This window comes from Podarcis melisellensis (assembly GCF_964234715.1).
Source record: "Podarcis melisellensis genome assembly, chromosome: 7".
In the NCBI taxonomy this organism is placed as follows: domain Eukaryota; kingdom Metazoa; phylum Chordata; class Lepidosauria; order Squamata; family Lacertidae; genus Podarcis; species Podarcis melisellensis.
Window position 1 is genome coordinate 79131884 of NC_138539.1, and position 120770 is coordinate 79252653.

At 42.7% G+C, this 120770-nt stretch overlaps 2 protein-coding genes and 1 pseudogene across 6 annotated transcripts; 2 read left to right on the forward strand and 1 right to left on the reverse strand.

The window, feature by feature from the left end:
- Positions 1–18811: 18811 nt before the first annotated feature.
- On the forward strand, positions 18812–60320 carry DAP (death associated protein). Its single transcript, XM_081920107.1, has 4 exons — positions 18812–19006; positions 24198–24300; positions 57172–57214; positions 58656–60320. The coding sequence occupies exons 1-4, from the start codon at positions 18952–18954 to the stop codon at positions 58773–58775; spliced, it is 321 nt and encodes a 106-aa protein (XP_081776233.1). The 5' UTR covers positions 18812–18951; the 3' UTR covers positions 58776–60320.
- Positions 60321–68400: 8080 nt separating this feature from the next.
- ANKRD33B (ankyrin repeat domain 33B) lies at positions 68401–103897 on the reverse strand. 4 transcript variants are annotated; one of them, XM_081920059.1, is made up of 4 exons: positions 101740–103897; positions 83814–83943; positions 76175–76315; positions 68401–71324 (listed from the first exon to the last, which is right to left on the reverse strand). In XM_081920059.1, the coding sequence occupies exons 1-4, from the start codon at positions 102235–102237 to the stop codon at positions 70492–70494; spliced, it is 1602 nt and encodes a 533-aa protein (XP_081776185.1). In that variant the 5' UTR covers positions 102238–103897; the 3' UTR covers positions 68401–70491. The 4 variants fall into 4 exon arrangements, with proteins under 4 accessions (XP_081776185.1, XP_081776184.1, XP_081776187.1 ...); XM_081920058.1 differs by having other exon boundaries at positions 68401–71345; positions 101740–103896; XM_081920061.1 differs by lacking the exon at positions 76175–76315 and having other exon boundaries at positions 101740–103896.
- On the forward strand, positions 87751–88890 carry LOC309373363 (kinesin-like protein KIF23 pseudogene; annotated as a pseudogene). The gene has a single exon. The product of its transcript is annotated as a kinesin-like protein KIF23 pseudogene (transcript).
- Positions 103898–120770: the final 16873 nt, after the last annotated feature.

Genomic DNA, 120770 nt, shown 5'->3' on the forward strand with positions numbered 1-120770 from the left:
AGTAAAAGTACTGGGGTGATGTTGGTTTTTAAATTTTTAATTGCATCTATTGAATGAGGACTAGGATATTCGTTGTGGCTCCCATCTAAGTAAAAATGTACAGTATGCTGATGGATTGGTGGATTAGGAGCGCTATGGTCTAAACCACTGAGCCTCTTGGGCATGCCGATCAGAAGGTTGGCGGTTCAAATCCCCGCAATGGGGTGAGCTCCCATTGCTCTGTCCCAGCTCCTGCCAACCTAGCAGTTTGAAATCACGCCAGTACAAGTAGATAAATAGGTACTGTTGCGGTGGGAAGGTAAACAGCGTTTCTGTGTGCCTTGGTTTCCATCATGGTGTCCCATTATGCCAGAAGCGGTTTAGTCACATGACCCAGAAAGCTGCCTGTGGACAAATGCTGGCTTCCTCGGCCTGAAAGCGATGAGCACCACACCCCATAGTCGTTTTGACAGCACTTAACCATCTAGGGATTATTTACCTTTACCTATACTCTAGAAATCCTCTCTTCTTCTTTTTCACCAGTCCTTCCAAGAACTACTGTATTTTACTGGTCTGATGGGCTATCCTATAGATGCCTACACAGAAGTAATCCCATTGGGTTCAGTTGGACATATGCTCATGTAAGTGCGTATAGGCCTGCAGTCTAACTTGGTTTTCAAGAAATATTGTTTGTGAATCATGTCAGGAGCACTGTGATTTAAAAAAAATAAATAAATTTATGTTCTTGTTGAATATTTGTTTCGCTTTTGTTTGATGTATAGGAAAATGTATTTATAAATTTGGAACGAGACTTGAAAACAGGGAAATAAACGATTGTTTAAAATATAAACACAGAATCCCATTGGACTGTGTCAGTCTAGCTGTGCATAAATGGTCATTGTACAAAGCAAATGAGATGTCAAGAGAAAAGAGTGCTAGATCAACTTTCTCCATGACATATTGTCGTCTAGCAACAAGAAAAACAGAATATTATAAAAACATATGGAACCCTTGGTTTCTCAGCAGCAAATCCCATTGATGGTCCTGGCTTCACTCCATCCCCAACACATAGTGTGTTCACTCCTTCAGCAGGGATGCTGGACTATTTATTATGCTGTTGGCAAGATAATGCCTTTGCATCTATGCTAGCCTTTCCAGTCTGGCGATGAATACTGAAGTGTGGATAATGAATACTGTGGCCAGCTTTGCCCATGTACGGACGTAGGTAAGGAGCTTATTGTTTCTCTAAATTGTTTGTCTCTCCAAATTGTCTGGGAATTTCTCAATAAAGGCCCATTTCAGTGCTGGAAATTCTTATTTATGTATGTAGTGTCTGGCTTTGCTCATGGTGAGACCTCCTTTTCCCATCAATCTCTTGGTACAACATTGCCCCCAGTGGTATCTGTGTGCCAAGTAGAGAATGAATGGCTTACTTGCAACTGCACAGACTAACACTGGAGCCTATGTTAAGCACCGAATGATCTCATGAAACATTTTCTTGCAATCTTCATTCCATTGTGCTCCAAACGATTCCAGTGGATCATGACAGAAAGCCTTTGATGGTTGCCAACGTTGATGCCAAAATCCAGCATCACCTGAGCAAGTGCGGCTTTCTCCCAATTGAAGTGCAGAGTGTTTGAGGACTGGGCCGTTCACAAGGAAACCAAAATGCTTGTTTACAAAGCTACTGTACTACCAACCTTACTATATGCCTGTGAAACATGGACCACTTATAAATGCCATCTCCAATTCCTCAAAAGATTCCATCAACGGTGTCTCCGAAAATTTTTACACATCACTTGGGAAGACAGGCGAACTGGGTTTCTCAAAAACAAGTCATACCAAACGAACCTCATTTCTTTTTTCTTTTTCTTTTTGATAGAGTCACAAGCTTGGTGGATCCAAGGAATGCTGTCGACATAGTGTATCTTGATTTCAGTAAGGTTTCTGACAAAAGCCCCACATGATATTTTTGCAGAGAAGCTGTAAAATGTGGGTTGAACAAGGTAACTGCTAGGTGGATTTGTAGCGGGTTGACTGCAAAGGCAAAGGCTATCTGTCTGATACCTTTCAGGGTTAATTATTGTAGCCCTTGGTATTTGTGAATATGGCCTTCCAGGTGTATACAGTCTGTACTGTATAAAAGTTACACATGGCACTAGTAAAAGGTTTGTGGTGAGCACCTAAAGTAATACCCACATCACTTGACACCTTAACACAGGAACTCTTGCAATGGCTGGGCAACATCTATAAAGTCTCATGTACTCTCATATGTTTGCAGTTATCATGTTGTGCAAACCTGCGAGCAAACCTTGAGGAAAGCATTTATCTTAAGCAACAGCCTTGCATCTGTACATTAAAACGTTCTATCCATTTTCAATTATAAAAGCATTCTGATGAAAAGGGAATCTTTATTTCAGTTTTGCACCTGCTGCTTAGTCCTCTTTTGACATCCTAATCCTTTGTTTGTGACACTATTCATTGCCTCAGCAACCAAGTAAATGCGAATTTTCCGAACAGAGGATTAGGACTCCAGGTGGGAAATAAGCACAACCAAGAACAATGAACCTCTTCTCTGCCCCCCCACCCCCACTTTCCAAGTAGTGTGAAGACATTATAGCCCAGACTTGAAAATGTCAAAGAGGGCATCTAATGGCTTGCAACAAAATCTGGGCCGTTTCTTGCCACTGAAGCAGTTTTGGAAACTTTGCCTCAACCAGTTAAAAGATCGCACCTGTTGTTAAAACGAATGGCGACCAGATGCCATTTTAATGGAGTATTAGACAAAATGCGCAGATAGGGGATTGAGAGAGGAAGAGGCTACAGGATTTCTCACTGCCAATTTCCCATCAGAGCTACTAATATATTCACTGTCTTCTTGTCTGGCAGCCTCCGCAGAGGACTAAACAGGCTTGGAACGAAGCCCACGAACTTCTTTTAGGCTGGCAAATCCTGCCATCTTTAATGCTGTTGACTAGATGGGAAGTGACCTGTGACAAGATCTTGGCAACGATATCCCAAAATCATTGTGAATGGGAAAATGAAAATAGCAACATTAACACATAGATTGAGGAGGCAAACACCTTCAAAAATAAGTGGGTGGGGGAAGCACTGGAGATAAGGTTGCAGTTCACTCCATCACACGTTTCTTGACACATTTGTGTGGCATGTCTCTTACAGTCTTGCCAGTTTGTGGAAGACCTGAAGGGTCATATTTAGAAGTTCTTCCTAAAGACATAATTTCCCAGCCATGACATTTTGCAAGGTACATGTTCAGCAGACATATTATGTGGTGCATTTATTGGTGGACTGGCTTTGAATTCCTGAATGAATATGTGCTGTGGTTAAATTAGCTGACAACAGCCACTATCACCACCCTGGGTCACTTAGATGCTACTTAAATATTAACACAAGCTGTGGGGGAAATCTTCTTTAAGGCCAGGGACCAGACATACAAGGTCCTGAGTTCCCCCTTGGCTCATTCCCTTTTCTTTCAAGAAAACATGTAATTAAGCAAAACAGGGGAGTGGTTAAATAAACGGTGAGTGCAAGCTGGTCCCCATAGACCAGGAGAGAGGTACAAGTAGCCATCTAAATGTTGATGGACTCCCACCAGCCCTAAATACCAGAGTGGTTAGAGTTGATTATGAAAACTTCAGTCCAGAATTATCTGGAAGGCTGCACGCTCCCCATCTTTGCCTTCTGAGTGGATTCCAATGCAACATGCTCTGTGTAACACGACTTTTGAAAAGTGTTCAGAAACAAGCTCCAATAAGTGTTGGAAATGTAAAGAAAGGGAAGGCACATTTTTTCACATGTGGTGGAACTGTAAAATAATTGAAAATTACTGGGATATGACTTATAATGAAATGAAAATAATGTTTAAGATAACCTTTGTTAAAAGACCAGAAGCTTTCTTATTAGGTATTTTAGGTCAAGATTTGCCAAAAGACAAGGAGAATTTATTTATGTATGCTACAACAGCAACTGGAATTTTACTAGCTCAAAGGTGGAAAAGCGATGAAATGTCAATGGAAGAACAATGGCAAGATGGAATATGCCGAAACAGCGAAACTGACTGAAAGACTTAAAGATAAGGCTAACAGAGAGTTCAAAAAAGATTGGGAACCTTTTATATCTACAGAAACAATGTAAGGAAATGGACTCACTTGCAGGATTTGACTAAAACACTTACAATCAATGAATATAAACAGAAAACATAAATATGAGGTTAAAATATTAAGAATATAACAATGTACAATTTTAACTTTATTACATAAGGGATATAAAATAACAAGCAGGAAAAGTGAATATGTTATAAACCAGAAAGGGAAGTTGAGGATCCGCTTTCGTGACTTCCAAGGTCAGTTCAAAGGTGATCACCTTTAAAGCCCTAAGTAGCTTGTCCTGATGATACCTGAAGGACCATATCCTCCAACATGAACCTATCCATCTGCTCTGGTTGGGAAGGACGGGGCCTTCTCAGCATTCTGCTGTCAGAGTGCACTTTGCATTCCCCATGGCAGTGCCCAGGGTGAAGACCAGTGAGTCACCTGGAAGCAAGCCATTAAGAAACAAAGGCAGTGCCATGACCCATCAAGATTGGCTATCAGCAAAGCAAAGGCTGTACCACTGACTGGCTCGCTCTGTGACAGTTTATGCGTTCCATGTATTTTTCTGGAAATAAAAAATTTAAAAAGGAGTCGGCATCATCTTCATATGATTATTTATATTTGTGAATTCAAAGCAGCTTTCACAGACTGATATTTATCGCACTGCTTCGCAGGAAACGCTGTCAATCACTTCAGCTATACTCCCACTGAAGAAGTGTGCATTATTAGCTGCCCTCAGCCATTACTACGCTTGTTTTGTGACAACCACACATTGCTAAAAATTAATTAAAAGAGCTATTTAAGCAGAAAAAAGCGCATGCGTGGGGTAGGCAATTTCAGCCTTTTTTTCCTCGACAACAACGTGCTATACCCTGTAGCAGTTACTTTGTTTTGCTCTCCAACAGTAGGGTGTTTCCTACCGTTCACTTCCCATCTGTATCCCATTTTCTCATTCACTGAACAAATGCAATTAGCTTGCAGTCAGCCACATAATGATCTCCTACAAGTACCACTAAGGTGTTTCTGTATCCATGGATTCTCACATCATTTTTTTCCAGAATATTATGCTTTTCAACACTCAGCCTGATTCACAGGTCAAGAGGAGTTCCTGCACTTCAGCCCGTTTCAAATTAAATCAAGCAGATTTTTTATAGGGTTTTATTCTAAGAAATTTCGCTTATCAGAGCAACTTTAGATTCATTGGACGCATGCATGTTCATGACTGCGATATGGAAAGATAACCTGAATGTTATCGCAAATATAAAACCACACAGAGATCTTGCCCTTCTGTGGCAGAATGGGTCAGTGTGTCTGGCTGTTCACAAGAAGGTTGGGGGTTCGAGCCCACCCAGGGATCAAGTGCAGGTAATATCTTTAAAAGGAGGAGGCAATAATTATGCTCCAGCAATATAAAATAAATAGCAAGGCATGTAAAAGGTAAATTGCCCCTGGACAGTTAAGTCCAGTTAAAGGCGACTATGGGGTTGCCGCGCTCATCACGCTTTTCAGGTCAAGGGAGCCGGCGTTTATCCACACACAGCTTTCCAGGTCATGTGGCCAGCATGACCAAACCACTTCTGGTGCAACGGGACACTGACGGAAACCAGAGCACACAGAAACGCCATTTACCTTCCCGCCGCAGCGGTACCTATTTATCTACTTGCATTGGTGTGCTTTTGAACTGCTAAGTTGACAGAAGCTGGGACAGAGCAACAGGAGCTCACCCTGTCGCAGGGATTCCAACCACCAACCTTCCGATTGGCAAGCCCAAGAGGCTCAGTGGTTTAGACCACAGCGCCACTTGCTCCCTAGCAATACCTGTATGCTTGTCCAAACAAAGATCTTATGATATATCTCATGATATGGAAAGATAGCTATCTTATCTGTCTGCATACAGTGGTACCTCGGGTTAAGAACTGGAGGTCTGTTCTTAACATGAAACTGTTCTTAACCTGAAGCACCACTTTAGCTAATGGGGCCTCCTGCTGCCGCTGAACGATTTCTGTTCTCATCCTGAAGCAAAGTTCTTAATCCGAGGTAATATTTCTGGGTTAGCGGAGTCTGTAACCTGAAGCATTATGTAACCTCAAGCGTATGTAACCCGAGGTACCACTGTATATGCATTATCAACAACAGGTATAATAAGATTGCCAGCAGCTTTTCCTTTTTTATTATTATTGAGGGGGTGGGAATCTTTGCAGCAGGAGATCGCTTTAATCTTTGTGCCATGTAAACCCTACATGTGTAGGAAAGCAGGCCAAATCCTCATGGATTCTAGTAAACCAATATTGAATATATCTAGCAGTATTAATCTCAGATGGCCTCAGTACGTAGGAGAAAAAACCTTGAAAAGGGCAGGCTGTTCTTATCACCATATGCATACGATAGAAGCTGCTAACATGGGAAAGCACCCCAGGGGTTCTACAACATGCTACGCTTGGCAGCTTTCCTTGTCGAAACCAGCAACAAAACAAAAGCTTTTATTATTTTTTTATAGGCCTCTTTAGTCAGCTAGCATATGTTATCCCGTTTAGACTCTTGGCCCAGCCCAGTGCTGTCAGAATATTTCATGTCTCGCTACAGGAAGCTGCAATATGTCCAAGAAAAACAACTTTCCTTACACCTTAGCCACCCACATAAGGAATCCTAACAGCCTCCGCTGGGAGAAGTGGGACACGGAGGAGATGATTGACTTGAAAAGGAGTTGGCTATTTGAAAGCGTATGGGCCACCCCTTCCTCAAGGTTTACAGTACATAGCCGCAGAAACATAAAATCCTGTTACGTTCAGCCAAAAACAATACAGGCAGTGCCACATTCTTATACATGTCTACTCAAAAGGAAGTTCCCCTTACCACAGGGAATTGGAGATGGCATTGAGGACTAATGCACTAATCCACTTTTAGATTAGCCCTAGCTTTGCCGCAAGCCAGAAAAATATATTGTTATAGACAGTGCTATTCTTCTAGGGGGGAAAAAGGTGCCGGTACTCTTGAGTACTCCCAGAAAAAGCACTGGTTAGAGATTTGAGGGGGTGCTCCCCCTAAACCGCAGAAATTGATAAATGGTAGGATTCTGATTATTTGTAGTATGGCAGGACCCAACAAATACAATTAGATTCAGTTCTGAATAAACATGCATAGGACCATGTTGCTAGCAACCACAATAAAGATTTTAGTGGCTTTTGTATAAAATGCATTGTTTAAGGAAGGCGACCAAGAGCACACTTGCATTACTAAATACAGAAATCACAACCAAATTTGATGTAAAAAATAAAATACCTGAAAATCTACATTGTGTTGTGTTGAGTTCCTGAGTTCCTTTCTGTGTTAAAAACAGAAAGTAATCTGAAGCCCAGCTATAAGCACATTGAACGCATTGATTTCAATGTGATTCAGCATGCACTGCCACCAAAAATACTGGGGAAAGTATTTTTTCTTCTTCTCATGATTGCTATTGTCAGACTACCCAAATGTTAGTTATATATTTCTTTCTCTCTTTTTCTGCAGACTATAAACTTATCTCTAAGTGTTATGTTATCAGTTTCACTTCATGTTGAAAGGATTCCAACTCCGTCTCGTTTTTAAGATATTATACAGGTAGATTGCATCTCATGCTAATTTCACTTACAGATTTATGTGAATCGGTGATTTTTTATTTTAAAAAATAATTAAAAAGGGGGAGCAGGGGGAAACCCCTGGAAGGGCCATCTGAGATCTTGTGGGAGACCTCACACAACCTGCTTACAAGTCGAGATCTATATTATGAAAAACTACATAATATACAACCTAGACAGCATCTACAACCTAGACAGCATCTTAAAAAGCAGAGAAATCACCTTGCCAACAAAGGTCTGTATAGTTAAAGCTATGGTTTTCCCAGTAGTGATGTATGGAAGTGAGAGCTGGACCATAAAGAAGGCTGATCGCCGAAGAATTGATGCTTTTGAATACTGGTGCTGGAGGAGACTCTTGAGAGTCCCATGGACTGCAAGAAGATCAAATCGATCCATTCTTAAGGAAATCAGCCCTGAGTGCTCACTGGAAGGACAGATCCTGAAGCTGAGGCTCCAGTACTTTGGCCACCTCATGAGAAGAGAAGACTCCCTAGAAAAGACCCTGATGTTGGGAAAGATGGAGGGCACAAGGAGAAGGGGACGACAAAGGACGAGATGGTTGGATAGTGTTCTCGAAGCTACCAGCATGAGTTTGACCAAACTGTGGGAGGCGGTGGAAGACAGGAGTGCCTGGCGTGCTCTGGTCCAGGGGATCACGAAGAGTCGGAAACGACTAAACAACTAAACAACAACACAATATACACCTGCTGTATAGTACAGTATATATAAAATTCTACCTGACTAAATCATGCTCAGAGCAGACCCACTGAAATGAATGGGAGTTGGAAGTTCTAAGAGAATTCTCTATGTAATTGGTATTGTTATAAATTTCTATCTGTAAAATCAAATAAAAATGATTTTTAAAAAGCCATTATTCCATCTCAACCTTTACGTGATTCACAATGTCAAGTTTGCCCTCTGTCCCTTTCTTACTTTGTTTTCCATATCAAATCACTAGATTCCTTGTACTCAGGGCCACTTTATTGTGAGTTCCTCAGAAATGCCATCAAACTCACAAATGTTTCTTATTAGCTTCATCAGTCTTCAACTGCTTTTCTTCCGTTTTAGAAAACACACTTTTAACCACTGCAAGATATAAAAATAAGAAACATGATATTTGACAAAATGTAATAAACATTTCAAAGTCTAATAAAATATGAAACTGAAAAATTTAATATTCACTATCACCCCCCAATACAGTGGTGCCCCGCAAGACGAATGCCTCGCAAGACGAAAAACCCGCAAGACGAAAGGGTTTTTCGGTTTTTGCGTCGCTTCGCTAGACGATTTTCCCTATGGGCTTGCTTCGCAAGAAGAAAGCCCATAGGGAAATCTCCGTGGACCTCTTTTAAATGCTGGCGGTGGGGAGCAAAGCCTTCCCCCCCCCTCCGGCCTTCAGAAGAGGTCCAGGAAGGCCGGCGGGGGCCGAAAGGCTTTGCTCCCCACCGCCAGCATTTTAAAAGCGGTCCGGGATAGCAGGGAAGCGCTTCCTGCTATCCCGGACGGCTTTTGAAGGCAGCCGGGGGGAGCAAAGACTTTTGCCCCCCGCCGGCATTCAGAAGAGGTCCTGGACCTCTTCTGAAGGCCGGCGGGGGGCAAAAGTCTTTGCTCCCCGCTGCCTGCCTTCCCGGGAGAGCAGAGAAACGCGCTGCGATTCTCCGCTCTCCCGGACGGCTTTTGAAGGCAGACGGGGGCGAAAGTCTTTGCTCCCCCCTATCTGCCTTCCCGGGAGAGCGGAGAAACGCGCTGCGATTCTCCGCTCTCCCCGACGGCTTTTGAAGGCAGGCGGGGGGGGACAAAGACTTTGCTCCCCCCCCGCCTGCCTTCCCGGGGGCTTTAAAATCGCCCCGGGACAGTCCTCCGCTGTCCCGGGACGATTTTAAAATGCTGGCGGGCGGCAGCGCTGCCGCCCGCCAGCATTTTAAGATCGCCCGGGACAGCGGAAAAGTCTCCGCTGTCCCGGGAAGGCAGGCGGGGTGGAAGCAAAGACTTTCGCCCCCCGCCGGCCTTCAGAAGAGGTCGGGGGACAGAGTGTCCCCGGACCTGGTCTGAAGGCGGTTTCCATAGGAACGCATTGATTGATTTTCAATGCATTCCTATGGGAAACCGTGCTTCGCAAGACGAAAAACTCGCAAGACGAAAAGACTTGCAGAACGAATTAATTTCGTCTTGCGAGGCACCACTGTATTTAATTGCCTTCCCATGCTTCCAACATGTGTCTGTGAAACCTCTTCGTTATTTACAAATATTTACAAATATTCCATCTCCTTGGAAGACACGTTCTTGTCACAGGGACTCTTTTTGGTTTTGTACAAATTTAGTACATTCAATCTCCTTTTCACCAATTTTATTCATTTTGCAGGTCCACAAGCACCACTGTACATCCATCTAAAAGCACTTTTATTTATTGTCTCTCTATCATTTCTTGATAAAGGTTTTATATTCTTCTACCTGAGTATTAAATAATACCCCATAATCATTTGATAGCTTATTTCTGTTGGTTGGTATCAACTTTTCTGGTCTTTTTACCTTTAACCCATGATTTACTCCTCACATATTTTCATTTTTTTCCTTTCATCCCCAGTAAAATTGGAAAGCGTTCCAATTATAAAGTAATGGGGGGGAGTGCATTAATTTGGAAGAAGAATGTGCCTCCCACAAGGTGTTTAACTATGATGAATTGCCAATCCAACAGCATTAATTGTCTTTATTGTCTAAGTAGGGAGTGCCCAGGAAAAGAAGTGGTTATCAATTCTGAAGAAACCAGACTTCTGGTGATTAAGAATACAGCAGTCATAATTAGAGATTATCTGGTACTTAAAAACGAGTCGAAAAATACATTTCTATCTCCCTGAATAAATAATTTCTCTCTTAAAATAAACGCAGCCCATTTTAATACTTCCTGCTGCCGCCTAGCCATCTATATACTTCACCAAGCTCCCCACATGAAAAAGATGAGGTTATATTACACACAGACTTAGCGGAGACAGAATGCAAGGCCTTCACAATGCATTATTTATAGCCTACTACCGGTTCATATTCTTTGGGAGAAAAATGCGCGAGGCAAAAGCCCTGAACCTTGTGATTGATAAAGTATGGAACAAAGTTAACAGAAATCTTAAATCATCTACCAAAGACCTGTTGCTCATGCAACAGCAAGTACCCAGCAGGCTACATCTAAGATAGATAAACAGGGAATCAAAGCCTCCGACAGGCACTGGGAATATGGAAAGCTCAATATAGCACCAGCTCCTTTTGTTGGGCCTTCAGATGCAGTTTTTGAGGCAATGTGCTGTATCACACTCACACAGTTATAAATCAGCCATATTTTTCCTATTTTTCTAATCCTGCAATTCCTGATCTTCCCCACATTTTCTCATGTTGAAAATTAGTTGGGGATGAGCAGAGGACTGAGGGTGGAGAAAGAGAAAGGGTTGGGTGTTTGTTTAAAATAATCAATCTTTATTAAACATTTTCAACATACAATAAAAGCCAAAATAATCTCGAAAGGAAAAAGCAAGAATAAGTAAAGGAAGAAAATTAGGAAGAGGGGAACAGAGAAAGTAAATACAATATTTCAAACAGTGAAAATCAAGACGGAAAAGTTGTTGAGCTTTATTTTGTTTTGCCCAAAGTTCAAAAAATGCCATTTTCGAGCTATTTTAACATCAGCAACATTGCCTGCCATAAATCCAGATTTTCCCAGACATTTGGACAATGCTGATGAATGTGAATATGGCATTCTGGGTGTATAGCAAACCTACAATTGTATCTTTACACTTATTTAACATGCAGAAGAGTGAACCCCTCATTCTTGTGTAACACTTTTCAACACAATAAATTGGCTGCTCTAATTCAGCCCTTCCCACGATGCTTTCCTCCCCAGAGCTACACAGATATTTATGATATAGCTCCAGCCTGAGCCCTACGTAGACAAGCTGTATGGCCAGTGACCTACAGCATAGTTTGTTTGTATGTTTAACTGCATTCGTGTGACGCTCTTCATCCAAAGATCACAGAAAGAAAAGAGATCAGAAATACCATACCCTATATGCAACCAAAACTACTTAGTGAAGTATCTGTCAGTAACAGAGGTGCAAAATCTTAGGCATGGACAGCTGTGTTTGGCCTCTGGAATTGCACCCATCCCAAGCTTCCTCTTGGCCAGACCTAAATTTGTTCTTGCTTGCCTGACTGACTTGTGAAACATTTATTTGCATGTTGAGGTCCCCAGTAAAGGGTAAAGGGACCCCTGACCATTAGGTCCAGTTGTGGCCGACTCTGGGGTTGCAGCGCTCATCTCGCTTTATTGGCCGAGGGAGCCGGCGTACAGCTTCTGGGTCTTGTGGCCAGCATGACTAAACCACTTCTGGAGAACCAGAGCAGCACACGGAAACACCGTTTACCTTCCGGAGTGGTACCTATTTATCTACTTGCACTTTGATGTACTTTCGAACTGCTAGGTTGGCAGGAGCAGGGACCGAGCAACAGGAGCTCACCCTGTCGCGGGGATTCAAACCGCCGACCTTCTGATCAGCAAGCCCTAGGCTCTGTGATTTAACCCACAGCGCCACCCGCGTCCCTTATCGAGGTCCCCAAGCCACCCCCTAAATAAATCACAATTCACATAGAATTTTTGTTTAAGGTTTTTGGCATAATTTTGGCCACAACTTTATTAAAATACATAATGTGAGTGGTTGCTTAGGCATTGGTTACGACTATCTGTCCCCACCCCGGGACAGAACTGACTTCCGGATTCCAGTAAAAGCCAGTAAGGGAAAACAATACTGGGGAGAGAATGGGGCTGGGCACCATACCGTCACCCCTCCCTGCATGCTCCCAGGGGCTTGCACGGCCCTAGCCCCTTGCATGGCAAACCCCTGGATTCCTTTAACGGAATTCCCTTGCAGCAGCAGGATTGGAGGGGCAGGCACAGCCAACCCTTACCCCTCCACCAACCAATTTATAACCAATGCCTAACCGCAACCTTACAAGTAGTGACAATTTGCTACGCAGTAGGCAAAAACCAAATGGCACCAGCCAATCTGCCAAATGGACAAAATTCCTACCAGGCCCCTGCCCCCAAAGCAGGCGACCCCATGACAGGCATAGCAATATCAAACGCAACAGCCCTAAATTAGGGAGGGTGGGCAGGTGATCCGATGCATGCAGCAAAAAAGATTGAAAAAAGCTGCGTGCCATGAATATACAACCTTTGGGCCAAGCCTCTAAATGGAAACATCAAAATCTCCCCGACAACCCAGATTGGCCCAATCAGTCATGGCCATCCAAACGGTCCTGCCCAGTAACCAAGAGGGGGTGTCCTGTTAGACCCCACCACAACATGTGCTCTCCATGAAGGTGAACACGCTTTATCACAGGGACATCCCAAGAGACTGCAATCTACTCCTGGGGGGGGGGACTGGCAGTGATCTACCTGTTTTTTTGGGGGGGCGTTCAGAGTTGTTGATTTATTTTTAGGGGGGCCGGTCAAAATTGTTGAGCTTTCTTTAGGGGGGCTGGTCTCAAAGATGTTGACCTTTTTTTAGGGGGGGGACTTCCCAAAAATTATTTAACTCACAAACAAGACAGCCACTAACAGACAAACACAGCACTACAGCAGATAACAAAAGCAACCTTAGCAAGAGAACGTTTGTTTAGGGCAGTGGTTCTCAAACATTTTACCTCAGGGCCACACCAAATTTTTAAATTGATAAGGAATACATTGGACAACAAAAAGAAAAACTGGCATTGCTAGACGTGTAACATAGAACACAACTACTTTATAATATGATCGTGGGACATGCCGCTTCATAATAATCATTCCCAAAATATAATTATAAACAAGCCTCTTACACATGTACCTTAAGTATGTATATAAATTCAGTGAGAGGTGAGAGCTTGCTTTTCCCACATAATCTCTTTTATATTAGGTCTCATTTGTGATAGACAAACTCTCACCAACACAAAGAAGCCTTTCTCTTTTGAGCTTTCCTATTTGCAAGAGCTGAAAATCCCTGTTTCCATAACTATCCATATTCTGCGAATAAGATAAAATATTTTGATATTATGCTATACTACAGCGAAATGCTTAAATGTTTATTTGTTTGTCCTTGAATCTTCCTGCCATATTTGCCATCCTCTCCTGCCAACCCTTTGGAGAACCACTGATTTAGGGCTTTCTGTAGTCAGCATTTCAATATTATGGAATAATATTAAGCATTTCAATAACCATTTTAAAAAGTGGAAACCTTATCCACCTGATACTCCTCCCTAGTTTTCATTTGCGCATTCAATCAAGACTACAAATCATGTACCGTATTTTTCGCCCTATAGGACGCACTTTTCCCCCTCCAAAAATGAAGGGGAAATGTGTGTACGTCCTATAGGGCGAATACAGGCTTTTGCTGAAGCCTGGAGAGCGCAGGGAGCTGCCTGCACTCCCGGGCTCCGCGCAGCTCCGCGCAGCTCTGCGCAACCCTCGGGAGCCCGGTGGGAAGCCGCGCCAGGCTCCCAAAGGTTGCGCAGAGCTGCCTGCATTCCGAAGCCTTTTCAGCGCACCCGGGCATCACGCAGCTCTCCGCAAGCCTGGGGAGACCGGCACGGCTCCCTAGGCTTGTGGATAGCAGGCTGTTCTGGGGGCTGGGGTCAGGGGAAGCTAGGTGTGTCCTATAGGGCGGTGCGTCCTATGGGGTGAAAAATACGGTAACTCCTTTAACTGACTAACTTTACAGCAGCATGTGCTTAGGTGCTGTCATACCATTTGCTTTTCTAAACTTGTGCAATCGTTGTCAGAGTCCAGGTTAACATGACATATTTGTTGGTTGTATCTTTAGCCCAATTACTGCTATCGAAAAAACAGACCGAGTTTCTGGTAGCAAACTCAAGGCAGTTTGCAACTATGGCTCCTTGGTGACAGGAGTTTACTATCTGCAAAAACAAAAAACACCTAGCAAAACCTCACCACCAGCCTTTTTAGCACCTTTCGCAACGGTTCAGTGCTAGGAGACCTTGCTAAATAACTCTTGGCTCTGCAGTTATGAAAGGCATGAAATCCTCCTTCTAATTAGGTTCTGGAAATACTACAAATGAAGAAATAATGCCAATGTCTATTTGCGCTTAGAAATCAAAGCAAAGGCTTTGCAAGATAAAAATTGGGGATGCAAAGGTAACTGCAAAATGTACTTATTTTGTTTTTAAAACACTTATTTATAAAGGTCCTTTCCAACAGTCCCCCCCCCCATTTTTTTTTATTAGTTTTCAGTATAGGTAAAGGTAAAGGTAAAGGTACCCCTGCCCGTACGGGCCAGTCTTGACAGACTCTGGGGTTGTGCGCCCATCTCACTTAAGAGGCCAGGGGCCAGCGCTGTCCGAAGACACTTCCGGGTCACGTGGCCAGCGTGACAAAGCTGCATCTGGTGAGCCAGAGCTGCACACGGAAACGCCGTTTACCTTCCCGCTGGTAAGCGGTCCCTATTTATCTACTTGCACCCGGAGGTGCTTCCGAACTGCTAGGTTGGCAGGCGCTGGGACCGAGCAGCGGGAGCGCACCCCGCCGCAGGGATTCGAACCGCCGACCTTTCGATCGGCAAGTCCTAGGCGCTGAGGCTTTAACCCACAGCGTCACCTGTGTCCCTTAGTTTTCAGTATAGCAAAATACAAATTCAACCAACATAACTTGTATAAACAGTGGGTAGGGAAGGGGGGGGTGTTTTACAGTATCAAGAATAATATGTCATTTCACATTTTCACTACTTTTCTAAAAATGTTATTATTTTTCGTGTAGGTCTGCTATGGTATTAATAAACTGGTGTTATGCCGTAATCCGCAGGAGTACAAATGCTAAAAGCAAAGTTAAAGTATAAAGACAGTGGAATATAGCCTATCCACAAACAAGACGACATCATCTTATATTCTCACAATAGCCAAACAATCTTATTTACTTCTGGAATCAAGTCACAAATTACTGTTATTAGCATATTGTTTAAAATCCCACCACCCTGCACAAAAATCCAAAGGTTCTGCCTTTCCTTGAATGAATTTTAAACTAAATGTATCCCCCCCCCTAAAATTGCAATGTTCCATACAATTTATGCCATAATTGTACAGTTATCAAAACTTTCCTAAGTTGGATGATAGACAGCCCTGCTGCAATCAACAGCAAGGTGGTAAGTTCTTTAGATGCTAACCCTTTATTTGTACCTTGGGAGATTGTTAAAATTAAAAAAGTTCTGGAGTGAATTCAGTTGTGTTCTTTATTACTGCTGTTAATTCTGTGTGAACCAGAGGTATGCTGGTACAGTGCCCCTGTACATGGAGGCTCTAGATAGCCAACCTGTTAAGCCAAGTAGGCCAAAAGTCTTGTCTTCCACAGCCTTCCAAACCCCATTTTTTATTTATTTATTTTTTTAAAAAAAAATTATTAAGGATTTTACATTACAAAAAATGAAAAAAAAAAATATCAAACAAAAATTGTTAAAAACAATCAATCTTTCCATCTCCTTATTTTTCATTTACTTGTTTCTCGGACCTCCTCATACCACCCTTTTTTGTATTCCAAATCAAATTATTAATTCAACAATTTCTTTCCCTCTTTTTACTACCCAGATCTTATTCTTAAATTATTACAATCTTAGATTTTTACTTATATAAACCCATTTTTTCATATTCTTTTAACCCACCACAGCTAGAAACCACTTAGTTCCAATCCAACATTATTCTAAAATTCCTTAATTTTACAATATCTCTGTAAATAGTCTTTAAATTTCTTCCAATCTTCCTCCACTGACTCTTCTCCCTGGTCTCGAATCCTGCCGGTCATTTCCCCAAACCCCATTTTTTAAAGAGCATGCTGTTCATTTCCTAAACATTTTACTGCCCTGCCTATTGAGCAGGCACCATCCCAGTACTGTACTCTTTTAAGCACCGACTGAAAGCTGCTGTGTATGTTTAGCCTAGAGAAGAGCAGACTGAGGGGAAATATGACAGCCACCTTCAAATATCTAAACGGCTGTCACATCAAAAATGGAGCAAGCTTGTTTTCTCCTGCTCCTGAAGGAAACAATGGATTCAAGTTACAAGAAAGGAGATTCTGACTAAACATACGGAAAAACTTTCTGACAATAAGAGCTGTTCAACAGTGGAACTGTCTCCCCTGAAAGGTTGTGGATCAACCTTCCTTGGAGGTTTTTTAGCAGAGGTTGGGTGGACACCTGCCATGGATGCTTTAGATTCCTGCATTGCACAGGATTGGACTAGATGGCTGTTGAGGTCCATTCCAACTGTACAATTCTGCGGTTCCTGTTTTTAGGACAATTGTATCAATAGTAATTGGATACGGGTGGCGCTGTGGGTTAAACCACAGAGCCTAGGGCTTGCTGGTCAGATCGGTGGTTCGAATCCCCGCAATGGGGTGAGCTCCCGTTGCTCAGTCCCTGCTCCTGCCAACCTAGCAGTTCAAAAGCACATCAAAGTGCAAGTAGATAAATAGGTACTGCTCCAGTGGGAAGGTAAACGGCGTTTCCATGCGCTGCTCTGGTTCGCCAGAAGAGGCTTCGTCCTGCTCGCCACATGACCCGGAAGCTGTACGCCGGCTCCCTCAGCCAATAAAGCGAGATGAGCGCTGCAACCCCCGAGTCGGTCACGACTGGACCTAATGGCCAGGGGTCCCTTTACCTTTTATCAATAGTAATGAGTTGTGGGCAACTTACACTTGCCAGGACCGACGCCTCAACGCCTTCCACATGCGCTGCATCAGGAAGATTTTGGGCATCACATGGCAGGGCAGAGGACCTCTATGCTGGATGGGTCATGCCCACAGAACGGAAGGTGCAGGATCCCTAAAGATGTTCTTTACGGGGAGCTGGCTTCAGGCACCAGGCAGACCAACTATGCATTACAAAGGTGTCTGCAAACAAGACACGAAGGCTGCCTACATTAACTCCACTTTAGGGGAATTCCTTTCTAGACAACTACAGTGGTACCTCAGGTTACATACTCTTCAGGTTACAGACTCTGCTAACCCAGAAATATTACCTCGGGTTAAGAACTTTGCTTCAGGATGAGAACAGAAATCGCGCGGTGGCGGCGCGGCAGCAGCAGCAGGAGGCCCCATTAGCTAAAGTGGTGCTTCAGGTTAAGAATGGACCTCTGGAACGAATTAAGTACTTAACCCGAGGTACCACTGTACAGCACATGGAAACCATCAGTCAGGTTGTGTATCCACAGCAGTGACCAGAGGAGGAATGTCCACTGGGAGGAGTGCAAATGAAAGGGCACACCTGCATGGGCACAACTAAACACTTTCATCTGCCCCAGCTACAACAAAGCATGTCTCTCCTGTTATGTACTGAAGTTCTCACCCTGGGCCAGCAGGGGGATACTGTAGATAGTTATGCAAATGAAGGATCAAAAGTGACGTTCAGTGATTGGATAGTTTGCATGCAAATGAAGGATCGAAAGCGACGTTCAGTGATTGGCTAGTTACAGAAAATGGTTACTGTTGCATTCTAGTGGAGCTCTATATAAGCAGGCTGACTGAGCTCCTCAGTTCAGTTCTGTTCCAGCTTACAAATAAAGAGCTGCTTTGGAAGAATCGCTGTGTCGTCTGATATGTTCGCCCACAGCTTAACATCTCCCATATTGGATTTCTCTACAGCCACGGGAGGGGAGGGGGGGCTGCAACTTTCCAACTTAAGCCCCTGAAGGTGCAACTCCTCCATAGGCTCTGGAGACAGATGGGACGCATAATTTCTAACCTGGTTTAGCATTTTAACTTTTTGCACTGCAGGGGTTCGTCTAGATGTCCTCGGGGCCGGGGTCCCTTTCCAACAACCCTACAATTCTGTGTTGCAATTCCACCCTAGATTTCCCCCGTTTTGCAAACCGCTCTTCCTCTTCTTTTTTGCAATGTATACATTGCGTGAGCTGAATAAACAAACACAAAGCAATAGATTCCCTAGCCAAAAAAAAGAGGGGGTGGAGAGAGAATGGAGGAGGCAGCTGCCCGCACGCGCCTCTCTCGCCTTCCTTGCTCGCAGGAAGAGGAAGGAGCAGCAGCCGTCCTCCTCTTTCCGCGCGTCCCTTTCTCTCTCCTCCTCCTCCCGCTTCGCCGCGCGCTCTGACGACAGATCCGTGCGCAGCCAGAGGCCACGTTGGCAACTGAGGACGCTGCCGGAGGAGCAGCTTTGCGCTTGAGCTTTTGGGGCTGATTTTTGATTTGCAGCAGCAGCAGCTTCCGAGCGAGCATGTCTTCGCCGCCTAAAGTCAAAACAGAGACCCGGGCTGGACACCCTCCTGCTGGTACTGCTGACCTTCCCCCCATCTCTCTCTCTCTCTTTCCTTCTCTCTTTCCACCTCTCCAGATCTTGGCTTGGCCAAACGGGAGTTTGTTGTTGGTGGGGGTGATTAGGGGAGGAGGGGGAAGCTGGTAAGTTTTTTAAAATTAAAAATCAGCCCCCCCACACACAATATTTGCATGTCGTCCTAAATGGAGAGTGGGCCGGGGTGTGGATGTGTGGACATGTTTTCTGTGCGCATCAGGGAAGGAGGCGGGTGCCCGATTCTTTTTAAGGCTGCAGATCCTGTGCACGTTTACTTGGGAGCAAGCCCCGTGGAGCAGAGTTGGGGTTGTTGTTGTTTTTCTGAGCGCAAGAAGCAAGCCCAGCTTCACTGAGGTGACGGGGCGGCTGCAGCCCAAAGTGTGTTTACCAAAGAGTGAGCCCCGTTAAACCTGCGGGGCTTTCTTCCGGGTAAGCAGGATTGCAACGTTGCTAATCTAGTCAACATGCTGAGGATCGGGGTGCACGGAAGATGCTGCACTGTTAATACGTGCTTCCTTCCGCCTCTCTTAAAGCAACAAAAGTTTTGTATGGCCTATGCGTGTTGAAACTTCTGCAAAGTAGGACTTTGTCCATTCCCCGCTTTCCACTTGAGGACCATGCCAACGTGTGCAAGAAAACAGATCCCTCAAGTGTCTTGTGAAAAGCCACTTGGAGGTCATCGGGTGGATCCTCATAGGAGTCTAGCTTATAGACACCGTAGCACAGAGGAACATTGCAAAGTGTGTGTGTATGCCCTAATACAGTACAGAGAGTTACTGTGTACTATTGCAGCCAGATCGTATAAGTTTTTTTCAGTGAGTTTAATAGTGCTTATTCTCAGGTTAAAGGGACGCGGGTGGCGCTGTGGGTTAAACCACAGAGCCTAGGACTTGCTGATCAGAAGGTCGGCTTTTCGAATCCCCGCAACGGGGTGATCTCCCGTTGCTCGGTCCCAGCTCCTACCAACCTAGCAGTTTGAAAGCACGTCAAGTGCAAGTAGATAAATAGGTACCGCTCCGGTGGGAAGGTAAACGGCGTTTCTGTGCACTGCTCTGGTTTGCCAGAAGCGGCTTAGTCATGCTGGCCACATGACCCGGAAGCTGTACGCCGGCTCCCTAGGCCAATAAATGAGCGCCACAACCCCAGAGTCGGTCACGACTGGACCTAATGGTCAGGGGTCCCTTTACCTTACTATTCTCAGGTTGGCTGCAGTCCTAGATACACTTTAGTTACATTCTGTGCAATAGCAATATTTGAAGCTACTGTTAAATAGAACAGTATAAAAAAGATTAAAACTTCATTACATAACTGATTAAAAAAATCCCCAAAGTGACTGTCCAAAGAATTTGCCATGTCCTAAAAGTAGAGGTTAAAACAGAATGTTAAAAAAGTAAGCAAGTTTCTTATTTTGTGTTAATCTTTCCATGAAAGCGCAGAAAATTCTTGCTACTGATTTAATTACTGCCGTGCTTTTCATAAATTATTGTTGGATTTTCAAAAATAAAATGAAAAATCCTGAAGCAAAAATGTCAGTAGAAAAAAAATTAAAAACATTCCCCTCCACCCTGAGCAACAGGAATGTAATGGCTTTGTGTCCATATGCTGATGTATTCATTTGTCGTAACTTCAACATTTGTTGTTCAGAGCAAAGTCTAAGCAACTTTCCAAAAATTGTGCAATACAGTACTCTGAACATGGAGCTGTCTTGAAGCTGCTGTGCTTGTAAACCCTGTGGATTTCAGAAATCACCAGCGGAAAAACAAGAACTGCATTTCTGAGTGTCTCTTCATTCAAGTTCCCTTTCCTATTCCCGGATTATATTGCTCACTTGCCGACAGTACTTTTCTTACTTCAACCTTTAACCTTCCCAGTCTGTTCTTGACCTGTATGACCCCACTGTTTCGTGATGCCTTGATCTTGAAAGTCCTGTGCTGAAAGTATGGGAAATAGTTTAAAGAAATTTCATTATTATAAGAGGTAGGCGAGAGATCTAGAACAGTCGTTCCCAGTTAACTAAGTGCTGCAGATCCCCTGTTTGTCAAAAGCCAAGCCTTGGACTCCCTACTTTTGAAATTTTCCCTATCCCTATGGTAGTTTTTGTTACGTGAATGGTGCCACAGATCTCCTGGGGTCCACGGACCCCCAATTGGAACCAATGATCCAGGACATTTCTCCTTATAGTCCTTTTTAATTTCCTGGAAGTGAAGAATACTTTTATTTTTCTAATTGTTTTCTAAGTATCCCCCCCCCCTTTCTACTATATATAAAGAACTGTGTAAACTGAAGGCAATGAAGAAGGAAAAGTAAAAATTATTGGGAGCTGTAGAAGGGGCATGTTTGACTTGAGCTCTGTAGTTTGAGAGAGGACCAGCTGTTGCTTAGGTAAACAGCTGATAAGTGTTGGTGGTGTTGAGGAGCTGAACCGTACATTGAGAGATCAATTGTATCCACAAGAAACAGGCATAAAGCAAGCCGGTGCAAATTAAGCCGGCACAAACCAGACTACATTCAGCTGCGAGGCTACTAGTGGTTGAGCTGGCCTAAGCCTAGGAAAAACAAGCCTTTAAAGTACTGTTTGAGTTACACCACCCTTCTTGCTATCTTAACTTACGCTGGGTTGCCAGGTCATATGACTGTGTTGAACAAGCTTAGGAGCCGGCCAATTTCCCTTCCCCTTTCCCCTGCTATGTTCCTTTTTCAGGAACACTGGCTAAATTACACTGGAGGGAAATGTTGAAAAATCAGTGTGTGGCACTACTTTGCCCCCTCCTATTTCCCCCTCCCTGCAGATCTTTGCACAGTTAATTGTTCAGAAATTGTCTCTGAAAATGGGTGGCCCCTAGTTAATCAGCTGTGAGCATACTGCTTTTTTTAAGGGCCGGTGTTTGTGCTCCCACGTCTTCACTTTCTCCAGAACTGCCCCAAAGTGGCTTCTTGGCTTTCCCCTGCTTCTGGCAATCCCGCACAGTGTTTTTAGGCTCAATCTAGCACATTGTTATGTGGACTCAAGCTCCATGGGTTTCAGTGAGATCTGAGTGCTCATAATTGTGCAATGGATTGCGGTGTTCATGTGCAGAGAGGAAAACAACAAGAGAAGTAGCCTGGACAGAAGTTACCAATCAACCCTAGAGAGGAAGAGGGGCCCATTAATGTGTTGTGTTAATAGGCACTTATTACAATCACAAGTCCCTATAGACGAACAAGCACAAGTCCCTCTACTTTAGAAAAACATGTAAGGTGTAGGCAATCAGCCTAAAGATAGTTCATGTGCATCAGTACAGTCCGAAAGATGGAGATGTTTTTACAGGCCTAGTAAACAAAATATTGGGTTCCAGCTGTGCACTTTCAAAAAGAAGATGGGAGATTTCAAAGTCTTCACACAGACAAGTTCTATATTAGAAAAACCAGGTGGATATATAGATCTCCACCTTATGAAATAGGCCGCTATTATTTAAATGTCGAGAGAAGTCAGGGCTAAGAGTGGCTCGACCAAGTCTAGGTCAAGTGGCGCCCACCCTGTGGAATGCCCTTCCATCAGATGTCAAGGAAATAAACAACTTTCTGACTTTTAGAAGACGTCCAAAGCCAGCCCTGTTTAGGGAAGTTTTTAATGTTTGATGTTTTATTGTATTTCTAATATTTTGTTGGAAACCGCCCAGAGTGGCTGGGGAAACCCAGCCAGATGGGCGGGGTATAAATTTATTATTATTATTATTAGTCATGGGTAGGTCCAAATCTACACCTGTATTGACTCTGTGCTATTGCACAAAGTTTTGATGATGCTGGAACTAAATGCACTCAAATAGGAAGTACATTTCTGGATGATCTGCAAAACAATACACACACACCCTTTAAAAAAATACTGTAGTTCTGGGAATTGTTGTTGAAGGGAATCTGGATCTTTGGGGAAAATGCTATTGTTATTCAGAATGATGAATGGGTTTAGGGATCTATATTGAGGGATATCTCACTGATTTCCAATGGGAAAATGTCCCGTGTAATGTAGTAATTCACACAAGTGTTTTTCAGCTATTTACATGCATTGTTGTTTAGTGTTTACTACTCTGTTAAACTACAGAGCCTAGAGCTTGCTGATCAGAAGGTTGGCAGTTCGAATCCCCATGACAGGTGGAGCTCCCGTTGCTCGGTCCCAGCTCCTGCCAACCTAGCAGTTCAAAAGCACGTCAAAGTACAAGTAGACAAATAAGTACCGCTCCGGCAGGAAGGTAAACGGCATTTCCATGCGCTGCTCTGGTTTGCCAGAAGTGGCTTAGTCATGCTGGCCACATGACCCGAAGTTGTACGCCGGCTCCCTCAGCTAGTAAAGTGATATGAGCACTGCAACCCCAGAGTTGTCCGCGACTGGACTTAACTGTCCAGGGGTCCCTTTACCTTTAATTTATCCCACATCCCGCACTGCCACCAACTGCAAGTGATTGGATTGTCTCCCCACAATCCCTGGGAAATTAATCACTGGAGTTAAAAAGATTGGGAGTTTTTCATCCCAAATCCAGACAACATTATCGGCAGCCAAAAGACAGTTCACAGGCTATGTTTCCAACAAGGGTTTTCAAGTGTCTTGATTTGTTTTGGAAAACAGCTTTAAGAATTTGATTTTCCCTAAACTGGTTTGTGCCACCATACTCATCTGTTAAATGCATTGTAGCAGTTTGACTCAGTAGGAGTGAAGCTGAGTATGACTTAAAAGTCTAGATTCAGTTTTCAGAAACTGCACAAATAAAGTGAGATGGGTGTAAAAGAAAGCCTTTGGTTTTGGTGGTCTTTATAGCAGGCTTGGTACTGGCCTCAGCCGTGCAACTAAAAGGTTGGGGGAGATTGAAGTTACCTATAAGGAGCAGTTAGCTCGAAGCTCCTGCTGTTGGAATATGAGTTATAGGAAATGAAAATCACTGCTGTTTTTATTTTCTATTCCTCTCAGGCAGTACAATGAAAATAATGTATCACTTCTGTGTTTCATTCTCACAATTATGTAGAACGAAAAACAGCATTTGTATAGTGGTCATCACAATATCTGGTCCATTTGGACCATCAGAAATGCTCATGGGCGACTTCTGATGATGCAGTACTAATTTCTAATGTTTCATGTGGCTTTAATGTGTTTGCCTGCCATCATGCAGCGTACCTGACAGGCCCCTTTATTTTTGTTGCAGTCAAAGCTGGTGGAATGAGAATCGTGCAGAAACATCCCCATGTCGTAGAAACCAAAGAGGAGAAAGAGAAGGAGCAGGAGGACTGGGAAACTCCTGGCACCAGGTGAAGCCTTTCCATCATGTGTATTATTATAAATGAGCAAGGCGATTACTCTTTCTCCAGCAAAGCACAGTTGTGGGGAATTGGACAGCTTGGGTGAACACGGAGGCAGCCCTATGGCAAGATCTGCCAAAATGCAACAGATCTCAGCCAAAGATGCAGCCATGGAACTTGCTCAGCTGGGGCTCAGCTAGCTGAGCTGAGTCTGGTGTGAGTCCCCCAAAAGGGGTGATCTGGGAGCAGGACCAGAGCGGGGGTAGGGCTGGGGACTTAGACTGAATCTGGTGTAACTTTATACTAGCTGAACTTGCTCTGGTTTCCTTTACGCAAGGTTCTTGTTCATAGAATGGCTCCCTAAATATAATAACACACACTCAACAATCCACATTTATTTATGCTAATCCAAGTGATTGCTTGACAATTTTCAATGACATCTAAGGTGGATGCAAGGTAGAGAATTCAGTAAGAACTGAAAAGAGTTGGAAAAATAGAATTCCTGCTTTGGTGGGGGCGGGTGTGTGTTTGCCTGTTTCTTTTTAAAATCTGTTTTGGCTGCCACTTCTTTTTACCTTTGGGCCAGCCAAGCCAGGTGGTCTATTGAAGATTGAGGTGGGGTTGCAGATATGTAGGGAAAGGGCTGTAGGTAGTTAAACATTTCTTGTATGAGCATGGAGCTATTCAGGGGCTTCTTGAAATAGGCTTTAGTGGAAAATGTTCAGGAAGGGAATGAATGGGACCAGTAGCAGCTTATAAACCTCTGGTGATTTCCTCCAGATTCTGAGCATGGAATAACTGCACAAGCAGAGAGTCTCACTTCTCACACGCATCTGCTTGGCCGCAGGTCTTTTCCTGCGTTCCGCTGCTACTTACTCATTAGAAATTAAAATGGACTTTATTTACTTGGTGTTTTTTTCATGTTTTGCTACATAGAACCATATTGCTGATGGTCAGATAGGCATGGGGGGGTGGGAATATGATTTATAAAAAGAAACGCCTGATTTTGAAAATGTGCCAATAACGTGTGTGCTATATCCTAAGACTTTTAACGGTTAGAATCTAAAGTTTTACATTTAAACGATTATTTTAAAAAGACACCCCACCCCATGTTAACTGCCTTCTGTTTTTCAACTGTCCTCATAATCCAGCACTCTCAGCAAAAAACTGCAAAAAAATTAGCAGGGGCAATTAGAATAAGATCTATTCATTGATTATTGATGTAAACGTCCAAAATGTATTTTGTATAGTTAAGTGTTTACCTCTTATCTTCAGTATATTTTATTGCATTGCATTGCCACGGCTAGTGGCTGATGCAATTAAAGGTTCTTCTGATCTGATCTGTTCCAACACTCTCTTCCAGTGGGCTTCCAGATGCCTGCATGAAAAACTTGGGTGGGGTATGAAAACTACACCCTCCCCCCTTGCCGTTCGTCCCTAGCATAATGGTATTCAGAGGCACCACAGAGGCATGTGGTGTTCTTAATATGATGCAATGTTTATATTGCTTGCATTTAGTAAGCTTGGCCAAGAAGCTGACCTTTTTTTATCAACTGACATTTGCCCAGTGGATAACAGAGGGGGGAAATCAATACAGAAAGTGCACATTTAAATGCATATAAAATAAGTACTCAAGGTCCATGAATATTATTTTACCCGAATACTTAAAGAGAACATAACACTGCTGTGCTAGGTTAAATCAAAGATCCATTTAGCGCAACCGGATGCCTTTGTGAACCCCAGAAGCAGATCATGACTACTTCAGCAATATCTCAGTTGTTTAGAGCAGGCATAGGCAAACTCGGGCCCTCCAGATCTTTGGGACTACAATTCCCATCATCCCTACCTAACAGGACCAGTGGTCAGGGATGATGGGAATTGTAGTCCCAAACATCTGGAGGGCCTGAGTTTGCCTATGCCTGGGTTAGAGCGTAGTGCTGATAACGCCAAGGTGACAGGTTTGATCCCCGTATGGGAGCATATTCCTGCATTTCAGGGGGTTGGACTAGATGACCCATGGGGTCCCTCCCAACTCTATGAGCACAGCAGCCTTTACTGCTGTTAATCGCCAGTGTCTGGTGTTCAGAGGCAAGGTGCCTCTGATCTTGGAGGTAATATATAGCCATCATGACTAGTAGCCATTTGTAGACTTAATGGCCACGCATTGTCTTATCCCCCTTTAAAGCCATCTTTAAATTGGTGGTTCCCACCACTTATTGTGGCAACAAATCCCATATTCTAACTATACGCTTAACTGTGTGTTAAGAAGCATTTCCTTTTGCCTGTCTTGAATCTCCCACTGTTCACAATGCGAAACACTTGGAGCGCTTTGGAGGGAAAACGCTGTATATGTACAATTATTTAGGACTATGCGCCGGTCATCCGTTTACTGGTCAGGCTGTTCCAGGTAGGTTTGTGCTCCCACGAGCGCCGTCTGTGTTCTGCCCTTGAATCAACAACGCCTCATGGATAACAGCATCAAGCAAAGAATGAAGATGTAATAAGCCAGTAGGGTACAATTTCTCACATCGACCTCTAGGCAAAGATCATTAAACAAAGCCAAAAGCACAGTCCTTATCCAAGTGGAAAGCCAGACTGGCAGGAAGCCAGGAAGCCAATAATGTCCAGGTGTGCCTGAAATTGCAGAGCAACCCCCTACTTTGCAGTTAAAAGGGAATGGTATCGTTTTCTCTTCATTTCAGGTCCTTTGAAATACAGAACCCAATCAGGAGCAAGGGATACAAGCTAGTAATAAATTTTGAACAAAGATTGATAGTTCTTTCCCCCCCAACATCAAGCCAAGGGGAGGGGTGCAAGCGAAATGTCTATACTGTATGTTTCTAATAGCTGAAAGTCCAACAATCTACGGAGAACCATATGTTCCCCATTCCTGATCTGCACTTACTGGCAGAAGCTTGGGATTAATCCTGGAATCTTTTGCGTGCAATGCGAAGGCACAAGTGTTGTATATTTCTTGAAATCTTCTTATGGCTGCAGCCAGAGAGACTGGGGTGGCTATTGCACAAAGGGTTGAATCCAGATCAAGTTAGCTGCCGTTAAGTTCTATTGCACTCGGTGGGACTTTGCATGCAGTGCAATACTGCGAATGGCTACTCAGAAGTAAGTCCCATTGTAATTGTTGGGACAGTTAAAGGTAAAGGGTCCCCTGACCATTAGGTCCAGTCGTGACCGACTCTGGGGTTGTGGTGCTCATCTTGTTTTATTGGCCGAGGGAGCCGGCGTACAGCTTCCAGGTCATGTGGCCAGCATGACTAAGCCACTTCTGGCGAACCAGAGCAGCGCATGGAAACGCCGTTTACCTTCCCGCCAGAGCGGTACCCATTTATCTACTTGCACGTAGACGTGCTTTCGAGCTGCTAGGTTGGCAGGAGCAGGGACCGAGCAACGGGAGCTCACCCTGTTGTGGGGATTCGAACCGCCGACCTTCTGATCGGCAAGTCCTAGGCTCTGTGGTTTAACCCATAGCGCCACCCGCGTCCCTGTTGGGACAGTAGACCCTAGTAAATACATTTGGGATTGCAACCTTAGTCATGACTAACATTTCAAACAGATTCTTTTTTTCCATTTGCCAAAAAACAAATAAATCACACAACAAGGATCATTTCTCCTCTCTCTGAACATTGTACACACCCACCGTTTACTTTGGGAAAAACCATGATGTTTTAAGGAATTGTAAGTGTTTGCAAAACGGAATCTTACTGGGGTAGTCTTGTGGGAATGACCTTTAGAGAATTATTTGTATTAGGTTCTTAGCCAATAGGTAAGTTCCCAACTAATTAAGGTGGAGAGCCAGAAGATAACCAACCAAAGATAACAACTGAATTGTTGGCAGAGCAACAAAGGTTAATATATTGGCTTAAAAATAATTCATGGAGAGCGTTGAATCAAGACGTGGTCTAGCCCTATTCTCTCACTTCTTAGCTGGAACTGAGTTGTAGTCCAAAACATCTGGAAAGCACCAGTTTGGCAAAGGTTAGGGTATATATACTTAGTGGAAGTGTCTCCCCACAAGGGCACCTAACCTTCCCCTCTTGGCCCAGTTTGTGTCTATTTGCGGGGCTCAAGATTTGTATGGGGTTGTACATATAGGCTTGATTCATAGGATCTTTCTCCCTTCACATTGAGCAGTAGGCTTCTCATGGCTTGGGCCTATGCGTTCTGTACAGTCACACCTCGGAAGTTGAACAGAATTCATTCCGGAAGTCCGTTCGACTTCCCAAACGTTTGGAAACTATTAGTGGTTCCCGATTGGCTGCAGGCTTCCTGCAGCCAATCGGAAGCCCCGTCGGACATTTGGGTTCCAAAGAACGTTCGCAAACCGGAACGCTCACTTCCGGGTTTGCGGCACTCGGGAGCCAAAACATTCAACTCACAAGGCGTTCAAGATCCAATATACGACTGTACTCAGTTATTATTAGTAGTATATTTATTTACACCAAGCCATTTCCCCTGACAGGGATTCAACACATAAATGGACTGCCGTAGACATTCTAACTTACCCTTCTCTATGTGCAGGATCCTTTTTTAATAGGAACTCATGTTCTGTTATATGAGCCCCAACTTGTAGTCTGAAGTTCTACACCCCAGACAGACGCGTAGTTACCACGGTGGTGAACATTTGATCGTAGGGACAAGGCAGACTGAAGACAGTGTTAATCACACTCCTCTGCTGCATTCGCACTCTGCACTGTGGATGGCAGAAGAATTGTGTTGAACGTAAGAAATGGTGAGCGAATAAATCCTGAATGTAAATTAGCGTGACTGAGAAATTCATAATGGAGTCTCATCTTAGTTTGTTTATTGACTTTGAACTTGGCCCAGTATATAAAATCCCTAAATAAATATTACAGGTTTTCAGCCTCCGTGTTTCTGATAAAAAATGAAACATTTATGCTATTATTTTAAGAGCTGGTTTTGTGCAGTTGCCCTGCTTCTTCTCACTTCGTTTATTCATTCAGCGCCAGATCCTGGTTTTGATTGGCAGTCGTATGTACGCTGGCTGTTGCTTGGCCGTGTCATATTTATTAAGATGAAGAACTTTAATTAAAACCTTAGATTAGGAATTCCTGAGAGGACAATAGATCATTTTGCAAGATCATTTGTTGTCACAAGTGGTGACATGGGGGGTGGAATATTCTGAGCTATTTAGACTGAAATGATCATAACTGTTGAATTGGGCCTCTGGAGTTGCTTGCGTGAGGCAGGCGTAGAATTACATGCCGACTTGTCTGTCAAAATCTAGAAAGTTAATGCAACAGATACACTTGAAGGACAAACAGGCAGCATTTCTGTTTAATTATTAAAGCCTTTATTAGCCTTTGCTTGTGCGCCCCAAGAAATATAGGCGTAATTAGTTTAGCAAAGAAATATGGGTGGCCTCAAAAGGCATTTTCTTTCCTTCCTTCCTTCCTTTCTTTTTTTCTTTCTTTCTTTCACCAACAAGATTGTTTGCATTTACTTGATCTGAGCTAGAAAGGGAGCTTCCTCAGTGGTGCTATTACCCAAAACTGTGGTTCTTGCTTGTGCATTTATTGCTGCTATAGTTTATCTTCTATATTTCAAAGTCAAAACCGGCTTTAGATAATTGGCTAGGATAAGGACTATGATCGTTTTGAGGCAAACGAGGTATAAAATGAAAGCACGGAACCAGTAGGCTTGCTAGTTTGCACAAACAAAAAGATAAACATGACAAAAGATTGGCGGAGGGGGAACGCTCGACTCTGAGATCAATTCAGGCTGCGGTGTTTGAAAATCCCATAGTTTATTTGGCTGTGAAATATCTGCTTCAGTTGATTGAAATGAGTCTTCCATAACCATTGGCTCAGCTACTGTTTTGGAACTGAGAAAGTGGACTCTGATCCATGAAAGCTTATTCAGGAATAAATTTGTTAGTGTTTACAACGGTTCAAAGCTCCTTGGCTCTGTTCAAGTGTTTGCCCAGACATGTGACATTGTAAACGAGGATGGGACAAGAGCTGGCATGGAAGTGCCACCCACAGTGGGTGTGCCAGTTGTCCTTTAGACCTCCATGAGATTAGTACACAGGTCTTTAGAGAGTTCTTAACCATGTTGACTTCAAGGCGCCTAGAAAACACTTTGGAATGCTCCTAGAAGACTCGCTGCAGTTGGCAGCCCTTGTCTAATCAGGGTTCCGATCACGGGGAGAGTTTCTAGGCATGTTCTACTGTACATGCTTGGAACCTTTTACGGACCTGTGTGCTGATCACATTATCCTCTAAAGGGCAGCCTATGTGCTGGGGGACATTGGAGGCATTGCAGGTGCTGGCAAATTCCTGAACACAACACTTGTTGCAGGAGCAAGCTAATATGGCCATTCTTCTGGGTGGAATGTTTTCTATGAACTTTCCAACTGCACAAACTTTTCTTTTATGTTCTCCATCATGCAAAGGCTAGGGATGGGCAGCAATGTTGGTAGAAAGGTGAGCAGAGGGGCAAGAAAGGAACCCTATTGTTACCATAAAGGTAAAGGTACACCTGACTATTAGGTCCAGTCACGGATGACTGTGGTTGCACACTCATCTTGCTCTATAGGCCGAGGGAGCCGGCGTTTGTCTGCAGAAAGCTTCCGAGTCATGTGGCCAGCATGACTAAGCCGCTTCTGGCGAGCCAGAGAAGTGCACTGAAACGCCGTTTACCTTCCCGCCGGAGCGGTACCTATTTATCTACTTGCACCTTTGACGTGCTTTCAAACTGCTAGGTGGCCAGGAGCTGGTACCGAACAATGGGAGTTCACCCCGTTGCAGGGATTTGAACCACTGACCTTCTGATCGGCAAAGTCCTAGGCTCTGTGGTTTAGACCACAGTGCCACCCGCGCCACCGGAGCACGATTTCTGTTCTCATCCTGAAGCAAAGTTCTTAACCCGAGGTAATATTTCTGGGTTAGCGGAGTCTGTAACCTGAAGCGTATGTAACCTGAAGTGTATGTAACCCGGGGTACCACTGTATTAAAAACACACACAAAAGCATGCTCTGAATCTGGCATGCCTTTAGTGCAGCAGTTTACACCATTGATCTTCAGCGTGCTTGGGTCATGACCCACAAGTCGAATGCTCTCGCTAGTCGCATTGTTTTGTTTTTAATTTGGTTTGAAAAGAAGAGGGGAAAGTGAGGGCTACAAAAACAGACGTATTTAAAGAATAAAAAAGTGGCGTCCATCTTGGACCTTGACGTTCAAGGCAAGTTCTAGATCTGAAAAGGTTACTGTTGTGTGGCAGAAATTAAATTCTAACCATTGCAAACACACCTGTTCTCTCTGTGTGTCCTTCTGCCCCAAGGCAGGTTGATAAGTAGTACAAATATTCAAGGTGAACAGAATGCTCCCAGCAACTAAAGGGGATGTAGAACAAGTTGTTCCAGTTGTTCTCTTGATCTGTTTGTGGGTAGCTTTCAAAATGACCTCTCTGCAGTTACCTTGCTTAACCACCCCCAATAGTGACAGAGAGCTTTGAAGGCCAGTTCATTTTTCAGATTTGTCACCCAGTCCATATTCCTTGTGAGTGCTACTCTATTTAAGGACACCACTGTGCCATGCTTCTGCCCATAGCTCCTAAATTACAGGCTTCCACCACCATATTGGATATGCAGATGTTTACAAAGGGAGATATTTGCCCCGACTTTTGATCTTGCTTCCAGTCGACGGGGCAAAAAAGGGTTTTTAACCAGAGTAAATATTTCTTGGGGACGCGGGTGGCGCTGTGGGTTAAACCACAGAGCCTAGGACTTGCCGACCAGAAGGTCAGCGGTTCGAATCCCCGTGACAGGGTGAGCTCCCGTTGCTCAGTCCCTGCTCCTGCCAACCTAGGAGTTCGAAAGCACGTCAAAGTACAAGTAGATAAATAGGTACTGCTCCGGCGGGAAGGTAAATGGTGTTTCTGTGCGCTGCTCTCATTCGTCATGCTGGCCACATGACCCGGAAGCTGTACGCCAGCTCACCCAGCAATAAAGCGAGATGAGTGCCGCAACCCCAGAGTCGGCGACAACTGGACCTAACGGTCAGGGGTCCCTTTACCTTTACCTAAATATTTCTTTTGGGTCAAATTCAAGCCCTTTTACCTCTTGAATAGTTTAAACTGATACTGAAATGAGCCAAGATACTCTTTCTAAATGCCACCTTGAGCAAAGAACAGGTTTCTCCCTCAAAGCTTTTTAATTTGATGTCCTGCACTTCAACAGGTTTTCAGGGCATTCTTCATTAAAAGTAGGCCCAGATATCCTAATCTTACATTGTTGAAGCTTGATAATAAGGTATGCAGGCTATGCTTTGAAAACCTGATATGAAATCATATCTGCACGCAATCATACATTTAAAAGCGCTCCTTTTTGCTATTGCTAAAGCAAGCTTGTCTGTTCTGCCTCACTGTAATATCATGGCATCTTTACCACATTGTGCTCAATCAATATGATTATGTTTTATACAAATGCCTAGTTCTCACAAATAACAGATGCATTGATAAACCTGTTACTTGATTGTATATCAATTCAGATTGCCGGTGGAGTGTCGCATGGTTGAACGAGCCCCCATACAAGATAAAATAAAAATAAAAATCCCCTATTTTGCATATTGAGGAGGAGCCCCCGACATCCATTTTTCTGCACGGAGAGAATTTTTCCTATTGTCAGGGTTTCTGGGAGAGAGGAGGAGATGACAGAGGAGACGGAGAGCGAGTGGGAGGAGGGGCAGAAGGATGAGGAAGAAGATGACGGAATTCTGAGGGAATCCACGAGTCTGAGCAGCGAGTCAGAGGATTCTCAAAAGGGGGTTACCTTAATCAAGCAGAAGGGAGGAGAAGGGAGAAGCGGAGAGGAGCCCAGTGGAAGACAGACGCAGCAAGAGGCGTCTCAGCCGGAACGGAGTAAAGGGGGTGGAGTCGTCAGCCTCTCGGAGGGAGCAGGATTAGGAGAGAACAGAGAAAGGGGGTTGGAGCAAGGTGTTCAGCCGGAAAGGGTGGAGAGCAGAACAAGGGGTGGTGTAGCGGTCGAAAGAAAGGTCAGCAGCAACGTACGCGCGCCAAGTTCAAACGTAGAGGCGCGCGGAAGTGGAGAGAGCTCAGGGGAGGAGCCCGGCCCTAAAGCCAGAAGGAGGGGGGAAGAGGCGGCAGAGGATTCAGCCTCAGGCGAGTCACGGAGAGAGGGAACCCAGGGGGGCAGGAAGACCCTGCGGAAAAGAAAGGAGAGGAAGAGGTGGTCTAGAGCCAGGCTATTAAGTTGGTGTGGAAGAGGGGAGGAGTCAGAGGGGACTTCAGCGGTCTAACGTGACAGACGTACGGCCACGATGCTGAACTGTACGAGAAGCAGAAATCTTCAATAAACTTTTCCTGTAAATAAACTGCAACGGAGTGAGGTCTCTTGTGAGCTGGGACCCGTCCTGGGTGGCCGTGACAGTAAGTCCCCTCTCCGAAAGCAAAAATTTTTTTTTGCGAAGCTCACGAACGGGAGCAGCCATGAGCGCTGAGGAGCAGCTGGTTGCACTGCGGGATCAGGTTACCGCTCTCACATCGGCAGTCATTGCTTCGCAGAAGAAGAATGACGACTTGGAGAAGACGTGCCAGGATTTGCAGGCAAGGTGGGAACACGCGGACAGGGCGGGGGCCCCAGGTTCCAGAGCGGAGGGCATTGCGCTTGGACGGAGGGGGGGTGCCCTGGTTCCGCATTTTAATGGCAACTTGCAAGACTATCCCAATTTCAGAGCGGACGTCGTATATGCACTGCATTTACTCCGTCACGATTTTAAAGATGAGGAGGAGAAAGTGGGGTTCATTGTTTCGCACCTGCATGGGGAGGCCAGGGCTTGGCTACGCAATCTGTGGCGCGAAGATGGACCGGCCCGTCGCAATTCAAATGCGTTCATCAAAGCGATGGATTCTTGTTTTCAATCCTCTGTGGATGTGGACATTGCGCGCCGTCAAATGCACGGGCTGAGGCAGGGGAAAGCGACTGTGCGCCAATACCACTCTAAATTTTTTGCATTGCTCACCGCCTTAGATTGGCCAAAGGACAGTAAGCCGGTCAGAGATCTTTTTTGGGAGGGATTGAGCCCCCCCATCAAGGATGAGATCGCTAGGGGGGACAGACCCCAGACCCTAGAAGACGTGGTGCAACGGGCTTTAGCTATTGGAATTCGACATGAGGGACGTCCGTGGCACGAGGAGGACGGGCCCCAAGCGCGTGCGCAAGCGAGGACTCTCCCTTTTGTGCACAGGGATTTCAGCCGTGCGCACCCCTCGCCAATGGGGAAGGACAGCGAGGAGCCAATGGAGATTGGTGGTGCTAGGGCTCAGAAGCCATCCCAGAGCCCTGTCCCTGGTGCAGCCAAAGCGAAGCCTCCTAGAGGAACCAGGAAGTGTTACATCTGTGACAGTGCGCACCATATGGCGAAAGAGTGCCCCCAGAGGCTCCAGAAGCACACTGCAGCACTGGCAACTGTAACAGCAGAGGTGCAACCAGGGGAGCAGCTTCAGGGAAACGACAGTGCCTGGCTGGAAGCAGAGCTACTGGGGCTCAGCCAGGCGGATCTGTAGACAAGCCCCCAGCATCACTGCAGAGCGTGGACCCTTTGCCTCCCAGACCGGCAGTTCTGCTCACAGCAACACTCCAGTTGCCTGATGGGAGACTCCTCGAGGTTCCAATAACGATCGATTCGGGAAGCAACGCCGACTTCGTGGGACTGCAGTTCGTTAAGCAGCACAACATGGCGCTCCTGCCTGCAACGACGCCTCTAAACGTGGTCACGGTAGACGGCAGGAAGTTGCTGGGGGGGCAAGTGGTGCAGCAAACCCCTCCCATGATGATGCAGATTGGCAACCATCGAGAACTTATTAGTTTCAATGTCACCCACTTATCGGACACACCCATCGTGTTAGGCATGAGTTGGCTGGAGAGGCACAGTCCCGCGGTTGCGTGGTACCAGCGGCAGATCACCTTTTGTTCATCGTATTGTGCTCAGCATTGCTTTCAGACCGATCAGGGAGGAGAAGCCGAGCAGCAGTTGCATCTGGGTATGGTGCAAACAGTGCCTCACAAGTACCAGGACTTCTTGGAGGTTTTCTGTGAGAAGGAAGCTGACAAGTTGCCGCCTCACAGACCTTACGACTGCGCGATTGATTTAGTGCCAGGGGCGCAACTGCCTGCTGCCAAGCTGTACTCCATGTCGGAAGACGAGATGCAAGAGCTTCGGGAGTTCATAGACCATAACCTCAAGCGAGGTTTCATCCAGGAATCTAAAGCAGCGGGTGGCAGCCCTGTGTTCTTTGTGAAGAAGAAAAACACGCCCCAAAAAAGGCTTATAGTGGATTACAGGTTCATAAACAGCTTGACTAAGCCCAAAGCTTTCCCCATGCCCAAGATTGACGACCTTTTAGCGACCGTCAGGAGGGGCAAGATTTTCACCAAGCTGGACCTACGTGGAGCTTACAATCTCATCCGCATCCGGAAAGGTGATGAGTGGAAGACCGCCATGTTCACCCCTCTGGGCACATACGAATACAGAGTCATGCCTTTCGGTCTCCAAAATGGCAGCCACGTTTTTCAAGCATTTATGCACCACGTGCTAGCAGGTCTCCTCTACAAGAAGTGTGTCTGCTTTCTCGACGATATCCTGATTTTCTCGGAATCGCCGGAGGATCACGATAAGGACGTGAGGGAGGTCCTGCAGAGGCTGAAGGACCACAGGCTGTACGCCAAGTTGGAAAAATGCCAGTTTGATGTCAGAGAGGTTGATTTCCTTGGCTACAAGTTGTCCGACGAGGGACTGGCCATGGACAGGGCTAAGGTTCAAGCGCTGTTGGACTGGAAAAGCCCTCGAAATCGGAAAGAGGTCCAGAGGTTCATCGGCTTTGCCAATTTTTACCGCAAGTTTATTAAAGGTTTTGCGAACGCGACGGCGGCTATCACTGACACCCTCAGTTCCAAGAAGAAGAAGTTCGTCTGGACCGAACAAGCGGAGCGGTCCTTCCGGACGCTTAAAGGTCTTTTCGCCTCCGAAGAGCAGCTGCTCCACGTGAATCCCGGCAGACCCATGCGGGTAGAGACCGATGCGTCAGACAGAGCGGTTGGGGCCGTTCTTTTGCAAGAGGATTCACAAGGCAACTGGAGATCGGGTGCGTTCTACTCCCGGAAGCTCAGCAAGACGGAGCGCAATTATACCATATGGGACAGGGAGTTGTTGGCCATTCATGCAGCTTTCAAAGCGTGGCGACACTTCTTAATAGGAGCCAAGCACACGGTGCAAGTCCGCACGGATCACAAGAACTTAGAGTATTGGCGGACGGCTAAGTTACAGACCCAGCGACACATGCGCTGGGCGGAGTTCTTTGCGGATTTCGACTTCAAAATAGAATACATCCCAGGAGACTCCAATGTTATTGCAGACGCGCTGTCCCGAAAGCCGCAATACTTGGAGGAAGCAGCTCCAATCGCAGCAAAGCACATTTTCGCACCGCAGGCGTGGACGTGCGCTACCATCGCAGTCGACCTGGACGCGGTGCGACGCGCGTTGCAAAGGGATCAGTTTGCACAGTCCAAGATGGAGGAGCTACGCGGAGGGTCGCGAGACAACGATGAGTTCCAATTGCAAGATGGACTTTTGACTCGTAAGGGTGCCCTTTACGTGCCCACCGACGATCTTCGAGCCAAGGTTCTGCAACAATTGCATGACGCCCCTAGTGCAGGCCATTTCGGCAAAGAGAAGACGATGGAGTTGGTGGCTAGAGACTTTTGGTGGCCCCAGATGAGAGGAGAGGTGGCGGACTACGTCGCCAGGTGTGATATCTGCCAGAGGTCCAAACCAGTGCACCAGAAGCAGGCGGGATTGCTAGAACCGCTGGAGACACCGCAGCAACCGTGGGAGAGGGTAGCGTTGGACTTTGTTACGGACCTGCCCAGCTCCAGAGGTAAGACGGCGGTGTTAGTGGTGGTGGACTTGTTCACCAAGATGGCGCATTTCATCCCTTGTGCCAAGGTGGCGACGGCAGAACAGACCGCAAAGCTCTTCATCGATCACGTCTTCAGAGTGCATGGACTTCCGCAGTCCGTCTTGTCCGACAGGGGGCGCCAGTTTGTTTCCACTTTCTGGCGAAAGCTTCTGGGCATCTTGCACGTCAAAATCAACCTGACATCGGCGAGACATCCACAAACCAACGGTCAAGCGGAGAGGGTCAACGCGATCATGCAGCAGTACCTGCGGTGCTACGCCAACCAGCGACCTGCGGCGTGGGTGGACTATCTGCCGATGGCTGAATTCGCCTACAACAACACGAAACACGCATCCACCGGGGTGACGCCTTTCTTCGCGAACAATGGCCGTCATCCCAGAACCTTCCCGAGATTTGCGGCACCAGGAGGGGGGGGGCCTCAAGATGCCGACCAGTTTGCAGCGGAGTTGCAAGAGGTGCACGAGGAGCTGCGGAGACATTTGGAGCTGGCAAAACAGGCGTATAAGGTGCAGGCCGATAAGCACAGGAGGGCGGGAGAGGACATCCAGATTGGGGACTGGGTGTGGTTAGCAGCCCACGCGATGCCGGCCAGGTCGTTGGCCAAGAAGAAGTTAGGACACAGGCAGCTAGGGCCATATCAAGTTGAGGCTAAGATCAATCCGGTGGCTTTTCGTCTAGCCCTTCCGGAGGGTTCCAGGGTGCACCCGGTCTTTCATAGGTCGGTGCTCACTCCCTACAAAACCCCACACAGGTTTCAAGAGTCAGGAGCACTCCCAGAGCCACGTAGGAGGGCGCCTGAGGGGGGGGAATCGCCAAGACCAGAACCTCTTAACGAGGTCACAGAGATACTGGACTCGAGATGGGGGGAGGAGGGAGTTGAATATTTTCTAGCCAGGGAAGGCACTCCGGCCTCTGCCAATAGCTGGGTGCCGGGTTACGCGTTGGACGAACCCCTGTTGAAGGAAGAGTTCCATGCACTTTTTCCGCACAAGCCCATGCCCGAGGAGTATTTTGATGATTGGCTTTTCACGCCCACTTTGTCAGACAGCACGTTCGAGGGTTTCTCCTCACCCGAGGGCCATACGCCCGAAACAAGCCCGACCAGGGATCCGAGACTGGGGGGGGAGGAGACAGGCCCTTGTTGGTGGGTGGATCAGCCAAGGGAGGCATGGAGTCAGAGATGGATGGTAGGTCCTTGGCAGGCAGCGCCAGGAGAAGCAGTGATGGAGGAAGAGACTGTGAGGTCTGTGGGTGGGGAACCCGAGTTCGAACACACATATACGGAGATGACAGAGGAGAACGTTGAAGTGGACAACTTGTATCCTGAACCGACCCCGGAAGAACCACGTTTTCCTCAACCTGCACCCGGCGAGCGGGAGGGGGGAAGGGGGGGCTTCGAGGGGGGGATGGATGTCAGGGTTTCTGGGAGAGAGGAGGAGATGACAGAGGAGACGGAGAGCGAGTGGGAGGAGGGGCAGAAGGATGAGGAAGAAGATGACGGAATTCTGAGGGAATCCACGAGTCTGAGCAGCGAGTCAGAGGATTCTCAAAAGGGGGTTACCTTAATCAAGCAGAAGGGAGGAGAAGGGAGAAGCGGAGAGGAGCCCAGTGGAAGACAGACGCAGCAAGAGGCGTCTCAGCCGGAACGGAGTAAAGGGGGTGGAGTCGTCAGCCTCTCGGAGGGAGCAGGATTAGGAGAGAACAGAGAAAGGGGGTTGGAGCAAGGTGTTCAGCCGGAAAGGGTGGAGAGCAGAACAAGGGGTGGTGTAGCGGTCGAAAGAAAGGTCAGCAGCAACGTACGCGCGCCAAGTTCAAACGTAGAGGCGCGCGGAAGTGGAGAGAGCTCAGGGGAGGAGCCCGGCCCTAAAGCCAGAAGGAGGGGGGAAGAGGCGGCAGAGGATTCAGCCTCAGGCGAGTCACGGAGAGAGGGAACCCAGGGGGGCAGGAAGACCCTGCGGAAAAGAAAGGAGAGGAAGAGGTGGTCTAGAGCCAGGCTATTAAGTTGGTGTGGAAGAGGGGAGGAGTCAGAGGGGACTTCAGCGGTCTAACGTGACAGACGTACGGCCACGATGCTGAACTGTACGAGAAGCAGAAATCTTCAATAAACTTTTCCTGTAAATAAACTGCAACGGAGTGAGGTCTCTTGTGAGCTGGGACCCGTCCTGGGTGGCCGTGACACCTATGAACGAGCATTTATTTACGGCATTCGCCAGCTGCAGTCTGAAGTGGCATAGTCGAAAAAGGTTTACCATTTCATCCGCTTTTTTCCTGAAAACCAGGCCAAAGTGGCATTTAATTGGTGAACTTGTCAATGTAACAGTTCCATGTAGAATCTGAATTCTGGGAACTCTGTTTGGTTCAAGCGATGGCTTCCCAAGGAGGCAGGATCTGAAGTCACGGTTTTATCCTGGCTTGTTTACTTCCAAGGCCCCATGCCATCTGAAATAAGGCAGGTGGTTGCACGCATTTTCACACGATTGGCTCAGTTGAAATTATACAACAGCACAATAGCACATGTGCAGATTCCATTTGCGTTCAGATGTGCTTATCCAGTTTCCATCTGATTATGCCCAGTTTACTCAACTGTGTACAATTGGGCATAAAGACTGCATCCTAATTTATAGCAGCAGCTTTAATAAATGAAAAGGGTGGAGATGTTTCTGCCCTTAATATTTGCCTTTTATTTTATTTAGATTTGTATACAGTGGTACCTCGGGTTACATACACTTCAGGTTACAGACTCTGCTAACCCAGAAATAGTACCTCAGGTTAAGAACTTTGCTTCAGGAACAGAAATTGCGCAGCAGCGGCGCGGCGGCAGCAGAAGGCCCCATTAGCTAAAGTGGTGCTTCAGGTTAAGAACAGTTTCAGGTTAAGAACGGACCTCCGGAACGAATTAAGTACTTAACCCGAGGTACCAGTGTACCGCCCTTCATCAGGGCGAGTCACAGGATAAAATACAAAGTAAAAACACAAGTAAATAGTTAAAACAACAAAACAATACCCCCCCCAAACATTCTTGACATACTTAGTCCTTCAAGTCACAGTTCAGGGAGTGTTTGTTTAGAAGCACATTTCTGTAAGAATACAGATCTCTCACAAATTTACTGCAAGCTTTTCATCTACCCAGTGTATGTTTTATACCCAGGGTAGTATCTTTTTCTTATCTTTCTTGCGCAGTGAGAAAAAACAGATTGTGCAGCCTCCTTTAATGAGACAAATCCCATAAATGCGTGATCTCGTGCCCTCTTGACTCATGCTCCTTTTAAAACACACACATACACAAAACATCACTCACTTTTGGTATGCTGTTGGGTCAGTAAAATTGCTCTGCTACTTGGGATACTAGGGGCCATTCAATTAAAGAAGAAAGTTCAGAACTTCACAGTCTTGTTAGAACACTGTTCTGGTTTGCATGCTCTTTCTTATATCTACCATATCGCCAAGCTGTCTGAAAGGCTCCAAAATTAAAACTCCTTCTGGTGTCCATTGCAGTTTACTTGACCACACAAGGTGGGGGGCCATATTCATTTGACATTGGGTAAGTATTGCTTGACTTGCACATATCTTGTTACCAAGATACAGTGGTACCTCAGGTTAAGAACTTAATTCATTCTGGAGGTCCGTTGTTAACCTGAAACTGTTCTTAACCTGAGGTACCACTTTAGCTAATGGGGCCTCCCGCTGCCACCGCGCGATTTCTGTTCTCATCCTGAAGGAAAGTTCTTAACCCGAGGTACTATTTCTGGGTTAGCGGAGTCTGTAACCTGAAGCGTCTGTAACCCGAGGTACTACTTGTTTGGTAAGGCTCTGATCTATAGCTGCTAAGTTCAGCATTCAGCATTGCTTGCTCTGCGAAAAGACCTTTAGCACATTGCCCTCCCATTTTTGTAATGCTCTCTTGCAGAACCGGATTAAAATGAAAGTTTCATACATTGTTTTCATTTAAAATATGCTACCTTTTGAGGGATACTAACAGTATGCTATTCAGAAATTACACAGTCCTTTTCTGAACAACTTACGATCTATCTGAGAGAAACATGAAAAGGGGGGAAGGGGGAGGAGTTAGGGTTTTATGTGATGTGTAGGAAAGACGCAGGTGGCGTACACATAGAGTGGCTTGGAATGGATTTGCTAAAGTATTAGCAAATGGCCATTACTCAGTGGTTCCAGTTTAATGTACTGGTTTCAGATTCTTCCAGAATGGCCTGTGAATGTTATGTAGAGTGAAAAAGTTTTAGTCTGAAGGTCTGTCAAGAAACCACCAATCAGCTGGGTAACTGAGCTCTCCTAGACTGGAGTTTTCAGCTTTGTATTATTTTTGTAGTAAGGTTGATCATCATTTATTATATTCTAGCATATTAAACAAAATTGCCTTCGCTTCTTCCTTTATGTACGTTTTACTTACCTTTTGCATGTTGTCTTCTGAAACATACCTGAATGAAGATTTGGAAGTGGTAGAAGGAATGATGGCTGGATTTAAGAGTTCTTCAGTGTGTTGTCCATACACACCTGTCAATTTCCAGCAATCTCTGAATACTCCACAAACCAAAACTATGAGATCGTCTTGTTGTTCAGTTTCTTAATTTAAAGGGAACCTGATAAATGTTTTCAAGCTAGATAATCACTTCTCGTCTAAAATCAATATATCCTGTGAAATGTGCATATTTTGCACTTCCCCCATCAGTATATTAATTAATTACTGTTTTACTTCTTTGAATACTTGAGTTACAATGGTAATGGGCAACTGACAAATGTAATTCTGTCACTCTGTATAAGCTATTAGGTCAGGTATGATTCAGTATTTAAATTGAACTTTAAATATTGTGCTTTGAATATACAGTGTTGAGAAAAATTATGGCTGCTCAACTGAAAGAGGAGGCATTACTTTTGTAAGGTAAAGGTAAAGGGACCCCTGACCATTAGATCCAATCGTGACCGACTCTGGGGTTGTGGCGCTCATCTCGCTCTATTGGCCAAGGGAGCCGGCGTACAGCTTTTGGGTCATGTGGCCAGCATGACTAAGCCGCTTCTGGCGAACCAGAGCAATGCACAGAAATGCCGTTTACCTTCCTATTTATCTACTTGCACTTTGACGTGCTTTCGAACTGCTAGGTTGGCAGGAGCAGGGACCGAGCAACGGGAGCTCACCCCATCACGGGGATTCAAACCGCCGACCTGATCGGCAAGTCCTAGGTTCTGTGGGTTAACCCACAGCGCCACCCGTGACCCTATTACTTTTGTATAATCCTTTTAAAAGGGTAGGACAGGGAGGTGCTGGGGGAAGAAGCTTTAATCGCTGATGTAAATGAAACACTGGTGATTGCCTACCTGCAAAATTGTGTGCCTCTGTCCTCTCTGTTTTGGAATGCGAATTTCTGCTATCGCACCTTACTGTGGTTAGTTAACATCCATCCCATGCGGTTCAGATAGCCTCAGTGCCGACTTTAAAGGTAACTGTGATTAGGCTCCATATGCCGCTTCAGAATGCAAATGGGTCTCATAAGTTTAAATGACCCTTACATGTAAGAATTAAAATGTTGTCCCTGTGAGTAGCATACCAGCACATCAAAGCGCAGCGGTTCATGGGACAAAAGTTTTGCCAGATAACTCGAGAAGCGGATTTTCCCTTCAGTCTGCAAACCAGAGGCTTAATAATATTGAAGACTGAAAGCAGGCACTTCCTTAAAATGGTTTGCCAGGGCACCCTGCAAAAGTCGGTAAGACTTGCACTGCTAGATTAAAAAATAAATAAATTATAGCGCTGTTAGAATTTCATCTAAAGTTCTGGTCATATGAGACTTCCATCAATGAACCTTAAAAGGGCGGTGAGGTTTCTTCCTTTGATCAAAGCAGAAGTTCAAAAGAATTGGTTCAAGCTCAGATAAGTAGGGGTCAGCTCTGTAAGGTATTGTTATCTTCCAAACCAACATAATTAAAATTGCCTCTTTCACAGTCATGGAATGCTCTGAGGCTCTGTCCAGGATAAGATGAAAACTGACAGGGTAGCACAGTGATATTGGCTTTGAAATGAAAAAATATAATTGCTGCTAATAAGAATAGGATTTCAGGCATCAACCTGGATTAAGTCCTGGCTAGGTAGACAATTGCCTGGCTGCCACTGCCAATTTGCAGTTGGTCATCTTCCTGGGCTTTCTCTTGCATGTTGTTGGGGTGACGGCGGTGGCGGATACTGGCACATAAATGAAAAATCTGCCTCCTACACGGAAAGTAAGTCGACTTAAACCGAGTCAGTCCATTGCCTCATTATTTGCACTGGTTGGCAGTGCCTCTCCTCTCCAAGGTTTTAGGCAGGAGTCTTCCTCCCCACTTGCCCAGTCCTGCTTGGAGTTGTCAGGGATTGAACCATGCAAAGTACGTGTTCTGCACAGCCTGCACCTAAGTCAGCGGACCTAGATGTGAAAAATTCAATTACCAAGTTCTGGCTGTTCTTGGCTGCAACCTTTTATTTGCAGGTGCCTCTGGCAACTCCGGCCCCTGAATTTTATGAGGTAGCGTGGCATTAGTTTCTTATCCATGAGGAGTCAGGCGGGAACCTGACTGGGACACATCCAAGCTTTTTCCCCCAATCCAAAAAACACAAGGTGTAGCCTTGAGTAGAGCTCTCCTACAGCACCTCTAAAACTGGGGGTGGGGAGAATAACAGGTTGTGTTGCTTGCATTGCACCAGATTATGGAGGCAGTCTGAAGCAGTAAGAGAGATTCTTGCCGATGCTGAAAGTGTCAAAATGGGAGCTTCCTCCTTTTGGGGGGAACAGGGGGCAGGAAGGTGTGGAGGACTGCCTGATCCTGAATGGGATAACTGTGCCCCTGAAGGACCAGGTGCGCCGCCTGGGAGTCGTTTTGGACTCACAGCTGTCCATGGAGGCGCAGGTCAATTCTGTGTCCAGGGCAGCTGTTTACCAGCTCCATCTGGTATGCAGGCTAAGACCCTATCTGCCTGTGGACTGTCTCGCCAGAGTGGTGCATGCTCTAGTTATCTCCCGCTTGGACTACTGCAATGCGCTCTACATGCGACTACCTTTGAAGGTGACCCGGAAACTACGACTAATCCAGAATACGGCAGCTAGGCTGGTGACTGGAAGTGGCCATATAACACTGGTCCTGAAAGACCTACATTGGCTCCCGGTACATTTCCGAGCACAATTGAAAGTGTTGGTGCTGACTTTTAAAGCCCTAAATGGCCTCGGCCAAGTACAGTGGTACCTCGGGTTACAGACGCTTCAGGTTACAGACTCCACTAGCCCAGAAATAGTATCTCGGGTTAAGAACTTTGCTTCAGGATGAGCACAGAAATTGCGTGGCGGCGGCAGCAGGAGGCCCCATTAGCTAAAGTGGTGCCTCAGGTTAAGAACAGTTTCAGGTTAAGAATGGACCTCCAGAACGAATTAAGTTCTTAACCCGAGGTACCACTGTATAACTGAAGGAGCATCTCCACCCCCATCGTTCAGCCTGGAAAATGAGGTCCAGCTCCGAGGGCCTTCTAGCGGTTCCCTCACTGCGAGAAGTGAGGTTACAGGGAACCAGACAGAAGGCCTTCTCAGTAGTGGCACCCGCCCTGTGGAACGCCCTCTCTTCAGGTGTCAAGGAAATAAACAACTGACTTTTAGAAGTCATCTGAAGGCAGCCCTGTTTAGGGACGTTTTTAATGTTTGATGTTTTGTCGTGTTGGACGGGGTATAAATATGTTGTTGTTGTTGAGCATTTCCCAGGTTGGGTTGGAAGTGAACCCTGTCTGAAATCCTAGAGAGCTATTGTTTGTCATTGTAGATGATACTGTGCTAGTAGACCCAATGGTAGCTTCCGATGATGAGGGTTTTCTGGGTTGGAACCTAGCAACTCCAGCGTAACATGAGAAGCAGCTTCTATAAATAGTGGGAGAATTAGGTACCATAGTACAGTCATACCTTGGTTCGTGAACGCCTTGTGAGTCGAACGTTTTGGCTCCCGGACACCGCAAACCCGGAAGTGAGTGTTCCGGATTGCGAACGTTCTTTGGAACCCAAATGTCCAATGTGGCTTCTGATTGGCTGCAGGAGCTTCCTGCAGCCAATCGGAAGCCGTGTCTTGGTTTCTGAATGTTTTGGAAGTTGAACAGACTTCTGGAAGGGATTCCGTTCGACTTCCAAGGTACCACTGTATACTTGTTCACTCTTCACAGACATGCCTATTAAGCCAAAATGATAAAATAGTGTATTTTGGGCACACAATATACAAGCAAGAGAAGGTTGTTTTTGACAAGATTCCTTTGAGGCTAAAAAGCTTAGCAGAGTTCAACATAAGGTTAGACATTATGATGGATTATGAGAAAATCCACAATTGTTAGGATAATGTTTCAGTTAGGGAGAGGGTAGATTCTCTTTCAAAACCAGACATGGGAGAAATAGTATTTTGACCCTCTACGTCTACTCTAAAGAAGTTAGAGCCCAGCCTACAACCTGAACAAAAAACTTCAGCAATGTGTTAATAGGCTATATATAAGTTCACCTCTTTTCTCATGCTCTCTGGGAGAATTATTTAGACTTTCCCTGTTATCAACCAGCCTCAGAACTCTTCTTAGCTTAACCTAGGTTTTTGGTCACTTAACAATCCTTTTATACCAACAGCTGAGATTTACTGATGGGTTTCTTCCACTCTTTCACTGCACACAATTGAAGTGATGTTTGATTATAAGAGGACTCAACAATAGTTAGTATGTAACCAGAAGTGATCAATATTTTATTTTATTTATATTACTGTATTAAATTTGTATACCACTCTACTTATGAAGATCTCAGGGTGGCAGATTGATTACCGTATTTTTTGCTCTATAAGACTCACTTTTTCTCCCCTAAAAAGTAAGTGGAAATGTGTGTGCGTCTTATGGAGTGAATGCAGGCTGCACAGCTATACTAGAAGCTAGAACAGCAAGAGGGATTGCTGCTTTCACTGCGCAGTGATCCCTCTTGCTGTTCTGGATTCTTGAGATTTAGATTTTTTTTTCTTGTTTTCCTCCTCCTAAAACTAGGTGCATCTTGTGGTCTGGTGCGTCTTATAGAGCGAAAAATACGGTAATTCCATGAAACAGGTGTTTACTGGACTCGGATGGCGCTGTGGTCTAAACCACTGGGCCTCTTGGGCTTGCTAATCAGAAGGTCAGCTGTTCGAATCCCCGTGACAGGTGAGCTCCCGTTGCTCTGTCCCAGCTCCTGCCAATCTAGCAGTTTGAAAGCACACCAGTGCAAGTAGATAAATAGGTACCACTGCAGCGGGAAGGTAAACGGCGTTTCCGTGAGCTCTGGTTTCCGCCACAGTGTTCTCTTGCGCCAGAAGCGTTTGAGTCATGCTGGCCACATTACCCGGAAAGATGTCTGTGGACCAACGCCGGCTCCCTCGGCTGAAAGCGAGATGAGTGCCGCAACATCATAGTCGCCTTTGACTGGACTTAACCGTCCAGGGGTCCTTTACTTTTTACTGGCATGCCCTTAAAAAATGTTCCAAAGCATGGAGGCAAGGTATTAACAGTCATTCTCCTTCTTCCCACCCCCATTTTCCATTCATGCTCAAAGAGCCCACTAGCATGCATTGAGAAAGTAGGAGCACTGCATGCTTGCTTTGCTCAGACACATTCTAGAATTAAAATAATGGACACATTTACATAACTTGGTGGCAGTAAGACGTTAAGCTAAGATGCCACTCAGCTGGTTGGATGGCTCTCTGCAGATTATTGCTGTTGTCAGCCATTTATGTAATGCCAAACGGCATGCTGCTTTAGAAACAGCAGCTGAAAGTGTGTGTTTTTGAGCAACACTAATCTTCATGTAATCTGCGTAATGTGGCAGATGGCGTGTCTGATTTCCCCCCACCCCCACCCTGTGAATGAAATTAAGACCAACGTACTCCACCACCACCACCCCGCCCCAAAGACTTCTGTTTTCGGTCTAAAAACGGAAATCCATTTTCCCCGCTTCGTTATTTTAACTAGGTAATTCTGTAATGTTTTGGATGTAATCCAGTGGTGGCCAAACTCGGCCCGCCAGCTGTTTTGGGACTACAAGTCCCATCATCCCTAGGTAACAGGACCAGTGGTCAGGGATGATGGGAATTGTAGTTCCCAAACAGCTGGAGGGCCAGGTTTGGCTACCACTGATATAATCTCACTGGTGTGCTTCTAAATGATACCAGGTGCCTTGTTTGTGGCCTTCCTGGTTGGATGCTGTACAAAACGGGATGCTGGACTAGGTTAGCCATTGTTTAGCTCTAGAAAGTTCTTCCCATGTTCTAGTGTGGCTTCTGCAGGCAATGGAATTCCAGCTGTTTTTGGACTAAAATCAATGGCGGCCGTCATAGTTGTACTGGCAGGGGCTCATAAAACAATAATTTTATATATATATATATATATATATATATATATATATATATATATATATACACACACACACACACACACACACATACATACATACACACACACACACACACACACACACACACCACTCATCTGGCTGTGTTTCTCCAGCCTCTCTGGGCGGCTTCCAATAAAACACTAGAATACAATAACCTATTAAACATTAAAACCTTCCCTAAACAGGGCTGCCTTCAGATGTCTTCTAAAAGTTTGGTAGTTATTTTTCTCTTTGACATCTGGTGGGAGGGCGTTCCACAGGGCAGGTGCCACTACCAAGAAGGCCCTCTGCCTGGTTCCCTGTAACTTGGCTTCTCGCAGTGAAGGAACCGCCAGAAGGCCCTCAGCGCTGGACCTCAGTGTCTGGACAGAATGATGGAGATGGAGACGCTCCTTCAGGTATACTGGACTGAGGCCGTTTAGGGCTTTAAAGGTCAACACCAACACTCGGAATTGTGTTCGGAAACGTACTGGAAGCCAATGTAGGTCTTTCAAGACTGGTGTTATGTGGTCTCGGCGGCCGCCCCCAGTCACCAGTCTAGCTGCCACATTCTGGATTAGTTGTAGTTTCCGGGTCACCTTCAAAGGTAGCCCCACATAGAGTGCATTGCAGTAGTCCAAGCGGGAGATAACTAGAGAAAGCACCACTCTGGCGAGACAGTCCGCAGACAGACAGGGTCTCAGCCTGCGTACCAGATGGAGCTGATAAACAGCTGCCCTGGACACAGAACTGACCTGCACCTCCATGGACAGCTGTGAGTCCAGAAGGACTCATGTAGTCCAAAACATCTGGGAAGGGGCACCAGGTTTTAGTGTGTGTGTATTGCTTTTGGTTATAGTCATGTACATGTACGCTTGTCATTTTGGGTATAGAAGCAAAAGGGGTTGGTGTAGAAACACAGTATAGATTAAATCTGGTTTGGGATTAGAGGAAACTGTTTAAAGGGTGAAAAATGGAGAAAGGTCATCAAATGGCACAATGCCTAGAAGACTGAGTTTTAGCACGCATGTCGGTCACAACTTTACCTAATGGTCAGGAGTCCCTTTACCTTTAAAACTTAAAACAAATCCTTATTTCCTGATGAATAGCCTTTGGACTATAATGTAACTTAAATAGAAAGCTATTTTTAGAAAGATTTTTCCTCCAAAAGCATTTTATTTTAAAAATCTGATTTAAATAAAAAAGTCAATTTAAATAAAAAAATATATATTTATATATTTTTTAAATCCACCTATTATTATTATTATTATTATTATTATTATTATTATTATTATTATTGATTTTTATCCATCCTGGATGGAGCAAATCAAGCAAGAGAACACCACCATTCCTGAAGACTACCACTTAGGAATACAAGTGATGTACATGTTTCATTGTGTCCTCATGTACAGAAAGATGATTGAGGGGGAAGATCCTTACCTTACTCACACAGAAAACTTAGCATGTACTCATGCCCTTTTTTGCAGGCACCTAGGGTAGTTTTTTCATTAGCTTGAGAGAACATTGAATTCTGTTCTGCCACCCTCGCTTCTATTCCCATTCTGAAGTAGGGCAGACCCAGAAAGGCTGAACCATATCCTACATTCTTCCTTTCCCTTTTCATTCAGAAAATGAATTATTCCCTTTCATTTGGTAATGGAGGTGGCTCAATGGATCACAGGGTGCAACGATGCCCATAAGCTAACTTGCAGCTGCTGGGTGTATCATCCGCATTCATCAGGGTGTGATAAAAGTGATGTGGTTTTTTCCCCCCTCAGTTGTTCTTGAAGATTACTCGGTGGGATGTTGGTGCGTTGAGGGGGCATGTTCATGACTGTTGTTCTATTCAGTTGCTACATGCATAATGGATAACTGATTATTATGGATGAGGGCAAACGGTGTTTATCTGCAGTGTGGTTTCTTGTACAACAATAACTTTGAAGCACGGTGTGACAACTTGCTCACTTCTGGTGACATGACATGATCCACTGTCGATGTTGGGTGGTGCGTATGTGTGCAAATCTGTAAGTGGTTTATATGTGGGATGTATCTTGGTTAGTGAAGACAGTATCTTGCCTCATTCTATGAGGGTACCTTAAATAAATCTTCACAGCCTTTACTTAGTGCTGCTTTAGGTAGATGGGGAAGATTCTGTTTTCTGTTTCTTTCATTACCCAGGAGAACTGAGGCATACAAATACTTGCATGGGTAGGTTTGGGTTTAGTGTGTCTTGGTGTTTAGAAGGGGAATGAATGTTTGCTGTCAAAAAGTTCCAGTGTGGGTATTGAATGGAGAATCTTCTTTGAGCTTCTTGCAAGCAACATGGTGCCTGAAAAGGGACTCTGGGTTTAATCTGGGACCTAAAAATTGTAGCCTGAGCTAATGTGGACCCTGTGTCCTTGACGCCATCTTCAGGTACAGTAGAAATATAGGTGTGTTCAGCAACGAACACTGCAAGTGGGAGACAGCAAGAATCCCCCAAACTGGCTGGGGTTTTTTATAGGTATTAGGCGCATGGCATTCTACCTTTATCTAGTTTGTGGAGCAATACCAGCTGCTTGTAGCAGTTGAGACCACAGCTTTTTCTACCTTCACTGACTGATCTTTAGAGGCAGAGCCTAGATTCGGGTGTAGTCTGGCCCTGACAGTGCCCTTCATTTGCAGGTAATGCCTCATTTGAAAATTAAAGCAGTACGCCTTATATCCCTGCCTCTGTCTTCTTCACAGGAAAATTACATGCACGTGAAAAGCTGTTGTTGTAAATAATCATTGATAGGGGGAAGTTGTACACTGGCCAAATAACTGTGCGTGGGAGAAAAAATTCATATCTACAAAGCACACGCATAGCTAGCATAATATTAATAGGGGGCATTACCAGTAGGTATATAGTTGCGATCAAGAAACTTAACATGCCTCATAAATAAACCCTCTTGCAAAGGAGAGATAGCCTATAGCTTTAGATAGTGCCTCACAAATGCTTTGTAAACACAAATCTTTTGATCTGGCAGAAATGAATTACTGTTTTTAAGAGCTAGTGCCTGAGCCTTTCTGCTTAGAAGCACTGTCCCAGCGATGGATTGCGGTCTGGTAGTTAACGTGACTTAAAGCAAACAAAAAACAGTGGCCTTTTGGGACATGGAATTGTAAACATTTTTCTCACTCCTGCTGTTTTCTTTCAGCCGTTGCCCACAGAACAGCTCAATTCTTAGGAGGGCATTTGCTTCCTTCTGCTAGTGCAGATAAAATCATGAATGAGAGAGAGCGCTGGAACAGAGGAAGAACTTCTTGGAGGCTTCAGCAAGATTTGGGTATTTGTGTAGTCTGTATCACTTAAAGCCAGAAGCAAGTGGAATCAATCCACAGTTATTAGAAGCTCAGGGACCTTGCCTCCAACATATTTTGCTTCTTGTGAAAATTGAAAAATTATCTTATTATTTTTTTAAGCATAGGACTATACTCACTAGTTTCTCACATACATAGCTGAGAACACTTTAAAACATGACATGGTCCTCAGAACCAGTTTCTCAGAGGTAGTTCAGCCATGCATATTTGTTCTTACTGAGTCTTGAACTCTGTGGAAATAGAGACCAAATAAACAAAAGTAGCAGCACCTTAAATTAGGCTTGGAAGCAAGTCTTTGCAGTTCTTTCAAAATTGGGCCCCACTTTGTAGAAGCAGCTAGTATTCTAAAAGACAGGTTCTACACTAATTGAAGCTTTTGAGCGGTCTTCAAGGGCAGCCCCATGTATAATGCATTACAGTAATCTTGCTGGGAAAGTCAGTAAAGGACAGAATTAGTGTCATTTCCATCCTCCACCACTCAAACTCCCTTTTGCCCTCCAGTGGCCCAGGACAAGGATCAGTGATTGGAGAGGTTGCAGTATATTGTCTCTGTGTGCTACCTTCCATCAAACTGTGGTGATAGGAGTACAGGAGGGACTAAAGTAGAGATTTCCAACATGGCACCCATGGCTGCCAGTTTACCACTATCTTTTCCATCACGCAGGAAATCTACAATTCATCAGAGACTGCTAGGTTTTCCTGCTCAGATCCTGTTTGTTCAGTTTATCCTACGTTGAACCCCCCACCCCAAAGCCACACCCACAATTCATTTGATGCCAGGATTCAGCATCAGGATTCATCCATTCTGAACAAAGGAGACGTAGAAAGAGTTTCCCTTTGTGAGTGGTTGTGGTTGATATTGGTACTTTCCCCGCCATTGCTGGGGCAGTTGATGCCCAGATCATTTTTTGGTCCTATTCTTCTTCTCATTTAAATGAGACATCCATTTTGTGTTGTGTCACACATCTCACTATAGCCATTTTGTGACTGGCACCAATAGCACTTTTGCAGGATTCGAGATGTGTGCCCAAAATGGTTGGTGCCCCCTGGACAAAAGGAAAATTAATCGCTACTTGACACCTGGAAATTCCGTCTGGTTATTGTCCTCACAGGATCCAAATTAAAGAGGTGGGCTTGAGAAAAATGGATCAATGACTCATTTCCATATGACTGATTTTTTTTTTTAAAGTTAGAGCAAAGCACATAAAGACTTAACTCTAGGAAGTTTTATAAAATCAGTTTGTAAATAGTTATTGTTGAGAGACTGTTTCTGTATAGCTACATCTTTATTTGTGTGAATATAAAAGCTTGAGCAATATAATGCATGGAGTGTTAGACTTGTACTAGAAAAAATAAAGAATTACAGTGGACCCTCCGGATACGAACTTAATTCGTTCCGGGGCTCCTTACGTAGCCAATAAGTCCGCAACATGAGGCGCCGCTTCTGCACACATGCGCGGCGAAACCCGGAAGTATACACTTCCGGTTTGCCGCGTTCACAACCCGAAAGTTACGTTACCCAAAGGTAACATGACCCAAGGGTCCACTGTATTCCAATGCCCCCTCACCCAGTCTCAGAAGCTCTGTTCCTTCATTCAAAGACCATGTGTGACCATGAAATGTAGAAGGGATATTGGGCTGCAACTGGTGGCCCTGTCCCGGTATCCCTGCATTTCCACATTGAGCTGGAAATACTGATGGGAATTTTTGGGGGGACGATGTTGTGGCAAACCCACATAGACTTCTCCCTGCAGTCAAGAACCTTGCATGAAAAATCCTTTCATAACTTTCTGCTCGGTGGCATTGGTAGTTCTGCTGTCCTTTTATGCTTTATGTCCATAACTGTGCTTTGAACCTATAAATGGGACTTCGGTCCAGCCTACTTCTCAGGGCTGTTGTGAATTTAAGATGAGAAATCTTGTACATCACCATGATCTCCTTGGAGGAGATTCATTGAACTCTCCAATTGACATCTTTATGAATTAAACGTATGTCCCCCCCCCCCCCATCGCAAAGAATTACATTATTTGCAACTCTGTTCTAAAATTATGGGGAAGGATCAGCTTGTCTTTTTAATTTTGCTTGTTTGCCTCTCTGCAAAGTTTGGAGGCTCAGCAGTGCCATCTTGTGGAAATCCTTGCACATTTTCAGCCTTGCCAGGCAAAAAAACCCTCCCTCTTGCAAAGCGCTTTGGAATGCTTTGATTCTGTGCCGATCTGCTAGGGAAGATTTTGATATGCGAGAAGCAAATTATCAGCAAGTGGCAGCAAAGCATTTCAAACCTGTTTTACCTTCAGGACCACTCATTAGAAAAATCGCGTCGATCAGGTGAAATATTGAAAACAATAGAATGAAGGTTGAGCTGAAGAACCCTATAGGATTGGTGCCTGCTTACAGATTTATCAAAGCAACTAGATGGTTTTTATTACATTCCCTCAGGTCAGGGGAAATCCATTTAAAAAAAAAAGTAAAAGTTGACAGTTCCCTGTGCTTTTGGAACCCTCTCTTTTTAAAAGTATTTTTACACTTAAAGTTTCATCTGAGCCACTATCCGTTTTCCACAAAGCTATGAGCAATGGGTTATTTCCCTAAGTAATTTGCACATACTATTTTTTTTAAAAAACTATTTTGTCCTTCTTCACTGAATTCCATGGAGATCTGTGAACCCACACCCTTGCTTATTTTGGGACATAGCATTTCCAGACACCCCATTCCATATCCAAATAACAATGCCACATATAGAGAGAATATATAAGCACATAATACTGGCCTACCGTATAGTTGGGGACGCGGGTGGCGCTGTGGGTTAAACCACTGTGCCGCTTGGGCTTGCCAATCAAAAGGTCAGCGCTTCGAAACCCCACGATGGGGTGAGCTCCCGTTGTTCGGTCCCAGCTCCTGCCAACCTAGCCGTTTGAAAGCACACCAGTACAAGTAGATAAATAGGTACCGCTCCAGCAGGAAGGTAAACGGTGTTTCTGTTCTGCTCTGGTTTCGCCAGAAGTGGCTTAGTCATGCTGGCCACAGGACCTGAAAAAAACTGTCTGAGGAAGCGGACAAACGCTGGCTCTCTTGGCCTTTAAAGTGAGATGAGCGCTGCATCCCCAGAGCTGGTCGTGACTGGACATAATTGTCAGGGGTACCTTTACCTTTACCGTATAGTTGCTGTAAAGATTACTGCAATGATGTATGTGAATTACTTTGAACAGACTTCAGAGTGGTGTGTGAGTATTTTATAAAGTGAGATGGAAGCGCTGTAACAATAATAATGAATAATAATGAAACTAAAGACCTCAAATCTTGCATGATGAAGGCAAAACACTTTTTAGTATTCCTCATATCTCATTTCACTGGTTTAGTGGCCTTTTCAACTAATCAGTCTTCTGTGTGAGTTCTCCGCAATGTCAATATCTGCCTTGTTTAAGCTTTAGTATTATGAAATATTAGAATTCCATATTATAGGATTAAGAATAAATGAACTCCTTGAAGATATTGATGTTCAGCAGGTGCATTTCTTAATAGAAGCACCGAGTGCTTCAAACATTTCATCATAAGCAGGTGTTGGATTTCTTCCCATATGTTATGATATTTTGAAATGAGAATATTCTCTCTGAAAGTTTAGGTTTTATAGTGGCACTTCTTCGTTTTCATTATTATTTTTAAATTGCATCTATTTATATTCGCTAAATGCATTTGTTAAAAACAAGTGTTCCCTACATTAAAGGAGGCAGTCCTTTTAAAAATTTATTTACGAAAGCCTAGAGAGAAAGGTATGGTACGCTGTATCTTCAAAACAACATCTGTCAAACTGGTTTTCATCAGATTAAATATATCCTCAAAGCAGCCATTTATAGCTTACAAAATACTAGAAATGTAGGTTACACTATGCGTGAAACGCCAGCAGAATGCAAAGCAATTGAAAGAATGAAACCCTGTTTCCTCCTCCTTTTCATTTCTCTGGAGGATTGGAGAAGGAGGAGGGGAGACTTTGTCAGGATTTCTCTATCCTTTTCTATTTTTAGCAGCTATTTCTGGAGAGATGGCAGCGTTGCTGATGTCAGGATGCTGTAAATATCACGAAATCAGGGAATTGCTGTCTTGCACCAGAAATCAGACTGATTTCTTCAGGAAATACAGATGTGCAATATTGGCCCCTATGACAATATGAAGGCTATGAAATGACTAGGCCTGGTATAAATACTAGTCACCTGTCCCACCCACCCACCCCCAAAAAAATTCTTGAACAGAGCAAGCAAGCGTCATCTAGCCTTCACTTCCAGTAATTCATCTCAGACACTTGCTTGGAGACACACATTCCAGGTCTGTATGCAGGTCCAATCAGTCATGGCCCCAGCCTGGCTCCGACACATGGGAAGTAAATTCTATCAGGGATTGGAATCCAATCAGTGACCTTGCACTTATGGTAGGGCTTTTGATTTAACAGTGTCTCCACTAATAGAAGGGATGCGGGTGGTGTTGTGGGTTAAACCACAGAGCCTAGGACTTGCCGATCAGAAGGTTGGTGGTTCAAATCCCCGCGACGGAGTGAGCTCCCGTTGCTCGGTCCTTACTCCTGCCAACCTAGCAGTTCGAAAGCATGTCAAAGTGCAAGTACATAAATAGGTACTGCTCCGGCGGGAAGGTAAACGGCGTTTCTGTGCGCTGCTCTGGTTTGCCAGAAGTGGCTTAGTCATGTTGGCCACATGACCCAGAAGTCAGCCACTAAAGCGAGATGAGCGCCGCAACCCCAGAGTCGGCCACAACTGGACCTAATGGTCAGGGGTCCCTTTACCACTAATAGAAGGGCAGGTGGTTTATTTATTTTTTTGGTCAATCTGCCCTTCTGTCTGCAAGCTCCTCTTGCCAACTTCCACTCTGATGTGGAGGTTCCTCAACTCTCTGGAGCTGATTTTTTGAGGCAGCAAAGGGAATCTGAAAAGTCGCTTGTCCTCTTCCATTAGTGGAGGCATCCACTGACTCAAAAACACCTTCATGACCACAACGGAAGGCACCAGTTGGTTGTCAGAGATGGTTTTTTTCCAGCTTTGTTTTTTCCACCTGAGCCAACTTGAGGAAGAATCATGTGTTCTTGGTGGGGTTTTTTGCCTCCTTTTCCTGAGAGGTTGCCCTTAGATTGAAACGGCTTTCACGTGGAAGTCTCCTAAGTTGTCTCAGAGAGAGAACCAGCCCATACTTCTTTGACCCAATGGGCTTCATTACAAACATCTTCTTTGAGCAGCGCCGGTGGATAAATCCGATTGCTGCAAGTGCTTCTCAAAAAAATGCTGCTCCAAAATTTCATGGTTCGACGGAGAACAGTGAAAATTGAAAGGTCATAGGGAGAATATGTGAGGAAATCATTCAAATTCAGATTTGCCATTATGAAGCCTTTCAGAAAATGTCATGGCAAGCAAATACTGTGCAGAAACTGGATTTCATGTTTTATTAACACGTTGTTTGCTATTCGTTTTTTCTTACTGTCATGTGTGTTTAAGTGCTTAACACAAATTTGAAAAGTTTGTAAATCAAACATCCTCCTCAGAAATGTCATAGCTAGGTTTCCTGGATTTTGATGCTGTAGTGTTAGCCTTAAAGGCTGGTTTAATATTATTTGCCTTATGTTTACTGTACTACTAAAACTGGACCCAGCTGGATTACCGCTTTCCATTCTGGCCACAGCACATTTTAAACTCCCACTAAAGCAGATGATAAGGTAGTCCTAGTTCCTTCCACCCGCCCACTTCTTCCACCGCCCTCTTACAACTCTCCACCACCCATTGCACCAAGCAAAGAAAAGGTGAGGATGACTTGAACCCCAGAGAACGTAGACTGAAGGACCTGTTGCTGCCTTGTCACATTGCTTATTTGGGGTTCCATCTTTATTCTCTCTGTGTTATTTAATTTTGAATCTGGAACATCAAAGAATAAATCTTCCAAACTCAGCCATATTGCACCTCTGGTACATTAACTAGTACAGCAAGGATGGGCTGAATAGATAATTCATGGAGATTGCTGTGAGAATGTTAGTTTCCAAGAGTGTCTCTGGCTGTGTTCGTTTGAATTGATTATAAAGTCTGAGTAATAAAGTCTTTGGAATTATCTGTTGTGGCTTTTTGCCCTCTGGCTGTATCAAATGGCACTGTTCAGTTATATAGCTAAATATTCCTCTTTAATTTTCCAGTCCACCTAAACCAACTGTGTTCATTTCTGGAGTCATTGCAAGGGTGAGTTTCCATCTTTGTTCATTTTCAACTGTTTTAAAATCAAGGGAAGCTTTGCCAGTTTCTTGTGAATTTCAACTTCCTTTTGGTTTAGATCTGATGTCTCCTATTCTCATTTTTAATTTATGTCATCATTCACACATGAAGTCCCTAATATATTAAGTGCCGTACAAAGATTGAAAGATAAGACAGCTGCTGACCACAGGCACATAGTCTGATAGACAAAGCCCAAAAAGGAAAAGGAATGGAGAAATTACCGTATTTTTCGCTCCATAAGACGCACTTTTTCCCTCCTAAAAAGTAAGGGGAAATGTGTGTGCGTCTTATGGAGCAAATGCAGGCGGGAGGCTCTGCTCAGCGCTCCTTTTAAACAGCCACGCGGAGCTTTTCCCCGAGGAGGGAGAAAAGCCAGCAAGAGCCTCACACACGCTCCACGCGGTTCTTTAAAAGGACCGCTGAGCAGAGCCTCCCACCTGCATTCGCATCTGGGATGCATACAGGCTCTGTTCAGCACTCCCTTTAAAGAGCCACGCGGAGCGTGTGTGCGGCTCTTGGGGGCTTTTCCGTGAGGTGGGAGAAGGGACTGACTGGCTGCCCTCTTTCCCTTCCCACACCTCCCGGAAAAGCCAGCAAGAGCCGCTGCCAGGCTCTGCTCAGCGCTCCCTTGTAAGGGCTCCCTTTCATCCCTCTTCCCGCTTTGCTGGGAAGCCAGTAGAACGAGCCACTGCGCAGCTATTGCTCTTGCTCTGCTGGATTCAGCGAGAGCTGCGCAACTTACTCTGTTGGCTTCTCAGCGAAGCGGGAGGAGGGACGGGAGGGTTTAAAGCAAGAAAAGCGAGAGCCGCTTATATGCTCTGTGCAGAATATAGTTTTTCTTGCTTCCCCCCTTTAAAAACTAGGTGCTAGTTGATGTCCACTTTATAGTGCAGAATAGCATGTACATTTTAAATTTAGAGAAAGATTATGGGCACCAGTCACAAAATGGATACCATGGGGAGACTTTGCCACCGTCTTCCCACACTTGGTAGACAGCAGTATACAGCTACCAGGAAGTTCTCGTTGTGATACTGCAAATTCACACACATCAGCTTGCCAAGTTATGCAGCCATGATGTTTCATAAGTAGTAAAATGTGCAAAACCTGCATTTTAAGCCAATTTCCTAGATTCCTGTAGAGCAGCTCATTTTAACTGATCTGGTCAGCTGCAGTTTGTATGCACCATGGTCATTTCAACAACAGGTAAATGTTTATATTGTGAAATGGGCAAGCTGATACGAACCACAAGCTCATATTCTGTAGCCCAAGAAACAGTTTGTAAGAATCTCTGACATTCTGGCATGTCAGGAGCAAACACACACACACACACACACACACACACACCTTGCAGATGAGACAGGTGTTCTCTCTTTTTCTTTTCATTCTGATGTGTCTGTTTTTTAATCAGGGTGATAAAGACTTCCCTCCAGCTGCAGCCCAGGTGGCTCATCAGAAACCGCATCCCTCTGTGGAAAAGCATCCTCCCGCACAACATGTCAACCAACACATCCACCAACCTCGCAAATGAAACTCCTGTCCCAGGATCCAGCCATAGTGTTTACGGATGGAATGATTAAGAGATTTGTGCTACCAGATCTTTTGAAAGTGGTATCTCATGCTTTTGCCTTAATTGCCTATGGTTTGAATGGTTAAAAAGGGGTGGGGGTGGGGAGGGAAGAGTCTTCAGTCCTACAACTCAGCTGGAAAGAAAACATGTCCCTGTGTACTGCCAATAAAAAAAAAAAATATGGTCATAGAAATGTAACGGGATTGGGGAAACCTAGATCTTTGAATAATTATTTTAAACTTTTTCATTTCTGGATTTTGGCACTACTGGAATGCATTAGATTGGAAGGGGAAGAGGTGTATTACTTTTTGCTTGCCCTCTTCTGGTGAGAGGTTTTCAATGTATGAGTAAGACTTTTAGGGCATCCTTGCAATTATTTTTATTATTTTCTTCTTGTTGTTTCTCAAACATGTTTGAGGAAGGGCCGGCGCAATTATTTTTATTTTAGTCTAGGATATGAAAGGACCAGAAATTTCTCAGATGGGTAGATCTCTCTTGCAAAGTGTGGGTCTTTAGAAGATTTATGTCGCAGCCTAGCCAAAGATGAGCCAACTGGTTGGCCCAAAGTCTACATTCCCCTCCAAAAAAACAACAACAGAGCAATAAGAGGCAAGAATCCAATTAAAATGACAAGATTGGATGGTCTACCTATTGCTACACTTTCTACATGCTCAGAAAGTACAGAAACTTGAAACAGATTTTAAGCCTGCAGGAATAACATATGACAGCACAACCATTCCTAAATAGATAGCTTCAAATTGTAGGATCCAGGTGAATCACATGTTTGAATGCTCTGCCTGCAATCTGAACTGCCTGCAGTCCAGGAAGGACCCCGCCATATACAAACTTGAATAATCTTACTGTGGCAATTTAAGATCTATGTTATGTTAATGCAGTAACGTGTGAAGTACTGGTGGGCAATGACTTGTCCTTTTATTTCATCACAGCAAGCAGAGTAAATTAGCTCTAGTGTGTGGCAAGTGGTCTCAAGATGGTGGTGTGTATTCTCATATATATCTGTTAGATCCATTACACTCATTGGGGAACAAGATGAGTGTTGCATTGCACACCTGGAGATCTCCACCAGCTGCCTATAAGGATATCCACTGCTAGATTTGGGAGCGGGTGATGTAAAAATCATTATGGTGAAAGCTAACCCTGGTCATGCAAACAACCATGTACTTCGGAATCACTTGGTTCTATATACTGTACCCAAATTTCATTTACATTTTTATAGGTACTTTATTTTTTAAATGGTGAAACCACACCACTCTTTTTTCTTTTTCTTTTTAATCCTGTAGACTACAGTGCATTCTAATAACTTCAGAAAAAGTTGGCTGCTAATAAATCATTGTTACAATTTCTCTTCCGGCAACCATGGAAGATTTCCACTCCCCTTGGGCTTTGAAAAATCATTTATTTTTAATGACAAATAACATGAGAAAACTGCAAGAGGAGAGAGGTTTAATAATAATAAAAACCCATTGAAATACTGCTTAATAAAAATGTGTAATTATTTTACGACTGCCATGGTTTTGAAACAAAACAGAAATGGGGTCTGTTTGGTTTCTTCAGCCGCTGTGTGTAAAACAAGTCAAAGCTTTATAAAGGGCTGCGTACTACTATTTTCCTCAATGTTTAAAGATGCCTACCTTGCCATTGGGCACAGAGGGAACCTCTTTACCCTTGATCGTTATGCCTAAATTGATGACAGAACTCTAGGAAAACTAGGTCAAACAGCAAACTCTTCAAATACAAATCAGTATCTGCTTCACAGTCAAAAGTGTCACACAAGAACTGCATGTGGAAAAATGCCTCCAACTACAAATTGGACATGGTAGCTGCTTGCATTGGGTCATTCCTTTGATCCTTGAACATGTGTTGCTAGGGTGTCATCCACAACTGCTCTCCAGCTTGTATGTAAATTCAGCAACCTAGTCTGCAACATCTGGACCTTTCTGTGTCTTGGTCAAGACATGAATCTAGATGCTTTTCTCACATTTTAAGGCAGGGGTCAGCAACCTAAGGCCCATGGGCCATGAGTGGCCCACGGGGGTCATTTAACCGGCCCATGAGCCACCCCCAAACTGAGCTGCCCACCCGGCATGGCACCACCAAGGACTCGCTTCCACGGCACTGGAAATCGCGTCTACGCAGACGCCAGAAATCACGTCTGTGCAGGTGCAGACACTGGAAATTGCAGGCACACGTGCAATCCGGCCCACAGAGGGATCTCTGCTGGAGTGAACCAGCCCAGGCGAGGTAAACCTTGCCAATCCGTTTTAAGGCATGGTTGCCTGGTTCTTCTATGAATACATGATTGAGCAGAAAGAAAAATGAGTAGAAACTGCCTAATACATGTGGTTCTTGGTGCAGTATGGCCTAGATGTCACTGTGCCATAGAACCTACCTACCTACCTACCTAGACACCGATTCATCAACACGGGAATAGTTGGTGAATAGGAGCAACATGCTGCCTAGAGTTCTTTAGATGGAGTTGATTTGCTGCTCTCTGTATCTAAATAGTTGCAATCTAAATGGTTCTCTTGTTTGGATGTTTATTTTCACATGTAACTTTGAAAAATGTTTTCAAACCCTTGAGGCATTTCAGTGGCAGAGTCTCTCTGCTGAGGAAAACATTCATGGAGTGTGCTTCTCGTGTGCTTATCCATGGTAACTAAATTGGAACTCCGTGTATGGAGGAGGAATATCACTCTTGTGATGGAGAAAAGGCTATCATTTTCATGCCCTGCTTGTGAGCACTCAAAATCATCAGGCTGCCCACTGGAAATAGAATGCTAGAGGGATAAATGTTAAAGGGTATTCTTATACTTATTTCATGTACGTATATGCTTATCAGATTTCTGTGCATAAAACAGTTGAAGTCCTAGAGATACTTAACTTGACCAGAATAAGCCATGTGAACAATAAGTGAAACCTAAGGCAAATATGTTACTGGCTTTAAATGACTTGGTTCTAATTCGTTTCCAGAAAAAAATATTCTGCCTTTTTTGAAATCAACTTTCAGCGTGTGTAGCTTATGAGGCAAACTCTTCTTTCTCGAAGTGCCATTGAAATGACTACCTTGTGACAAATGAAAACTGAATGCTAGATAATAAATAAAATCTTTTGCATACACACACATATAATTTAAATGTTATTGTCATGAGGTGCAATGTAGCCATCTAGTCTGTGAAAGTCTGCTCATCTCAATAACTGTACATGTGGTGTATTTTATGGATATAAATCAAACTGGACTTTATGTACATCATCAAGAGAACATGAGCAACTCTTTGATGTATGAGAAGTCTCACTGGGTCCAGCGGTGCTTGCTCCCATTTCAGTATGTTTAGCATTGCAACCTAGGTCCTATCTGGAGTTCACTTGCTCATTTGTTGGACCCACTGAAACCAGCACTTAATACCTGGATCATACACCTGCGACAGTTTTGTTTCCATCCCTACACTCGATGATAAACTGATGTGACTTGAAAAGCATTGTGGGAGAGGTGATGTTATCTGCCGGAGGTGGTGCTTATGGCTGCCCATGCAAGGCTGCTTTGACTAAGGTCAATATACCAGTGGATACATCCATTCCCAACAGGGCAAGGCTATGTTTGCTGACTGTAGTGTCCTTTCACTGTATTCAGCACCTTGTTCTTTCTTAATAATAGCTCTGAATTAAAGTTTCTGGAGAATTGCAGCTCATAACTGTCTTTGGGTCATTGGAACCTGTTCACTACTTGTGCCTGGCCAATAGAGACCTATGTGCTGTGACCATGGCAACATGAAATACTGCAAATATCCACAAAACGGCAATCACCAAACAATGTGTGATAAAAAAAATTGTCAAGTGTATCTGTAATGAATCATTCAGACCTGTAAAACCTGTGACCAATCAAGCCAAATGTATATGACCAGCCTTAAAAAAATTCTCACTAGTGGCACAGGGGGGGTTACCTCCAATATTAAATTAATATATCCTGCATTCATAAAAGCCTAAAAGAGATTCATTATTACTAAACTGTAACAGAAGAAAGCACAATATGTTGAAAGACTACCAAGGACATCCTAACCTATCCATTTACCTACTTGGCTTCTTCTAATTTTATACAGCCTTACTACTGGCATAAAATGCATTGTAAAAACGTTGCATTAATTACCCATGCTGTGGTAGTAAGAATAAGCACTCCTCCTGTCACTGTTTTTGAATACATTCTTTGGATAATGTTGAACTCCTATTACCTCTATTTAAAACATGCTAATGCAATACAGTTGTATTCAATGTTAAATCAGTGTAGACCAGTGTTTCCCTATTTTTTGTCTCCAGCTCTTTTTGAACTACTAGTTCCCACCATCCCTGACCACTGGTCCTGCTAGCTAGGGATCATGGGAGTTGTAGTCCCAAAACAGCTGGAGACCCAAGTTTGGGAAACACTGGTGTAGACCCATTGAAATTAATAGGCATGACTAACTTGTCCATAAATTTTCATGGGTCTAGTCTGAGTATAGATGGTGACCGCAGGTGCTTTTGGACCCAGAAGAGGGCAGAACGTGGTCAGGGTGTAATGGGGTGAGGCCTGCTTAATTGCTGCCGATGTGTGCAGGGGCTGGGAATGGAACCACCACACAAAATGTATGTGTGTAATACATTTTTTGTTGATTAAAGCTCCATTATGCACTGGAGTGACATACAAAAGCAGCCCACTCTGTGTTGTAGCATATGTGTGTGTGTATGTATATGTATACAAAATGTATGTGTGTAATGCATCTGTATAACTTAGTTGGATACAATCAGATTTGGGATTGCGTTTTGGAAGTAGAATTGTTAGCCAAATCTTATTTGGAGGAAGTATAGTTTGTTTGTTTGTTTGCTTGCTTGGTTGTCACGGTTGACTGCTATTACAAACATCACTGGAGTTGAATTCAAGGTTAGATGGGAGTGGTTTTTTACACAAAAGTCTAATACTGCATCTTGGGGAATCCACTCAGTTTTAGCAAAATTTAGGAGAGCAGTATGTAGCATTAAACCTTGCATCCTATTGTACAAGGAAGCCGACTGCTTTTGAATTTTAAGATCTGGCATCTTTTTTTATCTGGCAGGTGCAACATTAGATTAGCTTTCAATGGAGCCATATTTATTGAATACCTTGTGGCAGCCTTGTCCATTTAAAAATTCAGCACGATGAATAACTGCATTTTAAATCACTGTTGCTTTTTCTGTGGGGGGGAAATTAACCTGAGCTGCCTCACCATGAGCTCATGATACTATGATCAACTGGCATGATGACATCCACAAGTGATGGTTTATCAAACAGAGAGGACATTAGCCTGCAACTGATGTGACAAATGTGACACCTGGAAGAATCTGGAACAAAAACAACATCCTTAAATAAACTCTTCAGTTGAGCTCATTAGGGGAACATTTATTAAAAGCACAGCATCTCCTTTTGCTATTCTGTATATGTTGGAAATGTACAGAGCTATGGTACTAGGTGAATTGCTAGTGTGTTACTAAAACTATTGGATTTTTTTGGACCCCTGGTGCAGCAGAAAAACACACACACGCATATGCTACAACACAGAGTGGGCTGCTTTTGTATGTCACTCCAGTGCATAATGGAGCTTTAATCAACCTAGTGACCTTCAGATGCTTTCGGCAACCATTCCCATCAACTCCGGCTAGATTGGGGGAGGCTGGCATAATGGATGAATAGCTGAAACAAGACACCAACACTGTGCAGCTGCTACTAGTATCCTCCAACGCTTAATGTCTTTTTCTGAGCTAGTTAATTCTTATTAATCTCCAAGGTAAACTCCCTGCCCCCCCCCCAAAAGGAAAATATGTACAGGACAAACAGAACACACTGAAGATGCTATCTATCACACAAGAAGTGGCTTCGTTTTATAAAACTAGACTGAAAAAATGTTTCCACCACTCTATGCTAGGGGAAACTCCTGTTATGTTTAATTTCTGTGTCTTGTGCTGCTGTTAGAAGACGCAGGAAAAGTTTAACAAAATGGAACAACTTTTTGCACAGTGCACCAATTTAAAAAGAATGGAAAATTTATAATGGGAAGTTCTGAGCAGGAGTCCAGGTGCTGGCAGTGGTTCCAGATTTTGCCAAAGTAATTATCTGCTTGCAAGATTGCATTGCAGCTGTTTGACTGGTGGCAACTTAATTAGGTTAGTTGTACCTGAATAGGACAGGTGCCTTTGCCTTAATCTCCCCATCAAAGGCTCCATCTGTGACTGAATCACACGGGAAATCCTGTTTCCTGCCATTATAATATTCTATCCAATGTTAGTTCTACTCCAAGTAAATCCATTAAATTTAATGGGCATGACTAACTTAGGTCCATTAATTTCAATGGATTTAGGACTTACAACCTTAATTTCTAACTTTTCAACTAAACTATGAACCTGATGGCAGATTACAACAATCAAAGACGAATAAGAATAGCATGAAAAAAAATTATGAAAATTAGAGAAATCGCAAACAGAAAGGCCATTTAAAATTCAGTTTGAGCATAAATTACAATTTATCTTTGGGGGGAGCAGGAGAGAAGAAAGCATTGTTTAGCCACCCTAAAAGAGAACTGGCCTTGCAAGGCTTTGCTGGGAAGACAGTTCTATAGTGAGGGCACCACTAGTGTAAAAGCTCTGCTCCTTGTTCCTTTAGTTTGATGCTAGAGGAAGATGAGTAAACAGGTAAAAGCTTCTGGATTTAAAGACATACAGTTTGAGCATATTTCTCATTAACTCAGAGGCACCAAAATGCACATAGGCAATTTGTTAGTGTGTTATATAAGGTTCTGTTGGTTATGAGGGAAATACCTGATTCTCCATTTCGTTGGCATTTAGCAAAGCAGGGAACAGCTAGAGTTAGTTTGGCCTGAGTCATCATATCTCTCTCCTCCATAAGGTAAGTTTTCTTTGCTTTTCAAGGGTCATATCCAACAGCTTTGCTTTAGTGGAAAGTGCTTCTAGTTGTGCAAATTGGGACACCCAATTTTCACTCATCTCCCCAACACACACCAATGCCTGGACTTGTGCAAGCAGCAGTCCTTTCTGCTAAAGTCACACCAGTTGAAATTCAGAAGAGACATGTGAGTGGGGGGAAATTTGCAGTAGTTGGCGATGCAACCTCCCTGTATTGCTCCTTGCCCTTCACTATGATTGGTAAAACCAGAATCAAGAAATTGTTAGTTATAATTTGGCTATTATTGGGGCTATATTGGAAAACTATTTTTAAAATTATATATTAAAAAACATAATGAGTAAAAATTGCATGATAAATTCTACAAAAAAAGAAAGTGACAAAACTATTTTCAAACATTTGTTGGTTAGGGAGGAGTTTAATGGTATGGGGGAGGAATTTATCTTAATTTTATTTTTAGTGCAGAATACATACGGGGCACATCTTCACTCAGTAGTTGCTAATAGGTGTAGAAAAGAATTAAGAGAACTAAAATGTTCTGGCTACAATTATGCAAAAAAAAAATCAAGCTCATGGGGTGCAATTAATTGTTGGTTCTGTTTTAAATCTGTGATTAACTCAGTGTTCAGTTATTGCTCAGATAGTTGGATGCTGTTTTGAAGCTGTAAATTAAATAGACATTTGGGAGGATGAACAGAAGCATCAGGGACAACAACAAAATATTTATTTATTTTGGTGAAATGTAAAATTAGACTCCGGTTTGGGTTTGAGGAAACGTGAGTGGCCTCAGTTATGTATTGTATTCTGGGTGATATAACTATATCACTGTACTCGAAAATAAGGCACCACTACAACTATTAACTAGTTAAAGCCACTGCAACAAAAAACAAATTGAACGGTTTCTATTGACTTCCATTTTAGGAAAGTCTAGAGGAAAAATGTGTAGCCCAGTATTACAAAGGGTTTGAAACAGTGGAGTAGATCCAGGAATAGAGTGTATGTCTATATACCTAGACATAATACAAAACGATTGCATAATGTCTTGTGCAAAGATCACAACCAACTTTCAAAGTAAAAAGGTCAAAATCCTTCAACAGTGGCCAAACATACATTTGTGCGATACAGTATTTTTTGCTTGCTTGCTTGCTAGCTTCTAGGGTTCTTTTCTCATAAAGGGAGTTCAAATATTGACTTTAGGTGTAGTAGCATAGCACTGCTAATAAATCAGTGAAGACTGAAACTCAGGAAGCAATAACAGAAAAGCAAAGTTTGACTTCACTGTAAAAACACACACGTACATCAATGCTAGCTGAGCTCCATGTATCTCTTGGGCACAATACAGCTAAAGTTCTATTAAGCTGATAGGAAAACACTGGACAGGGGGGAAACTAGTTCCTTGTGTTTGCTACACCAAGATGCAGTGATGGCAACCAATGTGGATGGACAAATTCATGGAGGGTCAGACATTCAGTAGCTGCCAGCCATGATGGCTATGTCCTACCTCCACTGTCAGAGGTAACATATGCCTGTGAATACCAGTTACTGGGAATCACAGGTGGGAATGCTGTTGTACTCAATTCCTGCTTAAGGGCTTCCCATAGGTATCAGGTTGGCCATTGTAAAAATAAGATGCTGGAGACTAGATGGGCCTCTGACATCATCTGGCAGAGCTCTTCAGTTCATTTGCTTTTGGGTACTATGGCTTTCAACTGAAGAGCAAGCACATCAAGATCCCTTTGATATCAATAGAATGCCTATGTTTTATAAGCTCTGCCTGAAGTTTTCAGTAAGAATCGGATTTATTGTGTTGTGCAAAAATATAGGTAACGCATTCTAGAAAATGGTCTCTCTCTCTTCATGCATCTTAACAGTTTTGAAAAGAACGATAGGCTTACCTGAAGTGTAGATTTAGGAGTGGGATGCTGGGGACAGCAGAATGGGTGAGTCCTCTCACATGACCGCAGGCAGGAGCAAAGACTTGTGGAAGGCAGGCACTTGCTCAGTTTTTTTGGACTCGCCAAACAGCATAATAATAATAATAATAATAATAATAATAATAATAATAATAATAATAATAATATATCATTTACACCCCGCCCATCTGGGCAGCTCCCAACCAAATCTTAAAAACACAAAACAGCATTAAACATTAAAAACTTCCCTAAACCATACACCGAAGCACCTGAAAATGGAATATTAGCCTGCCTCCCTCCCAGCTCATAAACCAATTAAAAAACAGAAGAGACAGAACCCCCTCTAAAAAATAGAAATCAGTGTGACTGCAGACAATCTTAGGGAAGGCCTAATCCTTAGGGAAGGATTGGGACATACCACAGAACTTCCCAACAACTGGCTGGGTCCACACTGCTTGGCGCACTGATTACAAGACCTGAAGTAATACCGTGCCGCTAAAAGCCGCTTCAGCTGAAAACATTTGATCTGACTAATAATGTCTTGTGAAAGTGGAGGGAGACAACCAAGTGGCTGCCCTACAAATCTCCACTAATGGAGCACTGACCATAAAGGCGGCTGAAGCTGACCTAGTCGAATGTGCAAAGGTAGGAGCTGGGCGGGGCAATTTCATGGTATTAGAAGCTGATCATAAGATCATGCTGGTCCCAAACCAAACTGAGGTAAGGCATGCCATAATTTAAACAGAATTTATTGTTTAACATAATTGAAAATATAACATATACACATACAAATGGGTTACACCCTTTGAACATTACTGTTTAAATTCATCCCTGAGAGTGATAGTGCATTTCAGCTGAACTTGTCCTTTAGATGATAATCAAAGTGCAAATTCATGTACTTGCTTGTAAGAATTGATTTTTTTAAAAGAAACTGACTGATTTGATATGTAAATATAATGTGTTGGCTGTGAAGAAAAAATATATCATCTCTGTTGGAGCATAAGAGAAAGATGCATATAGGCAGTTTTGCCATGGGCATCTAAAAGCTTGCCCTCTAATTACAAAAAAGGGGAGAGCATAATTTGAAAATATTACCGACATCTTTTTAGGATGCCATAAATTTTAGTAATAGCAGAACTTAATACATATCAGCAATTTAGTTTTGCAGAGAACTGATTAAAAAATGGACAAAAATGTATATGCATTCATTTACCGGTAGTTGATGGTCTTCCATACTAGAAGCATGCATGGTTAGCTAAAGCTCCTGTCCCATATAGACCAGGAAGTAGTGCTGGAACGGTCTCTCGGTTTGGTCTTCTGTTTCTCATTTTTCAAATCTTAGATTCAGTTCTCCACATTTCTGCAACAGTCTGCATAAAAAAAAAACCCCTCATGCAAATCCTTTTGCATTTTAGTGTTTTTTATGCACACTTTTGCCTAAATTATATACCGGTACATGCATTTTTGTAAGCACTGCTTGGAAAACTGCACTGCAGATTCTGATACATGTGAATTTCAAACGATTGCTGTATTCCATTTCTTGTTTTGATAACTTTGGCTTTAAATGAGAACTGAATCAAATCTATACCCTGCCAGCAAGTAAATTCATTGAACTCAGTGGGGTTTATTTCTCAGAATGGTTATGTTTGCACTTTAAGCTCAATGGTGTTGTTCAACAGAACTTTTGCATGTACTAAAAATGCCTTGAGCTTCTTGGAAGAAGCACCATTCCCTCTATTTCTGATGTTCAGGAAATGAGTGCAGCTTCTTATAAAGCAAAAATGGCACTGCCCACACGCAAGCTGGGAATGTAACAGCAGGTATAGGGGTCTGCAGAAGAAGAAAACATATTTAGGAAGAAGTCGGGAGGGATTCAAAGGATGCTCAAATGTTCAGTGGCCACAGCATGCTGACTGGCTGTTGAGAGTTCAAAAAATAAATAAAAATGGTGTGGATGAGGAACGTGACAGCTGGAATCCTGAACAGGGAGTATGCAAGTTGCAAATTTTGCTGCAGATCTGTTTCAGAATACAGAAGTGGGAGAACCTAAAGTTGAGGATAATCCTGAAAAATAACTGGGGAGGATCCTCAGAAATGTTGCATTTTGTGAAATTAACCCAATTCGTAGTAGTTTTTACACTTTTTATAAATAAACAGTAAAATCTCATTCAATACAAAATATATAATTTCATACCATTTTGTTTCCATTAACATATCTTTCAGAAGAAATGCTTTACAAACATTTTATTCATAAAGTTGGTTTTCTACAAAATGCCCTGAGATTTTTTGCATCCTTTCAATATTTGGTTTTTTGTTTTTTGAAATTTCATTACAATGTCCATATTTTCTTAAAAGCAAGCATCAAGCTAAAGCCCTTTACTTTAGTGTGGGGGATGGGGAAATCATAATACACTTGTACAAAATCCGTAGACTTGTCTTTTCACTTATCCTCAAGCCAGTGCTTATGAAATCTATTTTTAATATTAGTTTCCTTTGCAAACATACTCTGTAGCTTAATACTCTTTTATGTATAGAAAAATGTCTGATATCCAGATTAGCTCTCCCTTCTTGGAGCTTAATCCCATTACCCCTTTTGTGGGACATCTGTTTTCCACCCCAAGAAAACTACCTTTCCCATATTTTAAACCTGTTCACAGATTCTCTAAATCTTTCCTTACATTTCTTGACGTATATACACTTTACCATATCAATCGCTCTCTAGATGATTTCTTCTCCTTTAAATTGTGTCATTCAGCTGGCCCCAATACAGCAACTTGACTTTTCTATTGTTCTCAGTTGTGCTATCATGAGTCTCAGCCTCAGTTCAAGTCTTGCTTTTCACAGGAGACCCTTGCTTCTGTTTCTGAGCTGCTTCTGCTTTTTTCTTTTCTTCTTCCTCTGCCTTCTTCCTTTCTTCCTTCAGCGCTTTATACCTCCACTTAGGAATCTGCAGGTAAGCCCCATCACCGGCACTGCTTTTTCGCCTGACTTTCTCTGGCTGGAAAGTAGGTGGCGGCGCCTTGTTGATTCGGACTTTGGGGATGACAAATCCTGGGCGCACACTGCTCCTTCTCAGCAAGTGTAGTGGCAGCAAGCTTGATTTCCTTGGAACCACAATGCTAACCTGAGGTACATTTAGACTGAAAGGCTGGAGGCTGGCTCGCCTTTCCTTCTTTTTGGAGACTAACATAACTCTGGAGTTCTGAAACAGCTTCTCATAGCTGTTAAAATGGTCTTTGCTATCCATAGATTTGATTTCCTTGGCTCTTTGTTTCCTAAAGATCTCTTGTACAGCAGGCCTGCGTTTCCCTATGCCAGGCGGACTTCCAGGGCACACGGTCCTACAAGCTATGGCAACAAAAGAGCTCCTTAGACTTGTCGTCACCCGAACCATATGATCAAGGACACCATCTTCTTCAGGGCCTTTGAAACCTCTGGAAGCTATTATTGATCTGACGCCTTCCGAGATCTTTTGCAAACAGGTCTTTGGCTCTGCAGCCTTGGCAAGAAGTTCTTTCAACTTTGGCCATTCTAGCTCATAGTGGTCACAAAATTGCTCAGCACATGGCTTGTCCATAAGTCTTTGCATAAGATAGGCAGATTCTATTCTTCCTGTGAAACATGCCCATTCCTGAGATGTGAATCCACGGCCTGGGTCTGTGGCATAAATGTTTGCCCCTCAAAGGAGAGAGAGAGAGAGTTAGTTTTTTTTTAATTATTGGGGTTTTTTAAAAGTGCAGCTGACCATATTATATAGGTAAAGCTAAGCATATCCTGAATTTTGTAAGATATTGCATTAGGAAACTCTGAAACCTTAGCGGCTTGACAACTCTTATTTTGACTGTCAGTTAATATTTTGATAAAAACAACCCAATTTTACTTTGGTTTTTTAGCTACACAAATTATTTAGATATTTACTGCTCAGTACAGAACTGTAGTGAGAGCCAGCACATATTGTTATGACCCCATAGCTACACCGTCAGAAATTAGAGTGATGTTTAACATGTGTCATCATCACAACACAAGTAATAAGTGCTGCTTGACCTTGCATTTCATTGTCTCATTGAGTTGGAGTTTTAAAAAACACTGTATTAATCTCAAAAGTCTTAATGAAGTGCAGTTTTGTGATAATCTCTGAGGTATTTTAAATACTTATTTAATTCAAATCCCCAGTAAAGAATGTTGTGGAAGAGTGTATTGTGAATGAATGGTTTTTCTAGGTTTTGTTCCTAGGAAAACATGATTCTACCATACACACGCTCCTCACATTAAACTTAAACTTCCATTTATCTTATTTTGTTACAGCCTATGGCAGGGGTGGTAACCTTTTGTAGACTAAGGGCCACATTACTCTGCATAAAACTGTTTGTGGCCCCATATTAGTGGGCATGGCTAGATCCAAGCTATTTCCTGTAGATACAGATACAGTCGTACCTTGGTTCTCAAATGGAATCCATTCCAGAAGTCCATTTGATTTTTGAAAACCAAGGCACAGCTTCCGATTGGCTGCAGCAGCTTCCTGCACTCCATTGGAAGCCATGTCAGACGTTTGGCTTCCAAAAAATGTTCGCAAACCAGAACACTCATTTCTGGTTTGTGGCATTTGGTAGCCAAAATGTTCGAGTAACAAGGCGTTAAAGAACCAAGGTACAACTGTATCATAATTAAATAAGTGTATCTCCACTCAAGTTTCTCCTTTACTTTTCTTCAGCCTTTTATTTTTCAACATTTGTTTTCAGCATTTGTTTTTAACATTTGTTAAATGATATTGCGGACTACATTTTAATCTCTCCTGTTTCTGTAAAAGGCAAAAGGACCTCTGTAATCCCAGAAGAATGCAAATAATGTCAATGCCTAGTTGAACAGCAAAATTTCACATACAGCTATTTAAAACCTCAAACTTCAAAATGCAGTTACATCCCCAAAACTGCATGAATGCTATTGCAAAATGCATGGATTATTATTATTTCTATATTTGCAAGGAACAAAAGTCTGCTGAGAAGTGTTTCCCTTTGTGATGATCTTATTGCAAAGGAACTGCGATTGACATAACATCAAACCCACCCCAGAGGGCCAGATAAAATTTGGCTGTGGCCACATTTGTCTACACATATTCAGTTTTAAATCATTTTATATTACATTTGCACTTGCATTTGAAAGCAGAGTATCTCTAAATGTAGCAAATTACAGGTGTAGGGTTTGCAACAGATAGATATACAATTAATGGAAGGACTGCAATTCAGAAAAAGAATGATATCTAAAGGAGTCTTGCTCATATGCTCCTCTTTCTCCCCCCCTCCGCCAGCCATGTAAACTGTACACCACAATCAGCTCCAAAAATGGACTGGAAGGGGGAATGGCCAGGAGACTCGGAATGTTAGGTCTACAATGGACCTTTCATTTTGCAGATGAAAGCAAAATTACACATACTAAACAGCCAACAAAAAAGTACCAGTAAAAAACAAACAAAAACAAAATATATTGAAAGGACAAATGGAAGAGATGTGAATAGTGTTTGCTAACAATTCCAGCACACCAGATGGCACAGCCAGAAACCCAAATCTGTGGATTTAGGCTAATCTCATGAATGGTTAAGAGGTTAATTTGAGATTACATCTGACTAGAATAAGAGTCAGTGAAAGGTATATCTATCTAAAACCATCCAATGCCAGACAGGAAAAGGAGGAAAGGTGATGGGAAGATGTGGTTCGCTAAGGCACACTACTCTATATTCTGCTAAATAAAAAATGTTGGCTGTGTTTTTGTTTTATATTTATTTAACAACAAAAAATGGCATTATGTATTCCTCCTCATGTAATTTTCTGCTGTTTTATCTCAGGCGAACTCAAAGTAGTTGACTGCTTTTCCTCCTCTAGGCATTGAAGTTTTGCTACTCCATGTGTGTGCATTCCCAGCTGTTCTTAAGATTGTATTTCAGGATCAAGTGCACCAAAATTAGGCTGTTTACCTGTAATGGTGGCCATCTGTGCAGTCACACTTGAGTGTAAAACGTTTTCAGGAGTTTATAATATGTTAGTCAGGGGGTTAGTATTCCTGTCCCCTCCTTTCAGGGAGAAGGGTTGGCCTGAAACAGGTGAGGCAGTTACCTCCTGTTCAGTTCCTTCAGCCTTGCCATGATGATTTCAACGAACTGACGGCACCAGCAGTGAAGAAACTACATGAGCTGTGACTGCACAGATGACCAATCAAATAACGCAATTTACTGGTAAACAACTTGTCTTTCCTGTTTGATCTCTCTCCAATCGCACAGATGGGTGACTGGAGCATACCTTGGAGTGTGTGCTGGTACCATCACTGAAAGAGACTCTGAAGATAATATGAACATTTATCCCACGGAACACAAAGATTGAATCAAGTAATAAATAATACAAATGGAATGAATAGTAGAAACAATACAGAGCTCAGGTAATGTTTTCTGTGTTATTGTTGTCGTAGGACTAAGAAAAGAAATGAACGGAATATGGTATTCTCAGCTCCAGCATCCTCTCTGCCTAAATGGGGAAATTCTACCAGTAAAGCTGTAGATAGAAAATACTGAAGATTATCTGCACAGTAACCACAAATAAGTCTTCTCTAATAGCTTGTCAATTTTTTGCTGTATGTTCTTTCTCAGGAAATCTATTTGGGATACAAGATTTGCTTTAAACACTACTGAAGTATTGCAGTGACTTCTTTAAAACTAATCCCACATGAACATAAATGAGGTTAGGTACTTTGCTACCTGGGTCACACATGAATATTCAAGTCCTCCTTCCTAGTGTCATGGCATTCTTTCAATCATTCTGAATTACACTGAATCTGAAAATCAGCTGGTAAGAAACGTGTCCATCTCCACTTAGACCTGATTTTCCAGAGAGAAATCTAATATTACAAACAGGATTTTTTTTCAGAATAAGTAACCTGAACATCCCAGTCAGTTTGGAATATTAATATTCCATTAAATTAATACCGCTACACATATTGCAATATTATCTGCAAATGAAATATGCTTGAAGTATCTGAGCTGAGATTTCCAGCAAAACATCAGAAAAGCTCCAAGTTTATAGGAACTTTTGGGCCCTTCTTTTTTAAAACGGCAATATTAACGTAGATGTTTCATAGCTTCATTTTTCGACTCATTTTAGTATGAGTAAATTGGTCATGTAATAGCCTACTCAGAAGTAAATCTTATTGAATGAATGGGGCTGACTCCCAAGAAAAGTGGGGTTAGGCTCTAGTTTTACAAATATTTCAAACAACTGCGGGAGTCCACAGCAACCTAACTAGCATAGGAGAAATTTGCAGCTGAGAATATTTGTGAAATTGCCTTTAGATGGGTTGAAATTGTGTATCTTACCATTTTACCATATGTTAAACCATATTTAACAAATGGGAGCCTTCAGGTATTTGAATAGAAGAACATATTTGTATCTCGTGTGAATTCCTGTTCTGTAATATTTGCTAAAAGCAATAAGTAATCACTATGGTTTGCCCTGGCTTAGGGATACTCTCTCAAAATAAGGCCGCAATAGCTTAGCTCTGTTTCTCCTGAGCCTTTTGGCAATAAATCCATGTTTCATCCTCTTTAACACTCTACAAGCTCCATTATTTCTTGCAATTGCTGAGCAGTCCTTAATCCATGAATTATTTCTAAATATAATGTCTGGCCAGTAGCTGCCATCCTGACAGCTTCCCTAAAATGAGCAGAAGTAATAGCCCATCTCCACATCACTTTGCTATTAACCCATTTCCTGATAACCTGAAATACACAAAAAACACTCTGGTCTCCATGAGCTATTGAAATAACCCTGTGAATAAAAATTGTAAATTTTCAAGAGGTGTGTTTTTAGTTTTTTATTGTTATTGCAGATATTTAGTAACACTGTCTTAATTATGTTGTATGCCCCCCCTCAGCCCCCAGTTGGAAGAGTGATATAGAAATTTTAAAAAATAAGCACGCGAGCCTGCTGCCACTTAAAGTCAACTTCAGAGGCTCTGCTCCATCCTTATGTAACATCAGAAGATGGGCACACAATACAGTCTTTTTTAATTCAGCTGCTTTGTCTGCTTTTCCTATTGTGTTTTATGAAAGTTCTGTACTATGCAAACTTATTTTTGCAAGGGTTAGTACAAGTTCACTGGGTTATGCCTTTCATTTAAACTGAGTATGTAAACCCTGCAGGCACTGAAAAGAAATTTCAGCTGCCCTAGATCATGTTTGGTACTGCTTTTGCAAAATATGGTAGAATATTCATGTTTATAAATAAATTAATGAATTTAGTTTACTTAATGAGATCCATTTGTAGAAAATTCAGTGGTGAAAAACAACAATAAGAAACAATGGTTTTGCATTTCTTTCTCCCTCTCTCTCTCTTTGTCTAATCTGTAATTAGAGTAGGCAGGGCTGCCAACAGAGTAAATATCAAGAACTGCAGTCCTTCATTTAGAAGTAGTCTTTACAGTAGTTCAAGGGAATGAGGATAATGAAGCATAGGATTTTTCTATACCTGCCAACATTAAAGCTCTGATGCATTCACTTCGGCCTTGCATTGCAGACTTCATGAGTGCAGTAAATCCAAAGACATTCCTTTTCTCAATATCAAGGCCAGGATAATAGTTTAATAAATACTGTGTAATAGTAATATGTCCTACAAAAAAAAGAATAAAAAATATCAATACAAAAGTTTATTATTTTCAAACCACTGTGAATTCTACTTGTTTTATTTTAACTCTCATATTCTGAAGCTTCAGGACAGATCACACACACTCCTCAGTCAAAAAACCACTAAACTATCATCATCATCATCATCATCATCATAAAATTTATTATTTATACCTCGCCCATCTGGCTGGGTTTCCCCAGCCACTCTGAGCGGCTCCCAACTGAATATTAAAAACACAATACAGCATTAAACATTAAAAACTTCCCTAAACAGGGCTGCCTTCAGATGTCTTTTAAAAGTAAGATAGTTGCTTATTGCCTTGACATCTGATGGGAGGGTGTTCCACAGGGCAGGCGCCACTACCAAGAACTATAAAATGCTATGGCTTGGTTCAATCCTAAAATAAGGAAGTTAACCCTCTCCTTCCCACACAGTCACTGGTGCTCCCTGAATATGTCTCTCTGAATGGTTGGCAAATACACATACAGATCAGTTACTTCTTTTCCTTAGAAATTGAAGCTATGCAAAATTTTGTTTGCAGTATATTAACTGAAATTTAATGGAAAGTTAATTTGGTCTATCCATATTCCCTATCCCTGCTCAGAAGGATAATTTAAGCTAATTATGGCAGAAGGTGGGTTCTAGGATGTAATGTTCATACAATTTAGTGCCAAGTAGATTAAAGCAGTACTTTTGAGTTATGCCTGGAAAGCTATAGGAAGCTAATTGAAACGCTGGATAATGAATCCAGTTTCCTCCTAGCCACTCATTGCCATCACATGCAATTTCCAAATAATCACCAGTGGCAAGCCTACATAGAATGCTTGAGAGTTATAAATATGATTACATTAATGGTAATTTGTGAGAGTCTATGGTAAGCAGAAATAATAGTTTAAAGATCTGTTGTTGCCTTGCCAGCCATAGGAGGGTTCAGTTTCCCAACTCTGCTGTAAAACTCTGGTCATTAAGCTTCTCCTATCCTGAACTAGCAACAGGACAGATTATGAACTAAAATGATTGAGTAAGTAAATAAATAAATAGTCACAGTATATATATTCTTAGAAATGCTTTTAGCAGACCATATCAGGCATAATCTCCAGCAGAAGGTCTGTCTGCTTTGCCAGTATCACTGAAATATGTCGAGTGGTAAAAATCTATCACAGGCTAAAATTATAGACGCTAGGGAGCTAACAGTCTGAAGACCAATTAAACCATCAAGCCCTTGTAATTGGACTGACAGAACAAGACAAACATCTAGTGCCATTATTGCTCATTCAGAACATTTTCCCCCACTTGTCATTTGTTGTATGATGGGTTGATGGTTTGTGTAATAATGTAGTCTGTCAGCCAGCTGCAACAACAACAACTTAATTACTGTAAGCGGTATAAAAAAAGTTCCCTCGTCTTATTTTGCAGTCCAGTTAAATATTCTGCAATACATGTCAGTCAGTTAAATTTATCCAAGAATGTTTATGAAGAAGTTTCATACAAGCAATTAAACAAAATCCATAGCAGAACATCTGGTACAGTTTTAATGATCAGTGGCTTCATGGCACCCAAACAATATTCTAGAAGGAGGAGAGCTGCATGTTTATCTATTTAAGCAGCTTTAATTACACTCAGGTATTTTATGGACAGCTGTGCTCTTTGGTTGCCTCTTTCCTAACTGGAGCCCTGTTTTAGAGTCCTTCTACCTAGATAGCGACAGGGTACAATAATGCAAAATTATGAAAGAAGTGAAAATGTCAGGCATTCATTTGCAGTGTCTCTACTTGCCCTGTTCTTAGGGACATTTCTGATTTGAACTTCTGATATTTTCCCGTCCTTATCATGCGCTCATGTCCTTTTGAATTGATCAGCAATGGGCTCTGTTGGAGATCCTTACTGTTGTCTGATCACCCAACCAAGAACTAACTTAGTTGGTCTTTAAGGTGCTACTGGAAGGAATTTTTTTTGTTTTGACTATGGCAGACCAACACGGCCACCTATCTGTAACTGGAACACCCAACCCCTAACACTCTTAGGCCTACATAACTTCAGAACACTCCTAGACTTTCTAGGTAATTTAAAGTACAAAAATTAAGACATAGGCATGCCCAACTCCACAAAACCCCGTAGAGCAGATTCAAACAACCACTTTGGAAACTGCTTTTCTATCATTATTAATTTATATCACTGGTGCTCTCTGAGCACCAATGAGTCACTAGAAATGGAAAAGCAACCAAAATGTTCCTGCAGAAACCAAGCACCTGATTCTTACAAATAATATCCTTTCAAAGGGCTGCATTAAGTGCAAAGTCCTACTGCAATCCATGGGAAATAACTTCATTTCTATAAAATGAATATAGATTTTCCTTTCAAGGTATCTTTTCCTTCCTATTTCTCAGGTAAAGGGCTTCTGATAATAATTGTTCACAACTGCATTAAAACTATTTCATTACTGAGGTGCCCAGTATTGCTGACATTCTGAACGTGCCCCTAACTCCTTAAGCTTCTGTTTACCTGAACTGAGACCTGTGCTAATTTCCTCATGGTAATAAAAGAAAAATCATGCCAAATAATTTGAAAAATCATGCCTCAGCAGACTCTCAGCCTTACTTTGCCACCTGCAAAATGGGTGGCAGCCCTTACAGAATTGTTAGAAATAGAATCTCTAACTAACAGAAAAGGCCTCACTATTTTTGAGTAAAACTGAGTAAAAGTTAGCAGCAGTATTTTCATAGAACATGCTTCAACATTAGAATTTGAGGGTTTACATCACCGTGCCCTCCAGATGTTTTTGGGCTCCCGGCTCCCACCAGTCCCAGCCAACATGGCCATTGGCCAGGGATTATGGAAGCCATAGTCCAACATCTGAAGGCCATTTTGGCCACCGCGATGCAATTCATACATGTGCACTAAGGACATAAGGCTCAGGCTGCGTACACACCAATCCCTTTGTAGTACCAAAGCATACTTTTTGTCACTCTGGAATTGTTCATGGTCATCCTCAGCATGCTGCTTTCAATCTTGATTGACTCTAAATCCTGCCATCCAGAAGGGTGGGTGGGTGTGGTTATCGGATAAGCATTTGAAAAACCTCCATTGATTAGATTATCAACGCCTTTTCCTCCCTGCATATGCCCTGGGTGAATGAAGAAGGGAAGGTGTGGATACACTCCCCCATTGCTAGAACCACCTTCATCTGTTTTCAAATGGACACACTGGGGAAATGCAGAATCAATCTGCACTGAACTTTTATTTTGGAATGAACCAACCCGTTTTTCAAAATGCACTTTTCAGGAGCAAAAATATGCACTAGATCTAGATTGTGTGTGGACTACAAAGAAAAAGGAAGTACTCAGACTCTCACTGATTCTAAAATAAAATGTCATTCATATGCAGTTTCAGTCCTCCAGCTCAATATTTCACTTTGGGTAGTATTGAGCTAAACAGCTGTGCTAGAAATAGGATTAGAGCTAGTGCAATGGGATTTCCCTCCTTTTCTGCACCCCTCATGCCATACCCAAAGCTGTCCCAGAGGGTTGGGGAAAGACCCAGAACAAATTAGGGGGCCCAGAGGAAGAGGTTTTTTCCTGTTACACGAGGATAAATCCTTGCACTGACAAAACAACCTGCTTAACACTACTTTGAATACAGCCCTGGTAACCTTTTTTTAAAAAAAGATTTGTTCTTTAGTCTGAATTCAGACACAAATGGTTGCACTATTCAGACTTGCAGTTTCAGGTGCAGTTGCTAATTCAAGTTAATGGCAATCAGTTAACTCCATTTAAAAACTCTTATAGAAAACATAATCTTTATATATGCTCACAGTTGAAGCAGCAGGAGAAATGCAAGATGCTAATAAGAATTTCTACTTTTACGTACTCTTTTAACATAAGCTCTCTGGGCTAGGGAAAAAGATTGCCAATACAATGCACAATTAATTCAGAATGTTAATACTCCATGAAAAAGCTTAAACTTACAACTGCTTAGTGCTCTTTCAGTTGTGGGAGCAGTTGCAGACTCCTGAAAGCTGCCAACAAATGTAGCTGTCTGGATAAAGGGCAAGAGAGATTTGAGCACAGTAACTATAGGATAGAGGCAAGGCTCTCCTATGCAACTGTAGCTGGTTAACAAAGAAAAAGTAGGAGGCCAGATCTGGACGTGGACTCAGCTGAAGTGTTCCTTTCATCAATACTGGATTCAAATGTGTTCTAGGTGCCTGTTCAGGAGCTTCTTCTTTTTTAAGTTGTAATTTAAGGTGGTAACAGTAAGCCTGAAATTATGTGTGCTAGGGATGTGTAACTGTGTGCTGTTTTCAAGAAAGTTTAACAGTGGTATTAAGACCAGAGATGCAGAATGAAGTCAACAGAAAATAGCAATGTTAGGATTCTGGTAGAGGGGGGAAGCAATTGATGTAACATGGAAATGGAATAGAAGAAATGACAGGCCACCCTCAAATTTTAAAGTGGTATGTTGAAAAAAGAATCATCTCTTAAAAATCTATAAATAAATGCAACTTTAATTAAAATGTATACATTCTTTATAAGGCTGTTTCAAATATATGTCTATTAATTAATAATAGGATTTTGGCAATTGTGAAAACATAGCTCCAATTCTGCCAGTACTAAACTCTACAGTGCAACAAGATCATGCCTGAAAAAAAGGTTTACTGTGAATGCGCCAATCTTTCTCACTTTCCCACATGGGAGAAATGAACCACAATATGAAGTCAAGGGATGTTCTTGGCTTCCTGGTCATTGCTAATTTGAACAAAACAAACTATGTCCCCAGTTAAGCTAGGGATCATAGTTTGTTTCTAGAACCAAACAACAAAGATGGTGAGAACTCTCAACTGTGGCTTACTGCAGGGATGGGAAAGCTTTTTTCAGCCAAGGGCAATCTTACCTGAATGGAAAGCTGTCAGAGGCCACATTTCTAAAGTGGGCATGGCTTCTCAAGAACCCAGTCCCAGTCCCTTCTTTGCAGACTTCCCTTCCCTTACCGAGAAACATCTGTAACACACGCACATCTCCACTTCTCTCTCTCTCCACTCTTTGCCTGTCTCTCCATTTCTTGTCTTTTACAGACGCTCTCACTGCCTTTTCTCTCAGGAGTCCCTTTCCAGATCCTCTCACCACTGATTAGCCACAACAATCACTTCACCCCAAATATTAAGCAGACAGAAATCATCCTTTTTGCTTTTGTTCTTCTGCAAACCAGAGACAGCCATGCCTGGCAAGAAGCAGCACCAACCTTCCCCAGCAGCAACCATGAAAAGGCAGGAAGTCCTAAAAAAAACAAAAAACCTTCCTCCAAGGTGACACTGACATGTCTTAGCAAGTCCATGAACATTCTCCCTCTCACCAGTCATGCTTGGAGCACGTTCAGGGACAATGGCTGTGGAGGACTCTGTGTAATATGTAGTCATTTCTGGATCCACACAGGAGTTAGGGCTGTTACCACAGGGTGGGATGGAACTCTGTCTGGTTGAGGGGATTTGATTTGTTTAGTTTTGCCCCAAATTTACTGGTGGTTAATTGAATTGGGGGCTGGCTAGCCACTTAGGAAGGATTACCACACTACCACAGTCTTTGCTTGACTCTCCGTGCTTTGGTGGGTTCCCCCCCCCCCCCAGGAACAAGCGTAGTAAATTGGGTTGGGGGCTGGCAGGTGACTCTGGAAGGCTTGGTGGACTGGATCATGCATGCAGACCTAGCCCCAGCTTACGCAGTGATATGTGATCAAGGCCAATGTCATTCAGCTTTAGAAAAGAGGAAAATAACTCCATACAATTATAGGAAACTTCTTATATATCCTGTGGTCTACTTAGCCTCATTTTCTTTAGGGAGCAGTATCAGATACTGGCAGACAGTATCAAGCCAATGTCAACACTCTGGATTAATACTGAGCTCATTATAATTAAATATAAAGGTCAGAAAAGAGCAGCCTTAAATCTAATCCGTTAACAGGACAGATATATATCCTGGGTGGACACAACCCAAAGCAGGTTATACAATATCTGAGACCACCTAACTCTTGTTAAAAAGCTGTATCAGGCATTGGTTTTCTATAAAGGCAGCTGTGAAAACACACAAATACTTTTGTAGTGAAAAATTATAGCCACACAGTGCATTTAAAATGAAACAAAACAATTATCAGATAAGGTAAGAGTTTTTCATTTCATTTTTTTAAATGAATATAGCTTAGTTAAAACACACATGTTCTGGTAATGGGATTCCAGAAAATAATTATGAATCATTATTCTGTATCAGCTCTAATATTTTTTTACAACAGCATTCAGTGATTCCCAAGAAGGAAGTAACTGCCATGCTTGCATTTCACCAAATATTTATTAAATTCAACATGACACATTTTTCATTACACTGTCTATAGGTTGTCAATAATTAGAATCTGTTGTCATTAATTTAATAATTTTAGCACAAACTATATTTAGTTTATAATTCTAAGCAACTCTTAAATAATGTAACTAAAATGAATTTTCCCAGAATTTATCATTTCAAAGCTTCATACTTCATTCTTTTGCCAATTCTGTATTGCACAGTATGATGAATTGAACATGATTACATTCCTGGTTTTTATTGCAAAATAATATTTTAAAGCATCTGTGCTCAACCTAATATTTGTTGCACTCTTTCACTGAATTGAATAGGAAAGCTTTTGTATGCAGGACATAACATGATCTTGGGGGGCTGAAGAAAGAGAGGGTTCAGAGCAGGGAAGCTGTGCTAGGCACCCTTTTGTGCTCATCAAACGTTTTCACTGATAGGCTTATCTGCAGCCCAAGTGTTGCTATGCTCTCATTACTTCTTTTTCTAAGGCTGCAGCAGCACAGTTGCCTTAGACTCTTCTGTGTATTTGTCTGAATGCCAATTTTAAATTCTTTTTTTGTCAGCACAGCAATGGAAAAAGTATGTTCAGGGTTCAGAGAACTGCTTGGGGTTAGAAAAGAAAAATAGAAAACCAAGAAAAGAGAAATAGAAAACAAAGTTGAATACCCTTCTTTAATGGAATAACTTCCTTAACAACAGTATTAGGAGGATGGATACACTGCAACACTTTGTTGTAGCTCCCATTTGTAATATTATTACTACTTGGCAGGAATAAAAGTGGACACTTTTTTTCACTAATATGGTAGCTTTGATGGTATACAGTAATAGAAGTAATAGAGAGTACATCATCTTCTCCCCATGAAAAGTTTTAATCACTTCCAGAAGATTTAATCTAGTAAGCAGAGCCTGGTGTGCATTAAATTAATAATAGTGTCACTAATTATAGTGCTGGGCTGCATTAAAAGGGACAAGCTTCTCTGAAATGTACGGAAGAGGACAGAGCAGCAATACTTGCTGGGCTAGCCTAAAGACTCACGTTGGGGGGGGGGAACCTGGCATTTGTTTGCTCAATGCAATCACAATAAATAAGCATTTACAATCATGAACTGTTGGACACAAAAAATGAAATGAGGACCAAACCTCCTTACCTGCCTGGGCCGCTGTAATTAGAGCCGTGTTTCCTTCATTGTCCTGCCAGTTTACATCAATGTGAGGGCATTGTGCTAAGGCTATTACAATATCCACAAACCCTTGGTAACAGGCAACAATAAGGCCAGTCTATAAATAAAAAATAAGGTGGTAGTTAAAGGGAAGCAAGCTCAAGCACTTTGAACTCCAAATCTTATTTCACATTTTATTATTTTACATGAGGGCATTAATGTAAACTAAACACTTAGCAGTGGAACCAAGTGAACAAATCAGAATGCATTATTATTATTTCTAATCTACTTCTAACATTTAAAATGTAGATTTCCTGCTCCATGGAAGCAGCTAACAAATATATAAGTGCGTAAGATTAAATTAATAAAAAAACTGTGGAAACTATTCAATAAAACAATGCAACAAAATGTGCAGAAAACAAAGCACCCAGTCAAGGACAGGATAAAGCAGTACGAGGAGGCAGATCTATAAGTGTCTAGCTCATGAAAGTGTAACTGGTCCCATGTGTCCGTCCCCCCACCCCCCGCCACAGCCTCTCTACACTTTTTCTGAATAATTCTGTGTTTGGGCTTCCTAAGGAAGAGAGAAAGTCACATAACTAAAGAGCTTCTACATTTAGATAGTCACAAAGTCAGGGCTGCAATAGAAATGTGGGAAGGAGAGACTGCAATTCCGCCAAAGCTGGTTGAACTATGTGTTTGATTCTGGGGGTAGTTTGCAGCATTTCCTCATGACTAGACAATTTTTGCTAATTTCTTGAGAGCTAGTGATTATTATGACAATGATTATATAGTACTAGCACTACATGTCCTATATTTTGATAATAGTCCTCAGAAGAGCCCTATAAAAATAGGTGTAGCCTCAGAGAGCTGAGGCTAAAATACAGAGGCTACTTGTGAACTCATAAAGGTAAAGGGACCCCTGACCATTAGGTCCAGTCACAGATGACTCTGGGGTTGTGGCACTCATCTCGCTTTACTGGCCAAGGGAGCCAGTGTACAGCTTCCGGGTCATGTGGCCAGCATGACTAAGCCGCTTCTGGCGAACCAGAGCAGTGCACGGAAACGCCGTTTACCTTCCCACCAGAGTTTACCTATTTATCTACTTGTACTGGTGTGCTTTCAGACTGCTAGGTTGGCAGGAGCAGGGACTGAGCAACAGGAGCTCACCCTGTCGCGGGGATTCGAAACGCCGACCTTCTGATCAGCAAGCCCAAGAGGCTCAGTGGTTTAACCCACAGTGCCGCCCGCGTCCCACTGTGAACTCATAGCCCTAAGCAAATTGCTAAATGAGATGAAGGGCACAATCATGGGGAAATTCTCTTGCGCAAACACTTCTAAAATAAATGGGAGCTGCACAAAATACCATTCCCCATAGATTATGCCTGAAATGTGGAGCAGTAATATCTTGCTGTGATGCTGTTACCTCCTAAATAATTATCTTCCTTCCCTCAGATGCATTTAGAAGAAGGTATTGGATAATCCACTGCTCTGTTCCACTTATCTCATGTAAGCAAAGGCAGGAGACAGAAATAGGTCCCAGAAGGGAAGAGCTGTAGTATAATGGAAGTTCTGTAACATTTTAGTTTCATCCCTGAAACGGTTCTACCCAACTACTTCTACTTGCACTAAGCACTAAGAATATATTTGCTGATTACTGTAACTCTCAGGAATGCAACTATATACATTTAATTGATAGGGGACATTTAATCCACCGTGCACATTAGGTACTATTTATGACAGTAATTTATGGTAGCTTAGCTAAGCACTATGGTTTCTCTTTGCTGAGAAATTAATATGAACGTAAGAATAGCCCTGCTGGATTAGGTCAGTGGGCAATATAGTCCCGCATCCTAGTCTCACAGTGGGCAACCTGAAAGCAGGACCTGAGCATAAGAGCACTCTCCCCTCTTGTGCTTTCCAGCTACAAGTATTTCCAAGTATATTGCCTGTGGCTGTCATGCAAAGTATCGCCATCGTGGACTATTTGCCTGTGAATGTGTAACTGTCATGCAGTGCACACCCAATGCTCTCCCTACATATGCTATGTGTGCATGATTCTCAATGCAGAGATAGAATCCATGTTTGGAAGCCTGTTTCTGGATACAGAATCCTCACTTCCAAATTTACATTTTTAAAAAGATATTTCAAAGAAGCAGAGCAGATTTGAAGGAAGTGCAGGGGCACATGGGAGGAAAGCCCCATTGCACTAGCAGAAGCCTTTGTGCTGGTTTCTGCTAGCACAATAGGTTAACTGAATCCAGGTCACTGTCCTTACATTTGAGCTGTATTGGAACAATAAATTAACATGGGGTACATCCTTAGTTTAATTTACTAAATAAACGTGGTAAATTAGATCATTCCCTAGGACATCACACAATTTTCCACTGCAAACAAAACAAAACAAAATCTGATACAAATTTCCATAGGTAAATCAGTCTAATATGCAGTTTCCCCCTGAGAAAATGTTTCAGTTAATTTTTTTCTAGAAAATCCACATCACTAAAGAGCAGCCGGGTCACTAAATATTATATCACACAATTTAGCTTTTTTAAGGCTTTGTATTTGCTTCTAAAATCCATTAAAGTGGGGTACTGTTTAGAGGGTTTGGTTGGGAGGAGGGCATTGTTGCTGTTATTTAAATTATTCTTTGTATCTTTATTTTAGATCTTATCATGAATGTGGAAATCATGTTGATGTTTTATTTATTTTTATGATGACTTTTGTTATGTTTGTAATTATGTAATTTTGTTCATGTTGTAAACCGCCTTGTGCATGGTTTTAACTATGGAAAGGGCAGCATACAAATAAAATTATAAATAGTGCAAAAAAAAAAGGCAAATAGCCTACAGCTGCAAGTGACGTTTCCATGACAGCATTTCCTACTGGCCTTGAATCTGCTGAGATTGGTTAAAGGAGTATAAGCCACCTAGTTGCACCTGGCCAAAAAACATTCCACTTCACCTTCAACAGACGCTTTCTGTTAAGATAGGCATTTTTAACATACCTGTGAGAAGCAAAAGTGAACATGTCCTTGCACATAAATTTTGTTGTATGTGATGTCACTTTCCCTAAGAAACGCAATTTATTTTTGTAGCCCAAGAGTTTCTGCCAAACTGTATATTCTCATACAAATTTTGGAAGGAATTCTTTAAACTTATGCTAATGCTAAACCTAATCACCATATCAGCCATCTTAGCAGATAATGCCATTTCCTGTCATCTGCATGTAGAAGCAACCACTACTCTATTCCTCCAAAATCTATTTTTAGCAAAGATTTAGATTACAGAGGATTAAGTATGAGATTTTCACAGACAGAACACAGTCCAAAATCAAGCTTTAGTTACACCTGTGCAGACCCACTGATTGAGGGAGGGGAGGTGTTACCAGCACACATGAGGGTAAAATTAAAAAACAAACAAACACAGTAGCCTGGTTTGGATGATTGTTTGAAGTTTCATAAATCTGAATATGATCTTGTTTCATTTTCCTGGTTTGTTAAAATGTTCCTGGTTCCAGTTAAAATGTAATGAGGAACTTGGGCTCAATACAGGCCAGGATCTTCATGCTAAAGCCAGCTCACAACTCAAGGTGGGAATATCGTTTCCTGCACTTCTTTCAGTTTGACAGTATAAGCATCTTGACTCAGGCTGCTATATTGTTGTGCATCAACTACTTTAAAAACAACTCCTCTTGAATCACACACATGATCTGAAAGATTTATACAATCTCAGGAAAACCAGAGAAGGGAGGGAACGTTCAAACCGAACCTTCATCAAGAGGACAGCGAGAGGGAGAAAAGGAAGGATGAGTGGGGCGGCCTCGGTGGGATGAAGGCGGCTGCGAAAACCAAAACCTAAAGGAAGCCTGGGCAGAAAAATGGATGCAGGAAAAGTTTGAAGGACCCTTTGGGGTATATTGCAGGCTGCGCCCAGTCAGTGTGCCAGACCAAGAATGCTGCATAAAAGTGATCAATACTACAACAGTCAAGGTTCACCCACCAGATGGATACCGAATTTTCCGCAATGGGGAGCATGTATAAGGAGGTTCAATATTCGTTCAAAGAGGTTTTTAATGTTGGCGGGGCTCAGAGACATGTGTTTGACGTTGCTAAACCTCTAGTGGATGATCTGATTCATGGGGGAAATGGTCTCCCTTTTACATACGGTGTCACTGGGAGTGGGAAAACTCACACCATGACTGGTTCTCCTGGTGGCAGTGGCCTGCTTCCTTGCTGCTTAGACATGATCTTCAACAGCATAGGATCTCTGCAGGCCAAACAATATGTGTACAAGCTGGATGATAAGAATGGGCTTGAGGTGCAGTGTGATGTTGATGCTTTACTTGAACGTCAGAAACTAGAAGCTTTTCAGACTCCAAAAACTCCATCTAGCAACAGGTGGCAAATTGACCCTGAAATAACTGATATGATCAATGTCCAAGTCAACTGCAAAGTAGAAGAAGTTGATGAAGATAATGTTTACAGTGTGTTTGTTTCCAACATTGAGATCTATAACAACTACATCTATGACCTTTTGGATGAAGGCCCCTTCAACCCCATCAAACCAAAACTTCCCCAGTCCAAAAATTTCCACAAGGATCAGAAGCACAACATGTACATTGCAGGATGCACGGAGGTGGGAGTCAAATCCACGGAGGAAGCTTTTAAAGTCTTCTGGAGAGGCCAAAAGAAGAGGCACATTGCAAACACTCAACTCAATCATGAATCCAGCTGTTCCCATAGTGTGTTCCTGATCAAACTGGCCCGCAGGGGCCACTTGATGCTAGTGGGGATAATGTTCTACAGGACAGAGAGCTGATAACCTTGAGCCAGTTATATTTGGTTAACAGGGCAGGGAGTGGGAAAACAAACAGAACCAAAGCGGAAGGGAACAGACTACGGGAAGCACGGAATATTAATCAGTCCCTAATGATGCTGAGAACCTGTGTTGAAGCTCTGTGAGAGAATCAAACTTAAGGGACCAATAAGATGGTCCCTTACAGAGACTCTAAACTAACCCATCTCTTCAAGAACTACTTTGATGGAGAAGGCAAAGTATGCATGAGAGTCCTCTTTAATCCTTTTAAAATCAGTTTTCAGAGTTAATTTGAATGCACTCACTTTGTTTCATGTATTATCCAGAAAACACTTTAATGCTTTTATGAAAGTCATCAGTGTTTCTAATATGAACACGAAAAGGAATAATATTTTTTCTAGTATGGGCTGCCTAAATTAAGACTTTATTTCATCCACTTTGTAGCTAATCAGCAAAACTGATCATGCCAGCAAGATTACAGTTCATCAAAAGACATTGATTTATGTTAATTTATAAATAAAATTGAATTCCAGTATTCAAAATCAGGTATTAATGTGTAACATTTTTAAATTTACTTAGGGTGGGGCTTACTTCTAAGAACACATATACAAGCGTCTCCTCACTTACACAGGGGTTACAATCCACTGCCCTAAAATCAATGGAGATATGATTTTGCATGTTTATTTGATTTATATTTAGTAAACAAAGCTTAAAAGATATATACAAGTATGCACCTCACCCAGCAGATGGTTGCCACTTTTTTGATGGGGAATAGATCCAAGAGCTCCCCCAGCCTACAGCAGTTGGTGGGAATTGCCAAAGCTGATAACACTGGAGAAGCTAGTGTACAGAAGTATTTATTAAACCCAGTGTTGTGTATAAGAATTGCTGCAATTAATTTTGTACAGTTTAAACTGAGAATTTTTGTCCCCTTTTTTCAATTTAAGTTCATCACTGACCCTGAATTATTGCCTGTGGTCTATTTATTTGCCAGTGGTACAGAAACAAATTATAATTTCTTCACAAATCTCTATATTTAGTTATATTTATATAAACATTCTTTTTGAAAACACCATACTTATCCTATCCTTTTTGGCATAATGGTAGTATTGTCATCTCAATAGCAGTCAAAATAAAACAATCCAAAATACAATATAAAACTGTTAAGGGTTACAGAAAAAATGTAAATATTGAAATGTTTTTGCATCTCTTAACACTGCTTTTTCAAATCATAAAACACACATGCAACATCACAATTTTGCTATAAAACTGCATTCTTAGTTTCAGATCTTGGTAATCTGCTGTATGTATTTCTTAAAGAGGTACGAATTTCCGAATCACTATATTATCTTACATTGTTCTGATTATTATCCTGTGAATGATATTACTAATGGACAGAGCTCCTACTTTAAGATATGGTTTAAGCAAAATTTACTGAAATGTTTATTTAAAATACTGCCAATCACTGAATAGGCAAGGCCAGAATTGTGGCTCGGTAATGGAACAACATGCATAAATGTGCAAAAGGTTCTCTATCTCTGTGAGCTCTCCATTCAATTTAAGGAATGTGGCTATTCTGAATGTTACATGAACTTTGAATCTTTTACATCAGTGTTTCCCAAACTTGGGTCTCCAGCTGTTTTCAGACTACAATTCCCATCATCCCTAACCACTGGTCTTGCTATCTAGGGATGGTGGGAGTTATAATCGAAAATCAGCAGGAGACCCAAGTTTAAGAAACACTATATTAGATGAAGAGCTGGATAATAAGTTTAGAGATGTGTAGTATAGCCCTACTCTGATTTACTACTTCATTTTGCAGATAGGGGTGGGAATCTGTATTTGAATGCTCTCCCACATTAAAATATTATCAGCTAATAGCTAGTTTCTTAGGGAGATGGTTCTAGCTTAGCCTTCCCTATTAGCTTTACTGAGGGAGGTGGGCAACATTTGCACCTAAAACACTCTTTCTAAGTAGCATAATCACCCTTCCCGAGGGCAACACTGTATCATATTTTTGAACAGGTCATTTGACTCTATGCAAGCTTAAAACAGTAGACCATAGAGCAGAGCTTTCCAAACTTTTCATGTTGGTGGCACACTTTTTAGACATGCATCATTTCATGACACAGTAATCCAATTTTACTAACAAACCAGAGGTTAAACTAACCCCTTTCCAGCCCCAGGAGGACCGTGGGGAGCATTCACACAACACACATACACACTGCGACCTACACACTAACGTGTCATGACACACAGTTTGGAAAACTCTGAGTGTAGAAAGCTGCAGGTGGAGAATGTCTGTGTGAGAACAGCAGCACCTACCAGACATCTACTAAACAACTCAACTAATTATTACAACTCATTGAGAGAAACCCAGAGCAGTAAAACTTATGACCAGAGGAAAAGAAAAAGGCCCTGTAAGTCTCTTTGGGCTTGTGGGACCCATTGCACCACCTATTTTTCCCACGCAAAGGAGGTTACTTTAATTCTTGGATGGCCAATTCTGGAATAGTCGCTTAGAGAGCTGAAAGGAATCCAGTTTAACCTTCTTGCAGAAAAAAATTCAGCAAGCCTACAAGAGATATCCCTGTAAGAGCCTGAAATGATAAGCAACTCCATCCAGGGATAACTGTTCACTCTCATAAGAGTAACAAGAAGGGTACACTGGCAGTGTCTAAATAAATGAGGTTCTGGTGGAAGAGTTCCTTTGGACTCTTGTACACAGGGATGGATGAATCTGTTCATATTGGTTTTCTTAAAAAAACCAAAAAACAATTTTCTTCCTCTTGGGTATTTGTCCACTGTGTACATGGGCAGTGAGAATAGTAAAAATAAGTCATTAATGGTTTTTTAATCGCATGATTTTTAACTCCCATATCAGTATCTTTTCAATGATACATCTGAGATACATCTGTGTCAGATGTACACAAAAATATGTTTACTGAACTGTCGGGAGCTACTGTAAGGAAAAGCAGTCCACTGGACTTTGGGAATGATATTTTAAACATAAAACAGGACTGTTCCTTATGGTGCAAAATATATTGCCCAAGACTTAAATAATAATTTTAGCAGGTGATCCCAACGCTCACATATATGGATATGTTAATTCTGAATGTTATGACTAACTCAACAGTAACAGGCAAAGGTTCTCCTAAGGCTAAAGTATTATTAAGGTGAAAACCACAGGCTCTGTTGCTACAGCATCTACCTCAACCATTTCCACACCCCCACAGCTTCTGCCACTGGATCTCCCTTTGCATAGTCACTACCCATAGCTCCTTTCCTCTGCTCATAGCCGTCCCAGTCCTCCATCACAGTTCTCCCTCCCTTAGCAATCCCTAGGTAGTGAATGTGCTGCTGCAGTTTCTCATTACTGTACTGCCAAGCCTTCAATTCCCACAGACAGTGATTCTGCCAATTATTCATCTCGTGTTTTCTTGATTCCAGCATTTAGCGGGGGAAGCAGCAAAGCAAAGACTGTTTTGACATGACATTTTTTGCCTGGAAACTGCCATACTTTGGCTACTCCTACTCTAAGAAGGAAAATGCTAGAATTTTGCACAGAAAGACACATTGAAACCTATGTACATAGTGGACATAATACCCTGTGCTTGTTTTATTTATCCAAGTAATATCATGGGGACCCAACACTGACTACTCTTGCTATAACAGCATGACCGACACAATTACCAAAAGTGGAAATGTTTACAAATTCTTTTATTTTTCTCTTAAGTACAATGATGCTACTTTGAACTAAGCATAGGATGCTGCTTCATTTCCAGTGGCAAAAAACACTGATAGCACTGATAGCAGATGTAGAGGACCAGGCTATTAAGTACTAAACTATGCATTTTATATTGCTGAGGATTCTGTCAGGATTTATTTTCATATATTTCTTTTAAACACTATTTTATTTTACTCTTTTAAACACTAATTTCAGTGTCTTCCAGCAACTACTTAAAAAAATGATGTGCAACCTAATTGCTTCACAAGGTGTTTATTGCAATCCTACAGCAAGCCAAAATTTTAGAAGCCGAATTCTGCAGTACAAATGCAGTCAGAACTCCTACTTATTTAAATACAATTTTACTCACATAAATCCTGCATCCCTAAAGACACCTATCATCATACACGGCTTTCAGCTTTTCATTCACATGGAGACCTCAGAGACTTCAGTCATGGGTATAATTAAATAGGAGGCATTGTATGGTACATAAACAAAAAATCTAGCATGCCACAATGAAGGTTCATCTGCAGCACATAATATGATTGAATACATTTTGGCTCTTCCCCACAAAGTGCATCTGAACTTCAAAGAACTTAGAAATGGGGGGAATTTGCAAAGAAAACAGAATAAGTCTGATTTTCACAGAGTAGTTTTGAATTGTTTCCCATGAGAAAAAACAAAATAACTTGAAAAAATGAATCTTTCCACATTGTGGTTTTAACAATCGATATAATTACTAATTTGCACCCAGATGTGACAACATAAAATGTGCAGCTCTAATCTCCATATGGTTCTTAATTATTCTTTATTATGACGTGGAGTAAACGTTGCAAAAATCTCTTAAATGTTTGGTCTTTAAAAGAAAATGCCAATTTAATGCAAAATCTACATTAACAGTGTGTCACATATTGAATATTGTTACTGTACACTGTTGTTTCCATTATATTCTACAAAAATAGGTCAGCTATGACAGTGAGAACAAGAGCTAGCTATTTTTTAAACAATGTGTTCTGCTGGAGCAAGTTAATGCCAGTCAAAAAAAGTGTGACATGTGAAACAAGACAGCAAAATTTCCCAAGGGTAATGCAGATAAAAAGCTCTAGGTGAAGTGGAGAGAACCTCAGAATAAACTATTATGAGTCTAGATAATCCAACTATAGAATATAATTATCACTTCTTGCTTGGGAGACAACACAATTGGGAAAAACTAGTCTAATTCCTGTCCACATTTGGGTACTTTATGACATATCTCTACTCCTGGGATGGTATAAAATATTGATTATGTAAAATTTTAGACTAGAGGGGGAAAACACATATTGATGTTTTATCAATGAATTATCAACACTTGATGATTACCACTGTGCAGTGTGTCCTGCCACCATCTGAAAGGTCCTTGGGGTAATGGGAAAATTCTCTCTGTGGTATTTGATCTCTGAGAGCTATTTCAGATTTCATTCATTTAAATTTGCATTTATTGGGAGATGAATATCCTTGTGTAAATGCATTCTTTTTCTAAGCAAAATTGGTTGTTTGTTTAATCATCTAAACCTTTGCATATACTGTAAGTATTCATGCAGTTCAGAACTTGGCCTGGCAAATTGAGGTATTATCCCCCAAACTGGAGAATAGCTTGTTTTTTTCACAAGCCCAGTTCCAAAATTTGGACCAACAGAGCTTGGTAGGGACTTTAATACCCCATTAATCCCCCAATCCCCTGTGAGCCCCCTGAACTCTGTTCCAGCATTACTTCTCTTCTCAGCAACAGTAAGGAGGTATCACTGTGGACCTATCATCTTATCTGGTGCCTATGTAACTGCAACAGCAGTCAGTATCCCAGTAAACATAGATTTAAAGGGTGTTTCTGTAACATGGACAATGGAGTTCCCTGGAAATTACCTGATACACACTTTCTGCAGAGTTCAAGGTCCAAGGAAAGGAGGGAGGCTCCACAGAATGGCTTCTTCACCATAATTGGGCTAGTGGGAAGTTAAGGTGTGGCAGGGCAGGATCTCTCAGGATACCTAGGGTTTAATAAAGTGAGGCTCTCACTGATTGCATCACAGAAACATGATGGGATCTGAATTTCAGAATTGGGCTCAGGGAAGAAGAAGCTAATTTCCATTTTGGGAGTAATAGTTTGCTTTGCTGAACCCAATGAGAGAAATGAAGCCAAGGGGAGTTTAATCACTACTAGTATTGGGCATACTAGATGATGGGGTTGTAAAATCTGAGGTCTAGATAAGAGAAGGCTTTGAAGATGCTGAAAATTCCCAGTCTTTGGTGACATGTTTTCAGGTACATATTTTGCTAGGGAGATTGCTAGGTGGTTGCTTCCCCAAAATTTCTAAGTGGGATAGAAAGGCATATTTTCCCTACCTACTTAATTTGCTATTTTTGAATTGTAGAGTGACAGAGAAAGGGAGGGAGTGCTGCCTTGGGTTTTTGTCAGCTAAATAAACATTTGGGGGGTATTGGCTGACTCTCTGGAGATCTGATATAGGGCAACAGATTTTGGTGCTGTAATGTTTCAGCTATTTGTCTCCAGCTGTGTTCAACTTATATTTTTGCAAATAAATTCAAATATCATTATAGGCCAAAAGGCTCAAATGACTACTATACAAAGGAAAACAAGCCTAGGTAACTGCCATATCCAAGAAACCTCTCTCACTGCTAAGAGAAGTAGGGTAAGTATAACAGTAGGCTAAGTAATGTACATCACTATGTGAATTTGCCCTCTAGGGGGTATTTTTATGAGGCACTTCAATCCTTGGTCTACTATGATACTGAATACTTCTTCATTATTATTGGACTTTGCCCACATGAATTAAAAAAAAAAATCCCAAAAGGGGCATGTTGGTCAATTTAACTAAATCCTTAAGAAAACCGTCTCTATTTACCCTCTATTCGGAATGTATGGGGTTTGTTTTTTAGTATGAGTGCTATAATCAATTTACCAGCAATTAAATGTATTTTAATATTCTTTTGGAAGCCACCCAGAGTGGCTGGGGAAAAGGAGGATAAGAAAGGGAAGCCCAGCCATTAATATTAAATTATTATTATTATTATTATTATTATTATTATTATTATTATTATTATTATTACTTATTTTAGATCATGTTTTAGTAGTCGACGACAATTTCCCCAAGTATAGAATTGCAGATGAGACATAGTCTTGATTATATAATTCAATGTGGAGTACCTTAAACAGTACAGATGGAACATACAAAAAAAAAGAGATCAGTGTTGCATGCAACAGAGCTTTTCTGTTTATTCTAGGGTCTTTATTTTTGAAGCTCTCCAAAAGATTTAATTCCTTTTGAAAATCCTACCCTGTTTCATCAATAGTTTTGTTCAATAGCTGGAATGAACTCTCATTTCTACGACAAGCTTGTTGTTTAATGTGTGCTTATAATGGGTTGCAATAGGTTCTTGTTTGCTTGGTTAGTGAGCAAAATAATGTATACCTATGAGATTCTGATATTTCTGTGCTCCTCTCTAGTGTATTGCTTCATAGGCTTATGTTTAGCACCCGGCTGCTGAAGCAACTTCACAATTCAGCATTCATGTGTTTTTTTTAAAAGCCTAGCAAGAACTCTGTGTGTTTTAATACAGAACATACAGCATCACCATTCAAAAAGTGAATTATTCCCATTTACTATGGGAAAAATTAAAGGCTCAAATGAATGACCCCAGTATCGGGGGGAAACTATAAACAAGTACTGAGTATAAAAGCAAAACTATATTTCAGCACTAATTTTCTCGTGTATTAAAAATGTTGATGCAATATTAGAGTTTTTAAATTTAAATTATTTATGAATTATTAAATTTACCCAGTCATCTTACTAGCCTTCTGACATTGTTATTTTAGATTAGCAATAGAATATACACGTAAGTATATGCTTACCTCTATGCATGAACTTGCATCTGTACCCACAAAATGCATGAATGCACATATATGTCACATCCCATTCTAGTGTAAGCAATTTTGGGTGCAACTAATTTCAATGATAAGACAGTTAAGCGCACAGTTGATTCTCACAAATAAATCAATGGCACAGAAATCTCTGGCTGGACTGTACCCATAATATTTAGGTACTTCTATATTTTCAAGATTTTTATACTGCCTTTTCCAAAACTGAAATATACTCAGAGTCGCAAAGTGATTTCATGCTCTTTATTCAGCTCATAGTGGTGAGGAGGGATGAATGAAAGTCCCCTCAAAGTATCTGCTTTATATACATTATTTACACAATGGGCTGCACATGATTGGCTAATTCCGGAATTCTACTGTAAGCCAATCAGGTTGTGGATTCACTTCTATCTGGAGCATGATTGGGTGGTTCCTGCCAACCAATCATACTGCTGCATTGTTCTAGGACCAATCAGACTGCTGCATTCTGAATCCTATTGTTCTAGGACCAATCAGACTGCTGCCTTTTGGAGCCTATTGTTCTAGGACCAATCAGGCTGCTGCAGTTTGGATCCTATTCAACTCAGTACATAACAAAAACAGAGTAGTTTACAGCATTTGAAACAAAACAATAAAACGTCCATGTTCATGATATACATATGTCATAGTTCTGTGTCTCTCAAAAGGGCCTTGGGTGACTTTGAGGTGGGCCTCTTTATCACAGTCTGCCCATGGCCTCCTTGCCCGCCTTCCCCGCTCCCTAGTCTTGCCAGTCTTTTGGCTGGACCAGTGCCAGCACTGGTGACTCCTTGACCACTGAGTAAAGGTGGCCAAGAAACAGAGTTGTTCTGGGGAAAAGAAGGTCGTCTTCTTCTGAGAGGAAAGGGCCAGAGGAGGTGAAAAAATGAGATAAAAGGTTAATATAATCATCTTTATCAAACAGAGAATGGAAACGGAGGGTAAGAAAGGAAAGCTGTTATAGAAGGAAGATGTGAATTTAAAGTACCAGGGAGGAAGGCTGAAAGAAACTGGCTAGTTGTGGGGAGAATGGAATAAAGTACAACCTGAGTGTGAAAGGAGAATGGGAGAATATATTATAGGAGATGGGTAAAAATGGTTGAGGGACATATGAGTGTGGGAAGGGAAAAATATAAAATAATTTTTTTTTCCTTAGAGCTTCTAGTAAATTCTGCCAGGCTGAGTCACAATATCTCCACAGCAAATGTCTGCATTTAAGTTGTGGAAGTCTGAGCTATGGTACTCCTTGCCACTAGGAAAATGCTGTAGCAAAGGATTTAGCAATTTCTAAAGACGAATTAGATATCAGTAGAAAATTATGTCCTTAAATGCAAGCTGAGTATGTCAAACTCTGCTTCATCTTGGGACTGACTGTCCCTGCACCATCCTTTTGTGACTGGTGGGCCTCAGTAATTTTTAGCTGTCTCAGTTGGGCTCTGGGGACAAAAAGTTTGAAAAGTCCTGCAATAGTTCATATATAAAAATGTGTACTCATAACTGTAACAAAACCTGCAGTCCTATTTTTCCAATGATGTGTGTTGCTATCACTTACCAAGAGAGAGAGGAGCAAGGTAGCAGGAGCTTGGCACGAGTGCAGTGCAGGAATATTGGATTAGATCTGCCCTTGGCCCCAGAACCCATCAAACCACTGCCTTGCCTCTCCCTCTCTTAATATGAGGCATAGATATGTGGGATTGGGAAGGCGGAAGAGCAGTGCAGCTCCACTGGCTGCTACTACAAGAATACATATTATAGGAACACTTAGAAAGTGCTGCCAGGAGTCTCTGATAGGACTTCTGCATGAATAGAGCACAACACCTGAAGTTATTTAATGCATAGGCTGCGGGTGGAGATGGAGTGAGTATCTGAGGACATGTACAGATATCAATACAGTAGAACAAAAATTTCCTTGGCAGTAATGGTGGTGTGGAAAGTCTTTTAATAAATGATGGTAAGGACTGGTGGTGGCGGCTGGGGACTTTTGTAGTTGCATTCCCTCCCTTTGTCAACATAATCCTTGATGAGTGTATAGGAAAAGAATAGACAGGGATACTATAACATGTATTATATACCCATGAACACATCCCTCTATAGTATACTCATCATCCAGGGCGGAGGATTACAAACTAGTCTAAAAGGTGTGAAATCTCTGTTGCACGTGCACACATACATACACCTTTACCTGTTCAACTAGGTGTGAAGCATGGTATCTTAATCTACTGTAGCCCAGTTTGCCTATTGATTTTTTTGTGTACTAAAGCAACTACAGATTAGAGGAAAATGGCACCTTATCAATTTTATGTGGAAAATATTTGAGAAACATTTCATTACTGATGGCACATAAGATTGACCACAAAAGGCTAGGGAATCAAGGTGTTCACTTCATACGTTATCTTAGAAGCATGATCACCACTAGCAAGTCAAACTGAACTTCTTAGCTAGCCGTTAGTGTAAAACAGCAGGTGTATTCAGGCCAAACTTTATCAAATCAGGGAATCCATTTATGTGATAAATATCAGTTGTTTCAATTATTAAAGCATCTCCTACATTGTAAGGGCCAATCTACATATTATGTTTAACATGTGGAGATTACTGGAAATTATCCCTTTTACTTCTGTTTTACTTGCTACTTCATCATCTGAACAGCATCACCAGCAGTGGAAGATAGTATCTGCATAGAAACACATACAGTGTCCAAAGTGGGGAAAAGAAAGAGAAGAACAACGTTTCTGAAGAAAGAGGGATATTTTCAAAGCAAAAGAAAATAGGATATGGGATGTTTTTGAAAGTTATTTCAAAGCGGGAGGGAAAAGTGAGATAGTTTTGAAGGAAGTGAGACGTGTCATAGTAGGGTAAAAAGGCAGTAGGAGATTAGGCCCAACTATTTTCCACCTGAAAAGAACTGAGATGATGATACGTCTGTCTAAAAGTGGGATGATATCCCACTGCATTTCAAGCCCCAGCACTAGGAGCTGTCCATTCAGAATTTCAAGCATCAAAGGCAAGGAAGTGGGTATCGTATTTTTCGCCCTATAGGACGCACTTTTCCCCCTCCAAAAATGAAGGGGAAATGTGTGTGCGTCCTATGAGGCGAATGCAGGCTTTCGCTGAAGCCTGGAGAGCAAGAGGGGTGCACCAACCCCTCTCGCTCTCCAGGCTTCAGGAAGCTATCCACAAGCCGTGGGAGCCCGCGGGAGTTCCTGCCGGGCTCCCACGGCTTGCGCAGAGCTGCCTGCACCCCGAAGCCCTGGCGCGCTGAGCAGTCGCTCCGGGGCTTCGGGTACCTCTGCGCAAGCCGCGGGAGGGCTCCCACGGCTTGCGGAGAGCAGCCTGGTCTGGGGGCTGGGGTCGGGGGAAGCTCGGGCTTCCCCCGCCCCAGCCTCGCGCCTTGGGGGGGGAATATTTTTTCTTTATTTTCCCCCCAAAAAACTAGGTGCGCCTTATGGGCCGGTGCGCCCTATGGGGTGAAAAATATGGTAAATAAAGTTACAAGAAAACAGTGCAAAGTATTTGGCAAAATTTGGCAAAATATGATGTAGGTGTGACACCCTTTATTGATGGTCTTTGGGGTGAGGATGTACAAATCAGGGACTAATACTAGACATTATTACAGCCTCAGTGGAAGCTGTCCGAAAAAGCCTTTTCATGATAATCATAACATGTAAAAAGTAAAGCAATGTATACTGAATCCATGAAACTGTTTAAGATTTTAAAAAAGATCACCTCGTGGTGCTTTCTACTTACCCCATCTATACTGTATTGCCCGTGTGGTAGTAAAACTTCTGAAGGAGACTGGTTGAGCTGGTGGAATGCCATAGATAGAACTTAGGGAAATAAAGTCTACAGTAGCTTTGCAAGTAAGGGAAAGCTGTCGATTTGTCTGGGATTACAGCCTCATAGAGGAGCTAAGGATTGGGAAGAGGTCCTAGTGTTCAGAGAATATAAGGGACAGAGAGACTAAAGGTTGAAAAACGGGTGCAGAGAACGAGTAAACTGGGAGAAAAGAGAAATGGGACGGTGAAAACAAATGTTATTCTTCGCTTCCTTTCTATACTGCTTTGTACTTTTTAAGGAGGGGAAAAACCTCAGAGCAGTTTACAGCAAAATCTTGACCTTGCTCATATTTGAGTAAGCTATGTTGAGGGAGGGAGAGGAAATAGGCACAGAGGAGACAAGGCAGCTAAAAGAAATGCAAAACAGAAAACTCTCCTCCATGCATTTAAAGCAAGTAAAGGCTCTCTAGTCTATGCATTTGAAGAGGCATTTATTACAGTCTGCCCAGTGCACCTGCACCAGCAGCAACGTGGGGATGGTCACGACCCCACAAATCTGTTCTGCATTAGCAAAATGTGTGTGAGGGAACATGACAAGTGGACTGATGGGTGGAAACGGAGCCCAGAAGGAGATTCTGGGGCTGGACACTACGGACAGGAAAGAAATGGTCTGTCCTTGGGAGAGAGCATTGGGACTTGGGACTCAGGCAGCTAAGAGGACAAAGGAAGGCTAGGCCTTGCCAGTTGCAGCTTTTACTTGTGATCTGCACCTCTGTGACTGGGGCACATTATAAAAGACCAAAGGCAGGCCTGCCTAAACTACAGTTTGATTTTGAACCATGGGTTGGCTACACGATAGGGGCCCAGAAGCAGGGCCTTGCAGAGGCCCGGGCCAGGTAGATACAGTGGTACCTCGGCTTAAGTACTTAATTCGTTCTGGAGGTCTGTTCTTAACCTGAAACTGTTCTTAACCTGAAGCACCACTTTAGCTAATGGGGCCTCCTGCTGCCGCCACGCCACAGGAGCACAATTTCTGTTCTCATCCTGAAGCAAAGTTCTTAACCTGAAGCACTATTTCTGGGTTAGTGGAGTCTGTAACCTGTAGCGTATGTAACCTGAGGTACCACTGTAATGTGCCCCCCTTTTTTTTTACCCTGGGGATAACTGAAGTCTTATAAATATATATAAATAATTGTGAATATGCAGGCGGAGGCCCCTTTTGGAATCAGAGGCCCGGGCCAAGTGACCCATATGCCCAGTGGCGTAGCATGGGTTGTCAGCACCCGGGGCAAGGCAAGTAATTTGCACCCGCTAACCCATGGATTTGCGCCCCCTAACCCCCAGATGTTGCGCCTGGTGCGACCGCCCCCCCCTGCACCCCCCACGCTACGCCACTGGGGCATACACAGCGTGGTGTGGCCTAAGCTCAGAAATTGAGGAGGAGGAATAATAATAATAATAATAGTAATAATAATAATAATAATAATAATAATAGAAGAAGAGGAGGAGGAGGACACAGGGACAAGTGGGCTGCCTGAGGTGAACTGAGGCGTTTGGCGCGAGAGCTGAGGGAGCCCTTTGAGGCCTACTTTCCCGCCTTTTTCCTCGCGCTCCGGGCGCGCGTCGCGTGAGGCGCTTCCCCCAACCCCTGCACCCCGGTGCTCACCCTCTTGTTGCGGTCGGTCTCCTTGGCCTCCTTCTCCTCGGGCCCCTGCCGGATGATGGCTCTCAAGGCCACGGCGTTGTTGGTGCAGCAAGCTCGGAAGAGGGTGAGCGCCTCGGGGCTTCCCGTCGACGAGTCCGACTCTCCCAGAGACCAGTCGTCGCCGTCGTCGCTGTCGCCGTCCGCCCGCGGCGGGTAGAAGGAGTCGTCCGAAGCGATGCTGCGCGTGTCCGGGAGGTCCGAGAAGTCCTCGTACTCCTCGTAGTCGCCGCCAGCCTCGTCCTCGTCGCTTCCTCCCTCAGCGCCGCCGCCGCCATCGCCTTCGCTGCCCCTTCGCGACCTCTCCGCCCCGGCAGCTGGGCTGGAGCCGACGACGACGCTCCCCTCAGGCGCCGCGGCTCCCGGCCCTGCAGGCTCCGAGGGCGGCACGGGCAGGTGCTTTGCCGCGGCGGGACTCCGGCCCTCCCCGGCCGCTTTGCCGTCTCCAGACAGGAGCACCATCGTCGCCTCCCTTCACGGAGGGAGGTGTTTGGACTTTATTTCCCTCGGGAGCTTTTACCTTCGGGAGCAAAAGGTCGCCCCTGAGGCGCCTCCAGGACTCCTGCACGCATGCATCCGTGTTCAGACGTGCAAGGCCCGGCGGGATGACCAGGGAGGGAAGAAGAGGGGCTGGGGACCTGCGGCATAAAGAGCTGCAACAGGCACCCCTGTCTTGAGAGGGAAATGCCACCTCTCTTTTCCAAAATAAAGGGGATGCGCAGCGTGGGGCAAAGCTGAGTTCTCTAGTATCCAAATCCTTTTATTATTCTTTGCAGAATATGGATAGGTATCTTTTCACAGTGGGAGCAAGAGCATACTGAGAACAAGCCACCAATGCTGAGCTCTCTAGAGAACAAACCTTGGCCCCAAGGACAACATCCTCACACTCCGTGGAGCTCCCCCACTTCTTTTTTTTTACTAAAACACAAAACCCAGTGCAAGTATTTTTGGGGAAAGAAAGGGGCCTGCAATGCCCTGACATGCAACACAGCCCCTCTTCAGGTGCACACGAAAAACTAGGTCTCTCGGTCCCAAATCTACTTAATTTGCACCAGAGCGACAAGATCAAGCAGGGATCCACTGAGGATCACGCTCCCCCGCCCCATAATCTATGCTCTCACTTCAGATGCAAAAAATACTACTGCACTCATCTTTTTGCCCTACCTCGACTTCTATTGAGCCAAGCGCAAAGAGTTGGGGGTTTCTTCCCGCATTTTTGTCAGGTTAAAAAGAAAAACCAGTTATTGGCGACTCCAGGCTATCCTAGCCATTGGGATGACAAGGCATTTCTTGCCCAGGGGGACTGAGCAGCGTCTCACCCCACCTCCTTTCCCGCCGCAGCTTCCTGATGCGCGTGGGTGACACGGCGGTGGAAAGTTTTGGGGAAACACGAGCGGCCGCTCCGGACGCTGTTGCAAAGCGGGAAAACCCAGGCTCGTTCCTTTCCAAGAGGGGCTGCAAAACGCCGAGGCGAGCGAGAATGCAACAAACTTTCTTTTCCTCTTGCTTTTCTGGGCAAGGCGCTCGCTGATCTCCAGCAAGAAACCAAAAGCAGCACTTCTCACGCTGTCCTGTTTCAACCGAGCACGATACTCCGAAAAGGTTTCCAAAGCTCCTCGCTTTTACCAAAAAGGGTGACTTTTGCAACCAGGAGGGTGCTTTTTCCCCGCCATAAAGCGAAACCGAAGTTTGTTCGCACACGGGGCAAAACTGGGAGCAGCTGAACGGAGAGCCTCCCCTCGGGGACCATCCGATTTCCTGAAATTTTATTGTAACGGTCCGATGAGCTAAAGCAAAATTTCTCCGCGCCGCCGGCTGCTTTTCGGAAGGCCAGCCACTCTTTCGTAAGCCCTTGTCGCGAAAACGAGGGAGGGGGGCGGTGCTGGAGAAAAAACCACAACAATAAGCAATATTTCCGGCGATAGATCTTGTTCCAAATATGGTCCGGGAAAGACTGCGGGAAGAGACAGAGCGACCGACACGTTTAGAAAACTCCTGGCAGTGACTCTTAATCCGATCACCAGAAGATTGAGGCTCCAGCTTAGCATGTTGACATCAGGGACACATTTGCAAAGCGATTTACATGCAGCTGTCCATGTTGGGGGTTTATGCACCAGCGAAGAAAATTGCTATTGACAGGTGAGTAATTTGAATTCCCTGAGTACCTTCAACTTTATCTGCTGCCGGGCTTCTTCTCCTTTTCTTAGTTCAGTAGTTTTGAAGACATGCATGGCTTCGCTAACGTTTTACACGACCCCACCTCCAAGTTTCCTCAGGCTCGTCGTCAGATGTCCCCATACTTTCTGGACGGCGGGTGTGAAAAATCGGGGTGGGGAATAGTAAATTAAAACATAAATGGAGTTGTTACAGTTGCTGAATGCAACTATTCGGGAGCCCATAACTTATGCGGGGCGGAGCTGTGAGTTAACATCGCTGCGGAAAAAATAAAAATCCATTGTATGAAGAGACACAAGTACATTTTATACACGTTTTAGGGGTATATTTTAAGAGTGAAAGATGCGTTTGAGAAGTAATCACACGGAAACTGCTTTCTTGGAATCGCCTATTCCACGTTTGAAAGTAGTAGATCCCTTGAAATAGTCGCACGAGCTAGTCAATACAGAGACAACAGTCAATTGAGTTTACGCCAAGGAGGCAGTGGTTCCGTGGCATTTTTAAAAGTAATACCAAGAAGAACAACAATCACAGAAGTAGGGTGGCCTTTCTCAAAGGGAGCAATGTAATAAATACGTCAGAGTAAAGACCTTTGTAGGGTTGCAAGGTCGCAGTTTCAAGCATAGCTATTTAATAGGATTATAGTTTTAAATGCCTGTGATCTGTTCCATTCATCTTGTCTTTGAGTGATCTATATTTAGAACTCTCTATTGGATGCTTGTCTGTTGCCAGTGGACCTTTTCTTTCTTGCAAGTTTTTCTGCAAATTGACATAGATTCAATCCTGCTTGTTTTCCCTGCTGCTGCTTGTGAGTGAAGGGAAAGGGAGCAGGTATTTTAAATTCAAGAATTTTAGTATTTTCATAACCATATTAAAACGCTGTAAGGAAGACATATACATAAATGGATTTCCAGGGTAAGTTTAGATCATCCTTGCAAATAATTATTTGTACAGCTTGTTCAGGGCAAGTAACAATTCCTTCCCTGCAAGCAACTTCCCAGAGCTACTGCCAAATATAACCCATCATTTATTGGTGTGATCAGTACTTTTGTGATATGGTCAGTTTATACTTAATATCCTTATTATATTATATACTTATTATATAAGTATGTTATAATACTTATTATTGCCTTGCCTGGAAACAATGTTTAAGCAACCTGGTGTGCTCTATACTGCTGTTGGATTACAGTTCCCATCAGCCCCTGCCAACATGGTCATTGGTCAAGGATGATGGGAGTTGTGGTTCCAAAACATGGAAAAGCATCATGTCGGCTATCCCTAACCCCATTAAACACAACGGAAACTATGTAAACACCACAGGATTGTTCTGTATCAAAGGAGCCCCCGTGTTGCACTCAACCACAGTTCCCATGGTTCTTTGGAATAAGCTGTAACAGTAAACCAATTTTAAACTAGTTTGAATCTGTCATTTTTGTGTGCTCTAACAAAGCTATCAAGGGAAATTCACTGGAGAGGGAGCAAGGGATAAATTGGTGAAGAAGAAAAGGTAAAATACAATATAGCAAAAAATACAGCAAGGAAAAGCCGGGAAGAGGGAAAATAATCTAAAAGAAAAGCAGCAAATGTGTGTTGCCTTAAACAGTAAACACTTGCCAGCTTCTCCTCACTTGAAGTGAAATGTTGTATCCAAATACCCTGTTTGCTTTAATTACTGTTTTCATTGTAACAGTGTGTCTTGAAACAATATAGGCAATCTCAAAAGTTATTTTGAAAGCATACTGTACGTCCTACTTTTTGTGACATGGAGTGAGACCGGGTAAAAGACAACTTCCATGTTGTGCTTTCCATTTTTCTTTAGGACCATACAAATTGGTTGATGTAGATAGTGTAGTGATGTAGATAGTAGATAGATAGATTTGATAGTGGTGTTGGCAGATTGTGGCAGGAGAAGAAAAGAGTTTTCTCCCTGGAGCCATTACTAGATCTAAGTAGCCTTTTAGATATGCTTAATTTGTAGTGTGGAATGTGCTTGAGCTGAATCTTGAGATAGAATTCAAAACATTTAACCTGAAAATCCTTCACTAATCCCAGATATGTGTCATGTGGCTGTGATTACTCAGAGATGAAAATCACTCTGCATGTGCTCAGAGGTGCTGCCTTTATTGTGATTCATATGCTTCAGGTTTAAGTGTTGAGATTAACTAGTTTATATTAAGATCTGCTATCAATGGAAATTTGTTTTAGCATTATAGTCAGGGTGTGCCAAAAAAAGCAGTTAGCAGGTGAGTATTTTGGAAGCCTGTTTACATTCTAAAGAAATATATTTGTTATGTTTTGTCATTCTCATGGTGTTTTATCTGCACTCCTAAGTTTGAAGTATAGATGATGAAGGAACAACAAAGCCTCAGGCAGCATCAGTTCTTTCACTGAAGGGATTTCCATGTTCCAAGATGCACATGTTCTTTTTGCAGTATGATGCCAAGCATCATTAAATAAATTTGGAAGTCTAATTACTCCTGCATTCAGTGAAGCTTAGATAGCTTTTTTCATTATCCTTAATGATATGGGCACAATTCACCAGGAACTTCTCCCATACAGATTTCATTAAAATGGATGGGATTCGCAATATGTATTGATTTTCAATAAAACTTGAAAGAATGCAAAGAGCAATGTGCTTTGTGCAGTGGCTCCACCAGTAGGGGATCCTTAGCCTCAGTTCTGCCCTCTTAGACTTTAGATGTATCAATTGCCTGTACAGGGAACTCCGTGTGCAACTAATTACTGCACTTCTTAAATTATCCACTGGCATTATGAAATTCCACTTCATCTCTGACACAACCCAGTTGGCCTCACTCCCTTCTGTACTATTGATTGAGGTGTGCATCCGGTGAATTAAAAAACAAAAACACAATAGTACTTTTGAAAGTCAACAACATTTGTAAGTAGACGTATCTATTTATGCCAGTAGTAAAAGCTTTAGGGCGAGCAGTCAGGGAGGACCATGGAAATTATATAATAGTTGTTTCCCTTGTAAGGTAGCTAATATGTTGGGGTGCACAGAACAGATGTAAGGTACTACTTCTGCCATTCACTTAGTTCTGGATTCATTCCATCCTCTGTAAAATAGCAAATATAATAACATCTCTTCAGTATGGCTTGTCAGACTACATGGTTCCTTTAACCAGGACTTTCCATCTCCTGTGTCTATAGAAAGTATAGCATAATAATGTTCCATGGTTTCTGGAGCTTCTGAAATGAGCAAGCAGCGGTGAATATAAATGTGGCAAAATGCTGATCTGCTATTATTAGTCTGAAAGCTGCTCTTCTGGTTCTCTCTCTCCACCTAAATAGAACTGGCCTTGACTGGTAATTAAATGGGAGGGTGCTTGGAACTCCGTAAATGCTGTCAAGGAAGACACTAATATACTGCAATAGTTAAATGAACCCAATATTACTCATGCCTACATGATCTCTTACAGACAAATAATATTCCTATCATCAAAGATCCCATTTAATAACAAGCTCTGCAAACATTCTTGATGATCAAACATTTAAAAGACTGTATTTTATAAGAATGCTTGGATGTTTTGACATTAATATTATTGGCAGGCAAGAAGCAGGATCCAGCAGAAATTTCATGAACAGCAAGCAGTTTATTTTAGCTGTTGCTAATAGTCTTAAAAGGTATAACGCGCCTGCAAAATGCCTACTTCTTTCTTCCTTTGTTTATATTTGCTATTTATAATTTATAAAGCATATATTTTGTACCATGCACTGAACATTACTTAAAAGAAGTGAACTGTGTTTTCAGAGTAACAATCTATTTTTTTATTGTATATATAAAACAGTATGTTCCCTTGGGTTCAGTAAGGTTACAACAGCATTCATATTAAATATTGTTGTGGGAGTGTTGTTTGAACTCTGGGCCTTGGGTATTGTACTGTGGCACAGCTCAGCTGTTCACAACAATCACACACTTCTTGCACAAACTGCAACAGAGAGATTTGCACTATTTGTGGATTATTACATAGTGATTACTTTCAGATGCTGTTCATTCAGCAAAAGAGGCGGGTCCCACAAAACAATATACCTTGGATGTCAAAGTCCAGGGTAAAGAAGCGTGTCTTCAGCATATAGTGAAAGCTGTACAGTGAAGCGCCACTGTGGAGAGGGAGTTCCACAGATACAGCCCTCTTCTGGACCGCCATGCCCTACACTTCTGATGGTGTCTCAGAACTACCAATAGAACCCCCTGTGCATATCTTAACACCCAAGAGTATTGGTCGAGATGGAGACAGTCTTTCACATGTTTGGAACCTGTCATTCAGGATTTTTAGACACTAATGTGAGCACCTCAAATAGGTCCTAGAAACAAACAGGTAACTAATGTGGCTATTTTAAAACAGGATCTTATAAGTTCTAACTGCAGGGGTGGGGGATCTTTGGCCCATGGGCCAACTTGACCAACCAGGGGTTCCACTTTGGTCCACCAGGCTATTTCGCCCCCCCAAAAAGCCCCACACCTACCCACCCACCAGCTGGTGTCACTGCTGTCAGCTGATGGGCAGGAGGACAGGGTTTAATCATGAGTTGGCAGTGCTCCCAGCAAGGAACAGGATCTTGCTGCCAGGCAGCAGGATCTAATCTCCGCTTTTCAACTGATGAGCAGAGATTAAAGTCATTTGTCTTCTCCTTTCAGCAGGTAATGGGGTGGCGCCAATGCTACTGCCTACCTGCTTAAAGGAGAAGCAGAGCAAAGTGCTGTTTGAAATAGTAGCCTCTTCCTTTGGGGTGGAGGCAAGGAAAGAAGTTGCTTCAAAGGATGCTTTGCCACTGTAAGTCAGTCTCCATGCTTCCAATGGAAGCACAGCACAGAGACTGCCTATAAGCACCATTTCTACCAAGCTCCCTCCGCCTTTAAAGGAAGAGAGAAGCTGGTTCAAAGGTTGCTTTGCCGCTTTAAGAGAGCCTCTGTGCTTTCATCTTGAATTAAGATGGCGAAGCGAATCTTCCAAATCTGAATTGATTTTAACCACTTATTTCAAAACTTCACTGATTTTGTGGTTTCTTAGAGTGCCCAAGCAACTATAGGTAAGAGCTTGCTAGTATAAAATATATATGAAGAGGATTTGGATGAAACTTCATTGACACACAGAATAATCCTATATGTGCCTACTTACAAGTGAGTCCCATTTAAGTCATTGGGGCTTACTCTCAGGGTTGTAGTCGCAGGTATATCTTTAATCAAATACTCCAAGAACAATGAACATAGTTAGGCTAAGCCTTAGCAGATGAAGCATTGCCAGTTGATTTCAGAAAAGAAAAAAAAACATCCAGGCATTTTAGAAAACCCTTTTCTGGATTAGTCCAACAGCATTATTTTAACTGGTAGGAGGACTGGCATTTTTTTGCTCACATACTTTAACAACAGCCCAGCACACACTACTATCCAAAGAACAGCAAGAGGAATTCTGCTCATGCAAAGAGCTTTTGCTGCTCCCTTTCCTGCTTCAACTCTTTACGGCTGCTAAAATCTGTTCCCTGGGTTGGTATACCCTCCTGAACAGCATGACACAGGCTGTAACTGAAGGGTGGTGGGGAGAATCAGCAGGAAATGGTAAACCTCTTCCTCCCACACTACTAGGAGCTCTTTCGATGTAAGCCGCAGGGATTAGATAATACTTATTTCCTTAAAATTGTCACATGTAAGTAAAACTTTAAAAGGTATGGAATGAAGATAAGTAGAAGGATACCTGAAAAAACTCAGCTGTTTGGTGATTTTTTGTATAGGGGCTTGTAGTTAAAACCACAGGAGCAGGAGCAGTTTTTCCTTTTTTTAAAAAAAGAGGTGATAACTCTGACTGGTGGGCAGAAAAGCCAAGGTAGAGAAAGTCTTGGAAAAACCTATGAGCCACTTAGCAACAAAAATTACATAGTGATAATAATTAGCAACTGCCATGATCAGCAGGTGTGCTAAATGTAACCATAAATGAGCCTAGTCAAGAATTCAAATACCAATTTATGTCTCATAGGAAATAGGAGCTGTTAAATGTTTGGAAAATGAGAAACTGAGTGAAAAAGCTAAATGGTCACTGTCTTTCCCCCACATTTTCACATATTATGACATGTCATAGTTTATTTCTATACTTTTTAGGTAAAGGTCCCTGAAGCGCCTAACAAAAATTAAAACACAGATTGCATAGTAAAATACAAATCATTGCAAATGAATATATGTTGCATTTTAATATACTGCTACCAGCACAGATTTTAAAAAGACTGAAAATGCACAACACCAAGAAGTCAGCAGCAACAGGCTCAGTTACAGTGGTACCTCTGGTTACGTACTTAATTCATTCTGGAGGTCCGTTCTTAACCTGAAACTGTTCTTAACCGGAAGCACCACATTAGCTAATGGGGCCTCCTGCTGCTGCCACACCGCTGTGGCGCGATTTCTGTTCTCATCCTGAAGCAAAGTTCTTAACCCGAGGTACTAATTCTCGGTTAGCGGAGTCTGTAACCTAAACCGTATGTAACCCGAGGTATCATAAAAGGCTTAGCATCTGCCATGAAGAGGAGAATGAATAAATCAAATGTGTTTCCTAAGGAATGCAATTCCAAAGTCAACATGGAGAAAGTCTAGTCTCACATACCCACCAGCCTAATGGTAGGATACAGAACAGTGCCCCGCCCCCTCCAAAGATCTCAACAAGTGAGCAGGCACAGAAAGTGAACTGCTCCTACTTGTTCCAAGTGTCTCCATCACACAGATCAGCATTCTAATTCAAGATCAAGCCCTAGTTGGCCAAGGTCCATTTATGGACCAGGAATTCAACAGTAGGCTAGGAGGGAAGTCACCATAGGTTGGGAGAATTGGAAAGGGAAATTCTCTCACATTCTTAACCTTTGCTCCCCGGAAGAGCCTAACCTTTTACTGCCATCTCCTTCAGACCACTACACTCATAATTGTGAGGCCTAGTACCTCTTACCAACTAAACATTTCCTCCCTCTACCATCTAAAAATAGTATAAAATATCCAGAAAATGCAAAACAGGCAGGAATTAATACAGAAAAAAGGCTTTAAGGCTATGAACCATCTTTCAAAGTGGAGCAGTGAGAAGAGGAACCAGAATTGCAGGTGGCAACTGAGAAAGCCCCTCTTTCCAATGTAATCTAAAATGTAAGGTGCCGGGCAGTGTTAACAATGCAACCCTTTTATATAGATTGGTTTTGGTGTTGTTGCCGTTGATGTTCTTTTGAGATCCTTCCAACTCTACAATTTAAATTTATTATTATTATTAATAATAATAATAATAATAATTTATTTATACCTCGCCCATCTGGCTGGGTTTCACCAGCTACTCTGGGCAGCTCCCAACAGAATATTAATAATAAAAAAGACATCAAACATTAAAAACTTCCCTAAACAGGGCTGCCTTCAGATGTCTTCTAAAAGTCAGATAGTTGTTTATTTCCTTGACATCTGATGGGAGGGCATTCCACAGGGCAGGTGCCACTACCAAGAAGGCCCTCTGCCTAGGTCTCTGTAGCTTCACTTCTCGCAGTGAGGGCACCTGCAGAAGGCCCTCGGAGCTGGACCTCAGTGTCTGGGCTGGACGATGGGGGTGGAGATGTTCCTTCAGGTATAGACTCAATATAGATTCTATATTGTAATCAACATCCCAAGGACCTTTATAGGTATGGTATGGTATGGTATGGTATGGTATGGTATGGTATGGTATGGTATATGTCCTCCAAGTACTCCAATCCCACAACAATGGAAAGAGCAGAAGCAGGACCAGCGATAAGAACATAAATTGGAGGAAACTTTATTGAAGGAAATATTCTCCTTTCCCCCCTAGCCGGCCTAGGACCCAGACCTAGAATGGAGACAGCATGAGTTATTGAGAATCTCTGCCTCTGGGATGTTGCACCAGTTATGCTCTTGCCCAATTTTATAATGAGACAGAATTTTACTGATAATATATCCAATGCAGATGGAGCTGTCTGAGTTCATTATTTCTGCAAGCAGGAGAGTGTTTTAAAAATAAACCCTAGAGCATAAGAAAACCTTTGTCTCATTCCAAGACAATATGGTGAGACTGTGCCCTAGAGAGGCAGTCTTGGATGCACTCCACCACGGAACTTCAAGGGGTGTCGGATAACACCAAAAGACTCAGTAGTAAGACAAAGTTTAACATTAATTAAAATAATTACTGCGAAATATGTTTATTTCATGAATATCCAGCTGCTTCTACAAACTGTTTTTGCTTTGTAAAATTGGCCTGAATAGTTAATGGCGGGACAAGGGGATACTGTCAACAACAGGTGTAGCAAAGGCAATTTTCAAAACCAACCTTATTTCCATCAAAGTTAGAATGCAAACTACTGGGCATCAAAGCTGATTTGATAACTGCACACTTACATGGTTTTGTCTTTAAAATGTTATTTAAAAAATATGATTGGAGAGGTAAAATGTGCTTTGCAAATATTGAATTAATTAAATTAGGGTACAGTACCCCACACATTCTGTTATATCCATGATACAGGCAGCTAACCAGGCAAACCTCAACCATACCTGAACAGAATCCCTGAAGTTCCAGAGGTTGTGAAACCCATTTTGTTCCTGGAACAGATTTTGTTGCTGTACTGCCAATTCACGGTCACAAAAAACCCTAAACCAGAAATATAATTTTTTTGTTTAGAGTATACAAAATATGTATACTTTGTGTAGTTTTCATATTTTCTAGACAGGACAAGTAAAATATCTAAACAATAACATAAAAGCCAAATCACATAGTTACCTGGAAGTAAGATACACTGATTTCGAGGTGAGCCTTTGATTTTTGCAGCTGATGGGTCTCAAACCCCCAGTGTGTTAGGGACTTCCCCTGCATACAAAGGCTCCAGTGGATTGAGCATATGAGACCAATAATGGGTCCCACAGTCAAGAAGATGGTTTCTGCATGGGCTGTAGAGGGAGGTGAGGCGCAGATGGGACTCACCCACCTGGGAAGGTAACTCATCTAGGAGAAGGAAAACTCATCCTAAACCTCTACTGTCTTGCAGCATATCTTCAGGAGATGAAAAGGCTAAGGAATAAACCCTACACAAATCCAGAATGGAGTTCCTATGCCTGTTGGATGGTGCCTTTTACGCCTCCTTCTGGTAACTCCTGCAGCCAAGCTGGCACCAAATGTATTCTGGGAAGAGGGTATTATTGTCTGGGCAGCCCATGACCTCCATATACACTGCTCAGGCTTGCATCCTGGGGAGGTCATTTTGGTGCTGCTAATGCAGCAGTTTGACTTCACTCGTGGAGGTGCACTCCATTGTCTCGAGACAGACGGATGGCAAAAAAATAAACAATATTCTCATGGAGTTCCTATTGATTTAACTGTGAACTGTGCAGAATGTCCTGCTGAACTGTGTCATTTTTACAGCAGGTTCTCCGCCTCTTCAGCATTTGGAACCTTATCTACACCTGGATGGCTGCCAGCAGGAGTCCTTATGCAGATCACTGCTTTGAGGAAACAAATCCCCTGTCAGGTGTGGGTGTACCATTTCCAGACGTGGCCGAGTCTGTCCATCCGCCAACTGCCTTCACCTACATCTGCTACATCCCCATCTGGGAAATTACAAGACTGAAAACATTATGTTGAAATAGTGAGACGTCCTTCATATGTTTCATATTGGCTACCGTAATAAAATTAAACAAGAACAGAAACAGCCTCATGAGGAATTAATCCTGAACAAGTATAATACTTAATTACTTTTCCAGCAGAAGGGTCAACACTATGCATACACACACACACACACACACACACACATATATATATATATATATATATATATATATATATATATATATACACACAAACAGATTGTTCTCACTTATAGATGGGACTAAAAAATGGTTAAACGTTGGGAATTTGACATGACTGAGCTAATTATCCTTAACAGATTAATCTGACAAGTACAAATATATTGGTTGGGTATACTTTAACTCGACATAGTGTGTTCTTGCTTAATTTAGGAGCTGGAGTGGATTATCTTTACCTGCTTTCTAGTTAGATCATTCTATAATTAGTTACTGCTTTTCTATCAATTAAAACCAGACCTGGTTCACTAACACCCCACCCCAGACTTAATGCTATAGTCAAGAAGACCCTGCCCCATATACCTACCAACCGTGTCTCTGCTGGCAGAGGGATGTGAAGCAAGGCCACTGTCAAAGATCTAAATGGGTAGGCAGAATCATGTGGGAGAATTAGGCCTTTTGAAAATCCTGTTTGCAACCCATTTAGGGATTCAAAGGTTAGGGACACAGGAAGCTGTAGCTCTGTATTGCCCACACTAAATGGCCATGACTTTCCAAAGTTTCAGACAGGACACTCTCAGCTGGGAATGTGCTTCAGGACACCTGGAGATGCTGGGAAATTGAACTTGGGACCTTCTGTATGCAACACAGATGCTTTACCACTGAGTTACCATCCTTCCTTTGTGCTGGTTGTAACCATCATTTTGAATTAAGCCCAGAAATGGACCAGAAGCCAATCTTGGGAGTATAATATTGAAATATTGTACTCTGAAAAACCAGCCCTCATTGCCATTCTAACTGGAGTATTTCAAAGTACTTGAAGTTTATGAATACTTTTCAAAGGTACTGTATGGTACTAATCCAGTCTACCTGGTAGTAGCCAGATCTGTCATCTCCAGCAAAAGTGGGCAGCTGGTGCTTTAGCAGAAGCTGAGCAAATATACTCCTGGCTACAGTGGTCAATGGATCATCCATTAACAAGACTAGACCTAGGCCCATTCCCAAGATGTGAACGGGATCCTTCAAGAGGAGAGCAACCCTGTCCAGAACAGATTGTACACCTAATCCGAGATCAGCTTTCCTACTGACCTAAAGCACTTCTGTCTTATCTGGATTACGTTTTATCTTGTTAGTTCACATCTAGTCAATCACTGACAGACAACAGTTCAGGACCTCCATTGCCTCCCTAAAATCTAATTGACAAGAAAGAGAGAGTTGGATATCATTAGCATTCTGTTGACACAAGAACCACTGCAACATTTTGCTCCCTAGCCCCATCCTGGCAAGGCATTCCAGAAGAAAACCACAGTCAAGATCCCAGGCCAGCGTGAAAAATGCAGATTAAGCTTCCTTTCCAGGCCAGAGCCTCACCTGGGATGAGGTGTGGATGGTCCATCACAGATAAATCATTGGGTCTTTGCCAATAGAGGTTGCCAAAGTTACGCTGAGCAATGATATAGGCTACAGGGGAAAAATTCCACCTTTTAAAAGTAGGCTTGGAATATTGGGAATGGTGGTGGTGGCAGGAAGCAGACAGAAGGGGAGGAGCAAAGGGTTTTCTGGGAAGGAGGAGAAAGGAGGCAGAACTCCATGTGGGAGCTGAAGATCAGATCCATCTTGTCAGGCTGGGACAAAGCCACGAAGATGGCATTTGAGATGCCTTGGGTATCCAGTGCTGTACTACTGGGTGAACAAGCCCCTATTGAGATGTGAATGCTATAACTGCTGCACTCCCTCCATTGAAAGCTTCTGGTGTAAATATATGAAAAATAAACTATCATAAAGTCACGACAGTCTCCACCACATCTTGATTGCCTACAGAAACATGACCCTGGGTAAGATGCCTCAAATCTCAGCAGAGATTGGACATGGCATGCAATCTTTGTAACACTATGTTCAATCGGACCTACTTCCAGGTAAGTATGTATAGGATAACAGGTAAAGGTAAAGGTACCCCTGCCCATACGGGCCAGTCTTGACAGACTCTGGGGTTGTGCGCCCATCTCACTTAAGAGGCCAGGGGCCAGCGCTGTCCGGAGACACTTCCGGGTCACGTGGCCAGCGTGACATCGCTGCTCTGGCGAGCCAGAGCCGCACACGGAAACGCCGTTTACCTTCCCGCTGGTAAGTGGTCCCTATTTATCTACTTGCACCCGGAGGTGCTTTCGAACTGCTAGGTTGGCAGGCGCTGGGACCGAATGACGGGAGCGCACCCCGCCGCAGGGATTCGAACCGCCGACCTTTCGATCGGCAAGTCCTAGGCGCTGAGGCTTTAACCCACAGCGCCACCTGCGTCCCCATGTATAGGATAGCAGCCTTCAAGTGTGAGCAGGACTGCTTTTAATGGTCACCTAAACATTAACAGGGATGCGGGTGGCGCTGTGGGTAAAACCTCAGTGCCTAGGACTTGCCAATCGTATGTTCGGCGGTTCGAATCCCCGTGGCGGGGTGAGCTCCCGTCTTTCGGTCCCAGCTCCTGCCCACCTAGCAGTTCGAAATACCCTTAAGTGCAAGTAGATAAATAGGTACCGCTTTATAGTGGGAAGGTAAACGGCATTTCCGTGTGCTGCGCTGATGCTGGCTCACCAGAGCAGCTTCGTCACGCTGGACACGTGAACCAGAAGTGTCTCTGGACAGCGCTGGCCCCCGGCCTCTTAAGTGAGATGGGCGCACAACCCTAGAGTCGGACGCAACTGGCCCGTAATGGCAGGGGTACCTTTACCTTTAAACATTAACACTGAGAGTGAAAACTAGGAAACTATGTAAGGTATTCTGAGCATTGTCTTTCTTTTTTCACCTCCGGATTCCCTGGCCTTGACAAACACTTATTTATCCCTACGGGCGTGTATGAATGCTGGTAGCTAAGTGCAGTTTAAACTAAATAAATGTAAATCAGACAGCAGTGTTTATTTTTTTAAAAAATGCACTTTCTGACTCACTTTTTTGTTTTTTAGTTGAATGTAATATAACAAAATGCATTTTTTCCCATAAAATTATGCATGAAAATTATGCATGCACACTTGCTTAGCGAAGATAATGTTATCTGCCTCAGAAGTCCGAAAGAAAACATTAATATTTGACTTCTCAGGATATCTTTGTATGCTTTTGATTCTTAATGTCTAAAGAAAATGAAAATCAGGGAGTGGGCAAACCTGCATTGGTGTACCTTAACTATTTGGCTACTCTGTAAAGACTCTTCCTGTAAAGGGTCCTTTTCAAATCCCAGTAGCCACACAGAAAATGCCACTGACCTAACACCATAGCTTCTTACATTTTTGACAAGCTGATAATTTGTTATCCTGGCTGTGCTGGTAAATTGTAGTGATGTGAAGTTGAAAATATTCTGGAGTCACCTGCAGTACCTCATCCTGCCAGCAGAACGTCTAGCTTATTCTGTCTCGCGGGTCTACAGGGGAAGCCACAGGTATCTCAAGAATTTGCTACCTGCTAAAAAAATAGCAACTACCTTGATTGAGTTATGGTGGCTGCTGATTAATTTATTTGAAACCTTTTGAGACTATATGAACTAGTTTTCACTCTGTTATTGCATGAAACTCAGGAATGGATTAAACTAGGACGTTGTCTTGCCAGGAGCAAAAAATGGTATCACTTCACAAAATTATCCATCCAGAGCAAACAGAAGTGAGGCTGTACCTACTAAGCATTGCTGCTGGTACAGGGACTCCCGAGAAAAAAATGCCCATTTCCTTTGCTGTGTGATTTGGAAATCCAGGTTTCCTACCAAGAGGTTTATCATCATTGGGGCATCCATTCACCTTCACTTTTTTATAGCAGGGAGGGGGGGACCTATGGTCCTTCAGCTGCTAATGACCTCCAACTCTTAGCAGCCTCAGTCAGCATGGCCAGCAGTCAGGCACGATGGGAATTGCAGTCTAATGTCAAAAGTGCTACAAGTTCCCCACCCCCTTTAGGCATTAGAGATTCAGCAGGGCAAAATTTGATTCAGTTTGCATTAAAGGTGAACATATGTTAATTGGAACACAATCATCCTTTGAAATTCTCACTTCTCCAAATTTTGCAATGTAGTTTTCCGGCCAAGTAATATGTGCAAAAATGCATATACTAAGGTAAACTGTGCATGTATGCATAAAAATAGCATTCAAACATAGTTACATATGGGAAAATTGCATATAGAAATGTGTATAGTAGCAGAAATTCAAAATATTTTACTGTTAATACATTTAGAGAGAGATATACAGTAGTACCTCTAGATACGCACACCTCCGGTTGCGTATCCTTCAGGATGCGGACGCGGCAAACCCGTATTTTTCCAGGTTTCACCGTGCGTGCATGTGCAGAAGCAGTACCTCCAGTTGCAGAAACCTCGGTATCCGACCAGAGCTCGGGAACGGATCCTGTACGCAACCGGAGGTACCGCTGTATAGATATAATCACAAACAGATGAAGAAATGTGGAGAACTGAAGACTGGAAAAATGAGATAAGGATAAACCCAAGCTGGCATACCTGTCCATTCCTACCTCTGACCCACAGGCCAAGTCTGCCATCATGATGTCATATGTGATGCCAGCTGTGAGAGAAGTAGAGATGCAGCTGAATCAATGGGGAAGTCAATCACACTGCTGATTCCTGCAGAAAGTGGCTTTGGCAGCTCTATGCTAGATGCTTTGCCAAAAGCCTGACATCCAGCTGACTTGTGACGGACAGGTGGGCCCACCTATCAGAGTTAGCCCACAGGGGTGGGGATAAACAACAATCTGGCCCACCTGGCTTTAAAGGTTCACTACCCCCTGCATTAAGATATGCAAAGGAGAATTTGTCTCCTCTACTGCTGTTGTGTGGGAATTTCAGTAGGTGCAGCTTTTATGAAGCCCTAAATTATATGTTGTGCACCTACCAAAACCTCGAGACCATGCACCAGTTTCAAATGTTGTAAAAAAAACCACAACTTGTCAAACTTCACATGGTGGAGTTTGGGGGTGGAGAGATAAGGATCTAACCTGGCCGGATCATTTCCCATTCATAGGAATTGGTTAGTAAGCAGACTTGTTAAAAAAAAAAATTCCACCAAAATAGATAATTGGCTGAACTCCAAATTAATTAGTTTCTTTATGTTTTAAAACATGGTTGGGTCATAGTTTAACAGCAAAAATTTAACCATGTCTAAGTTCTATCCAATCAATGGTAAGTGGAATTAGGATTGTAGCCTAAATTGCCTTGGTCTAAATAAATCTTATGTTCTTCATGACTCTCTGGTTTGGAACACTCGTTTGTTTTGATCATTTGCATGCTTCATGGGCTTATTCCTCCTTACCACTTGAATGTCCACAAAACCATGTTACATCTGTGACCTAACACAAACATTGCAATTTATGATGTATCCTTGCAGAAACAAACAGAGGTCAAGATCCCAGCTGACAGACAATGAGTGATCGCTTTGCAGATCTGGCAGCAAAAGTCAACTAAGGTCTGGAGAAAATTGTTACAGCTATACTGTGTGATATTTGAAAATCACAAAACATACGAAATGATTTGGTACTCTTGCTGAGGCATTCTCATCCCCTCCCTCCTATCTTGAATTACTCCACCCTTTTACCCAGTCCACATATTGCTTTGTGCATGATGACACCCTTTGATTAAAGACTATGTAAAGCTAGCAAAAAGATGGAATTATTGGGACTTGGCTGCTCTGGGCTGAATTACAGCCAGTGGACATTGCAGTTATCTAGTCACCTATGATGAGAAGAAATTGCTTTCAGGCCTGGTTCCATTGCTAAGAAGTTGTAGCATTGTGCTACAAGTCCCACATGTGAACACTTACCCTGATGTAATGGCAGTATAAACTGTGGCCCTATGCTGATCTTAGCCAGTGCTATTTTTCACGCAGTGTGTGTGTGTGTGTCTGTCTGTGTCGTCTTTGATTTTCGTGTTTTTATATGATGGTCAGAACGGCGGCAGCCCTGCAGAGTTAAGAATGTTCATATTACCAAACAACAACTACTGCTACTACATTCAGGTGAGTTCTGAGTAGCTTGGTAGAATGTAAATTCTTGCAGGACTCAAAACATAAAACTTGCATGTATTAAATCAAGTATATTTGCAGGAACATTTGAGAGCCACTTCTTCCTTCCAAGACAGATGGTAGTTTGTTAAATTTGATGAAGCAGTCTGTCAGATTGCCCTGTGGCAGCAGAGGGTAGCTGGATGGGCAACCACAGGAGGGGCTGAGCAGAAATGTGAAGAACTGATTAAGATTTGAAAAATGAAAAACCAAAATTGACAACATTCACAGATGTCTACCTGTAGCAAACTAGAGTTTGCAATTGAGAAAACCAGCAAACTGGCTTGCACTTGCACACAAATCCCATAATGATCCTGGAAGTTGTGAAGAAGGGTGGGAGACTAGAGTACATGAGGCCAGAGGCCCTTAGGGGCTTGTTCACAAAGCACCCATCCTCTTTTACTAACATAATAGCAGTTGGGGGGAAATCAGCTCTGCTACTCCTGCTCCACCATTCTATGAATGTCTTTTTATGTCTCTTTGGATGCTAATGTTTCCAGGGGTGCCACATATGATCTTACTACACGTTTCCTCTTTCATAAGGAGTGGGAGACACAAACATGTCCCTCTTTTGTAAAACAAATACTCTCCTCTTCCCACCTAGACCTGCTTCAATAGAACATGAAGGGCATCATGCTAATGATACTGAATTGGGCCTAGCATGTTGAAATACTTGGGAAGAAAACAAGGCTAATGTATTTTGCAGACGTGATCATTAAGCAAGTCAGCATCTTTTCAAGATTATTAATTACTAACTTGCTGATCCTACAAAAACAGGGAACATGTCATCTTATTTCCCCTAAATTAAATCACCTGCACTCTAAAGCAATTAATCCATTTCTTTATGAGAGTGAAGGTCTGAATCAGATGACTCAAGACAGCCTTGTGCAAGTTCAAAGTTGAATATATATTGAGCTGGTGATGTCAAAGGAATAAACATGACGTTTAGAAGACATCTGAAGACAGGCAGTGTAGTGTAGTGTAGTGGTTAAGAGCAATAG

Coding starts and splice junctions, on each gene's coding strand:
- DAP (XM_081920107.1), top strand. CDS start 18,952: ATGTCTTCGCCGCCTAAAGTCAAAACAGAGACCCGGGCTGGACACCCT. Junction 19,007..24,197: donor GGCTGGACACCCTCCTGCTG/GTACTGCTGACC, acceptor TTTTTGTTGCAG/TCAAAGCTGGTGGAATGAGA. Junction 57,215..58,655: donor TTTCTGGAGTCATTGCAAGG/GTGAGTTTCCAT, acceptor TTTTTTAATCAG/GGTGATAAAGACTTCCCTCC.
- ANKRD33B (XM_081920058.1), bottom strand. CDS start 102,237: ATGGTGCTCCTGTCTGGAGACGGCAAAGCGGCCGGGGAGGGCCGGAGT. Junction 76,316..83,813: donor AATTACAGCGGCCCAGGCAG/GTAAGGAGGTTT, acceptor TTTTTTTTGTAG/GACATATTACTATTACACAG. Junction 71,346..76,174: donor CAGAGCTTTAATGTTGGCAG/GTATAGAAAAAT, acceptor CTCTCCTTTGAG/GGGCAAACATTTATGCCACA.